At 43.2% G+C, this 144,179-nt stretch overlaps 5 protein-coding genes across 12 annotated transcripts in view; 1 reads left to right on the forward strand and 4 right to left on the reverse strand.

Moving 5' to 3' along the window:
• The window catches only part of slc35a4 (solute carrier family 35 member A4), a 1,553-nt gene extending 485 nt beyond the window's left edge, over positions 1–1,068 (reverse strand). The window contains exon 1 of the mRNA XM_055926614.1: positions 1–1,068. This exon is cut by the window's left edge and continues 485 nt beyond it. Within this exon, the coding sequence (XP_055782589.1) occupies positions 86–1,063 (978 nt within the window). The 5' untranslated portion in view covers positions 1,064–1,068 and the 3' untranslated portion in view covers positions 1–85.
• A 587-nt stretch (positions 1,069–1,655) lies between these two features.
• Positions 1,656–5,183, reverse strand: LOC129857920 (SLC35A4 upstream open reading frame protein-like). Its single transcript, XM_055926615.1, has 3 exons — positions 5,089–5,183; positions 2,074–2,172; positions 1,656–1,862 (listed from the first exon to the last, which is right to left on the reverse strand). The coding sequence occupies exons 1-3, from the start codon at positions 5,101–5,103 to the stop codon at positions 1,665–1,667; spliced, it is 312 nt and encodes a 103-aa protein (XP_055782590.1). The 5' UTR covers positions 5,104–5,183; the 3' UTR covers positions 1,656–1,664.
• An 8,645-nt stretch (positions 5,184–13,828) lies between these two features.
• LOC129857923 (macrophage colony-stimulating factor 1 receptor 1-like) lies at positions 13,829–34,888 on the reverse strand. 7 transcript variants are annotated; one of them, XM_055926617.1, is made up of 22 exons: positions 34,749–34,888; positions 34,401–34,505; positions 29,976–30,266; positions 29,585–29,872; positions 29,267–29,403; positions 28,985–29,150; positions 28,552–28,747; positions 24,924–25,039; positions 24,626–24,737; positions 24,272–24,471; positions 23,910–24,001; positions 23,562–23,688; positions 22,347–22,451; positions 22,063–22,173; positions 21,730–21,892; positions 21,476–21,555; positions 21,245–21,354; positions 20,906–21,028; positions 20,532–20,643; positions 20,316–20,415; positions 19,041–19,155; positions 13,829–18,841 (listed from the first exon to the last, which is right to left on the reverse strand). In XM_055926617.1, exons 2-22 carry the CDS (start codon positions 34,450–34,452, stop codon positions 18,674–18,676), a joined length of 2,964 nt encoding a protein of 987 aa, XP_055782592.1. In that variant the 5' UTR covers positions 34,453–34,505; positions 34,749–34,888; the 3' UTR covers positions 13,829–18,673. The 7 variants fall into 7 exon arrangements, with proteins under 7 accessions (XP_055782592.1, XP_055782594.1, XP_055782593.1 ...); XM_055926619.1 differs by having other exon boundaries at positions 29,976–30,263; positions 34,749–34,887; XM_055926618.1 differs by having other exon boundaries at positions 21,245–21,357; positions 29,976–30,263; positions 34,749–34,886.
• A 742-nt stretch (positions 34,889–35,630) lies between these two features.
• On the reverse strand, positions 35,631–86,037 carry LOC129857924 (platelet-derived growth factor receptor beta-like). Of its 2 annotated transcripts, none has more exons than XM_055926625.1 (23): positions 85,547–86,037; positions 62,268–62,343; positions 61,612–61,893; positions 60,848–61,105; positions 60,359–60,489; positions 58,938–59,103; positions 57,717–57,897; positions 57,202–57,317; positions 56,784–56,907; positions 56,303–56,511; positions 55,887–55,981; positions 55,622–55,751; positions 55,365–55,469; positions 55,168–55,278; positions 50,107–50,266; positions 48,452–48,618; positions 43,466–43,584; positions 40,214–40,336; positions 39,895–40,006; positions 39,254–39,353; positions 39,027–39,132; positions 38,408–38,697; positions 35,631–37,523 (listed from the first exon to the last, which is right to left on the reverse strand). In XM_055926625.1, exons 2-23 carry the CDS (start codon positions 62,314–62,316, stop codon positions 37,370–37,372), a joined length of 3,288 nt encoding a protein of 1,095 aa, XP_055782600.1. In that variant the 5' UTR covers positions 62,317–62,343; positions 85,547–86,037; the 3' UTR covers positions 35,631–37,369. The 2 variants fall into 2 exon arrangements, with proteins under 2 accessions (XP_055782600.1, XP_055782599.1); XM_055926624.1 differs by having other exon boundaries at positions 55,622–55,754; positions 85,547–86,036.
• A 5,215-nt stretch (positions 86,038–91,252) lies between these two features.
• On the forward strand, positions 91,253–93,790 carry LOC129856718 (homeobox protein CDX-1-like). Its single transcript, XM_055924447.1, has 3 exons — positions 91,253–91,780; positions 93,005–93,153; positions 93,412–93,790. Exons 1-3 carry the CDS (start codon positions 91,369–91,371, stop codon positions 93,613–93,615), a joined length of 765 nt encoding a protein of 254 aa, XP_055780422.1. The 5' UTR covers positions 91,253–91,368; the 3' UTR covers positions 93,616–93,790.
• Positions 93,791–144,179: the final 50,389 nt, after the last annotated feature.

The following is a 144,179-nucleotide window of genomic DNA, read 5'->3' on the forward strand; positions in this document are numbered from 1 at the left end:
ATTCCAACCTCAATGTCAAAATATCATCTGGTAAAAAGTGCTGCCAGAGATTGTGGTGGAATGGGAGTCAGTTAGCAGAGTTCTGCTAACTGTAGTACAGATAGGCTGCCAGGCCAATCATAGAGGTGGGTAACAGGAAGAAGGGGGTGAGCTGCAGGCCCAGTAGGGCCCAGGAGAGCAGAGCATTGACCAGCATAGAGCAAGAGATGACAAACAGCCTGGTGATGCCGCTGCCATGCTTCAGCACTACTGACATCAGCAGCCCATTTGCTGCCTGCCCAGCCACAATGGCCCACACCACCTCTGAGTAACCCTCCAGGAAACTCTGTTCTCCCCCCATGCTTAAGAGGTGCGAGACCAAGTTGATGGCCAATCCAAACACGTACAGGTATAGGTTCTGCAGGCTTAGGGGTAGTCGCTGGCTCTTCAGCACCTGCTCTGTGTAGACGGCCGCCAGCCCTGAGATGAAGCAGTAAACCAGCACTAGAACAAGGCCCCAGGCTGTGATGTGAAGCCTGGAACTTGCCTGGTCATCAGTTTGCCCTGGATACTCCAGATCCAGACTGTAGTAGCTGTGACACACCCCGGCCCCCATGAGGATCCCCAGGGCCAGCCACTGGGCGGACCGCAGCCTCTTCCCCAGGCAGAAGGAGTAAAGCAGGGCCGTGGAGGCAATCTTCAGGTTGCTGAGGACCTGGAAGGAGCTGGGGTCCATGTAGATCTGCATGAGGACCACCAGGTTGTTGTTGAAGGCATAGAGTGTGGCTGGGACTGCGTAGGGGGCCACGAGGGCCAGGGACAGGGGGGCATGTGGGGCAGACAGGTCCCCAGTCAGGAGCAGAGTGGCTAGGGACACCAAAAGCTTGGTTAGCTCTATCAGAAGCACACAGGAGGAGGAGCTAAAGGGAACCCGCCCATCCACCTTGGTGAGGGCTATTAGGGGGGCATGGGAGCCATAGATCAGGACCATCAGTCCTAGGAGGACACCCCACTGGACCCTCTTCCTCCACCACCTCCTGTGACGGGATGGGGACCCGGACCGCACAGCATGGATCACAATCATTCTTAATACTGCATGTTATTAACACCCTGCGAATAAAAGTACAAATACAAGCACCCTCTAAATGGGCAACAAAAATATTTTTTTTTAAATCCCCTAAATTAGGCTAAATCTATTCAACCATAACAGAATATTCTCAAGATATGTTCATATTCTAAGCTGATAAGTTATTTGTGATGACAAAACATGAAACCACCACTGTCTTGCTGTTAACGTCCTTGATTCAAAATCAATTAGATGGCTGCTGTACTAGGCAACTTTACTAAGGCAAGCAGTCAAATATCCCTGCAATGTAACCTTACACTCAAAGTACAGAACCTCATCACCTTTTACACACTTTATAATCTGAACCACAGTGATCAGCAGAGAGAATAGCAGATGTTCCCGGGGCACTGAATGTAGATTTACCCTTTACCCTTTAAACAAAACCCAAAACAAACCGAGGCTTTCACACTGTACCCCTCAACGGACACTTCAAAATCCAGTTAAATCCACATTTCCTTTGTGCTGTATACACAATAGAGGTTTGAGCCTCTACAGAAGTGGTGGTTGTGTCCTTAACCTTAGGCAGGTAGAAGATGAAGCCTAGGCCTGGTTCTTCCCATTACTTTGGTCCTTTTCTAAACAAACTCATATAGTCCTTCAGAGTGCTTTCAATGTTGGGCACCTGATAGTTCTGTGCAGCATAGATGCCTGTGAATGTTCCTAGTAGCACTCCTAAGATAGCTGAGGAGCGGAGCTTGGCCACCACGTACCCAGCCAGGAACCCCTTCAAAAAGGGAGATGCCAGCACAGAGCCCCCCTGGGAGAGAACAGGAAACACCAGTCAGGACAAAGTATGCACAACAAATAGAACATATGGCATGCTTTTATGACTCGTTTAAAAAGCAATCATTAGTCTATTCTTCTATTACTGTTTCAGGACTGATTTGAGGTTCATGGTTTGTCTGCTGTCCTGTTTCCTAAGGTGACATTTCACCTACTTTCTAACATTGGATAACAACATACGGTACCTGTGGAATTCCTGCTGCAAATTCGGTCTCCACACGTTTCTGGATATCTTCCAGTTGATTCTTAAGCTGGTTGAGATCCTTCATCTGCTTGAAAGGATCCTAGAACAAATGCAAGTAAGTTACACTGACTGGCAATCAATGAACTTAGGTAACACTACCTAAAGCGCCTGTCAATTTTTGTCACTGCCCGTCAGTTAATGCATTCTATTCAGTCCATGCATTCTATTCAGTCTACGCATGCGTATGACAGTGACCAGGGTTGTGTTCATTATTCTGATTATGTTACAAAACGTTTTTAACAGAAACTGTTTACTACAAATGGAAAACGTTTTACAACAAAAACGAGAGCTTCTATTGGACAAATTCAGGTAGGTTCCTCCCCGTTTAGTTCCATTTGCTCTGTTTGGTTCTTAAACTTCTTCTTCGATGGGGTTTAACGACAGGATTTCACCGATAGGATTTCTTTAGCATGGCCTTGTCTGTGAAATCACGAAGACCCCAAAAACATTCCGCTGCATTCACAATGATTCCAATTTTCTTAAGACTTCTTCTCTGCTTGTGCTGTAGTTTATGACCATTGCAATAAATAATACAAAGGCCACCTTAACATGTAGCATTTCACTATCCCTCGATTGATGAGAAACCTTAACTGGTTGTTGTGTCTCTACTACCATAGTTTCTTCACCACCACTCGTTCCTTCCAATCTTTTCACCGCCTCCAGATAGGAGACACGCTGGACACTCCTTACTGTTGCCACCTCATTCTCCTTCCCCATGACAGGGTCACTCCAGGAATTCGTGCAGACATCTGGCATACGATACTCTTCCCATCTGCACACACTTGACACATTACCAATTATTTTATATTTATGACACTGAAGGGGCTTGTGCACAAAAGCTCTTACTCGGTATCTCATGAAGCCTAACTTTACATGAGAATGGAGAGACTCTTCATCAAAGAACAGTAGCATGAATGTAGTGCATTTATTTTCTCCATCCACCATACAGGTCAGTTGATGTGCACCAACCACTCCATTGAGGTCTTCAGTAATATCCTCTGCCTTGATTCCTTGAGCCACCCCAGAAATAACCCCCCTTGGTAGTAGTGGTGCACGACTCCAGGATTTTGGAATTGACTCCGACTCCTGTGGTTGGAGTCGTAGGAGTTGACTCTTGCTCGACTCCGAAAACACGCTGAAACGGACGCCCACACGCCACCTCATCAGTGCAGAGTCCTACTACTGGAGGTTTTTAACTGTAGGCGTCACGTCTAGACAATAATAGGCTATACTGATAACTCGTGCTTGGCTCGCAAATGTATATATAGGTCTCCCCATAATATTTAAAATTGAGGAAGTGTGATCATAATCATTATTTCAGCGATCCAGCCATGGTAGACGTCCTTCCTAATAACAATGCCCCCCATTATGATGATAGGAGCTGCTGAACCCTATTTGCAGATGACTGCGTTTATGGATGAGAATGTTTAAGCCATTTTCAAAAAGTTTAGCTGGCATGTTGCTTTGTGATCTATTGCCTAAAACAGGACTCTCCAACCATGTTCGTGGAGCGCACCCATCCTGTAGGTTTTCACTCCAACCCTGATCTAGCATATCTGATTCAATAATTAGCTGGTTGATAAACTGAATCAGGTTAGCTACAACTGGGGTTGGGGCAAAAAACCTACAGGAAAGTAGCTCTCCAGGAACAAGGTTGGAGAGCCCTGACCTAGGACATCAACAGCCAGCCAGGGTTTCATTAAATACGCTATAGGCAATACTTGGTATTGCACATTTAGGCCTAATTAAACTCATACATTTGGCTTTGTTCAACTTCAATTCACTGGTACTGTGAAGAATAACTTTGCCATTCTGTAGGTGAATTTACGAGGCATTGCTAGATACAGATGACCGGTTCTGTCTGTCTCTCTGCCTGCCCCAATCCTCTTTCTCTTCACTATTTAAAACGCTAGTGTGTGTTTGGTCTTCGGTCTGTTGAGTGTAGAATAGCTCAGCCTACTCATTGATAGCTCCTAATTTAGTGAATTTACGCAAGATATTGCAAGCCACGGAATTGCGAAATACAGCATTGCGATAGCCTATATAGCCTACATTTTTTGATTACCGATGCACAGTTCTGACTGTCTTCCTGGTGGCCGACATGCCTAAGCCTGTCTGTGCTCCTCCCATCTCTTTTAATGTATTTAACGAGGTAAATTGATTTAACACATTATCATTTATAGCAACGACCTTGGGAATAGTTACAGGGAAGAGGGGGGACGAATGAGCCAATTGGACGCTGGGATGATTAGGGGGCCATAATGGTATGAGGGCCGGATTGGGAATGTAGCCAGCGAACGATGCGAGAGTGTGTTCTAGAAGTAGACTACGCAAAATAGTTTCATCCCCTGCAAAAATACTGACGTTCTGGAAGATTGACAACCAGAAATGGGAGTTGACGCGCCAAGAGTCTACTCCCCACCACGAACTTGATAGGCGCCCTGCTACGAAAATACATACAGGAAACGTTCCACCGGTATCTTTGAGTCTTAAAACACGCTTCTTATACTCCGCAGACACACACAAAACCACTTCTTGTGGCTCACAACGATTTTCACTTCTTGTGACTGTCACCCAGATTTTCCTCGAGACGTTAAACGGATTTCCAAAGTAAGTTAGCATTGATCCAAAACCCTCACTCCGACCTAAAAACGAGTCAAGTAGTTTACAACACCGTTTTACTTCTCTTGGTTCCATTTTCTTTGCCACTGCAACCCATTAAACTCACTAGCTGCAGTCTCAAACAAAACCAGTTTTTTCCGCCATCTTCTCCTTGCTTCTTAGACCGTTTCCGTAATGAATAACGTTACACGTCCCCAGACAACTTACCAACACACCGTGCCTATATGGTTTTAAGTTAAAGCTAGTGGGTTTATGATTGGATCATGCTACTCTTAAATAGCTCGTTTTCTGACAAGACACTTAAAAAAGATTGAAGGCAAAAAACAGTACTCACCTTGTCACCCGCCATTTTTGTTTAAGTGAATGCTCTGTGATCTACTCATATGCTTAGGATGCACCGCCACTCCAGAACGATTACTTTTGTCTGGAACACTATTTGCTTGTGGGGAAAGTTGCACTGATTGCAAGTTAGCTAGTTGTTTTACCTCTCAACCATCGAGGCTGGATATGGTTAGGGGACACCGATTCGAGATCTGTGCCTATGGAAATTTGAAAATGTAGTTACTACAGAGGACTGACAGCATGCTTGGATTAAATTCACATATTGTTCCCGTGCTATCATTTATTTTAGGGCATGTGTCATAAATGATTGTACCCCCATGCACTGTCAGGGATAGGTTGCTGTGTTATCTAGACTAGTGGAAACCGTAGTTTCTTCTATGATGTAATGGCGGTCCGCAAACCAACGTTAACGGTACATTCCGCCACCGACCGTGCTGAAGTGTGTGGTCAATCACGGTTACAATATTTCTAAATTCTCCTATCTAACTCAGTACTTCTGGGAAAATAAAAAAGAGCCATACTAACTTCTAATAGACCCTACCCCATCCCCCAAATCCCTTCCAAACCCCCGAAACTCATCCAACCTCAATAACCCCACACTTCAATATTTCCCTCTCTTCAACATACTTACAACAATATAACAACACATGCTCCACCGTTTCATCGACCATACACTCCAGACACAAACCATTAACATGCTTGCCTCCGCCACCGACCGTGCTGAAGTGTGTGGTCAATCACGGTTACAATATTTCTAAATTCTCCTATCTAACTCAGTACTTCTGGGAAAATAAAAAAGAGCCATACTAACTTCTAATAGACCCTACCCCATCCCCCAAATCCCTTCCAAACCCCCGAAACTCATCCAACCTCAATAACCCCACACTTCAATATTTCCCTCTCTTCAACATACTTACAACAATATAACAACACATGCTCCACCGTTTCATCGACCATACACTCCAGACACAAACCATTAACATGCTTGCCAACCAGATGTTGTGACGAGTTCAGTGTACAATGTCCTAAGTGCAATCGAGCAAACACCACCTCTTCCTTCCTAATCTGACCTTCGACTCTTGGTCCACCAACCTTTCTTTGGAAGGCATATAGATGTCGGCCCTTGGGCTCAGTCCCATCTCTTCTGCCACACATCTATCAAAATGTCTCTGATCTTACATTTGGCCTCACCTCTACCCAGTGGAACATTAATATCAATTATATCTAATTTCAAAAATATTTTGGCTAACTAGTCTACAATATCATTCCATTCCACACCCCGATGTGCTTGGACCCAGCAGAATCTCATTAATACACCCATTCTCTCAATTCTCCATAACAACATTAATACCTTCAATAGTAGGCCACTCCTATTAGATTTACCAGATGATAAACTATTCAATACAGAAAGAGAATCTGAGCATACTACAATTCTAACACGTTGTACATACTCCACCTAGTGGAGGGCAACTATTATCGCCAACAGTTCAACTTGTGGCGGCAGATAGCCTACTGGTTAGAGCGTTGGGCCAGTAACTGAAAGGTTGTTGGATTGAATCCTCGAGCTGACAAGGTTAAAAAAAATATGTTGTTCTGTCCCTGAACAAAGCAGTTAACCCACTGTTACCCTGTAGGCTGTCATTGTAAATAAATAAGAATTTGTTCTTAACTGACTTGCCAAGTTTAATGTTAAATAATAAAACTGAGTGTACTGAAAGTTTATATGTTAGTCTTCTACATATCTGCACATCAAATTCAGGAATGTAAACACCTGATCCTGTGTGCCCACTATCTGGGTCCACTATCTGTTAAAAGCGGTAAAAAAGTATAAAAACTTATTCCAAAGTAATTGTCAACCAGTTTCCCTGTATCACTGACTTCTAACCAATCTTTCCTTTTCCCTACCAACGTTAGTTCAACAACATGATCTGGGAGTAACCATTGAGGAACATCCCCTATCACCAATGAAGAGCCAACTTACAACTCCCTCAAACCACTTTCAGCAAGCAACCAGCAAGCTTTCCAACTGTCCAACCAAAACCACCACCTAGTATATTCCCAATAGTCATCTAAGATAGTAGTAGTGGGATGCTCAACCTTTCCACCTAGCCCAAAAAGCTAATGACAATTTTTTAATTAGTATATCCCAAGGCATCTCACCTGCCTCCAGTAGTAAGGCACATACAGATGTTGATTTAAATCCACTAATACATATCCTTAAAGCCATATACTGGATTCAGTCCAGCTTCTGAAGCCAAGTCTTTGCAGCTGTTCCATAAACTATACACCCGCAATCAATTGTCGTCCTGATCAGAGCTCTATAAATATCCATCAACGATTGTCTGTCAGCACCCCATTCATAACCAGAGACCGAGCGCATAAGATTCACCACTTTCTTACACTTCGTTTCAACATTTATAATATGATCTTTCCCTGTATATCGCTCATTGAACCATAGACCCAAATATTTGAGTCAACAGTATCCCTTTTCTTATACGCATTAACGTGAGCATTTCAAATCTCACACCTGCGCTGCTTATATACTTCATCCAAAGTAACCCCACTATGTACACAAGCAAATGTCTTCCCCAACAAGTCAGCTTTGTCTTTATCAGTTACGGCCATTTTTTGACCCACAACCAAAACTGAAATTCGAGTGGACTTGCTTCTTCCAGTCATCTTCTTCAACAGCCAATACATCCCCCAGCTCAGTACCCCTGCCTATTGTAGAGCAGAACTGTCTCCATGCATTTCTCTTGACAGACTTAATGACCCTACGTACTAAAGCTCTCTTCCTTTGGAAAATCAACTAGATTCTCAGGAGTCATATTCTTCAAAAATCACTCAAAATCATAGTGGTCACAGAGGAAGCACATACATCAACCGGCCTCTCATAAGACAACTGTCCAACAGACTTTAAGCAATGATCACCAAACTTTTCCCAGTCTGCTTTATGAAAGACTCATCTTCTGAATGGTGCCCTATCTGAAATAGGAACATCAAAATTCAAGGTACAACAAATCTGGAAATGATCACTTCCAACAGTAGAATCATTCATTATAATGATTCATCATTCATTATAAAAGACATTGTGAGGTCCAGGCAGGACGTAATCCCTATAAAAACATCAACTCTTGTACCACATCCATCGTTAAGACATACTAATGCTCTTATTTCCATCATATCTTCCACAATAGTACCATTAGCATCTGTATGTGTGCTTCCCCATAAACTATTACGTGCATTAAAGTCGCCGTACCATATCGCTCTAGATCCCAATTCTCTTGATATTTCATCAAACTACGCTACAGATAGTTGACGACAAGGGTAGTAAAAATTGTGTAACTTAATATTCCTACCTGCACTGTAGATTTCCACCATCGCACATACATATTCAGATGGGACCGTTATATTACGATATACAAGACCTTCCCTTAAGAACGTAGCACACCCACCACCCTGTGCAGTTGATCTATCACATCTGATTAATCAATAACCAGGAATATTAAAATCGGGATGTGGTCTAAGCCATGTTTCTTTAACACATATCACATAAGGTGATATACTTCGGAAAGTATTCAGACCCCTTGACTTTTTCCACATTTTGTTACATTACAGCCTTATTCTGAAATGTATTAAATGCAACATTTTCCTCAGCAATCTACACACAATACCCCATAATGTAAAAAATAAAACAGGTTGTTAGAAATTTTTGCAAATGTATTAAAATTAAAAAAAACAGAAATACCGTATTTACATACAGTACACCTACTCATTCAAGGGTTTTTCTTTACTTTTACTATTTTCAACAATGTAGAATAATAGTGAAGACATCAACATTATGAAATACCAATTATGGAAACATGTAGTAACCAAAAAAGTGTTAAACCTATCAAAATATATTTTTTCTTTTAGATTCTTCAAAGTAACCACCCTTTGCCTTGATGAAAGCTTTTAAAACTCCAGAACCAGGTTCACCTGGAATGCTTTTCCAACAGTTCTGAAGGAGTTCCCACATATTCTGAGCACTTGTTGGCTGCTTTTCCTTCACTCTGCAGTCCAACTCATCCCAAACCATCTCAATTGGTCCCTCTAAGCGCAAACCAGATGGGATGACGTATCGCTGCAGAATGCTGTGGTAGCCATGTTGGTTAAGTGTGCCTTGAATTCTAAATAAATCACTGACAGTGTCACCAGCATAGCACCCCCACACCATCACACCTCCTCCTCCATGCTTCACGGTGGGAACCATACATGCGGAGGTCATCCGTTCACCTACTCTGCATCTCACAAAGACACAGTGGTTGGAACCAAAAATAGAACATTTGGACTAATCAGACCAAAGGACAGATTTCCACCCGTCTAATGTCCAATGCTCATGTTTCTTGGCCCAAGCAAATCTCTTCTTCTTTTTGGTTTCTTTTCAGAAATTTGACCATGGAGGCCTGATTCACACAGTCTCCTCTGAACAGTTGATGTTAAGATGAACTCTTGAACTCTGCGAAGCATTTATTTGGGCTGCAATTTCTGAGGCTGGTAACTCTAAAGAACTTATCCTCTGCAACAGAGGTAACTCTGGATCTTCCTTTCCTGTGGCGGTGCTCATGAGAGCCGGTTTCATCATAGCCCTTGATGGCTTTTGCGACTGCACTTGAAGAAACATTCAAAGTTCTTTCATTTTCCAGATTGACTGCTCTTCATGTCTTAGTAATGATGGACTGTCGTTTCACTTTGCTTATTTGAGGTGTTCTTGCCATAATATGGACTTGGTCTTTTACCAAATAGGGCTATCTTCTGAATACCACCCCTACCTTTTCACAACACAACTAATTGGCTCAAACATATTAAGGAAATAAATTCCACAAATGAACTTTTAACAAGGCACACCTGTTAATTGAGAAGCATTCTATGACTACCTCATGAAGCTGGTTGAGAGAATGCCAAGAGTGTGCAAAGCTGTCATCAAGGCAAAGGGTGGCTAGTTTGAAGAATCTCAAATCTCAAATATATTTTGATTTGTTTAACCCTTTTTTGGTTACTACATGATTCCATATGTGTTATTTCATAGTTTTGGTGTCTTTACTATTATTCTACAAAGTAGAAAATAGTAAAAATAAAGAAATGCCCTTGAATGAGTAGGTGTGTCAAAACTTTGGACTGGTACTGTAAGTATTCAGACCCTTTGCTATGAGACTCGAAGTTTAGCTCAGGTGCATTCAGTTTCCATTGATCATCCTTGAGATGTTTCTACAACTTGATTGGTAAATTCAACTGATTGCACATGATTTGGAAAGGCACACATCTGTATATATATATATAAGGTCCCACATTTGACAGTGCATGTCAGAGCAAAAACCAAGCCACGAGGTTGAAGTAATTGTCCATGGAGCTCCGAGATATGGAACGCCGTTTGGGTCTTTGCGTGTCAAAAAAGATACTTTGACGTGGTTAAGGAAAGGTCTCTATCATGTGTCTCTGGTGTTTTGTCTCATATTTCTGTAGCATGGCAGGACTGCTGGCTGCTGACTGATGCACTGATCCAGACAGCCTATTTCCAGCTGAATGTGACCAATAGCATTTGATTTGAATGTGTGTCTCAACCCCCAGTGTCTGGCCCTACACAGCTTCACGACCTCCACCCAGGCCTGTTCAACATTGGCAACAGGTTGTTGGTGAATGCGGATCTATTCTTTAAAATCTGGAGCAAGCTCAGACTGGGCCAGCATCCTAACCAGGCAGTCAGGACAAATCCTGGACTACATCCACAACCAGCCTGGTAAGACTCGCTTGAAGCAAATTACAGTTCAGATGGTTTTGAGCCACAAAAGCTATTACTTTTGTTCATGTTCACCCATCTCTAATTTCATCTATTCTCTCTCTTTTCCTTCTCCTCTCTTCATCCAACCCTCTCTCTCGCTCTTATTTTTACTCCTCCTCCATTCCTCTTTCCTCCTCTCACCCCTCCGTCTGCTTTTCTCCCCCCTCTCTCCAACTCCTCCTCCCTCCGTCGATCAGTCAAATCTCTGAGACCCGAGGAGTTGGCCAATGTCCAGGAGCTGCTGGTTAGTGGCTACTGGGCCTTTGCGTGTCTGACAGTGAGGGACTACAATGACATGATCTGTGGTATGTGTGTGGCATCGCCCCCAAGATGGAGATGTACCAGCGGTAATACACGTGCTGGAGCTCAGGAATGTGGAGGTGAGAGCGGATGGAGACTGGGAGGGCAGGGAGAGACTAAAGAAAGAGACTTGCATATTTCTGCGTATTTTTGTGTATTTTAACATGCATTTATTAATGTGTACTGTAGTTGTAAATGTGTGTATTGTATCTCGATGTGTATTATGTACAAAGGGCTCAACTCGGTCTCAGTGTTGTTAAAAGAGCCACAGATCCTACAACCGTAAAAATAGAGACATTTAGTAGTCCTTTTTTGCATACATTTTTCATATGTGGCCTCTGTGGTTTATTTTGTTTGTTTTAGCCTGGTTTGTTTTCAGGACTTTCAAGCTGTGTCTGCATGCATTGTGTTGTATTTATGTGGATACCTGTGTGTCTCCCTCTTCCCTCCCTCCTGTAGTTTACGTGGCCAGACTTCGGGGCTCCAGATGAGGTGCATGTGGATGACTTCTGACTGACCATGGAGAGTGAGTCCATTGAGCAGGCAGCGTTCCCCTGCAGCGTCACCATCACACGGGTTGACACATCTATCATCGCCCCCCCTTCCTCCCCCCACTGAGGGGCTCCACCGTCATCAACACAGAGAAGGACAAGGCCCTTCTACTCACACAACACAGGTAAGTAGTCACTACAGCTCTCTGGCTGTTGATTTTTGATTCATTATCATTCAGTGTTTATCCATAAAGTAACTAAAATGTTCATTCACATCAAGTAGAAAAAACACTGTTTCACAATATCAAGACAAAAATAATGCCCACTACATACTGATTACATGTTATGTGGGTTCCGGCTGACCCGTCAGTTGTGGTGCGTCTGATCCACGAGGGCCAGCTCAGACGATACCGGTTGGACGAGCACAGTGCAAAGGAGCTCAAAGCCATACGGGACTGCTGTGGAGAGATGGCTGCAACCAGAGAGCAACAAGGTAGGGACCCTGTGTGGGTGTAAGTGATGTCTCTATGTATGTTTATTTCTGTTTTGATTGTGTTTGTTTGTGTGTGTTTAGGAGATTGATAATTGTCTCTTTTATCTCTGACAGGATGAGTTGCTGGTCTCTCTCATCTCCCTGTATATACGTGTTCAGAACGGCCTCTTCGTGACACCCTCCACACCTCACCGCAGGCGAGCTGTCCAAGATCTGCCTCCATCAGTTAGCCGCATACAACTCACCAGTCAATCCATCCAGTAGAATATCAATCAGTCAATCAGTCATCCACCATAATCCATTCAACTATTGCTCGGTTAATCAACCTGTCAATCAACCATTCAGTCTGTCAGTCTATGAAAATGGCTAGCTAGCCAACCATGCCTCAACAACATTTACTAAATCTATTGACATGACAAACAGACAAATTGTATTGGGAGGCCTTCAATGTAAGGTGCAAAAAAGAGATGCTTGAGTGTTTTCAAAGAAGCAGAGGTGTTGCTGCTAAACCAGACTCATAGTCTGTAACTTATTTTCTCGTCAGTCCAGCAGAGAATTGGCTGGCTTGAAATTCATCTAAATAAGGGTAATTCTGGGGTTTTTTTGCGAGAGAAGAGGAACCTATGAAGAGCCTAAACTGGAACGTTACTACAGTTACCGCTCTCTGCTATAATTTGACTGAAGGACTGTTCACATAGTTTTAGAATAGAGCATATTGTTCATGTTGACTAACTTCAATATGGGAGTGCTTAATGTTCTGTCTAGGCGTCTGTTATGATTTAATAACTGTGTGTATTTAATGACCTCTCGTGCTTTCTCATTATCAGTGAGACTGTTTTGATGTTTTATCCTCTGTTTTGAACAGACTTTTTTTCAAAGATTCAAGTTGACAACATGGCAGATGTGAAAGGACTACAGGAGACTATGCCTAAACTCCAGTTGGAGGAGTGGCTCCAAATGTCAGGACTGTTCTATCTCAGCTGCTCGAACGGAATTTCAAGAGAACAATCAGTGGATTTTATTAATTCCCCGCAAATGAGTAGGATTCTGTGTTTTCACATGCGAAAGGCATTACTTTTGATTAAAAAAACGCTTTATCTGCCTTCACAATGAAAAATAGTTTTATCACTCAAACATATTTTATGGAAAAGAGATTTCTGAACGATGCCCCATGCTGCATCGTTGACAATATGAGCGTGTGGCACGGACCTCCATTTCATTTGAGCACGGCACGCCTCCCTCACTGACCTCGCCCGGTCACTTGACGTGCCATTGCCCGGTTCAACCCGGGGCAGCTTAAATGATTACATTTCCTGAGTGATTTTGCTCAAGACTTTCTAAATAAAGTGAAAAGTATTTATTTATGTTGAATCAAGTTTCTGTGGTTTTGTTTTTTCGCTGATTCTTACTTCCTATTTAGGTTGTCTGGTATTGCTCAACCTCCCATGACAACATGGAATGAAACTTCAGAAGAATGCAGAGAAGAGAAGACATTATTGTATCCAAAATGGGGACTGAGTTTAAAAATCACAAATGTAGCATTTTGTTCCCTGTTGTGGTCCTAGTTGTTCTTTCTTAAGATGTACAATAGAGTATCTAGGCTGAAGTATTTTGTTTTTGAAGTCGAGGGTAAATGGAAAATTACATATTTCCGGGGAAAGCCAGAAAAATATATTTATTCAAGTTTCAGAGTTTTCGACACATTGTCTGTGAAAGTAGTTACTGTCCTCGCAGAAACTAAAAAGTTAACCCACAAAGGACGTGTCCTTTGCCTTCAAGCAATAAAGTAAAAATAACATTTACATTACACTGAATATACCAAACATTAGGAGCACCTTCCTAACACTGAGTTGCATCCCCACCTCTACAAGGTGTCAAGCATTCCACAGGGATGTTGACTCCAATGCTTCCTACAGTTGTGTCAAGTTGGCTGGATGTCCTTTGGGTGGTGGACCATTCTTGATACACACGGGAAACTGTTGAGCATGAAACTCGGCAGCATTGCAATTATTGACACAAACCGGTGAACCTGGCACCTACTAACATACCCCGTTCAAAGGCACTCACATTGTTGTCTTGCACATTCACCCTCTGAATGGCACACATACACAATCCATGTTTCAATTGTCTCAATGCTTAAAAATCCTTCTTTAACCTTCCTCCCCATTCATCTATACTGATTTGAATTGGATTGAACAAGTGACATCAATAAGGGATCATAGCTTTCACCTGTTCAGTTTGTCATTGGAAAGAGCAGGTGTTCTTACTGTTTTGTATACACAATGTATATCATACATACAGTTAAAGGGACATTTCAAAATGTTTCTACTTCATATGCATCATCTCCAGCACCACCACAACATCACCATATGTGAAAATTGTGTTTTTCTATATTTTGTAGTAAAAAAAATAGTGGAAGATAACGCTGGAGTTAGACAAAGCAAATTTCACAACATTTTCGCTACAGTTGCAGGTTGCAAGTGACATCTCAAGCAACTTTGCTGTTACATGAAGCTACTCAAACGTGATTCAAATTGCATGCAACAGCCAATCAAATTGAAGCTGCTTGTTTGAGAATTCTAAACTCTCCCCATGTCTTCTGCTGCATTACATTGTGGTTTCACAAATGAGTTGTTTATCCAACCATTTGGTTATTGTGACAGCAAGGATATAGAAGATATGCATTATGTACAATTTAGCTTGTTAGCTAGCCAAAATGACATTGCAAACACCAACACAGCTAGCTAGCTAGCACAGTTCACGGTGGACATTCTTTGTTCGAAATATAATTTATTGACTGCTAAACCATGTACAATCATTTGTATACATCTCCTGTTGTGCTAGTCTCCGTTCTGTCAACCTTGACCACTGATGCTGCACAGCACTGACAGCTGTGTTGACATGACAACTGGGTCAGAATTCCTAACCTTCGAATGGATAATGTGACAAAAGTGTTTGTTTTGATTGGCTGTTGCCTGCAACCAAGTTGCAGATGAGTTGCTTATTATTTGACGAAGCAATGAAGAAGCAACTAAAAGTGCGTGCAAGTTGCATCGTGTAACGGCAGCCTGTGTTTCCAATGACATCATCAAGCAATTAGAATACAATGCCTACTCAGAAATGCTTAAAATCACATTATGCACACCAATGATGCCATTGGAAATACTTATCTTTATCTTTTTTACAACAAAAAAAACATAGAAATTAGCCATTTTCACATGTTGATGTTGGGGTGGTGCTGGAGGTGATGAAAATGCAATTTTTGAATTTTTTTTTTTACATTTCCCTTTAATAAAAAGCTCATACTTTTCTCTCCTTTCAGCTCAGTATTCAGAATAGCTGCTGACAATCCGAGTAAATGTCTTACAACAATTCTGATTTACAGCTGACATATGGCTTTTCACTCTTTTCACTCTTACAGTAGGCAGTATTAGCTGAATTCTACATTCAATACAACGAATCAACATTTTTACAGCACAATTGACCCCCCGAAAATGATGAACTGACGAATGAATGAACATCAGAAATATTGAGTGTTACAGAAATAAAGAATCGATTGAATCAGTCAAAAACAAAGCCTCTGTGTTGTCCATACTGTGATCCACAGATTTCCTTATACAGTTGTATCTGCCTTTCATTCCCTACTGTAGCATACAGGCTATATGTCGATGTGACAATCGCATGTTGCCATCGACTGGCTGAGTCTGAAGTAATATTGCTTAAAACCTGTTGTGGACAGAGGGCGCTGTTTTCACTTTGGAGGAAAATCATGCCCAATTTAAACGGCCTCGTACTCAATTCTTGCTCGTACAATATGCATATTATTATTACTATTGGATAGAAAACACTCTCTAGTTTCTAAAACCGTTTGAAATATATCTGTGAGTAAAACAGAACTCCTTTTGCAGCAAACTTCCTGATAGGAAGTGGAAAATCTGAAATCGATGCACTGTTCTAGGGCCTGCCTATTAATGTCCTTGATATTTATTAGAATAGATGCACTTCATACGTCTTCCACTAGATGTCGACAGGCAGTGAGAGAAGAAATGGAGTGTGTAACTTGATCTGGTGTCGAATAATAGCTCTCGGCATGACGTGTCACCAGTTTCCTGTTTTCTGGAGAGCGCGTGAAGGGACCTGGATTTGCCTTCTGATAAGCTGTCGTTATGGACGTCTAATATCTCCGGTTTTGATTTGATTTGATACATGTGACAATATCATCGTAAAGTATGTTTTTTCAATATAGTTTTATTAGATTATTGAAATTTATTTGGGACGTTAGGCGTGTTGCGTTGTGTGCCTTTGTTCAGGAAGGAGAGCTTAGCGCCACTTTGCTAGATTTCGTGCTAATTGACTGGAGAAGAGGACATTCTAAATCCAAACAACGATTGTTCCCGACAAAGGACCCCTTGTACAACATTCTGATGAAAGATCATCAAAAGTAGGACCCATTTTATGATGCTATTTCATATATCTGTCGAAGATGTTGTACTAGTCGTTTGCGCCCAGATTTTGGGTACTCTCTCGCTATACCTAAGCTGGATGTCGTAATGAAGTTATTTTTAGAATTCTAACACGGCGATTGCATTAATAACTAGTGTATCTATCATTTCCTATACAACATGTATTTTCTAGTAACGTTTATGAATAGTTATTTGGTCAGAATAGTTGGAGTGTCATAAAAATATCCGCACATTCTGGGAAAAAGATGCTACGTTAGCACAATGTATAACCACTGATTTCAGCTCTAAATATGCAAATTTTCGAACAAAACATTAGTGTATGTATAACCTGATGTTATAGGACTGTCATCTGATGAAGGTTTATGAAGGTTAGTGAAAATTAATATCTTTTGCTGGTTTATTCCCTATCGCTAACGTGCCTATTGCTATCGCTAACGTGCCTTGATGAATGAATGTGGTAGTGTGGTAGGCTATTGTAGTAAGCTAATATAATGCTATATTGTGTTTTCGCTGTAAAACACTTAAAAAATCGGAAATATTGGCTGGATTCAAAAGATGTTTGTCTTTAATTTGCTGTACACCATCGATTTTTCAGAAATGTTTTATGATGAGTATTTAGGTATTTAACGTTGGTGTCTGTAATTACTCTGGCTGCTTCGGTTCTATTTCTGACGGTAGCTGTGATGGTAGCTGAAATGTAAAACTGATTTATACCTCAAATATGCACATTTTTCGAACAAAACATAGATTTATTGTATAACATGTTATAAGACTGTCATCTGATGAAGTTGTTTCTTGGTTAGTTTGGTTGGTTCTTGGTTAGTTAGGTTGGCTTTGTGCATGCTACCTGTGCTGTGAAAAATGTCTGTCCTTTTTTGTATTTGGTGGTGAGCTAACATAAATATATGTGGTGTTTTCGCTGTAAAACATTTTAAAAATCGGACATGTTGACTGGATTCACAAAATGTGTATCTTCAATTGCTGCAATGGAATTGTGAATGTGTGAAAGTTAAATATTACTATAAGAATTTCTTTTGAATTTCGCGCTCTGCCTTTTCAGTGGAATGTGGGAGGAGTTCCGCTAGCGGAACGCCGGAGCCAGACAGAGACAGGTTAACGCACAACTAAAATCTTGCGTCATTTAGTCAGCTGCGTAAATCTGTCCACGGGCGAGTAACACAGAAGATATTGTGACTGCCATACGAAACAACTACGGCTAAAGATAAATGTAATTGATGTAAATAGCGTCTCAAAATCCATTTCAATGCTTCATGCAGCTTGTTTAGGCTGAAGGACAATACATGGAATGTGGTCCCCAGTTAGATTGTATCTCATGTTATTACGTCCAGCATCAAACTAAGCCATCATAGAACATGCTCAAATATACTGTCGCAGAAATTATACAATTGCATTGTTTACTACTGTCTTGCTGCTGCATAGCATGTTGAAAAAAGGTAGTCCCTACAATGTGAAAGTGAACCCGCTGACTAATGTCAATTCAAACACCACCAGCATTCGCTCCCATTTCCCACAAATAATAGATAAACCCTCACCATAGTGGCTACAGAAGAACATAATGTACAAGCTGTGAGCAACACAATCTGTTCTGTCAGGGTAGATGCATCTTTGGTGCATAGATTGAAAAGATCATCTCCAAAACATACAACAAAGAAGAGTAATTCATGTAAAATAAGGCATTATATATATATTAGTTACACAACCAAGGCACTATCTGTGATTAGATTCATTCTGGCCTTTGTTTTTTCAAAACTTGTCATGGGATATAACAAGTCACATGACATGACTCTCTCAGCTTCCTGTCTGTATGCAGTGTAAAACAGGGCGTCAAAATTGCTTTTCATTGCTTGAACAAAATATCATTTCTCTGGCTCTGTGCTCCCAGAATGATTCTACAGTGAGCTGGAGAAGATAGAAAGTGAACGAATTTCAGATCAGAATGTGGATAGTTTGATGATGTCGGAGGTGTCAGACATAGAAATAGAATTATGCTTTCAGCAGAACTGATAGTTATTGGTCTTCACCAGTGGTTGCTCCTCCTCTTCGTGCTCACACGGCTGGTCACAGGAGCCGTCACAACACTTAGGCTCATCATTATCATCACACAGCTCCAACTCCTCAACCATCATGTCCTGCTGCTGCTGGGACAGGAGAGTAGAACACTGAAAATAACAGGTTTCAAAACAAATACTCATTCATGAGTTACAGTATTGCTGTCTTCAAACGATGCTTAAGTCTGGTCAATCCAGTCTGACAATGAAATATGTTTTACGTTGTCCATAGGGTAGATGCTGTTTTATTCTGAGAAGAGATAGACAGCTTATCTACCATGGTAAACATCCATCGCCCTGTCTGTGTTACCTGGTCTGGACGTTCTGGCTGCTCACCCAGTAATCTCTCAATCAGCTGGCTGATCTTGCTGAAGGTCGGTCGCTCTGTTGGCGCTAGATTCCAGCACATTTTCATGATTGTATACCTAGTGGGACATAAATACATTATTACTTTATTCTTCTTTATTCTTACTCTTATTATTATCCATCCTGATGCCTAGTCACTTTACCCTACATAAGTAAATATCTACCTCAAATACCCTTGCACATTGATCTGGTACTGCTACTCTCTGTATATACAGTAGCTTGATTCTTGTGTGTATTATTCCTCTTGTGTTATTTTTTACTCTGCATCGTTGGGAAGGGCTCGTAAGAAAGCATGTCACGGTAAAGTCTACAACTGTTGTATTCAGCGCATGTGACAAATATAATTTGATTTGTTTTGAAGTATCATATTGGTTCCGATACCGTATAAAAAATACAATATTTTGTATCATTCCTCATCGTTCTACAAGGCCCTCAAGCATCATGGAGAAGATTGTCTCAATGTAGAGCTCTGTGGTCTTTCGAACCCCGCCATGTCCATATCAAATTAACTGGACAGTATACTTTTAGTTGCAATACTTCTGCCTTGTGTTACTTAGAACCCTTTTTGGACAATCTTTGGGGATGATAAGCATGGTTGATTGTGACGCATAGAGATGCACCCCTCCTAAACGCCACTACAGTCCCTCTAGTCTTCTCCTTGCCTGGTCTGTGAAATGGCACTGTTCCGGGCTCCAGCCTGCTGATCATGTGGCTAACACGCAGAACCATGCCTGACCAAGGACTGACTCATCCTACACACAAAGGGGCCCAGATGAATAATTCCTGACTCAGTCTCAGTCCCCCTCTGTCGCTCTGTCTCCGGACCTACAATACAGTTATTCCGGGTAGTGTGGCAACCACAGCGAATCGATACACACAGATGTATGGAGATATTGAAAAATACACTCTTTATTTCTCGTTTCTGTGGGGTGTTTGATTGTAGAGGAGAGCTTTGTTACTTTTTCAATGTAGGGCTCAGAACTACAGCCAAGTAATCTGGTATCAGCCATGCTTAATGCTTTCATGGCACAATAAATGTGCTTTTATTACAAATGCTGAAAAGGGGGTATGACTGGAACATAGGGGGTCTTTGTTCAGTCTTGCAGAATAGTATAAAAGGATATTGTAATATACATGAATGTGTATCTCAATGAAGCCCAATTGGCCTGGGGACACGGTTATTTAATTAAACATTAAAAGCCCTGAATCTGTAACTTACATCTCTGGAGGTGCGAAGTCTGGTCGAGACATCTGATAACCACACTTTATCATGTTGTAGAATTTAGTATCCACCAGGACACTGGGGTAGGGGCTCCTTCCTAAAGAAATTGAACAAAGACACATGAATTAAACAACTAAACAAGAACGACTGAATGATTTCACCAGAGATATCAAAATCTATTATGTTGAGAAATCTATGTTTATGCCAGCTCACCGAGAGAGAAGATCTCCCATAGCAGGATCCCATAGGACCAGACGTCACTCTGGACAGTGTAGAGACAGTCAAAGATACTCTCTGGAGCCATCCACTTCACTGGCAGACGCGCCTATAGACACATGGTGCGAAGAAGCGTATATCGAACACACGTGAATGTTTGTTTCACGTGTGGCTCAGTTGGTAGAGCATGGCGCTTGCAACGCCAGGGTTGTGGGTTCATTCCCCATGGGGGGACCAGGATGAATATGTATGAACTTTCCAATATGTAAGTCGCTCTGGATAAGAGCGTCTGCTAAATGACTTAAATGTTAAATGATGTATGTTTTTTATTGACATGGAACATGTTACTGAGGATGCTGTTGTTTGCTCACATTGCCCTTCACCACATAGTTGGAGTCATTCATGATGTCACGTGCCAGTCCGAAGTCACAGATCTTAGCCACACGGCGGTCTGTCAGGAGAACGTTCCGGGCTGCAACGTCCCGGTGAATACACTGAAACAAAGAGATAGACAGAGAGAGAATCAGTTACAGTAGCGTACGACAACATCACAAAGCGCATCTCTAATTTCTATCAGGTGACTTTTTTTTTTTTTTTTTTTACTATAGTATGCTGAAGTTTCACCAAACATAATCTCAAACTGTGAAATATAGTTATGCAAGCCTTGTTTCGCAACCTTTGTTGTGAAACTCTGTGTTGATGTGACTCACGTTCCTGGTTGCAAGGAAGTCCAGGCCCTGAGCCACCTGGTAGGAGAATCTCAGCAGGTCCTCCATGTCCAACGGCCATGAGTCCGGCCCACCATCCTCACACACAGAGTCTGCTGGAATAGAATTTTATGTTCATAGAAATGTCCAACTGAGACAAACAACAATAAACTGGTGAACCAAAACAAGGAATGGTGCTAGATAAAAGAAAAGAGACTTAGACGGATCAATTACCCAGAGAAGAGTTGACAGGCTGGGGACCAGGCCTCATTTCCAGGTAGCTGTCAGAACACACACTGGATATCCCACTATCACTGGTAGAAGGAGTGGAGAAAGGGATGAGGGGAGGAGAGCAGGGTGAGGGTCGGGAGGAGGTAAATCACACAAAGTAGTTACTTCACAAGACTGCTACTGTGTATGCTGAATAAAGGTGAGTCGGAGTACACCTTCTTTTTCATGAGCTTGGTGCATGCCAACATTATTCCTACCTTCTGATGAACTGTTTCCCCTCACAGAGGTTCTTGTAGTCACTGGTCTCTTCTGGTACCTCTGGTATGTTCATGACAAAGTTCAGGAAGGTCTCCTGCTTGTGTCGCAGGAAGTTCAGAAGGTCGCCATGACTACAGTACTCAGTGATCACCAGTACAGGTCCTGAGATAAGAAACATTTATATTTTCAATAAATGGAGAAAACTTTCAAACTTCCACATAGTATGAAATTTGACTCAAATGCATTTACCAAAAAATACAGATACTGTAATTCTCTGAATGTCTCTGCACTTCTTCAGATAGGAAGCTGTGTTTTATAGTGTTCAGTCTCACCCGCCTGAGTGCAGGCTCCCAGGAGGTTGACAATGTTCTTGTGCTGTCCCAGGTGACTCAGAATCTTCAGTTCTGACATCAAAGCCTCTCTCTCATCCGAGTGGGCCCTGGCTGCAGAAAAAGACAGATAGATCGACAGACAGATGGATAGATAAATAAACAGAGAGAAAGAGAAACCCAATCATATGACACTTCCGTACCGCTGTGATCACAGACGGTTTCTCAGACTTTGATCAATTCTACTCCTGACCTTAAAAAGCTTGTTCTATTCAATGGATTCTGACCTTTGAGCATCTTTACAGCCACTCGCATCGCGTTGTCGTCCTCCCCTAGACCATAGGCTGTGGCCTCCACCACCTTCCCAAAGGCCCCGGCTCCTAGGATCTTTCCTGCAGGTCACACATCCAACACATTACTTTCTAGTCTGTCTGTATGTCAATACCCATTCTTTCCGTAAATAAATACACTTTACAGTTGTACATGTAATTGAGATTCTACTCATTCACCATACAGTATGGAATATCTAACCCAGGGATGGGCAACTGGCAAATTCACAAAAAATCAAAATAATAATTCAGGCGAGGTCTCAAATTACTGTTGACAGTTAGAATAATAGAATACACAAGGTGCGATGTCGAAATTTGGTTGTGCATCAGCAGTCAATTAGCCCATGTCAGCAATGTCTTTTTTAGCGTGGTAAGTTAGTCTAGCGGCCAGCTATCTAAACTTGTAGTAAGCATGGTCGAATTACCAACGGGATGGGGCCCATTGATCATCAGTTATCATATTAAAAACTGCAAACATGTGCTTCCACCTTATGTCAAAATGAGCTGAATTGCATGAAAGGATTTGTACAATTTCAAAAACGTCTCTCCGCTCCATGGCATAATGTTTAGAATTGCAGCCAACTTGCTTTAAAACGGCAAAGTTTTCACTACACCACATGGAAAAACGTGCAGAATTTCAGGAAATTAACTTTAACCCCCTTGTGGGAGTCGTAGTTTTGCTCTACTACCCCGACAAGCTTCTTGGGACTCTTCTGTAGTCGGTACAGCCGATCTGCCAACTTCTGTCTGTAGTGTCCGAACAGTTTGGGTTACACACTAACATGATCCCTCTGTGATCCCTATGATCCCTCTGGTAAGTCTCTCACAAACACGTACATGTCCATTGTTTTGCCTTAGGATGCCCACAAGCCTCACAAGACTCCTCTGAAGGTCCCCCGTTACCAATTTAAAAAAATAATGGAAGCACTGTATTCAGTATATGGAGATAGTTTGTGCCAAAAATAAGTGGTCAAATACATGTCAGAAAAATATTTCTTATATCTTTCAGATATAGAACAGACACTTCAGAACAAACTTCCTTTTTGGAGGACCATCTGTTGTTCCATGTAGTGAATCTGTTCTTCAATGTGTTTGTATGGCTGAACTACATTTTTCATCAAACTTCCAAGAACCAAACCACTGCAGTAGCCTATCTAAGAAAAGGCCACACACCTAGCTTGAGCTTGTCCCTGGGAAACTCCCACTTCTCATTGTACGGCATCTGAGTTGGGTCAATAAAGGTGTAGTTGTTTCCTTCACTGGCCTGGATGATCTTCCACCGGATCTCATATCTCGGTTTCTTCAGAGGGAAGGAAATGGTCATTAGTCAACCATTTGAATAACTAAGGGTTCTCCATGTTTTCTTTGACTAAAGGTTACAATGATTTCAAACGACATATATTTTTAATACTCTATTCATGAATATATCAGTTTCTTACCTAGTTTATTTTATTTTAGATGAGATCGCATACTGGTCTATTAGTATATGTTCTATATTGCAGAGGGTGTTTTGTGTCCTACCTGTTTGTACTTGTAGAGCAGGACCATGAGTAGCAGGAGGAGAAAGGCCAGAACACCAGCTGCTCCCAACAGAGTGGAGGTGAACATTATATCTATCCAATCAGAGAGAAGAGTCAGGGTGTCTGCTGATGACACACTTAGAACCTTCTGTGTGTGATGGCTTTGTTATGGGTTTATGTGGAACCGAGGAAGAGTAGCTGCAGCTAAAGTAACGGTTATTGTGAATCTGAATAAACAAAATAACAGACAGTTCATGTACCGTTCATGTACTTGACTACGATGACACAGGAAAAAGGAGTATGAACTAAGGATAAGACAGTAAGCCTGAGGATAACCATGGATGACCGTGCTCTGGCTCTTACTGGAAACTTCCATGGCGAAGGTGTCTTTACCGACTCCGACCAGGTTGAAGGCGACACACTCCACGGTCATCCTATGGCCGGACGGTTCCACTGTCAGGACGCTCTGGACTTCGACCGCTCCATACTCCTCCCTCTGGACCTCGACTGTTTGGGCCAAGAGAGGAGCAGGCATCTGGAGACCTGTTGCGTTCTCATTGCACCTGTTCCATAGGAAGACACAGATAGGATAGAGTTCCCCATTTAGTTATGATACCTAATACGTCATTATCATTAAAGAATATATACATACTACACTTATTAAGTATATCTTTTACAATGGCAATATCATACTACTGTGCCCTCTCTAACACCTACGTGGTTCGGATTCCAGAGCACTGGTACCAGAGGATTTTAGGAGCAGGGTAACCGAACGACGTGCACGTGAGGGTGGTGATGTTCTCCCATCTCACCACGGCAACCGGCCTCTCTGCCAATCAAGAGAGAGCAGAGGAAGTCAGTGGCATGGTCAAATAATAAATCTCACACACACTCAAAATAGAGACAAATATGTTCAATAGATGCTGTGCTGAAAAAAACTGTATTCCTCAGATAGTATGGTTGTTGTATGAACTGACACTGTGTATTAGTATGTCTGTACTCATACTTTACTTACGATACATTTGGATTTGGAATGTAATGGATGCGTTGGCCATGGAACTTTTGGCATAGAAGGTGTACTGGCCCTGCTCCTGTGCAATCATCCTCTTGAGCAGCAGGGTAGCGGAATACCTGAGTGAAAAACAGACCGGATCTACAGTCGTGGCCAAAAGTTTTGAGAATGACACAAATAGTAATTTTCACAAAGTCTGCTGCCTCAGTTCGTATGATGGCAATTTGCATATACTCCAGAATGTTATGAAGAGTGATCAGATGAATTGCAATTAATTAAAAAGTCCCTCTTTGCCATGCAAATGATCTGAATCACCAAAAACATAGCCACTGCATTTCAGCCCTGCCACAAAAGGACCAGCTGACATCATGTCAGTGATTCTCTCGTTAACACAGGTGTGAATGTTGACGAGAACAAGGCTGGAGATCACTCTGTCATGCTGATTGAGTTCGAATAACAGACTGGAAGCTTCAAAAGGAGGGTGGTGCTTGGAATCATTGTTCTTCCTCTGTCAACCATGGTTACCTGGAAGGAAACACATGCCATCATCATTGCTTTGCACAAAAAGGGCTTCACAAAAAGGGCTTCACTGCCAGTAAGATTGCACCAAAGTCAACCATTTATCAGATCATCAAGAACTTCAAGGAGAGCGGTTCAATTGTTGTGAAGAAGGCTTCAGGACGCCCAAGAAAGTCCAGCAAGCGCCAGGACCGTCTCCTAAAGTTGATTCAGCTGCGGGATCGGGTCATCACCAGTACAGAGCTTGCTCAGGAATGGCAGCAGGCAGGTGTGAGTGCATCTGCACGCACAATGAGGCAAAGACTTTTAGGGGATGGCCTGGTGTCAAGAAAGGCAGCAGAGAAGCCACTTCTCTCTAGGAAAAACATCAGGGACAGACTGATATTCTGCAAAAGGTACGGGGATTGGACTGCTGAGGACTGGGGTAAAGTCAGTTTCTCAAATGAATCCCCTTTCCATTTGTTTGGGGCATCCGGAAAAAAGCTTGTCCGGAGAAGACAAGGTGAGCGCTACCATCAGTCCTGTGTCATGCCAAAAGTAAAGCATCCTGAGACCATTCATGTGTGGGGTTGCTTCTCAGCCAAGGGAGTGGGCTAACTCACAATTTTGCCTAAGAACACAGCCATGAAAAAAGAATGGTACCAACACATCCTCCGAGAGCAAATTCTCCCAACCATCCAGGAACAGTTTGGTGACGAACAATGCCTTTTTCCAGTATTATGGAGCACCTTGCCATAAGGCAAAAGTGATAACTAAGTGGCACGGGGAACAAAACATCGATATTTTGGGTCCATGGCCAGGAAACTCCCCAGACCTTAATCCCATTGAGAACTTGTGGTCAATCCTCAAGAGGCTTGATATTATACTTCACTATTCCATAGTAACATCTGACAAAAATATCTAAAGACACTGAAGTAGCAAACTTTGTGAAAATTTATTCTCAAAACTTTTGGCCACGACTGTACACTCTTAGAAAAAAAGGTACTATTTAGAACCTAAAAGGGTTCTTCGGCTGTCCCCATAAGAGACCCCTATGAAGAACCCTTTTGGGTTCCAGGTAGAATTAGTTTGTTTCCATGTAGAATAATTTTGGGTTCCACAGAGTGATCTACATGGAACACAAAAGGGTTCTACCTGGAACCAAAAAGGGTTCTCCTATGGGGAGAGCTGAATAACCCTTTTGGAACCCTGTTTTCTAAGAGCGTATTGTAGAATCACTGGAAATGTTTATCTGCGACAAAAGTGGAATGAATGCAGATGTTGCTGTGTGGTTTGGTGACTAATACATGCTAGTTCTCCCTAGACAGTTACTGCTATGTGTCATAGCGGAGGTAAAACTTTAGCTTCTTCCTTCCCTTAACTCTAGTTTCATAGTACAGAACTCTTCGGACCGGTGGTGGTGACCTCTGAGTTTGTGCCAGATAAACAAATAAATGGAAACATCAGCTCATTTCAAATCTTCTGCAGTTTCCCCATTCTGAATTTCAGTACGTTCAGAAAGTTTTCCACAATTTGTTACGGTACAGCCTTATTCAACAATGTATTAAATAACAAATATACTCATCAATTTACACACAATACCCCATAATGACAAAGCAGAAACAGGAAAAAAAGTTTTTGCAAATGTATTAAAAATAAAAAACTGAAAAACTTTATTTACATAAGTATTCAGACCCTTTGCTATGGGACTCGAAATTGAGCTCAGGTGCATCCAGTTTCCATTGATCATTCTTCATATGTTTCTACAACTTGATTGGACTCCACCTATAATAAATGTAATTTATTTAGACAAAATATGGAAAGGCAAACACCTGTCTATATAAGGTGCCACAGTTGACAGTGCACGTCAGAGCAAAAACCAAGCCATGAGGTTGAAGGCATTGTCCGTAGAGCTCCGAGAAAGGATTGTGTCGAGGCACAGATCTGGGGAAGGGTACCAAAGCATTTCTGCAGTATTGAAGGTCCCGAAGAACACAGGGGATTCTATCATTCTTAAATGGAAGAAATTTGGAACCACCAAGACTTCCAAGAGCTGGCCGCCCAGCCAAACTGAGCAATCCGGGGGGAAGGGCCTTTGTCAGGGAGGTGACCAAGAACCCAATGGTCACTCTGACAGAGCTCCAGAGCTCATCTGTGGAGATGGGAGAACCTTCCAGAAGGACAACCATCTCTGCAGCACTCCACCAATCAGGCCTTTTTGGTAGAGTGGCAGACAGAAGCCACTCGTCAGTAAAAGGCATATGACAGCCAGCTTGGAGGACTCTCAGACCATGAGAAACAAGATTGTCTGGTCTGATGAAACCATGATTGAACTCTTTGGCCTGAATGCCATGCGTCACGTTTGGAGGAAACCTGGCACTATCCCTAACGTAAAGCATGGTGGTGGCAGCATCATGCTCTGGGGATGTTTTTCAGTGGCAGGGACTGGGAGACTAGTCTGGATCGAGAGAAAGATGAACGGAGCTAAGTACAGAGAGATTTTTATGAAGTTCTGCTCCAGAGCTCTCAGGACCTCAGACTGGGGCGAAGGTTCACCTTGCAACAGGACAATGACTCTAAGCACACAACCAAGACAACGCAGGAGTGGCTTCGGAACAAGTCTCTCGGACTTGAACCCGATCAAACATCTCTGGAGTGACCTGAAAAAAGCTGTGCGGCTACTCATCTAACGTGACAGAGTGTCAGAGGATCTGCAGAGAAGAATGGGAGAAACTCCCCAAATACAGGTCTGCCAAGCTTGTAACGTCATACCCAAGAAGACTCGAGGCTGTAATCGCTGCCAAAGGTGCTTCAACAAAGTACTGAGTAAAGGGTCTGAATATGTACTATGTACATTATTATTATTATATATTTTTTTGCAAACATTTCTAGAAACCTGTTTTTTGCTTTGTCATTATCGGGTATTGGGGAAAAAAATATTTAGTTAATTTAAGAATAAGGCTGTAACGTAACAAAATGTGGAAAAAGTAAAGGGTCTGAATACTTTCCGAATGCAATGCATAATTATGATCAAGTGAGCCTTTGATCCGGGAACATTTTAAAATACAGTTTTCTGTTTTCTTCTGTTTTCTTCTGTTTTTCTTCATCTTGTTGTTGTATGAGTACCACCCACCTGTTGTTATAGCGTGTAAAGGTTTGTTCCTGCATGGAGGATGCTGTAGGGGTGTCCCAGTGCTGGCCTATGATCTGAGGGTATGCCTCGATCAGGACACTGAGTTTCAGGTCTTCCCCCTCGTTCACGTCAATGGACAGGCCCTGGTGAGCCAGCTTGGAGGACAGCTGGGGAGAAAGACGGATGTAGGCCTTCTCTGGACAGAGACACAGAGAGACATGGGAGTGGTTATCTTCAAGGTCAGCCAGAAGTGTTTTCATAAGGCACCGAAACAGAGAGGGACTTCCTAAACTTGTCCACCCCAAAAAAAGCTTCTGTTGCAAAACGTTTTGATACAGTCTGCGTTGATTCTAACGATCCAGTTCTGTGACTGGAATATGTTCTAATATCCCCATGTGGGCCTGAATTGTATTAGAGTTATCGAATAACTTACCTACAACCATCAGGGAGGTGGTAGATTTGTTGACTCCAGCCTCGTTGGTGCCGATGCAGGTAATGTTGCCTGTGTCTGATTGGTCCACTACAGGGATGGTCAGGATGCTTTCAATGTCCAGACGGTTACTGTCAACTGATTGGACTTTCTGCTCTATTGTAAATCTCTGTAAGAAGAGACAGGAAAATAACATAATGTCATTGTCAGGACATATTGTCATGCATTTTATTTTGGCCAACAGTGGAACAAATAGGTTGTTTCAGATACTCTGAAAGGGCTTGCCTTTTTGGAGCTGTAATTCCACGTGACATTATAGTTGAAGTTGGGGTTGTGTGTGGTGCAGTGGATGCTCAGCTTCTCGCCCACGATATGAACATACTCATCCTTTTCCAGGAATACATAAGGTGGGAAACGCAGCCCTGGACACAGAGGGAACCAGGAACACAGCATGTATAAGAAAAGCACAAGCTCTTTTGCCAATTCGAATACTTGTTCCTGAATTTGAATATATAGCAATTTTACAGGACAATATGGTACATGGGCCTGATCAAGCATGTGACTTTAAGTAAAGTATCCCTCCACAACACTCAACCTACTTACTTTGGATGATGTTGAGGTTGAAAGTCTTGGAAGTCCTCTCCACCCCATGGAGTTTGGCGCTGCAGACATAGTCAGCATTGTAGCTGGGGTGGAGGTTGCGGATGAGAATGCCTCTGCGGGGGTCTGCTGTGTAGTTCATCCCTGGGGGCACGGAGGTACAGTTGTCCATGCGGAGCCCCAAGTCTGTGGCCTCTGGGTCGGTCAGCAGGCAGGGGAGCAGGTGGTCCTCCCCCTCCTTCCTCATCACACGCAGGGAGGTGCTGCTGGTCCAAAACAGGCTTTCTGGGTCTGGTGGAGAAGGGGGGATGTGTTAGAATGAGGGATACTGGCCAACACACCGTCTCTACAGGTATGGTAAACAAACAGTAACTCACTCCTCTTCTGAGCTTACCTTTAACATATACGTGCACCGTAGAGAACAAGTCCCGGCCCTTGACGTTCACACTGGTATATTCACACTTATATGTCCCAGTGTGTTCTGCAGAGGGACGGTCCACCCTGAAGGTTCTAACTCTCCCGTTGTCCTTGGAAATTAAGCTCTTGTGTTTGGACAACCGGGTCAGCCAGTTGACTGGCCCATCCCCCTCACACGTCAAGACCAATGGGATGCCAGGGTTCAGTACTACTTCAGGCCCAACCACGACCTCTGAGTTTAGCTTGATCACAGGACGCCGCCATTCTGCTGAGGTTAACATAGAGTTGAGATCATAAATCGACGCGTTCAAAACAACTGGGAACTCGGAAATCTCCAACTTCAGTGCGTTCAAGACTAATGGGAACTCAGAAAAAGCTTAAACTTGGAAAATTTGTTTTGAACAGACATCAAACTCGGCATTCCGAACCGGAAACTCTGGCATCTTTATAGACGTCTGACCAGAATATCACTGATGTCATGATTTGACAAAGTTTTTTTCAGATTACCCAGTTTTCTTGAAAGCACCATATTGGTTAGGATGGAGTTCTTCAAATAGGGGGTGCTTATATTTGTCCTGTTTCACACAGGTACACGTGTCAGGTGTAAAATGGAAACGTGTTTTTTGCATATCCTCCTCCCACTGAGAATGGGGTCACAGCCAGGGTTCAGCCATTATTGACAGTGACCCTGGACAAACACGTTTTTCACCTAGTCGACTCAGGGATTCGAACTACTGTAGCAACCTTTCAGCCCAATGCTCTTAATAACTTTGCTACCTGCCACCCTGTGCATGACCAGGAAACTCTGATTCCTAAACATGGTTATATAATTGGTTTTATTTCAGTCAACTCTGTCAAGACAAGATTTAAACCTCAAATCATTTTTTTGAATGTCTTCTTGGTCACTCTGTGTTTAGGATTAAGAGTCATCTTGGACACCGCAAATTCAGGAAACAAATGACAGAACTGTCCAGTCTGGCTCTAAAGGAGAGATCCTATTCTCTCTCTCACTTCCGCTTTTCTTCTCTATATCGATGTCATGCTACCGAGGACGGGAGTGAATGGAGACACATTTACTAGTCCCTCAGGGACCCACAGACATTTCATAATTTAGTTGTAGCCCTGAACTCATTCAGCTGATTTACCTAGTCACGGGTCGCGTTCCCCTGCTCAGATGTTGCATGCATCAACTAATGGTTGTGTGTTGCGTCATCGACAGTACGGTCGGGAACCAGATTGCTATACTATATTATATGGTTAGCTGATACATAAAATACATATCCAGGCATGTAAGATCTGGCACGCGGCAGAAACACCTGGGCAGAGGAACACGCCCGAAGGGCTTGATGATTAGTTGACAAGTTGAGTCAGGTGTGCTAGTTCTGGAATATATCAAATACATGTTAAATACAGTTAAATAAGGGTTAAATAAAAATACATGGAATGGCTGGGGGTCCCTGAAGAGCGGTTTGAGAACCACCCTCCTAGACTGTGGTAATGCCCTGGCCCTTTTACACCCACAAACACCAACACAAAAACAAACAAAGAAATCTTTGAATTCCTTATTTTCTTCCGAAACAGAAGGGTCAGAGTGAGACAGAGGGAGCTGTATGGGGTGGTAAAACCATGTATATGTCCTTTGGGTGTGAAAAAGCTAACTGCTGGTGATGTGCTGATACAGGGACAAACAATGCCTTCTTTGAGACACTCCAGCAAATCACAGGGACCAAGGGAGTTTGAAGAACTTTAACATACATCTGCAGTAGGATATGGCTTCAAATAACATGCTTTTCTTATCCTCCTTTAACTCTCTAACACCTTATTTGGTAAAAAGTTAATTTGGGCTCTATTGGGCTCTCTTGTTGTGGATTTATTTCAGCATTCACTATCCTGTATCTGGTAAAGCATGGATCAGAAAACAACATCTGAAAATCACAATAGGTTTTGTCTCAATTCATTCTTACATGTAAAGTATGTCTTGTTTTTATTTATTTATCTCAAAGCAGAACTGAGTTTTGTTGTTCAGCAGATTTTCTTACTTACCACAGTCCACAGCTCAACCTCAGAGGGTCAAAGTGCTCATGGTTTTGGGCTATTCAGTATTGATTGGGTCTAGACTTCCTGATAACATTACACACCACCTTCCTATGGACTCCAAGTATACTAGCTGCCTATCAAATGGCTGTCGAACAATGGAACAAGAACAGCAGCAGATGTACAGGACAGTACGGTCCTACCAATGTAGGCTCATAAAAATGTAAATAACGAAACATAAAAAACGGTATAATTTTCAGATAAAATTATACTAAATATATGAACGTCACCAAATCATTGATTAAAACACACTGTTTTGCAATGAAGGTCTACAGTGGCCTCAAGAGCACTCGGTAGGGTAGCACCATGGTGTAGCCGGAGGAAAGCTAGTTTCCGTCCTCCTCTGGGTACATTGAGTTCAATACAAAACCTAGGAGGCTTATGGTTCTCAACCCCTTCCATAGACCTACACAGCAATTATGACAAATTCCGGAGGACGTCCTCCAACCTATCAGAGCTCTTACAGCATGAACTGACATTTTGTCCACCCAATCCAATAATCAGATAATTAATCTAGTACTGAAAGCATAAGCTGCAGCTAGCTTGCACTGCAGTGCATAAAATGTGATTGGTAGCTGACTCAAAGAAAAAGAAAGACAATAGTTTAACAGCTTTAAACAAATACATTTCTTCAAAAATGAAGGAGAAGCAAGAGAGAGGGAGAGAGAGCTAGCTAAATTTCATTTTTCACTTTCACTTTCCTACTCTAACCAGTGGCGACCCATCATTCAGGGCTGGTGGGGCAGAGCCCCACCTGTTTAGCCCTGTATGCATGTTATTTTGGCATTAAAACATGTCACACATCAGTTTGCAAACATTGTTTTAAAAAAATCATTGAGTTGATAAAGCCGCATACATTTTTTGCTTTCTTGAATAAGGCAGCTTCCAAAATGCAGGTGTTTCAGCCCAGCTCAGTGCTTTCTGTGATGGTGGGGAAGCCAGCGGAAAATACGGAGCGTAGGGGTTGGTAATATTCTCTAGCTGCGCCGTAATTGGCTCAGTGTTCTGTCACTCATGGGGACACCACGTCGCCGCAAAATCTACGGGGAGATTTTGAAAATTCAAGCCCCTTGAGTGCTGCCATAGCTTTACATTAGAAGTGCCCATCTGAGAGGACTCAAGGTCATTGGCCACAGATAAATATATGTAAAATCATGTTATATCTACCATAGCTTTGATTGGACAGATCATGTTAACATAGCAAGCTGGACAAGCAGTCATCATCATGAATCAAGTCAAAAGTCTACTGGCAAATCCTTTTCAATCCTTGTCATATGAAGAGAAATTATAGATAAACCGTATCGGTGCTCATCGGCCATTGGACATAAACATTACACTAGTAGTGGAAAAAGTACCCAATTGTCATATTTGAGTAAAAGTAAAAATATCTTAATAGAAAATGACTCAAGTTAAAGTGAAAGTCACCCAGTAAAATACTGTTTGAGTAAAAGTCTGAAAGTATTTGGTTTTACATAAGGTATTGGGGCAGCAGGTAGCCTAGTGGTTAGAGCATTGGGCCAGTAACCGAAAGGTTGCTCGGATCGAATCTCTGAGCTGACAAGGTAAAACTCTATTGTTTTGCCCCTGAACAAGGCAGTTAACCCACTGTTCCCTGGTAGGCTGTCATTGTAAATAAGAATTTGTTCTTAACTGACTTGCCTCGATATTTTTTGACAACTTCTACTTTTACTCCACTACATTCCTAAATAATATACTTTTTACTTCATACATTTTCCTTGACACCCAAAAGTACTAGTTACATTTCGAATGCTTAGCAGGACAGAAATATTGCCATATTCACACACTTTTTAAGAGAACATCACTGGTCATCTCTGCCTCTGATCCAGCAGACTCACTAATAACAAATGCTTCGTTTGTAAATTATGTCTGAGTGTTGGAGTGTGCCTGTGGCTATCTGTAAAATAACAAAACAAGAAAATCGTGCTGTCTGGTTTGAAATGATTTATACTTTTACTTTTGATACTTAAGTATACTTGAGCAATTACGTTTACTTTTGATAATGAAGTATATTTAAAACGAAAATACTTTTAGACTTTTACTCAAGTAGTATTTTACTGGGCGACTTTCACTTTTACGTGAGTCATTTTCTATTAAGCTATATTTATTTTACTGAAGTAAGACAGTTGGGTACTTTTTCCACCGCTGCATATAAATTGCATTTTAGTCTGGTAATATATATATGTAAAAGTATGTAGGACAGAAGAGCTGCAGTGAATACAATGTCAACAACACAACACATGAATCCCAATACGATGCAGTATAGTTGAAAACAGGTGTTGAGTTGTACCTTGAGCTGCAACGGGCAGGATCCCCAGCAGAAAGGTCAGGTACAGCTCCATCCTGGATCTGCTCCAGATCTGTGTGTGTCTGTATCTGAGTGCTGTTACTGTGTCTTGGTCAAGGAGAAAAATGTGGAATCATTACGCTGGATCTCTGCTGTCACTCACTCACTGTCATACACTTCTTCTTTTCTAAAGAGGATATTTGGAAATCAAACTTTCAGCATTTGCAACCTTGAAATCAAGGCAATAGAAGCCAGACCTTACTGAAAGCCTTTTCAAATGTCATTCACATGCTATTAATAAAAGTGACTGTGTAACATCGCTAAGATTGGAAACAATAAACTCTACTGAACCTGTAGATGTCTTCAGCTCAGTGGTATGCCTCTGATCCCACAGAGCTCTGTGGATGCACCATTCAGGAGCGAGTAAAGTCCCTCCAACCCTGTCTCTCTTCTGTTTCTATCTCCCTTAGTCTGACCAGAAGCCAGTAAAAGAGAGAGAGGCATAAACAGACAGATAGAGGTGTCACGCTCCCCACTAATGACCATGTGTCTCTCTGTTTAGCTAGAAAACAGGCCAGCCCTCCCAGTCCTAATGCCATGGTGATGAGACTAATCTGCTGTGATGATGGGTCACACTGCTGCTCTGCTGCCTAGCCCCAGCCCAAGCCTGCTTAGCCTCATCCCCATTCCCAGCCTGCCTAGCCTCAGCCCCAGGCCTCAATGTTCCTCAGCTCCAAACAGAGTAGAGGGCTGGGGCTTCTGGGAGGACAGTAAAATACCTAATTGATGGCCCTCGGATTCAGAGCATGGAGTGGGGGCAAGGAGGGGATGGTGAGAGGGCGCAAGGGAGTATGTTGGGTGAGAGGGGTCGGTAGGGGAGTGTAGAGAGAGAACCCATGATGGACACGGTAGATGATCAGCTTTGTTTTGAGTTTGTTTGTGCTGATGGCTGAAAAGAGAGGCTTTGATTGAACTAAGTCTAGCTGGGCTTGGGAAAGTTAATTTTGATTTTTTTGGGATATCTCTCTTATGGTCAATTAATCTCGGGACATTTATTATCTCTTCGACATTGAATGGATAAAGCCAAGGCATTAAATTACAAGACAGTGTAGAAACAGATGTTGGTGTTGAAAATTAGAGAGCTTTAAAACATAATTTATTATTTTCCGTTATGGGAAAATAGTAGAACGCTGCAAGGCATTGAACTAATATAAAATGCAGAACACATTTCTTGTGTTATATTTTCATTATAAACTTTTATTTTCACCTAATCACTTTCAATTAACATACAAAATACTGCATATAAAAATACATTTGTAAACATACAGAAAAGCTTTGGTACCATTACGTGTGTGTGGTGAATATTCTACATGATGTAGTGTGTGTGTTCTGCATTCCTGGGTGTTCTGCATTCGGTGTTCCTACATCATGTGACAAATGTATACAAACAAGCATATTTATATTTCACTGGTAGTGTATCTAACCATAGGTCAACCTCTGTGAGTGAACTCTAAGCAAGTTGCAAGAAAATAAGTAACTTCTCTCAGGTATCATTTCTTTGTTTCAATAATATAGATTCAAATCTCGATACCCACATTTCTAAAAAGATCTCCTACCAAAGAAAAGCTTATTTTAACATTAGGCCTACTATTTGTATTTTTCATAGAACTTCATACAATACAAAAGCACTTCACAGATATTAGATCAGTCATGGTCACAGTACACAACAACGTACTAATCTTGTACCAGGTGTGCTAAGGCAGTGATATGCTCAGATCACTTCTCATTCAGTCAGTACCTCCGTGTAAAAACATACAATTTCTTCATACCTCTCAGACATCATTCAATCTCTTATGTACTGAACCTAAATCCCTTTCTTGGAAATGTTCATGTTTTCCTAAACATTGTAAAGTGCAAAATGTATACAGAATTGTTTAATAAACAAAAATGCTATATAAAATGTCAAAAGAAATCTCTATAAAACTCAAGACAACATAAAATGATATTTGACACATAACCTTTACTGAATGTACAATATTCTGCTTAATTAAGGCCAAATGTATGAATCTTTTCTCTAAGTTAATTATATTTCCCCGAAATCACTTGACATAGAAAGTACACATTTGTAAAAACAAAGAAAATATACCTCAGTGCAACTAGAATGTCATATCCCATTGATATTGAGAAGTATAGATGCCATAAAATGATGTGTTTCTGATTGTTTTTACTAACTAAAGTAGCCTACCCGTCTAAAAAGGTGAACTTTTTCACACAAGCAAAATGTAACAGTACATGCTCCACTTTTAGTCATAAAAAAACTGAAAGGGTTTTAGAAGCCTAATGTTTTCATCTTTATAATATAAAAATACAACACATGTAAAAGGAAAAATGACAAGACAAATCCCCATAGAAACACTGCAAAATTGTATTTTAAAATCATGAATTTCCTGATGTACATTTTTATTCTTATGTGATACTGGTATTTTGTCATCTTCATTATTAAGTGAAGACTTTGAAAAGGATCCCTCTCTTCAATATGGATTATTTTGCATTGATTAGATTAATTAAAATCATCATCAATCAACAATCATCATTGATTAAATATGTCACTCTTGTAATTATTGATTTTCAATTGATTTTCAGCACAGAATTATTTTGAAAGTACCAGTTGTGAAATATTTGCTTAAGCAGTGGGAATTGTTTATGTTGTTCGGGTTAGCTTCTCACTGAAATCGCAAAAAGTTGTCTTAATCCACTAAAGCAGGGATGGCCAACTGGCGGAAGGAAATTAACTAGTGCCGGCTCTGACTGCATTTGTAGGTAGGGATGTGTGTACGCAGACCCGCGAGCCACTGCAGACCCTCATGATAAGTAAAAGAAAATATGTGGCCCCAACCACCATCAAAGTTCCCCATCCCCGCACTAAAGCTATTCAGGAATGTTGCTATACATTCACCAAGTTTCTTAAAGGTCTACAGGAAGCTGTCTTCCACTTCCGGTGTTCCAGAAGATTCCAGTGGAATCAGAGCCTGGTTGGCATGGAGATCCTCCTCTTCTGGAATGGTGTCTGCCTCTGCTGTCTCCTGGGAGATGGAATCAGCCTCGTCATCCTCCAGAGCCAGAGAGCTACAGGGAATAACAGCACACATGTTCCTTTACAAACCAAGGTGGGATTTTACGATTTTACGTCCCATTTCAGGTGAAAACTATACAGCATTGCGCCACAAATCAAAACAATGTAAAAGCTAAACTATCATATTTCTGCCAGCTTGGCTTGTCTAAGGTTTCAGTTTAAATGTCTTACAAAATCCTCAAAATGTAACACTGAGTGTACCAAGCATTATGAGCACCTGCTCTTTCCATGACAGACGGACCAGGTGAATCCAGGTGAAAGCTATGATCCCTTATTGATGTCGCCTGTTAAATCTACTTCAATCAGTGTAGATGAAGGGGAGGAGACGGGTTAAAGAAGGATTTTGAAGCCTTGAGCCATTCAGAGGGTGAATGGGCAAGACAGTGTCTTTGAACGGAGTATGGTAGTAGGTGCCAGGCGCACCGGTTTGTGTCAAGAACTGCAACGCTGCTGGATTTTTCACCCTCAACAGTTTCCTGTGTGTATCAAGAATGGTCCACCACCCAAAGGACATCCAGCCAACTTGACACAACTGTAGGAAGCAATGGAGTCAACATGGGCCAGCATCCATGTGGGATGCTTTCGACACCTTGTAGAGTTCATGCCTCGATGAATTGAGGCTGTTCTAAGGAAAAATAGGGGGGTGCATCTCAATATTAGGATGGTGTTCTTAATGTTTAGTACACTCAGTGTATACATGGTAAGATAAGACCGATTTTATCAAAATCCCACATATGGCTCTGTGTGTTGGTGTTGTAACTATACAAGCTCCTCTAGAGTAAATATGCCTTATCTTTCCTGCATGCTCAGCATTTGGCATACATTTGCAGTCAGTCAGTCAGTGTTTGTAGTCAGGAAGTATGTTAGACAGCCATACCTCGCAGGGCTTTCCATTGGCAAGGTGTTGGCCTCGGAGAAGACTTCCTCCTGAGGCTTGGGGTCCGGAATGGGAATGATGTAGTCATTGTAGGAGGTCGTCACTTCCTCTCTATCTGCCTCCGATCTAAAGTCTCCAGTTAGAGGGCAGGGGTTGAGGTCCTGGAGGGTGTCAGGGGTGGTGGAGGGGGTGATGGCTGGGGTGGGGAAGGGGGAGGAGAGCCTGGGTTTGGTTCGGACCACGGCCGGGTGGTCACTCTTGAAGAACTCGTCGTTGACTTGGCAGTATCTCTGTACCAAAAATTATAGTCAATTAGATACATCTCAGTGATCAATGTCAGATCTGTCCATAGTCAATACACACTTAAAGGAAAACTTCACCCAAAAACTATATTTTGGTATTTGTTTCATTAGTCCATTCTTGACATAGTCCCAAAATGTTTTACTTATCAGCAATCAGGTTTTTAAGATATGTTAACTTACAAAATACAGAAATCATCCCTGTATGATGCATTTTGCATTTAGCCAAAAGTTTGATCGTTTTCAGAGATGGATGTGGAAATACTGTTGGTCCTCAGATGCATTGTGTAAAGGGAAAAAACCTTATATTAATAGGATACCTTTTTATAGCTGTCAGTGAGCATGTTCCCCATGGTGTGCACCAGAAAGGAGAACTCTGGCCTCTTCTCATGCTTCTCATCCCAGCACTTCTGCATGACTTCATAACTGGAGGACAGAATTACTTCCTTAGTTGAACATTTTAACTGAACATGTCACATAAAAAAAAAAAAAAATGACAGAAGACATGATTAGAGAGAGGTGTTTGAGAGTGATGGTAGAGACTTACACTTCGTCTGTGGCGTGGTTAGGTTTGGCCATGCGATAGCCTCTCTTTAAGGCACTGTAGAACAGCTCATTCATAGGAAGGTCAGGGTAAGGGGTTCCTCCTGTTAAAAGATCAACCATTCAAGTATTTAAAGGCTGATCTGTTTAAGTCATGCTGAATCAGATGTGTCCAAATGTTCTCAAATCTCGAATGAAACAAGAATCATGCTGGATTTTGGTTTCCCACGAAAAACATTGTTCACGCTGTTTCACGCTAAACGAACCACTTCTCAATAGGTACTCTTCTGATCACAGCAGTTCCAAAAGCATTTGTAAAAATCCCAAAATGAATTGATAATAAACACGGACTGTAGCTAATAACAACATAACCTCATCTGACCCTAAATAGACGCAGGATTAGACAAGCTGATCGTCTTGTCCTCTTAAGACAACTTTATTGCCTGTCTGTTTAAACACGGTATTGACAGCCTTTTGAAACCTCTATACTAACATACATTAAATAAACAATGTCATCAAACCGCTCATGCTACAACTGATCTTTCGGAACGAATTCCAGTTAATGGGTTGTTTCGATTTAATCAAACAGTAATTTCTTCCATCTGTCAGTTAATAATGAATGGATTCCATTTCCCGTCCACGTACCAAGGGTGAATATCTCCCAGAGCAAGATGCCGTAGGACCACACGTCACTCAGGGTGGTGTACAAGTTATGGAAGATACTCTCTGGGGCCATCCACTTCAGGGGCAGAAATGTCTGAGAGGGCCAGAATTAGAGAGAACGTTAGAATCAGCCAGGTACTTAGAGGTAGGTTACAGCAGCAGTTATGGCTTACAATTTAAGTCGGTTGAAAGTTGTAATTTATGTTGTTTAAATGGTGTTTTACTGTTATCTTTCAAACTTTGTCTTATTTTATGTGTATGTGTATGTGTATGAGTGACCCTTAGTGAGCCTTTCACTCACGCTGCCTTTGGAGATGTAGTTGGAATCGTGCATGATGTCTCTGGCTAGGCCAAAGTCACAGATCTTCACCAGTTTCCCCTCACAGATCAACACGTTCCTGGCGGCCAGGTCACGATGGACACACTGGGGAGGAGATGGTTTTAAATCTGCAGTTGCTACATTTATTTTTGGATTTATAAATGTATGATATATTATGTACCTGTTGATTCTTGAAGCGTAGGACATATATATGCCCCATGAGCTTTACTGTAATACCCAACAACAACATTGATGAAATGCTTACCACAATAACGGACAGTATCAAGTTCTGTACACACCGTGTGATCCCCATGAGAACCACCAGGTTATTTCCGAATGACAAACCATGGATTAATGGCGAGATCAAAAACGCATTACGGATGAAGATTGCGTTCTCCCATCGGGATATGCAGACAGCTCCCTCAAACATGCCATCCAACGAGCCACACTAAGGTACAAGGACAAGGTGGAGGTGGAAAACAGCAACATGATTGCTAAGCAGGTCTTTCAAAAAGTCAGGAAGTTGGCAGGCTACTCTGACAAACCATCTCCACCGGCCCATGATGGACCCACTCGCCTTGTCCAACAACCTCAACAACTTCTTCTCATATAGAAAAAAGAGGAGGAAGGGAAGGTACACAATAGTAGATTTTGGTAGACAGAAGGTGCTCTTTGGTAAAAGGGGTAAATTGGTCATCAAAAAGCAAGGAGGACCAAGGCACTCTTCATATAATTAATTAAAATGCCTTGATTTGTATGGCATGTTCAATAGAAACAAGGTTTCGGCTGCATGGCCTTTGTCAGGGAGTACAAAGAAACTTTTTCTCATGTTTTGATACCCACGTTTTGATACCCACTATGATCCAGAAGCTGTGAGAACCTGCTAGATGCCCTCCACTTTACTGATTCCCATGCCCCACTCTTCAGTGAGGTGGAGGTGGCGGTATACCAGCGGAAAGCTACAGTAAGTGCAAGGCCGGGCGGGATAAAGTGTTGAGTCCTAAAAGCCGGAGCTGCTGAGCTCAGCGCCATCCATGGCCTTTCACCTATCGCTATCCACTGGCACAAGCCCCACCCTATGGAAAACATCTACCATCGTGCCCATTCCTAAAAAGTCTACCTCGACTGAGTTCAACCGGCATGTTGCTCTCAAGTCATTGATCATGAAATTCTTGGAAAGACTGGTTCTTAACATCCTACTGCTACCCACCGTTCACTCCTCCCTTGATCCCTACCAGTTTGTTTCAAAGCAGGGAGAGAAACGGATGACACGGTGGTCTGCAGCCTGCACAGGCTCCTGGAACACCTGGAGGGTATGGGGAATTACGCACACATCCTGTTCGTGGGTTTCAGCTACGCCTTCAACACCATCCAACGACACACCATGATCCAGAAGCTCAGTAACCTAGACATATCTCCCACCATCATTCGCTGGATCCACAACTGTTTAAGTGGCAGATCTCAGGCCGTCAGAATAGATATCAACCAGTCCTCTGTAAGCATCACCAACACTGTTGTTTGTTTCTTCTGTGTTTTCATATTTGTTTTAGGTATTCCTGTGTGAGCTGTGCCAAGATTTTCCTATTGTAGGACAATAAATGGGATTCTGATTCTGATTCTGTCAGTGGTATAAATTACTTTAAAAGTACTACTTAAGTACTTTTTGGGAGTATCTGTACTTTACTATTTATATTTTTGACAACTTTTACTTTTACTTCATTACATTCCTAAAGAAAATAATGTACTTTTTACTCCATACATTTTCCCTGACACCCAAAAGTACTAGTTACATTTTGAATGCTTATCAGGACAGGAAAATGGTCCAATTCACACACTTATCAAGAGAAAGCATCCCTGCCATCTCTACTGGTTCTGATCTGAAGGACTCACTAAACACAAATGCTTAGTTTGTAAATTATGTCTGAGTGTTTCAAATATTTTAATGAGGCACAGTTCATATAAGTAAATCAATAAAATAAAATCAATAAATTAGGCCCTAATCTATGGATTTCTCATGACTGGGAAAACAGATATGCATATGTTGGTCACAGATACCTTAAAAAAGGTAGGGGCGTGGATTAGAAAACCAATCACTATATTGTGTGACCACCACACAACTCCTTCGCATATAGTTGAGCAGGCTGTTGATTGTGGCCTGTGGAATGTTGTCCCACTCCTCTTCAATGGCTGTGCTTAGTTGCTGGATATTGGCGGGAAATGTAACATGCTACACATCGATCCAGGGCATCCCAAACATGCTCAATGGGTGACATGTCTGATGAGTATGCAGGCCATGGAAGAACTGGGACCTTTTCCGTTTCCAGGAATTGTGTACAGATCCATGCGACATGGGGCCGTGCATAATCATGCTGAAACACAATGCCCTACACGTGATATGCGGTTCTGAGGCCGGTTCGATGTACTGCCAATTTCTCTAAAATGAAGTTGGAGGCGACTTATGGTAGAGAAATTAACATTCAATTCTCTGGCAACAGCTTTGCTGGACATTCCTGCAGTCAGCATGCCTATTGCACGCTCCCTCAAGACTTGAGACATCTGTGGCATTGTGTTTTGTGACAAAACTGCACATTTTAAAGTGGCCTTTTATTGTCCCAGTACAATTTGCACCTGTGGAATGATCACGCTATTTCATCAGCTTCTTGATATGCAACAACTGCCAGGTGGATGGATTATCTTGGAAAAGGTGAAATGCTCACTAACAGGGATGTAAACAAATTTGTGCATAAAATTTGAGAGAAATTCGTTTTTTGTGCGTATGGAACATTTCTAGGATCTCATATTTCAGCTCATGAATTCACAGGACCAACACTTTTCATGTTGTGTTTATATTTTTGTTTAGTGTACATATCAAACTATAATTGGATATGTCATTTTGGATCAGCTGTTGCATCCATAGCTCTGTCTATTTGAGAGTGGTTACATTTCTCCAGCCCCACCTATCAGCTTTTAACCAAAACATTGGCGGGGAAGATGCTTTGTCATTGTTTCGTCATTGCTTCAACTGCTGATTGCCCATGTAAACAACAGGGTTACAGGAAGCCAAGGTCAGACTGGACATTAACTATTGACGGTGAAGTACATTCTATATCCATATCTACAGCTCTGTAATTACTGTGCCTGGCTCAATCAAGGGTAAATGATAAATAAATATATATCAATAAAGTTTAGATTCCATGTAATAAATAAAGGCTGAGTAAATAAAACATTACATACGTTCTTGGAGGCGAGGAACTCCATGCCTTTGGCCACCTGGTAGCTGAAGCCGATGAGGTCAGTATAGCTGAGGGTGGTAGAGTCACTGATGAACAGGGCAGGGTCCATTGTGGTCTGGTCTGGAGGGAGGGAGAGCAGAGACATGGACGGCAGGGATCATTAATGAGGTAAAAAAGAGAGACAATGTAAAGGTGAATAGATGTTCAGGTGATACTCATGGAGAGTATACACTGAGTGTACAAAACATCAATAACAAGTAAAATAAAATAAAACTTTATTTGTCACATGCGCCGAATTCAACAAGTGTAGACCTTACCGTGACATGCTTAAGTACAAGCCCTTTACAACAGTGCAGTTTAAGAAGAGTTATGAAAATATTTACCAAATAAACTAAAATAATAAAAGGTAACACAATAACATAACAATAACGAGGCTATATACAGGGACTACCGCTACCGAGTCAGTGTGTGGGGGGACAGGTTAGATATAATTTGAACATGTATAATTTGTACATTTACTCCTGAGGTGCTGACTTGCTGCACCCTCGACAACTACTGTGATTATTATTATTTGACCATGCTGGTCATTTATGAACATTTGAACATCTTGGCCATTTTCTGTTATAATCTCCACCCGGCACAGCCAGAAGAGGACTGGCCACCCCTCATAGCCTGGTTCCTCTCTAGGTTTCTTCCTAGGTTTTGGCCATTCTAGGGAGTTTTTCCTAGCCACCGTGCTTCTACACCTGCATTGATTGCTGTTTTAGGTTTTAGGCTGGGTTTCTGTACAGCACTTTGAGATATCAGCTGATGTAAGAAGGGCTATATAAATACATTTGATTTGATTTGATGTAGGTAGGTGTGAAGTGACTATGCATAGATAATAAACAGCGAGTAGCAGCAGTGTACAAAACAAATGAAGGGGGGGTCAATGTAATAGTCTAGTGGCCATTTCATTAATTGTTCAGCAGTCTTATAGCTTGGGGGTAGAAGCTGTTAACCTGTTGGGGATGGGGGCGCTGTTTAGACTATTTATGCTAATTTGGCTAATTTTTGAAACGGCTTCCCACAAAATCCTTGATCGTACAATATGCATATTATTATTATTATTGGATAGAAAACAGTCTATAGTTTCTATAGGAGTTGAAATTTTGTCTCTAAGTGGAACAGAGCCCATTCTACAGCAATTTCCCTGACATGGAGTCAGATTTGAGAAATGTTGGCCACTCTTCTGAAGTCAGTTAAAAGGGCACTGTCATTGCTATGACTACACGGACACTTCTTACGTCTTCCCCTGGATGCCTTTACGTGATGACGATTCCAATGGGGTCGATTGCGCGTTCACAGGCACTACAAATGAAAAAAACCTTTAGCTAGCAAGTCTTTTCTTGCTGCGTAACGCGCGTGGAAGACACCGACCCTCTCCTGTTCCAAGCGTTAGTTTAGCCTGTTATATTTCTCCGGTCATCTTTTCACTCGTTATAGGAGTTAAAAACATCATAAGGTAGTTAATTTAAAGCGTTTTATAGCAATTTATATCCGTTTAGTGCGATTTTGGGACATTTATTTTTGCAACGATGTGAAAAGTTGGGCACGCTTTTCAGTTCATCCCGAACGCAGTTGACATTTCCACATGGCAAGAGGACAGCTTTCCACCAAAAGACGATTTCTCCCAAGAAAGGATCCTTTGCCCAAGATACTGATGGAAGAACAGCTCAAGGTAGGACATTTTTATTATGATAAATCGTGTTTCTGTCGAAACATTTTAGTGGCTTAGGACGCCATGTTTTTTGACGTAGCTTCGCTTGGCGCAAACTGTATTGAAAAGTAAGGATAAATTAAAAAATGTAATAACGCAATTGTATTAAGAATTAAATTGTCTATCAATCCCTGTCCACCCTATATTTTTTAGTCACGTTTATGAGTATTTATGTATAAGAGTAGATCACTGTCTAAGTGGCGCAAGGACTTTTTCTTTACCAGCTTGTCTACATTTCACATTGTCTAACCATGATTTTGGTGGCTAAATATAAACATTTTCGATCAAACTGTATATGCATGTTGTAATGTGATGTTACAGGAGTGTCATCGGAAGAATTCTGAGAAGGTTAGTGAAAAAATTAATATCTTTTGGCGATGTTGACTTTTATCGCTCACTTTGGCTAGAATCAATGCTGGGCTGCTAATTGCTATGTGCTAAGCTAATATAACGATTTATTGTGTTTTCGCTGTAAGACACTTAGAAAATCTGAAATATTGTCTGTATTCACAGGATCTGTGTCTTTCGATTCGTGTATGCTGTGTATTTTTACGAAATGTTTGATGATTAGTAGTTAGGTAAACACGTTGCTCATTGTAATTATTCTAGTCCATTTGTGACGGTGGGTGCAATTGTAAACTATGCCATCTACCTGAAATATGCACTTTTTTCTAACAAAACCTATCCCATACCATAAATATGTTATCAGACTGTCATCTAATGAGTTTTTTTGTTGGTTAGGGGCTATAAATATCTTAGTTTAGCCGAATTGGTGATGGCTACTGGTGTTGGTGGACAAATAAAAGATGGTGGATTATGCTAATGTGTTTTTAGGTAATAGATGTACATCTTTACATGTTGTGTCTTCCCTGTAAAACATTTTAAAAATCGGAAATGTTGACTGGATTCACAAGATCTGTGTCTTTCATTAGCTGTATTGGACTTTAATGTGTGAAAGTTAAATATTTAAAAAAAATATTTTTTTTGAATTTCGCGGCACTGGTTTTTCAGTGGGGGGGGGGGGGGGGGTGTGCCGCTAGCGCCACGCTGATCCTAGACAGGTTAAGGAGCCTTTTGGTCCTAGACTTGGTGCTTGCCGTGCGGTAGCAGAAAAAACAGTTCATGACTTGGGTGACTAGAGTCTCTGACAATTTTACGGGTTTTTCTCTGACACTGCCTATTATATAGGTCCTGGGTTGCAGGAAGCTTGGCCCCAGTGATGTACTGGGCCGTACGCACTACCCTCTGTAGCGCCTTATGGCCAGATGTCGAGCATTGCCATACCAAGCCGTGATGAAACCAGTCACGATGCTCTCGATGGTGCAGCTGTAGAATTTTTGAGGATCTGGGCACCCATGCCAAATCTTTTCAGTCTCCTGAGGGGGAAAAGGTTTTGTTGTGCCCTCTTCACAACAGTCTTGGTGTGTTGTCGTCCACAAACAGCTCTTTTGTCTTGCTCACATTGAGGGAGAGGTTGTTGTCCTGGCACCACACTACCAGTTCTCTGACCTCCTCCCTATGGGCTGTCTCATCGTTGACGGTGATCAGGCTTACCACTGTTGTGTCATCAGCAAACTTAATGATGGTTTTGGTCGTTTTTTGGCCACGCAGTCGTGGGTGAACAGGGAATACAGGAGGGGACTAAGTACACACCCTGAGGGGCCCCACTGTTGAGGATTAGCGGTGCAGACTTGTTGCTGCCTACCCTTACCAGCTGGGGGCGGCCTGTCAGGAAGTCCAGGATCCAGTTGCAGAGGGAGGTGTTTAGTCCCAGGGTCCTTATGATGAGCTTTGTAGGCACTATGGTGTTGAACGCTGAGCTGTAGTCATTAAACAGCATTCTCACATAGGTGTTCCTTTGGTCCAGCTGGGAAAGGGCAGTGTGGAGTGCGATTGAGATTGCGTCATCTGTGGATCTGTTGCGGTGGTATGCGAATTGGAGTGGGTCTAGGGTATCCGGGAGGATGCTGTTGATGTGAGCCATGACCAGCCTTTCAAAGCACGTCATGGCTACCGATGTGAGTGCTACGGGCGGTAATTATTTAGGCAGGTTACCTTCACTTCCTTGGGCACAAGGAAGTGCTTGAAACATGTAGGTATTACAGACTCAGTCAGTGAGAGGTTGAAAATGTCAGTGAAGACACTTGCCAGTTGGTCCGCGCATGCTTTGAGTACAGGTCCTGATAATCCATCTGGCACCGCGGCTTTGTGAATGTTGACATGTTTAAAGGTCTTGCTCACATCGGCTACCGAGAGCGTTATCACACAGTCATCCAGGACAGCTGGTGAACTCGTGCATGCTCCAATGTTGCTTGCCTCGAAGCGAACATTAAAGGCATTTAGCTCGTCTGGTAGGCTCGCATCACTGGGATGCTCGCGTCTGGGTTTCCCTTTGTAGTCTGTAATAGTTTCAAGCCCTGCCACATCAGATGAGCGTCAGAGCCGGTGTAGTAGGATTCAATCTTAATCCTGTATCGACACTTTGCTTGTTTGATAGTTCGTCTGAGGGCATAGCGGGATTTCTTATAGGCGTCCGGATTAGTGTCCACTCCTTGAAAGCGGCAGCTCTAGCCTTTAGCTCGATGTGGATGTTGCCTGTAATTCATGGCTTCTGGTTGGAATATGTACGTACGGTCACTGTGGGGACGACGTCGTCGATGCCCTTATTGATGACGCCGATGACTGAGGTGGTATACTCCTCAATGCCATTGGATGAATCCCTGTTCCGGGAGAGCAGTATATCATTCTCATCAGACTCTTTAAGGGAAAAAGCTTCTTCCAGTTCGTGGTGAGAAATCCATTTTAACACCTGCTCTTTCCTTGACGTCTGACCAGGTGAATCCAGGTGAAAGCTATGATCCCTTATTGATGTCATACACAATCCATGTTTCAGTTGTCTCAAGGCTTAAAAATCCTTCTTTAACCTGTCTTCTCCCCTTCATCTACACTGATTGAAGTGGATTTAACAAGTGACATCGATAAGGGATCATCATTTTTCACCTGGATTCATCTGGTCAGTCTATGTCATGGAAGGAGCAGGTGTCCTTAGTGTTTAGTGCATAGAGGCTCTGTAGGTCAAATAAACAATTTAACTGTCCTTAACCCATCCTCCTGCGCTTTCTCTTCTCATGTGCTTCCCATATGTTTGACATATAACAGACCTAAAATATACAAAGTATACAGTACGCTTGAGCTATGTTATGGCTCTGTATTTCTTGGACTCTATACCTTGTTCCTGGTAATGGTCGTGCTGATAGGGAGACTCATAGGGAGAAGGCTGGATGTCAGCGTATGTGATGGTGTCTTTCAGCTCCTGCATGGGGACGTACACTGTGGGCTCGTCCTTACTCATGTCCATGTAACCACCGTCACACTCACTGCCAAATGACACGTAGCTGCCAAGATATTTGGGACAGATTAGGGTAAAGTATAATAAAAAATGAAAAACACATGGCCATCTCTATGTCTGTATGGCCTCATTTTGTAATTGAATGTCTACAGATGTAGGATCTACATTTGAGGTAGTTTGCTACAGCAGGAATAACCCTGCAGCCATAGGAAATGCAAATGATTATGTGGATTATAATGAATGGACATTTTTGTGGTTGATACATTGTTTTGTAAGGGAAAATCAAGTCTGAAATATCAAAGTGGAAATGACAAACTTCAGAAGCCTTTTTAAAGCTCAAATACACAACACGTTTACATTTCCTGCCTTGCAGAAAAGTTATCCTGCAACAGGGTGATCAATTTAAGATCCTACATATGTACACTACCGTTCAAAAGTTTGGGGTCACATAGAAATTGTTTTTGAAGGAAAAGCACATTTTTTGTCCATTAAAATAACATCAAATTGATCAGAAATACAGTGTAGACATTGTTAATGTTGTAAATGATTATTGTAGCTGGAAACGGCTGATTTTTAATGGAATATCTACATAGGCGTACAGAGGCCCATTATTAGAAACCATCACTCCTATGTTCCAATGGCACGTTGTGTTAGCTAATCCAAGTTTGTCATTGTAAAAGGCTAATTGGTCATTAGAAAACCTTTTTGCAATTATGTTAGCACAGCTGAAAACTGTGCGCTGATTAAAGAAGCAATAAAACTTGCCTTCTTTAGAGTATCTGGAGCATCAGCATTTGTGGGTTCAATTACAGGCTCAAAATGGCCAGAAACAAAGAACTTTCTTCTGAAACTCGTCAGCCTATTCTTGTTCTGAGAAATTAAGGCTATTCCATGCGAGAAATTGCCAAGAAACTGAAGATCTCGTACAACGCTGTGTACTGTCTAGAAGGCCACCATCCCGGAGTCGCCTCTTCACTGATGATGTTGAGACTGGTGTTTTGTACTTGTCCTCTTGCTCAGTTGTGCACCGGAGGCTCCCACTCCTCTTTCTATTCTGGTTAGAGCCAGTACAGAGCATTGTACGAGATCTTCAGTTTCTTGGTAATTTCTCTCATGGAATAGCCTTCATTTCTCAGAACAAGTACAGAAAGAAAGTTCTTTGTTTATGGCCATTTTGAGAATATATTCGAACCCACAAAAGCTGATGCTCCAGGTACTCAACTAGTCTAAAGAAGGCCTATGTAGATATTCCATTATAAATCAGCCGCTTCCAGCTACAATAATAATTTACAACATTAACAATGTCTACACTGTATTTCTGATCAATTTGATGTTATTTTAATCGGCAAAAAATGTGCTTGTCCTTCAAAACCAAGGATATTTCTAAGTGACTCAAACTTTTGAATGGTCGTGTATGTCTTTTTCTACCATTCATATGTGGTTGTACTTGATCCACGCACTGGCTAATATAACCTCTTCTTTATCTTCCAAATGAAGACCTGAGTGAACCCCCAGATGAGGAGGTAGCTCTCACCCTTTCCTCTGGCTGAGAGGGGTGCTCCCTCCAGAGATGCGGCAGCCAGAGTCCTCCTGGTTCTTCTCAAGGTAGTACTGCAGGAACGTGTGCTTGTTCTTGTGTAAGTAGTCCACCAGGTCTCCATAGCGACAGTACTCTGTCACCAGGTAGAGAGGGCCTGGGTGCCACAAAAGACACATTTTTATCTTCATCGGGGAAGAATTTGTGTGAGCTATTGTATTACTCATACAATTACATAGTTAGTAAAAAGAAAAGTTTGTAACTATGATGTTATAGTCTCCGTGGGCAGATGGATTGCCTCCCACATTACCAATGTTCCAGCATACAGTGCCTTGCAAAAGTATTCACCCCCCTTTGTGTTTTTCCTATTTTGTTGCTGTAACGGGTGACGCTCTCCTCATCCTCGGAAGAGGTGAGGAGAGAAGGATCTTCAGACCAAAACGCAGGCTCAGGGAAATAAGCCATCTTTATTATAAATTACGATGGCACACGAAACGAAACAAAACACTTTCCAAACTACAAAATAAGAAAACGACGTTGACGCAACCTGAACATAAACTTACATAACTAAACATAAACTTACGTACAGGAAAACAGACGACATCGAAACGAAACGAAACAAACAAACAAACGCTACAGTCCCATGTGGTACGAACAGACATACGGACACAGGAGACAATCACCCACAAACAAACAGTGAGAATGCCCTACCTAAATATGACTCTTAATTAGAGGCAAACGCAAACCACCTGCCTCTAATCAAGAGCCATACCAGGCAAACCGAAACCAACATAGAAACAGATAACATAGAATGCCCACCCAACCTCACGTCCTGACCAACTAACACACAAAAACTAACATAAATAGGTCAGGAACGTGACAGTACCCCCCCCACAAGGTGCGAACTCCGGACGCACCAGCACAAAGTCTAGGGGAGGGTCTGGGTGGGCATCTAACCACGGTGGTGGCTCAGGCTCCGGGCGCGGTTCCCACCCCACCATAATCCATCCTAGCCCCCTCCCTTCAAGAATGTCCACCCTCTTACTTCCCCCACAAAATCCTCCTAATAACATATCTAATAATGACAATACCGGGACAGAGAGATAAACCAAGACAGAGGGATAGATAAGACTATAGAGGTAGATAAAGATAGAGAGGGAGATCAGGATAGAGGGGCAACTCCGGACTGAAAGGCAGCTCCGGACAGAGATACAGCTCTGGACTGATGGGCAGTTCTGGGTATCTAGCCTTTTCAGGCTGAAGGGCAGCTCATGGCTGACTGACGACTCTCGATGCTCATGGCTGGCTGACGGCTCTCGACGCTCATGGCAGGCTGACGGCTCTCGACGCTCATGGCAGGCTGACGGCTCTCGACGCTCATGGCAGGCTGACGGCTCTCGACGCTCATGGCGCTCTGACGGCTCTCGACGCTCATGGCGCTCTGACGGCTCTGGCTGCTCATGGCGCTCTGACGGCTCTGGCTGCTCATGGCGCTCTGACGGCTCTGGCTGCTCATGGCGCTCTGACGGCTCTGGCTGCTCATGGCGCTCTGACGGCTCTGGCTGCTCATGGCTCGCTGGCGGCTCTGGCAGATCCTGTCTGGTTGGCGGCTCTGGCAGATCCTGTCTGGTTGGCGGCTCTGGCAGATCCTGTCTGGTTGGCGGCTCTGGCAGATCCTGTCTGGCTGACGGCTCTGGCGGATCCTGTCTGGCTGACGGCTCTAGCGGCTCCTGTCTGGCTGACGGCTCTAGCGGCTCCTGTCTGGCTGACGGCTCTGTAGGCTCAGATGGCGCTGGGGAGACGGATGGCTCTGGCCGGATATGGCGCACTGTAGACCTGGTGCGTGGTGCCGGAACTGGAGGCACCGTGCTAATGACAAGCACCTTCCTACTAGTGCGGGGAGCAGGGACAGGGCACACTGTATTCTCAAAGCCTACTCTATCCCTGATGCGTGGTACCGGCACTGGTGACGCCGGGCTGAGGACAAGCACATCAGGATTAGTAGGGGGAGAATATACAGTGTGTACAGGGCTCTGGAGACGCACTGGTAGCTTAGTGCGTGGGGCCGGAACTGGAGGCACCGGGCTAGATACACGCACTACAGGGAGAGTGCGTGGAGGAGGAACAGGGCTCAGGATACGCACTGGTAGCCTAGTGCGTAGTGTATACACTGTAGGTACTAGGCTGGGGCGGGGAGGTGGTGCCGGAAATACCGGACCGTGGAGGCGTACTGGCACTCTTGAGCATTGAGCTTGCCCAACCTTACCTGGTTGAATACTCCCGGTTGCCCGACCAGTGCGGGGAGGTGGAATAACCCGCACCGGGCTATGTAGGCGAACCGGGGAAACCATGCGTAAGGCAGGTGCCATGTATGCCGGCCCGAGGAGACGCACTGGAGACCAGACGCGTTGAGCCGGCCTCATGACACCTGGCTCAATACTCAATCTAGCCCTACCAGTGCGGGGAGGTGGAATAACCCGCACTGGGCTATGCACTCGTACAGGAGACACCGTGCGCTCTACTGCGTAACACGGCGCCTGCCCGTACTCCCGCTCTCCACGGTAAGCCTGGGAAGTGGGCGCAGGTCTCCTACCTGCCCTTGGCCCACTATCTCCTAGCCCCCCCCCAAGAAATTTTTGGGAATTACTCACGGGCTTTTTTGGCTTCCGTGCCAGACGCGTTCCCTCATAGCTCCGGTTCCTCTCCCCGGTAGCCTCTGCTCTCCTCCGTGCCTCCAGCTCAGCTTTGGGACGGCGATTTTCTCCTGCCTTAGCCCAGGGACCTTCTCCATTCATTATTTGCTCCCATGTCCAGAAATCCTTTCTCTCCTGTCCCTTACTCCGTTTAGTTTCCCTTTGCCGCTTGGTCTTAGCTTGGTGGGTGATTCTGTAACGGGTGACGCTCTCCTCATCCTCGGAAGAGGTGAGGAGAGAAGGATCTTCAGACCAAAACGCAGGCTCAGGGAAATAAGCCATCTTTATTATAAATTACGATGGCACACGAAACGAAACAAAACACTTTCCAAACTACAAAATAAGAAAACGACGTTGACGCAACCTGAACATAAACTTACATAACTAAACATAAACTTACGTACAGGAAAACAGACGACATCGAAACGAAACGAAACAAACAAACGCTACAGTCCCATGTGGTACGAACAGACATACGGACACAGGAGACAATCACCCACAAACAAACAGTGAGAATGCCCTACCTAAATATGACTCTTAATTAGAGGCAAACGCAAACCACCTGCCTCTAATCAAGAGCCATACCAGGCAAACCGAAACCAACATAGAAACAGATAACATAGAATGCCCACCCAACCTCACGTCCTGACCAACTAACACACAAAAACTAACATAAATAGGTCAGGAACGTGACAGTTGCATTACAACCTGTAATTTATATTGATTTTTATTTGGATTTCATGTAATGGACATACACAAAATAGTCCAACTTGGTGAAGTGAAATTATTATTTTAAAAATTCTCCAAAAAATTAAACAAGAAAACCCCGGAAAAGTGGTGCGTGCATATCTATTCACCCCATTTGCTATGAAGCCCCTAAATAAGATCTGGTACAACCAATTACCTTCAGAAGTCACATAATTAGTTAAATAAAGTCCACCTGTGTGCAATCTAAGTATCACACGATCTCAGTATATATCCACCTGTTCTGAAAAGCACCAGAGTTTGCAACACCACTCAGCAAGGGGCACCACCAAGCAAGCGGCACCATGAAGACCAAGGAGCTCTCCAAACATGTCAGGGACAAAGTTGTGGAGAAGTACAGATCAGGGTTGGATTATATAAAAAATATCAGAAACGTTGAACATCCCACGGAGCACCATTAAATCCATTATTGAAAAATGGAAGGAATATGGCACAACAACAAACCTGCCAAGAGATGGCCGCCCACCAAAACTCACGGACCAGGCAAGGAGGGCATTTATTAAAGAGGCAACAAAGAGACCAAAGATAACCCCGGAGCTGCAAAGCTCCACAGTGGAGATTGGAGTATCTGTCCATAGGACCACTTCAAGCTGTACACTCCACAGAGCTGGGCTTTATGGAAGAGTGACCAGATAAAAATAAGCAAAGATGTTTGGTGTTCAGCAAAAGGCATGTGGGAGACACCCCAAACATATGGAAGAAGGTACTCTGGTCAGATGAGACTAAAATTGAGCTTTTTGGCCATCAAGGAAAATGCTATATCTGGCGCAAACCCAACACCTCTCATCACCCCGAGAACACCATCCCCACAGTGAAGCATGGTGGTGGCAGCATCATGCTGTGGGGATGTTTTTCATTGGCAGGGACTGGGAAACTGGTCAGAATTGAAGGAATGATGGATGGCACTAAATACAGGGAAATTATTGAGAGAAACCTGTTTCAGTCTTCCAGAGATTTGAGACTGGGATGGATGTTCCCCTTCCAGCAGGACAATGACCCTAATCATAATGCTAAAGCAACACTCGAGTGGTTTAAGGGGAAACATTTAAATGTCTTGGAATGGCCTAGTCAAAGCCCAGACCTCACTCCAATTGAGAATCTGTGGTATGACTTAAAGATTTTTGTACACCAGCGGAACCCATCCAACTTGAAGGAGATGGAGCAGTTTTGCCTTGAAGAATGGGCAGAAATTCCAGTGGCTAGGTGTGCCAAGCTTATAGAGACATACCCCAAGAGACTTGCAGCTGTAATTGCTGCAAAAGGTGGCTCTACAAAGTATTAACTTTGGGAGGGTGAATAGTTATGTACGCTCAAGTTTTCTGCTTTTTCATCTTATTTCTTGTTTGTTTCACCATAAAAAATATTTTGCATCTTCAAAGTGGTAGGCATGTTGTGTAAATCCAATGATAACCCCCCCCCCCCCCCCCAAATCCATTTTAATTCCAGGTTGTAAGGCAACAAAATAGGAAAAATGCCAAGGGGGAGAATATATTTCGCTAACCACTGTACATGCTGTTGCCCTAGGTCTGGGATTTCAGAGACTAATGACATTAGGTTGTGAGCTTGTGATTGTTGCTGTGATGACAGGGGCAGGGCTCACCCTGTTTGGTGCAGGCCCCCAGCAGGTTGACAATGTTGAGGTGAGGCCCCAGGTGGCTCATGATCTTCAGCTCTGACATTAGAGCCTGGGTCTCACTCCTCCTGGCCGTGGCTGGAGGTCAGAGAACTGAAGCATGAAACAAACTGGCATACAGACTTAAAACTACCTATATGCTGAAGATGATTGTTCTCACTTACATTTGAGCATTTTCACTGCCACTTTCGTGCTGGACTGGGAATGACCGAGACCATACGCGGTCGCTTCGACCACCCTGCCGAATGCTCCGGACCCAAGAGTACGACCTGGAACACAACACAAACATTGCCCAAATCAGAACAGTCAATATGAACAGTAACTTGTATCTGTCTCTATTAAATACACTATCAAATAAAGATTGGGGGTACCCCCATAGACATCATTGGCACCCCCTTCCCCCATGGTTCCTGGTCCTTACCTAGCACCAGGCTGTCTCGGGGCATCTCCCAGGCAAGGTCATAGGGCAGATGGATGGGGTCAACGTAGATGTACTCATGTCCGTCCAGACTCACTGACTCGATCACCTTCCACCTGATCTCATAGCGAGGCTTCTGAGGCAACACACAAGAGGAATAGTTACTCAATCACTCAGGCACATTGAGATGCCATGAGTGAGTTAGTAATTGTACTGCATTTTGCATAGTTGTTTTAACATTGTTCACTGTGTCTTTGTGTAGTCTCACCTTCCTCCACACAGCGATGAGGATGATGATGGAGATGATGACGATGACTACCAGGGCTAGAACCGCAGCCAACACTGCCACCTGGGAGAAGAAAGCTAGAACACAACACAGAACATTAACATCCAACTATTACATAGTCGACATATCCACAGAGAACATTTGTTCCTTGTATTAACATTCACACCATTATTTATACATAAACTATTATTTATCAGGTGTGCTAGCGCTGGACTGGAACCAACAGCCTGCACAGTACACCCTGCAACTCTCCAGGACTGTCTAGTTACAGTATGTACTTTGATAAATGCAACCCCTTAAGTAGATACACATCGCAATACAAATATCCCCATAGATAAAATGTTGCTCTTAGATAATGGTAATAGCATCATTGTTCGGTTCTATCTTTAGATACATACTGCTGGACACCAGTTTGACGTCCCTCCTGCGGAGTCCTCTCTCGTTGCTGGCCTCGCAGCGGACGCTCACCTGCTGGGGCTTGTGGAAGATGACCTGGCTGCGGACCTGGCCCACCTTACGGCTCTCGTTGAAGCTGACGTTGGTCTGGACGCTCAGGGTCTCAGGGTCTGACACTAGCGGCTGCCACACTGTGCTCCGGTTACTGCACCTGGGAGAGATGTTGTAATGATAACTACAGGTGTTTCAATAGTACAGTAGTAAAGGTGAACTACTACTGCTACCTTTACTCAGGTGTGTCTGAGGTAAATGCTGTGAGCTAATGCACTCTGGTATAGAAGCTGTCTGATAACCCATAGTTGGCCTGATATCAGTTTAATCTGCGATTACTAAAACGAAACAAGCTAAGTCTGCCCTCTAGTGTCCAGAGTGTTACAGAATGCCAGACACTGACAGTGTGATGATGATGATGACATGACCCACTTGAGCATGCTGTCACAGCTGAACCACTGGATGGTGGGGGAAGGTACCCCCTCAGCCACACAGGTCACGGCATGCCTCTTCCCAGGGAGGTGGTGGTCCGACAGGTCTGTGATCTGAGGGGGGACTACACGGAGAGGGATACAGAATTAGGAATGACATATCACATGAATCTAGATAATACGTGTAGGTATATGTTGAGCCAGGGTGGAATTTCAATAGTCTTAAGTTACTTTTTATTATCATCGCCTCTCATTTATTTATACTGATCTCAAAGCATAGGGAGTGTGAAAGTAATGGAGCTACATCCATGGTGGATGCAGTTCTTTCAAATCAGTGCTGATGACAAAAGGTAAAGGAGGAGAAGGAACCACTTAACAGACTACTGATATACACCACATTGGTTGCAAAGGCGACTCACCTTTGACCTCTAGATCAAAGGTCAATTTCTTGGTGTCATCTCCGTTGGCGACGTGAACGGTGTAGAGGCCTTTCTGTTCTGTCCTGATCCTCACCAGGGTCAACGTGCTGAAGTACCTGAGATAGAGGGGTAATGGAAAACCACACAGTTATAAATGTTGGTTCACTGATCCTGGAAAAATGAGTTTATCTTAATAAATCCATCAACATTGCTAAAACCATAAAACCTCCTGAGACATCCAATCTCTATCAGTCAACAGCAGATAAAGCCTAGACAGCAGGTAACCCAACACCCAGCAGGAACCAGAGGCAGACTAAGACCATCTCTGAGGGGTAAATTACCCAATTAGTCGCTAACGTAATGCAATGCATACCACACAAGTGGGATTGTAAATCTGGTTGCCTGATCTGATTTATACTTTCATGTAACGACAAAGAGAACAAACTCTACTGATCTAATCTGAGAAATTCAATCCCCAGATTGATTAGAATTGATCGTCGTCCAGGTGGTCTCACCTGGTCTCATGCTCCTGCCTGGTGATTACGACGTTGTCCCCGTTGACCGTGGCATCATCTTTGGTCCAGCGGACACGTGGAGGGGGGTAAGCTTCAATCTCCACCCTCAGCTCTACGTTCTGGTGCAGCTGGGCCGAGACATTACGATCCTGGACGGACCTCAGCTCCACGAAGCCTTGCTCTGGCAGAAGAAGGTTGTCATTAGTTAGTAAACACATAATAAGTATAGTACCTCTGTAAACATTCTGCGAGAACATGTAGCCTGCGTTAAGGAATAAATAGCTTGACAAATGGGAGTTGAGAAGCTGAAACAGACAGGCACCCAGGGAAAGGGAAGAGGCCTTTAAATTTGTGATCCATATCTGCAGCCATTGTTTTCTGATGCCCAGTATGCTTGCATATATGCTATGATATCAAAAGTAATTTTTTCCCCCTTTATCGTAACTACTATTCCAGAGTATTAAGTGTAATTCACTGTGTTTACAGTATGGCTGCTAAGTATAGTGGGTCCATATTGTATAGACTGAGGTGATGACAAAGCTGTCTTTAAATGGTTGAACTGTTTAGAGACTGAAATGAGGATCTGTCATTTCCAGTGGGCTGTCCAGAGTATTGGCCCAGAGCCATGTAGAGAGAAAGACTTACAACATGAATGACTGGCTGTATGAAGAAGGCAGTTTATACATGTTTGACTACCGTGGCCTAAATATAACACAACTCAGTGGGAATAGGGTAAGCATTCACAGAGGAACGGCTGTCTCTTTGGCTACATCCAATCCTCAAAGAAGTTGGGTTTACCCTTCAAACAACTTTCTGCTGACTTTCCTTTTTGCAGCTTGTTAGAGACGCAGTTCAGTTGAATGAATTTCAATTATTTGAAGTGACTTCAAAGGCAAAGGTACAGTGCTGATTCTGATTCGACAGAATCTCTCAGATTGGACGCTTTGTATCAAAAATAATAATGAAATATTATTTGATTTTAATTGACTATCGCACACAAAACACAGATGTTGTGCTTGTATGTTCAGTGACGTTCACTAGCTAAATTATTTAAAAAATATATATATATTACATGTGGTTTATTTGAACAGAACTCTCTCTCGTTGCACATGGGGGTTCATATTATGAGCGATGCTCTTTCAGTCTAAAAAAAATTGCCTTAATAATAATCTATCCAGTCATTGTTTGTTTTCAGAGAGTCTCTTCCAGTCTCCTTCTCACCAAGGATGGTGATGTTGACGTTGGCTGTGGCTCTCTGGTCCTGGACACCCTCGTGGACATGACACGCGTACTGGCCCGTGTTGGCCAGCGTCACCTTGGAGACTATGAGGCGTGAGCGCATCTTCTGGGATGACAGGACGTCAGTCAGAGGCTCAATGGAGTCCACCTAACAGACACAGGGCAGGAAAGGGGTGCATACATTTAGTATTCCTTCTGAGAGAAGGCTATAGAAGTACAAACTAAGTCATGTCCGATTCTACAAGTTCAACAGGATGTGTTGATTTTATCCACATGTATATCTATCAGTGAAATCCTATCACAAGGGCCTTCAAACCTCTTAAGGATCTGACACTTAAATTTAGATTTTTTTTGCCTAAAATGACATACCCAAATCTAACTGCCTGTAGCTCAGGACCTGAAGCAAGGACATGCATATTCTTGAAACCATTTCAAAGGAAATACTTTGAAGTGTGCGGAAATGTGAAATTAATGTAGGAGAATATAACATTAGATCTGGTAAAAGATAATACAAACAAAAAAACATGTGTTTTCCCCAAAAAAATATTTGAAATGCAAGAGGAAGGCCATAATATAATATTGCAGATTGGGCACAATTTTATATTGTGTGTGCAAAGTTTTAGATTGATCCAGTGAAGCATTGCAATACTGGACAATATTTTGTATCAAGTCTGCCCAAATGTGCCGAATTGGTCAACTGATACATTTTCAAGTACATAACTATAGAAAACATACACAAATGATATGTTAATACAACATTTAAGTTTACACACCCCCAGGAATGTTATACATGATGGATCATTAGCGAATACACAACTTTTCACACATCTAGATGGCCAGGTGGGGTTGGTGTGGAGCCAGAGACAGCAGGGGTTCAAACTGTAGAACCCAGTTCCTACATTTTAACATAAAAATTGATTTGATCAAACAAAACTATGCTACATTTTATCTCTGGGACCCTCAGGATGACAAACCAGAGCAAGATTACTGAATGTAAGTACATTATTTACCTTCAGAGGTGAATGTATCAAACCAGTTGTGCACTTTCCTCAAACAATAGCATGGTCTTTTTTCACTGTAATAGCTACTGTAGTTAGATTAACAAGAATTTAAGCTTTCTGCCCATAAAAGACATATGTCCTGGAAAGTTTGCTGTTACTTACAAAATCATGCTAATCACATTAGTGCACGTTAGCTCAACCGTCCCGGTATAGGGACACCGATCCCGTAGAGGTAAAACACTTCCACCACCAAAAGGATAGTGTATTATGAATGCTGGTATGAAAACCATGTGTCTGTCATGAATGATATTGCCTGGGGACTTAACACATCTAGGTGTGGCTACACAGACATCTTGATGTAATTTACTCTATGCCTGTTCTCCTCTCTTCTCTCCCACTCACGTCTCTATTGGGATAGTCCCAGGAGAAGGAGACCAGGTCCACTCCCTGCACCGTGCAGTTCACTGTCAGAGGCTCGCCCTGCTTCAGCACCGTCTTAGACGCATTGATGTAGGCGTCGATCGTCTCCGGAACTAACACGGGAAATGTGTGGAAAGCAAAGAAAAGATAGAAAAAGGGAGGGTGTGAGGGAGAGAGGGATAGAGATAATGAGTTCCTTGTTATTTTTTAGACATTACCGCAAGGTGAAAGAGAACATCTTGCTTACTTAGCAATATCACTGATATACAACAGCTTGAGACCATAGATTGATACCCTTGCAATACTGTCTTTGTTACATCCAGACATGCATATCAACAATGACGTTCATGGCCTGTACAGTACAATGAATGTCATGAAACGCTAGGTCTCTAGCCTTCTCTAGTCTCCTTCATTGTTACATCCCCAGCCCCATCTCTGACCCCCAGCCCCAGCCTCAGCCCAGGTACCCACCAGCAATGCTTAAGACGTAGAAAGCCTGGGACTCTTTCTCCTCCCCGTTCAGCTCTCCTCGGCACACATAGGTCCTGTCCTCCAGGGGTGCCCTGTAGCCCTCACTTGGGATGTAGACCCCCTTCAGGTGCATGTCACTGTCTCTTTCGTAGAGGGTGACGTTGATCTGGGGGTTGGTGACCACACACGGGATGATCCCCTCCTCGCTGATCTTGGTCACCATGCCGTGGAAACTCTCAATGAACCACACATCAGGGTCTGTGTGAGGAAGGCGAGGGGAGGGAAGACTTGAGGGATAAGAGGAATAATTTCACACCATATGAGGAATACAAATATTTACTTTATATCATGATTGAACCAAGATATTGAGGCCTATAAGCTGAGTTCGCTGTTACAATATCCAATATTTGCCTGGGCAGTGGGAACATAACAGTTGTCTAACCTAACCTATCTTTGTAAAAGTACAATAGCTGTGGCAGAGTGTAAAGGGGGCGACAGGTAGCCTAGCAGTAAGAGACGAGACAGTAACTGGAGGGTTGCTGGTGTCAAATCCTAGATGCCGCTGTACCCTTGAGCAAGGCACTTAACCCCCACTACAACGGTGCCGAGTGTGGCTGCCCTGCGCACCTCTCCAAAAAAAGCCGTATGTGTGTCTTTTGTAGGGGTTGTGTTAAAAGCGGAAGTACAATTTTGGTTGGACCATGTGTCTAATTGACCAATAAAGTGATCTTAATCTAATTTTAAAGTTATAACAGTGTTCTCACCTGGCACAAAGACTGCCACCTCTATAGTCTTGTTAGTCCAAGCCTCGGCACAGACATATACTCCCGTTTGGCTCCACATCACATTTTCCAGAATGAGAACACTGGTCGTGTTCTGGTTCTCCACTCCAAAATAGGGAACGTTGTCATCCCGCTTGAACTTCCATTCGACCGTCCCCCAGCCGGAACAGGTAATGGTCATGGAGTCACCCGCTGCCATGACAACTTCACTGTTGCTAGGGGAGATCTCCAGGCAACAGAACTCAGGACAGAAGTGTAAAAGAGCTGCAGTCAACACAAACAAGAAAAGGTCCGGTTTGGGATCAAAGAGCTAGATCTCCAGGTCAAGGGTCAAAGGTTAAGATAGCAATAACAACTCAGACATCCATCCAATTACACAGCGATGACGGATGTGACCAGTCTGGTGGGCTATGGAGGAGGGATGATGATGCACCATTAATGGCAGATCCTTTTAAGCTGATCAATGCTCTTTGCCATCCATATTAAAGAACAATCTCTATGGCAAATTAGCTGGATACAAAGTTCAGGAGTTTTTCCCGACCATGTAACCTAACTAGGAAAGACTCAGGCTCTAGTCATAGTCAACCTCACATTTTAATTTCATGATATTTCAGTAGATGTGTGGTTGTTTCTCTCACCTGTAAGAATGGTTGTCAGATGGAGAGTGCATACTCTGACACTCCTCATGGTGATACGCTTCAGGAGAGAATTATTCTGCAAACAGATTTAAAAACAAAAACACTGTGAATATTGTAGTCTCCATCCCCTGTTTTCTTCACGACATTCCTCCCCGCATATTGAGTTTGACCCTTGTGTTAAAGACAAAGTCCCTACCCATAGTTTCTATTTTACACTTGTCCTTCATACAGTAAATGGCTTATGACAGACAAAATGATTGAGAGAGAGAGAGAGACATAGACGACTCCAAGGTTAGTGCAAGGGTGTTGTCCCCCCCCTACGCTGGTTACCAGTGAGCTCAGGCATTAGGACGGCTCGGGGATTGGGACATGGGACTCAGAGTTGGTCCGAACATTCTGAACTCATAACATCTCATTGATATCTCTTCACATGCACTACTGATATGCTCATATCATGTTGGATGCCTTTTACCCTTGTAAGACCAACAAGGTTCGGTCGAAACCAAGTTGGGAGCTTACTATATAAATCACATGCCATGACAGCACAATCTGTTCCTAATCCAAAGATACTGTATGCCACAGAAAGAACACAGACTTAACAGAGTAGATGCAGGCTCTTAAAATACAATGGAAGGTTACTCCCCTCTCAGTAATGAGATGTGAGTTCTGTACACAACATTCCGGTTCTATGTTCTGAATGGGTTCACATGAGAGGTATGTGACGGCTCGCTGCACAGGGACGGAACGATGTCGGAGAGTTTTTGTTCTTGTTTTGTCCAACTAACAAACGGGTCAGTGTGTGCCTCTGCAACACTCTGCTGCTGGGTCTAAAACCATTCCACTGTCGTGTCAAACCCTTAATTGGATTCCAAGTAAACAAAAGGCAACCACAGAACGGCAACACACCATATTTTGGAGTTTGTTTACTGATTAGCTGCTATGGTGATACAATGTGCAGTTTCGTGTTTTAAAACACAACACTGAGGCAAAATCTCAAATTATGTCCTATTCCCCAACAATGCTGCTGGGTCTAAAACTACTCCACTGTCGTGTTGAACCCTTAATTGGATTCCAAGTAAACAAAAGTAATTAGGCAATAGCGGCAACCACAGAACGGCAATAGCAAACCATATTTGGGGTTTTGTTTACTGATACGCTGCTATGGTGATACAATGTGTGTCGCGGTCGTTTGTAGAATTAACGGACCAAGGCGCAGCGTGCGTAGAGTTCCACATGTTTAATTGAAGAAACTCACCAAAACAATACAGAACTAAAACGAAACGTGAAGTCAAATGCAGTGCGCACTGGCAACAACACACAAACAAAACAAGATCTCACAAGAACCCAGTGGAAAAAGGCTGCCTAAATATGATCCCCAATCAGAGACAACGATAAACAGCTGCCTCTGATTGGGAACCATACCAGGCCAACATAGACAAATAATAACCTAGATAACCCACCCTAGTCACACCCCAACCTAACCAACATAGAGAATAAAAGGATCTCTGTGGTCAGGGCGTGATATTACCCCCCCCCCACCCCCCCCCCCCCCCCCAAAGTTGCGTACTCCGGCTGCAAAACCTGACTCATTAGGGGAGGGTCCGGGTGGGCATCTAACGTCGGGGGCGGCTCCGGTGCGGGGCGAAGTACCCCCTCCGCTCGCAGATACCTCAGCTTCGGTGGCGGCTCTGGTGCTGGGATCGTCGCCGGAGGAACCGGACTGTGGGTCGTCTCTGGAGGCCCCGGACCATGGATCGTCGCGGGAAGCTCCGGACCGTGGGTCGTCTCTGGAGGCCCCGGACTGTGAATAGTCGCCGGAGGCTCCGCACCATGGATTGTCGCCGGAGGAACCGGACCGTAGATCGTCGCAGGAGGCTCTGGACTGAGAACTCCTGCTGAAGGCTCTGGACCGCCGACCATCGCTGGAGGTTCTGGACCACCGCTGGAGGCTCTGGACCGCCGACCGTCGCTGGAGGCTTCATCGCTGGAGGCACCGGACCGGGAACCGTTGCTGGAGGCTCCGGACCGGGGAACGTCTCAGGAGGCTCCAGACCGGGTACCGTCTCAGGAGGTTCCGGACTGTAGACTGTCTCAGGAGGTTCCAGTCTGTGGACTGTCTCAGGAGGTTCCGGACTGTGGACCGTCTCAGAAGGTTCCGGACTGTGGACCGCCTCAGGAGGTTCCCGGACTGTGGACCATCTCAGGAGGTTCCGGACTGTGGCCGGTCTCAGGAAGTTCCGGACTGTGGCCCGTCGTTGGAGGTTCCGGACTGTGAAACGTCGCTGGAAACTCTGGACTGGGAACTGTCGCCGGTAGCTCTGGACTGGGAACTGTTGCCGGAAGCTCTGGACTGGGAACTGTCGCCGGAAGCTCTGGACTGGGAACTGTCGCCAGAAGCTCTGGACTGGGAACTGTCGCCGGAAGCTCTGGACTGGGAACTGTCGCCGGAAGCTCTGGACTGGGAACTGTCGCCGGAAGCTCTGGACTGTGGAGGCGCACTGGAGGCTTGATGCGTGGTACCAGTACTGGTGGCACCGGGCTGATGACACGCACCTCAGGGCGAGTGCGGGGAAGAGGCACAGGACGTACTGGACTGTGGATGCGCACTGGAGGCCTGATGCGTGGGACCGGTATAGGTGGCACCGGGCTGATGACACGCACCTCAGGGCAAGTGCGGAGAGGAGGCACAGGACGTACTGGACTGTGGAAGCGTACTGGAGACCTGATGCGTGGGACCGGTATAGGTGGCAATGGGCTGATGACATGCACCTCAGGGCGAGTGCGGGGAAGAGGAACAGGACGGACCTTACTGGGGACACGCAGTTGAGGGAGAGTGCAAGGAGCAGGAACAGGACGCACTGGGTTGTGAAGGTATACTGGAGACCTGGTGTGTATAGCTGGCATCAATTGTTCCGGAACTTTAACACACGTTTCAGGACGAGTACGGGGAGCTGACTCAGGTGGCACCTGAGGTAGTCATAAAAAATGTATGTTAAACACTGTTATTGCACACAGAGTAAGTTCATGCAACTTATTACGGTCCCGTGAGGCTCAGTTGGTAGAGCATGGCGCTTGCAACGCCAGGGTTGTGGGTTCATTCCCCACGGGGGGACCAGGATGAATATGTATGAACTTTCCAATTTGTAAGTCGCTCTGGATAAGAGCGTCTGCTAAATGACTTAAATGTAAATTATGTGACTTGTCAAACACATTTCTCCTCCTGCACATATTTAGGCCTGCCATAAGAAAAGGACGGAATACTTATTGACACAAAACATTTCATCTTTTTATTTGTATTTTGTAAAATGTCAAAAAACACAATTCCACTTTGACATTATGGGGTATTGTGTGTAGGCCAGTGACCAACAAAAATCTAAATGTAATCAATTTTAAATTCAGGCTTTAACACAACAAAATGTAGAAAAAATAAAGGGGTGTGAATACTTTCTGAAGCCACTGAGGTTCACTACCAGACCCACCTTTTTTGAGACGCAGACTGGTTTGATGCTTTAAGAGCAATGTCATCACATCAGCTTCAACGTCATGTCAGAGTTCAATGGAGGTTAAAGGTGACATGGCTCACCCATCATTGACTACAGACAGCCAATGAGAGAGCTGGAAAGTATTAGTGAGTAAACGCTGCATCATAAGAGGGAAAGAGGACAGAGAGAAATATCTACAACACAGATAATGTGATGGAAGGAGAGAGGGAAAGAGGGGTGGAGGTTCTTGTGGGTGGAAGTGTGGGGGGGGGGGGGCGTTAAGGGGGGCACAGGGAAGGGGTGCAGCAGCAGGCGTCTGGAAACAGTTAAGGATAGATCACAGGCCTGTACGCAGGAGGAGGGTGGGAAATGGAGAGAGGGCGGAAGAAAGAAGCCCTGGGAAGAGAAGGAGGAGAAGCAAGAGGAGGAGGAATCCTTAGTGGAAACATTGAAATTGATCTTTAAAATAATTGTGGGCACTAAAATTGTGTTTTGAACTGGATTACTTAAAGAGTACTATTAAAAGCATGTGTAGTAAAAATGATCCAACTTCTCATCTGATCACGATACAACTGTGGAACTGTTCCATCACCATGAAGATGTTCCTCCTCACAAGACAATATTTCATTCATATACAGTTTGAAATACTGTAAATTGATTAAATGTTCTGTTTTTAGAAGTAATCAACAGAATCATAAAACGTGCTGGGTAAAGTATTACTGTTACTTTGATTACTGTATTTGATTACTTATTCTAGCCTATGAAAGGTTCTATATAAAAAAAAATATGAATTTGGCAATATTAGAAATCCCCTGACTATCCAGCTAACAGTTACTCAAACTTAGATACAGTATATCTTTAGATCTTTAAGCCTGTGTAAAGAAACTGCCCTTGGCACTTCCGTTCCCCAAACTGAAACTCTTAAACTGTTCCAACAACATGACTCGTACATTTCCTCCCCCGCCTCCATCCTCCTGGTTCTAATAAATCTGAGGATCCAGAGAGAGAGGGATTGGACGTCATCCTGCACTAGGCTAGCTAGGGCCTTGTGTAATGTTTGATTGATTTCATTATACATTGGGATTCTCTCACACACTCACAGTTACAGAGGAAACAAACGCAGGCACGCACACACACACACACACACGCACACACACACACACACATGCACACACACACACACACATACGGAGGCACACTTATTGTCACTCACACACACATTCACCATGACATGCACAAGCATGCATGCACACACTCCATTCAACCCTCAACACACACACACACACTCCCTCCCCTTCCCTCCCCTCTGTGTCACTGGTGTACGGTACAGTTCACATTCCCACAGTGTTCCTATGAAACTTTCCCAGGCCCACTGATACAGTGGGGCTGGTGGCGGAAGCGCCAGGGCCTGGAGGTCACACCGTCCCAGAAGGCCATACGTCAGAACACTCAGAGAGCGATCCGCAACCAGGGAAACAGTACATCAATATTTATGAGCACGAGTCACCTCAGTGTCACATATGACAACTACAGCGCCTTGCAAAAGTATGCATCCCCGTTGCCGTATTTCCTATTTTGTTGCATTAGAACCTGTAATTTAAATGGATTTTTATTTGGATTTCATGTAACGGACATACACAAAATAGTCCAAATTGGTAAAGTGAAATGTTTTGTTTTTTAAAGGGGTGCGTGCATATGTATTCACCCCCTTTGCTATGAAGCCCCTAAATAAGATCTGGTGCATCCAACTACCTTCAAAAGTCACATAATTAGTTCAATAAAGTCCACATGTGAGCAATCTAAGTGTCACATGATCTGTCACATGATCTCCGTATATATATATACACCTGTTCTGAAAGGCCCCAGAGTCTGCAACATCACTCAGCAAGGGGCATCACCAAGCAAGCGGCACCATGAAGACCAAGGAGTTCTCCAAACAGGTCAGGGCCAAAGATGTGGAGAAGTACAGATCAGGGTTTGGTTATATAAAAATATCATAAACTTTGAACATCCCACGGAGCACCATTAAATCCATTATTAAAAAATGGAAAGAATATGGCACCACAACAAACCTGCCAAGAGAGGGCCACCCACCAAAACTCACGGACCAGTCATAGAGGACATTAAACAGAGAGGCAACAAAGAGACCAAAGATAACCCTGAAGGAGCTGCAAAGCTCCACAGTGGAGATTGGAGGATCTGTCCATAGGGCCACTTTAAGCAGTACACTCCACAGAGCTGGGCTTTATGGAAGAGTGGCCAGAAAAAAGGCATTGCTTAAAGAAAAGAATAAGCAAACATGCTTGGTGTTCGCCAAAAGGCATGTGGGAGACTCCCCAAACAAATGTAACATATCTAAAATGTGGCTTTTTGGCCATCAAGGAAAATGCTATGTCAGGCGCAAACCCAACACCTCCCATCACCCCGAGAACACCATCCCAGCATTATGCTGTGGGGATGTTTTTTATTGGCAGGGCCTGGGAAACTGGTCAGAATTGAAGGAATGATGTGATGGTGCTAAATACAGGGACATTTTTGAGGGAAACCAGTTTGTCTTCCAGAGATTTGAGACTGGGACAGAGGTTCACCTTCCAGCAGGACAATGGCCCTAAGCATACTGCTAAAACAACACTCGAGTGGTTTAAGGGGAAACATTTAAATGAATGGTCTAGTCAAAGCCTAGACCTCAATCCAATTAAGAATCTGTGGTATGACTTAAAGTTTGCTGTACACCAGCGGAACCCATCCAACTTGAAGGAGCTGGAGCAGTTTTGCCTTGAAGAATGGGCAAAAATTCCACTGGCTAGATATGCCAAACTTTTATAGAGACATACCCCAAGAGACTTGCAGCTTTAATTGCTGCAAAGGTGGCTCTACAATGTATTGACTTTGGGGAGGGTGAATAGTTATGCATGCTCAAGTTTTCTGTATTTTGCATCTTCAAAGTGCATGTTTTGTAAATGAAATGATACAAACCCCCCAAAAATCTATTTTAATTCCAGGTTGTAAGGCAAAAAATATAGGAAAAATGCCAAGGGGGTGAATAGTTTCGCAAGCCACTGTATACGTTCATGAGTGGCGATGAGGAGAGGTCTGGAGAGTGGACATCAGAGTTGACCCTAAGGATAGGAAAACTCTCTCACTGCTCATGCCTATGCGCATTAAAATGCTTCTGGGAAAGGCAAAGTGCATCAGATACTCTGTGGTATTGTAAAGTGAGGCTGTGGGGGGGGGGGGGGGGGTGTAAGAAGATACAAATGTGTGTGTACAGAGTAGATCTATTTCCAGGTAAGGACTCTGTGTGAGGAATGGAACTTTTATTAACCGTGAAGAGAGTGAACCATGGGCGGACTTGCCAAGAGGGCCTGGCTGTGCTTCAGTAACCCTGAACGGCCCAGATAATACAAGCTGCTGTTGGTTCCAGTTGATCCCAGAGGAGATGGATAAAAATACATTGACTTCGACCATAGTGACAAGATGCACGTGAAGCAACACTGGGTGCATTTGTAAATACATTTTGGCTATCTACTCTGATTTCAGAGCACTCTCGTCTGAGTGTGCCAGAGCGCAGAATAACTGATGCATTTATGAATATGTATATGACCAGTGTCAGTAAAAGTCAGCAAAAAACGTAATTATATTGTTGTCAGCAGCAGAGTTACAGTCACTAACGCTCTAGATAACATGAAAACAGCCTATCCAGCTCTGCTAGGGTGAGCAAAATGGTCAGCGTGAGGTGTTCTCTCATTTGTGTCTGGAAGTAGCTAGCAAACTAGCCAACTTTAGCCAGTTAGCTTGGGTGCCAGAACGCTCAGATCAACCCTACTCCTCAGCTAGAGCGTCCAGTGTGCCCTCTGAATTTACAAACAGACAATAATCTGAATTTACAAATGCCCAGAGCACACTCGGAGCGCACTCTGGCACTTCAGAGTGAATTTACAAACACACCCACAGTATTATTATTATTTACTTTTGTGTACTTTTTACCCCATTTTCTCCACGATTTTGGTAGTTAGAGTCTTGTCCCATCACTGCAACTCCTGTACGGACTTGGTCGAGGTGAAGGTCGAGAGCTATGCGTCCTTCAAAACATGGCCCTGCCAAGATGCACTGCTTTTTGACACGCCGCTCACTTAACCCGGAAGCCAGCCGCACCAATGTGTCAGAGGAAACACCATCCAACTGGCGACCAAAGTTATCGTGCATGTGCCTGGAGTCACTAGAGAACGATGGGACATGGACATGCCGACTGGCTAAACCCTCCCCTAACCCGGACGATGCTGGGCCAATTGTGTGCCGCCTCATTGGTTACCTAGTCACGGCCAGCTGCGACACAGCCTGGGATCGAACCCAGGTTTATCGTGACCCCTCTAGCACTGCGATACAGTGCCTTAGACCGCTGCACCACTCGGGAGGCCCTTAAACTTTTCATATGTGAGTTCAAAATATCTCTAACGGTCACCCGTTATGCACGTGATGTGAGAATACAATCTCTGTACCAAAATGTGATTATTACACAACAGGACAGTTAACACGTGCTGCCTGTTAATTATCTATAGGCTATGTTTCAACTTGTCATTTTCAAATTATTTTCTAACAAGTTGTATTTTCTAACAACAGTTTGAATTGAGGGTTGTTCCACCTCCTCATTAATTCACATAGAAGGCGCCAATTTCATAGTTACGGACAATTTATGTTTGAGGCTTTACTGAGCCAGAAAAGCTTCCCTCTTTGAGGAGAGCCCTTCCCCATTTCTTCCACACATCAAGTATGCAGACATTTGCACAGTGTTGCTCGCATAGCCTTGTTTTCCTTACAAATAAGAACTTTGGACATGTGTGCTTTCCTATCAAAGTAACTGCCTTATTTTCTGCATATCATGTTGTCATTTCTACTGTAGCATGAACTATGTATGTATGTATGGAGCATAATGTATTTACAGTTTTATTCACGTTTTCAAGTTCTGGTGACAAGTAATGCATTCCGATTATTGCATAGATTGTAATGGACACCTATGATGTGTGTAACATACTTTTTTTTAAAGTTGTACTGATTATAATGAGCTAATGCTAAGCTATTTGCCATCTATGTGTGGCGCCATGTTTGTTGACATTATACAATGGATTAAGGGTGTCACGTAAACGTCTTTCAAACCAAAGATGTTATTATGAGGTGAAGAAATGGTTCACTCATCTTTCGGGTAAACTTACGGAAGCGAATGAAGGGAAGTGAATGATCGTAGATTACACCCCCCCCCCCCCCCCCTTCAACATGCATACTGCAAACAGACCAAACTTATCTTGTCTCCTCTTATTATCTTTAGTTGACGCAAAAAAACAAAAATGGTGGCGTGCACAAACTACCCATCTGTCACGTTCCTGACCTATTGTTCCTTTATCTTTTATTTATTTAGTTGGTCAGAGCGTGAGTTGGGGTGGGTTGTCTTTGTGTGTTTTTGTATTGTCTAGGGTGTTGTATGGTTTAGGGGGTTAAGTAGAGTAGATGGGTTAGTGTTCAGTGTAGGTGTCTAGGAAAGTCTATGGTTGCCTGAATTGGTTCTCAATCAGAGACAGCTGGTTATTGTTGTCTCTGATTGGGAGCCATATTTAAGGCAGCCATAGGCTTTAGCTGTTTGTGGGTAATTGTCTATGTCTAGTCTATGTTGCATGTTTGCACTTAGTCATTTATAGCTTCACGTTCGTCAGTTTTGTTAGTTTGTGTATAGTTGTTAGTTTCTTGTTTTTTTTCCTCTTCTAAAATAAAAGAAGATGTATTTTGCACACGCTGCGCCTTGGTCCAATCTCTCACAGCAAGACGATCGTGACACCATCGTCGGATTCCCTCGATTTCCAGAAAGTGTTTTACTCAATTATTTAGATCAATGTTGAGCTCACCCATGATGTGATGAATTATAAATAGTAATTGCTATTAGCTAATTCATATTGCGATTTCTGTCAACTGAGACTTATGACCGCTAGTGTTATGACCGCTAGGTTTATAATGTCAATATTGCCTCAGTTAGCTCTAGGACTAATGTAGCTTACATTTTCCGGTTTGGTTGATTGTGTTATGCTGTTGTTACTTCTGTGAATGTCTGAACATTGCATCCAAAAATAAACTTCTCACATTCAGGACATAACATGGTAAGGACTGCGTTTGTGCAAAATGTTGCTGTAAAAAAACAGTATGGCTAGCTCAAATGCTGACTGTTGCCTCAATCGAAACTGTACGTTCTAAATAAGCGTTCTAATCAAACTGGTTTGAGCATATACTGCAGGGATCACTGCAGAATGATCACACCCGTTTGTTGGTACGTGTGAAAAGGTTAAACACACCCACATTTGAGTAACCTTTTGGACAATGGTCAAAGTGATGTCACAATCACCACACTAACCACTATTTGTTGCTAGGGGGAGTATGGAGTATGTTTGTGATATCACAATCATCCTTTGTTGCCATGGTAAGCATTGTTCTGTTCTCCTTTGTGACGCTACAATTGACACTGGTGGTGCCTGTGCGGGTGCTGTCCAGCCATGTTGACAGCCTAGTCTGTGCTGCAATGAATTCGTTCGCGGACAGTCAATGCAAACCCCATGGAATGTGTGTTTGTGACAGACCAACAAGGTTTTGACGCACATTCTTCAGAACCTCAAAGATCAACTGGTGGCAGCAGCCTAGACCAGCTAGACCAGGAGGGCAAATGACAAATGAGTAGGTTGTTTTGCTGTTGGTAGCTAGCTAGCAAAATAGCAAAGCTCTCTTTTCACATGAGGCAGTGTTGTTCAGTACAGTATAATTTCCTGGTCGATTTGGCCATAACGGGGCTTGCTACAAGCCAATGCTAGCCAATTTGAGCTAGCTAGCTCTGTTTGCTATACCCAAAATGTACTGTAGCCTAATGCTATAGCTAACTAGCTATCTAGCTGGCTAACGTTGACCTAGCTAGCCTCAGTGCATCTCATTAGGACTAGGAGCAATACTGGAGAAATGTTGGATGAAGTTAGATCAAGTTAGATGGCGCCACATTTCTCCAGCTAAACTGAAGAAATGATTTGATGATGACGAAGAGTATAGGAATGACTTTGGCTTCATGACTCATATTACTAGTAGTCTTTGAGTAACTACACCGGTGTTGTAGCTAGCTAGCTAACGTGTGTCTGTGAGATGTGTAATATTCTGCATCCTGCTGCTACAGTAGAAATACAGACAGTACACAACAATTTCCCAATTGCCCATGTCATTCTCTTACAGACAATGCTGCTTGGTGGCCTGCAGATATTTTTTTTTTGTTTTTTAGAGAAGCTAGGCACAGGACACTGAATCCCCTTGCCTGCGTGTGTTGTTGGGGCCATTCCAGCAATTCAAGAGGAGATGTGAAAGGTCCATAACAACAGTCTTCACTTGTATCAAAGTGTCTCCGAATACCACACAGCAACCCCAAACACACCATATGCAAGTATGGTTTATGCAAGTCCCTCTGTAGAACTCTAGTATTTATAGGCGTTAGTTGTATATTTTTCTTCTACTGTATATGGGGCGGCAGGTAGCCTAGTAGTTAGAGTGTTTGGCCAGTAACCGAAAGGTTGCTGGATTGAATCCCTGAGCTGACAAGGTAAAAATCTGTTGCTCTGCCCCTGAACAAGGCAGTTTAACCCACTGTTCCCCAGTAGGCCGTCATTGTATTTGTTCTTAACTGACTTGCCTGGTTAAGTAAATAAAGTATTTATGTCATACATTTATTTGGTGCATTGACAGACTAATCTACTGTTTTATTGGAACATGTTTACTTGCCAACAAATGAAAGTTGAAATGATACACCAACTCCCTACATCATTTGGTTTAGTAGTAAGATTGTAAAGATCCATTATATACATATGTACAAGATCTAGCAATAACTATACCACAATGCAGTTGTGAGCATTCTCGGCCTTCTATATTATACTACATCATGAGGCTTGCTGAATATGGATGTTGTGTTGGCTGAATGTTCCAGGCAGGGTCCTGAATGTTCTTCAGCTGGTGAACCTCATCTTGTGTTGGGTAATGGCAGCTGGTCAGGCAGAACATCATAAGCTCCATGAAGTTGGACTCAGACTTTACACTTTGGCTCTTGCCAGCCTCGTGCAGTCTTTACCTCTTCCGTGGCAGATGATGTTGAGCTTGAGCTTGTTCCCAGCTGATAGCTTTCATTCTGTTCATCCTTTCATCAGCTTTCATACTGTGCAGCCGTATTCATCAACCTGGCCAAGGCTGTCGACTCTGTCAATCACCGTATTCTTATTGGCAGACTCAACAGCCTTGGTTTCTCTAATGACTGCCTCGCCTGCTTCACTAACTACTTCTCAGATAGAGTTCAGTGTGTCAAATCGGAGGGCCTGTTGTCCGGACCTCTGGCAGTCTCTGTGGGGGTACCACAGGGTTCAATTCTCGGGCCGACTCTTTTCTCTATATATATCAATGATTTTACTCTTGAGGGTGATTCCCTGATCCACCTCTACGCAGACGACACCATTCTGTATACCTCTGGCCCTTCTTTGGACACTGTGTTAACAAACCTCCAGACGAGCTTCAATGCCATACAACTCTCCTTCCGTGGCCTCCAACGGCTCTTAAATGCAAGTAAAACTAAATGCATGCTCTTCTAACAATCACTGCCCGCACCTGCCCGCCCGACTAGTATCACTACTCTGGACAGTTCTGACTTAGAATATGTAGACAACTACAAATACCTAGGTGTCTGGCTAGACTGTAAACTCTCGGTCCAGACTCATATTAAGCATCTCCAATCCAAAATTAAATCTAGAATCGGCTTCCTATTTCGCAACAAAGCCTCCTTCACTCACGCTGCCAAACATACACTCGGAAAACTGATTATCCTACCGATCCTCGACTTCGGCGATGTCATTTACAAAATAGCCTCCAACACTCTACTCAGCAAACTGGATGCAGTCTATCACAGTGCCATCCGTTTTGTCACCAAAGCCCCATTTATCACCCACCACTGCAACCTGTATGCTCTCGTCGGCTGGCCCTCGCTACATATTCATCGCCAGACCCACTGGCTCCAGGTCATCTATAAGTCTTTGATAGGTAAAGCTCCCCCTTATCTCAGCTCGCTGGTCACCATAACAACTCCCACCCATAGCACGTGCTCCAGCAGGTATATCTCACTGGTCATCCCCAAAGCCAACACCCACTTTAGCCACCTTTCCTTCCAGTTCTCTGCTGCCAATGACTGGAATGAATTGCAAAAATCGCTGAAGTCGGAGTCTTATATCTCCCTCACTAACTTTAAGCATCAGCTATCTGAGCAGCTTACCGATCGCTGCAGCAGTACATAGCCCATCTGTAAATAGCACACCCAACTACCGACCTCATCCCCATATTGCTTTTATTTACTTTTTGCTCTTTTGCACACCAGTATTTCTACTTGCACATCATCATCTGCACATCTATCATTTCAGTGTTAATTTGCTAAATTGTAATTACTTTGCTACTATGGCCTATTTATTGCCTTACTTCTGACTCACTGGGAATGTGATGAAAGAAAAAAAGCTGGAATAAATCATTCTCTCCACTATTATTCTGACATTTCACATTCTTAAAATAAAGTAGTGATAATAACTGACCTAAGACAGGGAATTTTAACTCGGATTAAATGTCAGGAATTGTGAAAAACTGAGTTTAAATACATTTGGCTAAGGTGTATGTAAACTTACGACTTCAACTGTATATAGCTTTTTCTACTGTGTTATTGACTGTACTTTTGTTTATCCTATGTGTAACTCTGTGTTGTTTTTTGTCGCACTGCTTTGCTTTATCTTGGCCAGGTCGCAGTTGTAAATGAGAACTTGTTCTCAACTGGCCTACCTGGTTAAATAAAGGTGAAATAAAAATATAAATAAAAAATCCAATGGGTCTACAGGATCTGTACTACTAAAGCTGGTGTCAAGGTTGTCATCATCATCAGCAGCAGGATTAGTCAGTAGGACATACACAAGTCAGTGATTAGCCAACATTTTACTACTTTGTCCCCATCAATACACAATTAAACAAGGTACTATATCCACCCATCCCCCTGGTGTCAATAGATCACGCTGACTAACCATCCAACAAAATATCCACCCCCAACAGACACCAGTCAGTCACTCACACCATCCCCTCCTTACTAATAACTTAGCTTTTTTCCTATTTAGAAATTAAGCTTTGCATTAACTATCAACTAAGCCTCCATAATACAGATAACTACAGTAGAAGTTGTACCCTACTTACAAACACAACAACTATGACAACAAGACACAGACCATGTTTATGCCTAGCTCCAGTATATTTATTTGATCATCATGGAGTCATGGAAAGATTTAGCAAAGGTGACTTTGCTAAGATTTAGCAAACACTAGTTCCTGGTGCTGAGTTTGATGTTGATGTTGCTGCAGATGTTGATGGGATCAGACTCTGTAAATCGAACATACAGGCCAGTCACGTTAGCCTATGCGGTAGTTAGCTAGCTAACGGTTAGATATGGTCCGGTATGCTGTAGCTAACGTAATCTGACATAGCTAGCTTGCAAAGTTACAAATCACATCACCAGATAGCTGCTGGCTAATTACAATGATTTGCTCTGGAACATCTAGCCAGAATATTATGAAAGCTAGCTAGCTCGACTTTGTTAAGATAAACAAATGTAGTTTGCTAGCTAGTTAGATACCTGTTGACTCCCATTCTCAAATGGATCCACCTTGACAGGGGCGGCAATTCGTCCTGAAATTGTGAATTCTGTATATTGTGGTTTGCTTACAACCAGTAAATGTAGATGGCCCGTTTTCTACCGGTAAAATGCAGAAATGCTTGCATTTGCATGTAGTGAGGAAATTATTAATTTGACACATATTATATATTAATAATATATTAATGGACATATACAGTTAAAGAGCAGTGGTGAAATGTCTTTTCAAATCACATTAACGGCAGTTAAGGCTGTGGCAAAAACAGAGAGTTTTCTTTTAAAAATTAAAGTGCGTACTTGCTGCTGTAGATCCTGAAATGAAGGATTATTTTTCTGAAAGGATGGAATATTTTTCAAATCCAAAATTATACTTTTGTCACGTTGTTTTCTAGCTCTCAGTCTCATTGACCACCAAATGCTAGCTAGCTAGCCACTTAATATAACGTGTTTTCTCAAAATGTATGTCAGCTAGCTAAGTTAGCAATGGTATGAATACTACTCCAATCTGACGATTTGAGAGCACTATTTAGCTACAAAAGTGGTTATAACTTTGACTACATGATGACAGTGAATTCAGAACCATTCAGTGGCTAACTACACTACAAACATAATTTGACCAGGTTTTCGTGAAGCAATTGTAATGACACTCCACCACAAGAGTTTCCCGATTAGCAATGAGTAGTATGTGTTTATTTTCATTTTGTTTTAGAAACAGTGAGGGGATTTTGCCAGTGGTTGAATGGGGATTTGGGCTTTCCGGAAAAATGTTGTTGAGGTTGCAACAGTAACCAAGGGGGGTTGGGCTTAGGGAAGGGTCAGTTGAAGGGGCGTTATCATATTTGAGTGGTCCATTTCCCTCATTGGCCATGGACGACGTAAAGGTAGGTGTTTACATTAGAGATGTCATGGTAATCACCATGCTGTTAAAAGTGTGTTCTCAGAGTGTGAGTTTTCCCATGGATAATGGGAATCTCATGTCTTGACCCTTCCCAGCATTCACTACCCCCCCCCCCCCCCCTCACCCCCCTGACGTGCAGGCAGCCCGGCCCACTCACAGGCGCAGGATACAGCTAGTGTGTAAACGAACTTTCCTCAGCAGCCTTCATGCTCAATCTCTGGGTATTATTCATACTGGTCCGTGTTTGAGTTGGACATCTGGCAATGATGTTACAGTCAGCACATGATGAGGTGGGAACCACTTTCTCAATCACATTTGCAACCAAGCATTTGCCTTACTGAGTGTGTCCCGAGGGGAAGCGGGGAGACAGTGTTTGAAATAATAAAAAATACATTTAATAACAAAAGACAGACACTTGGTCCAAAAAGCTTATTTGAGCGCAGCTGGAAAGTCTTCACTTCCTGTATGGGGAAACATACGGCCATGTGTGGGTGTGAGGGAGTGATTCAACCGTGATGCTGCAGACCACCAAGACCACTGGCCAGACACATTGTAAAGCACAACACAACGTAACCAGATACAGAGTACAGTGCAACACAACACATCCAGACACGCAACACAATGACACAAAAAATGGCACATCACAATCAGAGACAGAAGAGCACAACACAGTGCAACACAGACAAAACACAGGATCAAACAGACAAATTAACATAGACCAGACAACTGTACACAGGAAAACACAAGACAAAGCATAAATCATGACAAAATAAGGGACAGAGCAAGATCAAACACAGTGTGGAATAGAAGAATGAGAGATACCACAACAACGGATAGAGCACAACCTCAGATGATACAAACAAAATAGAGAAGGGACACGCTGATGGGCAGAACACAGTTTATGACACAACACCACAACAAAGTGAGCAGTACAACAAAGAGATTATGAGAAGAGACACAAAGCTTACTCAACACAGAGGGTATTGCCTATTCTTAATACGTGTGCAGGACATGGTCCTGAACAAAACAAACCTCTCCAACTTTGTGGTCTACTCTTCCATTACGAAACCATTTGCAAATAAAAAAATACTTCACCATCGCGGAAATGCCAGAAATGTTTTCCCACTGCTGAAACTTGTCTGACACTGTGTCACAGTCTCTTCGGAAAATGAACTGGAACTGTGTTTATAGAACCAACCAAGTCTACATCCTTGTCGAACAACACCACGCTACCTTGGCTAATAGATCTTAGCTTTCCTGCAATTAAACTACTGACCCTTCAGTAAGGATCACACAGAGGCCATCCTCCATAGACTAACTGTTAACTTCCTTGTTTGTACAGTAAGTATACTGCAGCTTCCGCCAATAGGTCTGGACCTTAATGGCCCAGGTGGTAACGGGGAAGTGTATGCCAGGGATGCTGATTCTCACACCACTCCAGCAGTTCCCCCTAAATCGCTATACTATCGTCACAGAACAAGATGTTAATTGAATGAGACAGAGGAAACTACAGTGAAATTGATATAACAGCAAATGTCCATTGCTGTATTTTCTCCGCTTCTTGAAATGCACCGCAGTGGTGTTGGATTATCATGGGTAAACAGTGACTGGTGTCTGAAGGGCCCTACCTCAACAGAGCTGTGTCAGACTTCTTAGTTGGGAAGCTGTGGGTTCTGGCTAGCTCCTATTTAAATGAAACTGTGAATGATAGTGAGAAGGCTAAGGGGGGGAGCGGAACTGAGGGTCTGGACCTGGTAAAAACCAGTGGTAAAAAGTGTGGTAGTTGTTGGATGTGGCTGACGTTTGATATCAGTTTAATGATCTCGTTTGCAACTCATTTGGAAAACTAAACGAGGGAAAGGGCTTAAAAAGCATTAAAGAGGGGGAAAAACACTTAACAAAGTAGCTCTTATTCAATGTCTCATTGAGCGTTTGTCACAATAAAAACTATTGTCCTGTAATCAAATGTTTGTCCTTTACTATCAAGGCCCCAAAAAATCTAGACCAGTGTCTATAACGTAGAGTAAAAAGCACATCCAGTATTATCACCAGGCAATGATAATATGTTATAAAAAGACGAAGGGCAGAGTTCCAGTAAAATGACAACTGAAAGCCCTTGTTGATCTCTTCCCACTCCTAGGGAAGATACCGGATGTAGAGGGTTAGACACTGACAACTAGCCCCAGTCCCCTACCCTCTCCCCCTACACCCCCCCAACCCACTCCACTAAACCCTCCCCATCTGGCAAGTAAAACACCCATGTCCCCCAACCCTCATCCCCACCTCTCAGCTCAAACACTCGAGGGAATAGCAGAGCCCCCCCCCCCCCCCCCCACCCCCCCCCCCCCCACCCCCACCACCACAGACCCTCGCCTTCCCCGTGAGAAATAGAGGACGCCTACACTTCTCGAAAAAAGGAAAAGAAAAAGAAAACAGCTGAATACAATTACAGCTCTGACTGGCTTTAAATCCCTCTCCTTTTCCATGGCGGCTTCCAACAACACAGCCGAGAGGGAGAGAAAAAAGGAAGGAAAAGGAGATTTGAAATAAGTTTGTAAAGTTTGTTAGTTTGAGCATTAAAGCAACTTTACAGTGGGGTCAGGACTATGGGGGTCAACTGATCCTGCTTTGAGGAATTTCAGTTTATTCTTTTCATGTTTATTGATAAGTGTTTCAATGAGAGATACTTATATATAGTGGTGATTTTCTATTTCCATCCCTGAGACTCATGGGTAGTTTCAGTTATGATTTTAAGGAGGGAAAATGTAATTACACATAAGCTAGTCTTGTTCACTGCAGTATCATCAGCTTATCTTTTATCTTTCAAATTCACACACAGTCAGAGTAGCAAGCCAGATAAATTCACTCTAGCCAAGGACTATTTTTTCTCTGTTTTCCTTCGTGTGAAAGGTCTTATCACTTCTGAGAGCTGCAGCATATTTTCCTTTGCCCTCCTGCCCAGTTTGTATCACCAGAACAAATCCCTGACATGTTTTAGTTGGACCGAGGACAGCGCCAGATGAAACAGCATTGTTTTCAATGGACCCACTACAGCCTGAATAGTCAAACTGACTCTATTCACCATTCACTTTCATTGTGATACTGTTAGGACGAATTCTCGCTGTCAATACATATGACCTCCTGGGATGTGTTTCACTTTCTTATGAAGCCTTATTACTCTGTTACGAAGCTTTTACGGAACCCTTCTATTTCTATTGTCCTCCAAAGAGAGTGGCTGGCTGAATAGCGGTCACACCCTCTCTCAGATATGATGCAGCTGCTTCTTGTAGTGTTGTTGAGTGGGAGGTGGGAGGGAGAGGAGTGGTGCAGGCCAGACCAGGACAGGATGTATTAGCTCAGCACTCCTCACAACTCAGTAAGTGTTCTATGTTCTAATGACTCTGTCAGTGGAATGGTTTGTACCAAGGTGGAGGAGGAGGGAGAGGTGGAGGAGGATGAGAAAGAGGGAGGCTTTGAGTAGCAGGCTGTTTCAGCCACGACTGGCCTTACTACAGTGGCTAAATCTTGGTCCAGAATTATAAGGATGATACATAATGAATCAATGGATTATTGACCACTGGTAAATTATTCATATAATGTTGTGTTCTGAGAATAGCACGAAGATGTGGCTTTTCAGTGTTGATCTCTATATAGACTAGAGCTGTAGTACAAGTTAGAATGGCAACACTTCAAGAAGGAGAGCTACGTGCCAGCTCTAAACCCTTTATTATTTGTATTTTTTTAATTTAAACTTTATTTAAAACTAGGCAATTCAGTTAAGAACAAATTCTTATTTTACAATGACCGCCTACCCCGGAAAATTCTGTAATCATTGTATGATCTCTAAAGCAGGTATACTAAATGATCTATTCATGAAGGCCGCTTAAATACAATTATTTGAGAGAATTCGGATTTATTAGTACCAAATCTAAACAGGATTAGTGCCTGTGCTTGATTCAAAACATTTATGACTTTGGATTGAAGAGATCAATCAAAGGCCTTATTCAATGTGCTGCAAAGCTCGTAGCTTATAAGTTACCACACTGGTACTTCAGACCATATGGGTTAGTGCCTGTGAGCCGCCTGTTTAATCAGATGCACTGCATGTCTTCTGCATGGCCATAATGTGAATCACATTTCTCACTTTGGCTGGCAGGGACCTCTGAGAGCCAGGACACAGCTGATGACAGCTAAAGGATTAGTTTTACTGCCAGACAGAGAAGACAAGAGGGGAAGGGAGGGGACAGGAGAGGAGAGGAGAGGAGAGGAGAGGAGAGGAGAGGAGAGGAGAGGAGAGGAGAGGAGAGGAGAGGAGGGGAGGGGAGGGGAGGGGAGAGGAGAGGAGAGGAGAGGTGAGGGGAGAAGAGAAGAGAGGAGAGGAGAGGATAGGAGAGGAGAGGAGAGGAGAGGAGAGGAGAGGAGAGGAGAGGAGAGGAGAGGAGAGGAGAGGAGAGGAGAGGGGAGGGGAGGGGAGAAGAGAAGACTGTAGCACTACAACAGCACAGGGAGAACTCTCTTTCTATCCAACATACCGGCCCCCTGACACACCGTAGGAAAATCCCCACAATGTTCCAAACTTGCCTTAAATCAAACTTCCGAACGTCTTAGAATGTGAGATAGAATGGCAATTATAAAACAATACATAAAACACTCGTAATAAAACAATGGTATGAACATCATTTTTAAAGATCAGTAAACAGGCTATTCATGTCTTATAGACATCCAAACAGCTCGTGACAACATGGTTACACATGATAAAAAACTGTACTTCAGAGGAGAAGAGACAGATATGAGGAGTCAACAGTAAACCACATGTCATGCTAACATCGGGTTTATCAAACAGATCCATCTGCATTACAGTGCTAGAGTACTGTCTGTTGGTGGCTCTACAACCTAAACCGCCCCATGCCAGAGCATTGGTATACCAAAGGCTTCTAGCGTCTTACCATAGTCATAGAACAGCAGTCTCAGGTGCACAACATCTGTTGGATAAAAGATCAACATACCACACATGTCTTTGTTATGAGATTAAATGACTACTATAACCATACGGTATGTAAGATGTATGCCAGCTCAATAACTGAAACATCCACAGTGATTAAGTCTGTCTGTGGGGATGTCAGAGAGTAGAGTAAGTTTGTATAAATGTCTGCCTCTCTCTCTTTTCTGCTCAGCTGACACAGATACAACTCATTGGTTTACAAACGACACATGCTCACCAATGACAAAGCAACAATTCTATGGGCAAGTTTCCCGGGCACAGATGAAGCCTAGAACTAAGAAGCCTTTTCAATGGAGAATCTCCATTCACATCCTGTTTCAGTCTAGGACTAGGCTTAATCTGAGTCCGGGAAACCGGGCCCAAATGTATTACACTTACAGATGTACAGTAGGATCTTAATTTGATCACTCTTTTGTTCCTGGGAATTTTCCTGCACCACAGGATATGTAGATGAGCTTTTTGATTTACATACGTTCACTGAAAACCCACTCTAACACACGGTTATATTAACAGTATTGCACTTTTCATGTGGCCTACTTTTGGCCAGCTAATAGCCTAACCACCCATCAAGCAACATTATGGACTTAACATTTAAATCCGTTTGCTGCAGGATTATTTTGCTGTGACAATAGTCAAATTAAGATCCTACATCTGTTGGTGTTTATGTATGTGGTTAAAACAAAACACAGAGTTGTGTCCTCAACTGAAGACTCCTATGACGTGAATGATGCTATGCTATGATAATGGCTCCATGGCTGTCAGTGGCTCCCCTGTGTAGCTATGCGTAGAAGATTGATTCTGTAAAGGTCATTCACCAGAGCTGCAGGGCATCAATGGTTCACTGGTGAGGACCAGTGGTTCACCAAGGGTGAGTTGAGAAAGCTGTACAAATAGCCCCTTTAGCACAAAGTAAGTGTGTGTGTGTGTGTGTGTGTGTGTGTGTGTGTGTGTGTGTGTGTGTGTGTGTGTGTGTGTGTGTGTGTGTGTGTGTGTGTGTGTGTGTGTGTGTGTGTGTGTGTGTGCGTGCGTGCGTGCGTGCGTGCGTGCGTGCGTGCGTGCGTGCGTGCATGCGTGTGTGTGTGTAAGAGTTGCACCACCTCTTTTGCCCTCAGAACATCCCTGTCGGTGCATGGACTCTACAAGGTGTCAAAGTGTTCCACAGGAATGCTGGCCCAAGTGGACTCCAATGCTTCCCACAGTTGTGTCAAGTTGGCTGGATGTCCTTTGGGTGGTGGACCATTCTCGATACACACAGAAAATTGTTGAGCATGAACAATCCAGCAGGGTTGCAGTTCTTGACACAAACCAGTGCGCCTGGCACCTACTAACATACCCAGTTCAAAGGCACTTACATTTTTTTGTCTTGCCCATTCACCCTCTGAGTGGCACACATACACAATTCATGTCTCAATCGTCTGAAGGTTTAAAAATCCTTCGTTAACCTATCTCCTCCCCTTCATCCACACTGATTAGTGGATTTAACAAGTGACACCAATGAGGGGTCATAGCTTTCACTTGGATTCACCTGGTCAGTCTATGTCATGGAAAGAGGAGGTGTTCTTAATATTTTCTATAATCAGTGTATTCACTTGTCAACACACATGAAGGTCTACAGTAGCCTCAACAGCACTCTCTGGGGTAGCACCATGGTGTAGCCAGAGGACTGTTATTTTCCGTCCTCTTCTGGGTAAATTGACTTCAATGCTAAATCTAGGAGGCTCATGGTTCTCACCCCCTTCCATAGACTTACACAGTAATATGACAACATCCGGAGAATATCCTACAACCTATCAGAGCTCTTGCAGCATGAACTGACATGTTGTTCACATAATCAAAGAATCAGAGAATTAATCTAGTAATGAAAGCATAAACTACAGCTAGCTAGCACTGCAGTGCCGTGCATAAAATGTGAGTAGTTGACTCAAAGAGAGACAAAGACAATAGTTGAACAGTTTTGAACAAATTCATTTCTTCAAAAATTAAGGAGAAGCAGCCACGATAGAGAGAAATAGCTATGTTTTCATTTGTTTCACTTACTTAGCTAACTAATGCAGCTAGCTAATTTAGCTTACCAAACACCCGGCTCAAACAGAGAGGAATGCTATTTATGTTAGCTAGCTGGCTAATGCTATCCAACACTGGAACTCTTCCAAGTCAGAGTAAGCTTTTGGTTTTATTAATTTATTGCCACCTCGTCCCACCTGTGTAACTCCTAAACTGCTTTCTGTATGTGCACTGTACTGTGTGATTGTAGTTGGTTTACTAACGCGTTAGTTCTAGAAGCTATGTTGACTATGACGTTAGCTAATATGGTGACAACGATTTATGGTATGAAAGTTTGGGTTGGAATTCTTTTTTTTGCCTGGTCAGGCAGCTTTTGTGTTGTGCATTGAAGTCCACAAGCAAAGGGAAAAGGTGAGAGGAGGAAAGTGTGTAGATAAAAGAAGGACTTACACAATGAGCAAAGTGATGATGCTTTTTGTATGTGGCTGCTATGAAAGTGAACTGTGTTTGCGGATGATCAGAGGTGTATCTTTTTAGACAGATTCTGTGGAAAAACATATCTTAAATGGAAGCAAACGAAATGGGGATAAATCTACCTGAATTTGTCTAGAAACTCTTGTTTGCAACTGTTAGGACTAATGATTGCGCCATAGATCAGCTAGATGCATGCAAGAGTGTGCAAGACGGTATTGAATGTGTCACTTTCTATCACCTTGATTAATCCAATTGGTCTCTCGAACTGTCATCCAATATGAAGTAGTAGAAATAAGGCCATGCTCATAAAATAAAAACATCCTCCCCAATCTTAAACAGCACAAACCACCAACACACACACAAAACACACAATAGTGTAAGTCTGGCAAGCCATTCCATGACATTAAATACACACAAAGTGAACTAAATGAATCAATTCCCAATTAATCATTACAACAGAAAATATGTTTTAAGAAAATGGCATTATCCAGTTGTGGACAGCTACATGTGATAGACAGCCATGTAATTTAATTATTCGGAGTGGGATTTCAGTCCCAACTAATTGAATTTAAACATCCTTCATGTCTAGTAGTAAATCATAGGCTCTATTAAAGCTGCCAAAAATGTATTAGTCAGAAAAACTGTGAATGTGAAATAAAACGAAAGAGCCAAGCTGAAACAAAACCCTCTTACCTTCAGTGAACCAGTTCTCGGCTGTGTCTTGGCTCCTAAAACATGATCACGTCTCAGTCTCTGTGAGTGTGTCTAGTTCTCTCTCTCTCTCTCTCTCTCTCTCTCTCTCTCTCTCTCTCTCTCTCTCTCTCTCTCTCTCTCTCTCTCTCTCTCTCTCTCTCTCTCTCTTTCTGTCGAAGAAGTGCTCTATCCAGGGGTTGGTTGCCTTCAGAGTAACAGTCTCTAGTAACAGTCTCCAGCAAATTGTGTTTTCAAGGGTTGGACTAGATCCCTCTGAAGTGCAGGACTGTAGGGTTTAGGGTTAATCTTCAATGTCCTGGGAGTCCGCCGGAGGAGGTACAGCTCTGAGCTTTCTGTTTATGTAGTCAAATCACAGCACAGGGGGTCTCCTTTCTTCTGGCCTGCTCTCCTCTGCTCTCTTCTCACACACACTGATAAAGCCAGCCCACTGCTCTGCCGAATAGCGAACAGAAACAAATACGGTCTCTCTCACCCAGAAGAGACTGCCAGTGCTCCTGATCCACCACTGCTGAGGCTTTGACACATGGAGCGAGGGAGAGAGAGAGAGAGAGAGAGAGAGAGAGAGAGAGAGAGAGAGAGAGAGAGAGAGAGAGATGCAATTGTTAATTTCACTTTGGTTTATTATTTACTTCACTTTCTTTGGCAATGTTAACATATGTTTCCCATGCTAATTCATCCCTTAAATTGAAAATGAAATTGAATTGAGAGAGAGATCGAGAGCGAGGAGGGGTAGACAGAGGGGGAAGATGGCGAGTCAAACAAATGGATCAGGTTGTGTTTGTTGTTCTAAGGTTCACCACCGATGTGATATGTTTGAGGTGTAACTGAACTGAAGCGCTTCCGACAGTCGCTACTAGCAACAGGACTGGACTGCATCTGCATCTAAGACTCAAAACGAGCACAACAAAGTGAGAGAACGGGACAATTCCAGAAGAAAACATGTTTTGGCAAGCCTGTGCTAGGCTATAGAAAATAAACCAAAAACAAGTCTCTCTTTCACTTAACATAACTCAGCTTCACTTTCAGTATTAATCACCTCATCTACACAAAGTGTGAAAGAGTGAGAGAAAACAGCAGGTTTGTACTGTGCAAAGGAGCTCTGCTTTCAATTTGAAAGAATATCTCTCTCTCTGTGTTTTCAATGTCTGTGCCCAAGTCTGTTTTCAATCTTGGCCAGATTCCTAATTTCTCCTTTCCCAGGATATGAGTGGATGGCCTGAAAATTCACAATGCCAGCCAGCAGCTGACTCAGGCCTTTCTTTCTATTAGAGAGGGCCTCCTGAGAGGGAACGGGCGGGACAGAGAGTTAGAGATGAGAGGGCAAATTGGACCATACTCTCCTTTAATTGTTTGAGTCAATGTGAAGGCCCAGCAGCAGCAGTTAGAGGGATGTAGAGTGCCCAGTAGTTAGATAGGAGGGCAGTTACAACACAACACATGGAGTTCAGAAGGGAAAACACCATAGTCTTCAGAACAGGAGCTGCCAGTCGGAGCACTGTGGGCCCCACCTCACAGTTTTATACTAATGCAATAGTAATCTACTGTAGTACTTTAGAATATATATTATCATGTTCTCTACAAGCCCAAAGTGAGCTCTTAGTGCAGTATAGATCGCTGCACTGCTGCCACTACCACAACATCAATTACTTAAACTTCTATCACTGGAACATTAGCCCTCTGCTACAGCTGTTGCTTCTCCATCTACTGTACCAGATGTGGGAAACATCCTCATTTTGAAATACCAGTAATAGTAACACCATGGCTGCTATACAGTACTCATCGCTTCCCCCACATACTCTTATCTATGAGGAATGACGGGAGCTAAGACAAACAGTCTAAACATCCTCCAATTAAAAACAGGCCAGCTATTCTTTTGGGACAGACCATCACGGTAGAAATATGTCAGTCTAAGCCCTGTGACTGGCTAGGCCAAGAATGCCAATGGACTGACTGTCTGGGACACGCATGTGTTGCTGGGAGGCCTGGTGAATTATTCACAGCCATATTTACATGGCCTCACTTAAGGGGGGGGGGGGGGGGGGGGGGTAGCAGTCCTGCTGCTGGGTTGTTGCCCTCCTACGGCCTCCTCCACGTCTCCTGATGTACTGGCCTGTCTCCTGGTAGCGCCTCCATGCTCTGGACACTATGCTGACAGACACAGCAAACCTTCTTGCCACAGCTCGCATTGATGTGCCATCCTGGATGAGCTGGACTACCTGAGAAACTTGTGTGGGTTGTAGACTCCGTCTCATGCTACCACTAGAGTGAAAGCACCGCCAGCATTCAAAAGTGACCAAAACACCAGCCAGGAAGCATAGGAACTGAGAAGTGGTCTGTGGTCACCACCTGCAGAACCACTCCTTTATTGGGGGTGTCTTGCTAATTGCCTATAATTTCCACCTTTTGTCTATTCCATTTGCACAACAGCATGTGAAATTTATTGTCAATCAGTGTTGCTTCCTAAGTGGACAGTTTGATTTCACAGAAGTGTGATTGACTTGGAGTTACATTGTGTTGTTTAAGTGTTCCCTTTATTTTTTTGAGCAGTGTATAATCAGGTATGAAGGTAAGACCCAGATGCAGATCACGTCAAATAAACAATAGTTTAATATTCCAACAGGGGCAGGCAATAGATAGGTCAAGCCAGGCAGGGGTCAGTAAACCGGAGGTGAGGCAACGGTACTGGGCGGCAGGCAGGCTCAGGGTCCGGGTAAGGCAGAGGTCGGTAATCCAGAGGGGGGCAAAGGTACAGGTCGGCAGGCAGGCTCAGGGGCAGGCAGAGTGGTGAGGCAGGTGGGCTTGGAGTCAGGACAGGCAAGGGTCAAAAACAGCAGGGTGAGAAAAGAGTGACTGGAAAAAGCAGGAGCTGAAACACAAAACACTGGTTGACTTGAACAAACAAGACAAACTGGCAACAGACAAACAGAAAACACAGGTATAAATACACAGGTGATAATGGGGAAGATGGGCGACACCTGGAGGAGGGTGAAGACAATCACAAAGACAGGTGAAACAGATCAGGGTGTGACAATATAGAAAGCTTAGTAGGGTAATAAATCACTAATTCGAGCTAGGAAAAGGTGCCATGCAGTTCTGCCTACTGTATATTTGTTTATGTGTGGAGAGTCTCAAATTGGGCAATCCTCATCAGTAGTTACAGTAAGAGAGAATTATGTTGTATTAGAATGAATACTGGCCACAATTAAACACTTAAAGATAATTGTTATGACGCTATCAATGACGTGCTTGTTTGAGGTTTGTAAACGATCTGTGGGATAAACTTCAAGCAACCACATTTAGTATTGCATAATAAAGTATTACATAACACAGTACGAATAGTTAACACAGCATTTAGCGAGGCCCAGTAGGCCAGAGGCATCATGCCCATAGGGGGCAACACAGGGACATGTGCCCCTGCAGATTTGTACTTTCTCCACTTCTGTAATACTACTAGCCACTTAGCAATTTTATGAAGTTGGCCTTGGCTAGCCCAGATAGGTTCCCAATCTCCCAACCTCATAACTAGCTACCAAGATGCCATTTCAGGCTATCAATCAAGTTTGAGTAGCTAGCTTGTCTAACTATCTTAGCTGGCATGCCTGCTGGCAAGGTTTGTAGACTTTTGAAAAGCAAGCAATAACTAAGTGTACAGAATAAGACTCACATTCCTACCAATCTTTGACCCAGATATTAGCAGAGATGCAGAGAAACATATTTAGTTTCATCAAAAAGGACCCCCACTCAGGAGGATACAGACAGCTCAAGAGGAATGCTTAGATATGCAGAAAAATAGACAGATTTTGGACATCGAATTAAGCGTAATGATTATGGCTCTAGATAGGTTTCAGATGTTTGAAAAATGCAAAATCTTCCAATTTACCGGTGTCCACCCAGTAGCGATTCTCACGTACTTTGTGCCCCCTCAGATTTTTGGGGGTCGTGACGCCCCTGTTGTAGGCCACAGGTTGCCTCAGGCTGTGACTTAAGTCCACAGTATCTTTCCCTCCAGGAGGAGGCTGGTGAACATCAAAGCATTGGGTCTGCCTGGGGACCCATAACAACTCATAACCGCCCAGAGGCAGGGCTCCTGACACGTGTAAGCGTCTCACAAGTGGCCCAAAGAGGCTAGAAATCTTTAATTACTTCCCCAGTTACACTTCATGTGTCTAAAAGACATACAGTAGTGAAATGCTATACTGTTTATGTAGGACTACTACACTTAACCACAGAGACAATTCAATCTACCTCTGAATTAGAAAAAGTCTGAATCTTATTTCTGGCACAGAGTGAGGGTCAAGTTCCTCTAACTCAGTTGTCTATATGCAGTATGTTCTATTTAAAGCGTTTTGTGGTTTGAAACTTTTCGGCAGATGTTGGAGACTTTTTTCAAGGAGCTATAATAGAGTTTTAGACTTACATAAAGCTCAGACAGTTGGCTTTGCTCAAAGCTTATGTCTGGAATCTGTGTTGTGTAATGGACAGACTTGCCTGTTGAGCTGAAGTGTGCATGCTTCGTGCGTGCGTGTGGGTGCCTATCATTCCTGTCTGTCTGTCTGTCTGTCTGTCTGTCTGTCTGTCTGTCTGTCTGTCTGTCTGTCTGTCTGTCTGTCTGTCTGTCTTCCCATCTGTTTGTATGTCTGTCTGTTTGTCTGTCTGTCTGTCTTGTTTGCAGCAACAACGAACAAGATATGTGTGGCCCTACACAGTCCAACAAGATACCAGTGCTGAAAACACACTCTCCACAAAAAGCTCTAATTTATAAGCTATTCTTTACATTACAAGTGGTAGAGAAAGGGGGATTTACAGTACAGTATGAGCTATATTCTGTCTGGGTGCCAGATCACCGTACATTTTCCGACACATTCTGATGGACATCAGGTTTATAGGGCGCCGGCAGGTGAACTTGGCTGGATGCTTTAAGAGTATTATAACAGTTTCTCATCCTTTAGCGTTCACTTAGCCGGTGCTAATGGTGGATTGTCGCTAGTGGACGTCTAGACTAGATATTGACTTCAATCTTTAATAAATGCCATCCCTTCCGAAATTCAAATGGATGGTGTCTTTGCACCAGCTGAGTAGGCTGTCACTGTAGATGATCAGCAATGTGACATTTTTATTCATAAAGTAAGTAGAAGGGTCTGTACAGCATTAATTGCCTCAGGTGAAAGTAAAAGTCGTTTTGAGGTGGCAGCCTACTTCAAACCCAAGAAACGTCATTACTTTTTACAAACAGTAGAGGACAGCAGATCACACACATGAAATGTACTTTACCCCAGCACGTTGTTGTCCCTCATTTCAGGTTGTAGGCCTGCATGTCATGTCTGGTAATCTGATGCCCCACTAGGATCACTGTAAAGTCATGCAGTGTATCAGACTTTAAGGAGGGAATATATCCCCCAACCCCAACCCCACCTCGTACAGACATAAACACAGTGAATGGCTTTGATTGAAGGAATCATCTTGTACCCGAAATAACCATAATGTCCTCCCCTCAATGGCCTCAGCTGATCCGAACTTTTTCATTAACACACTTTCTGAAAAATACCGATATAATCTTGATGTGAGGGGCTGAGCTAACTAGGTAGTCCCTCCAGGTTGTAAAGTTGACGTCATGGAGATACCTTCGAACTGTCAACTTGTCCAGGAAACAACACTATATAAAAGGTGTGGTGAGGTGTAGATACAGAGCAGGTGCGTAGGTTACAGGAGGTCGAGTCACGTGGATAGATTTCTAGGAATTTCTAGAGAATTGGTGAAATAATTTTGTGGATTACCATGCGCAGAGGAGCTAATTCATTGAGATGTACGTGAGTTACCTGATGGATAAAAACACCGGAATGTTCTCAAATTCCGTGGGACACCCGACTCAACCTCTGAACAGTCAGAACTTCATGCAGTATACGGATTTCACCGGTTATCATCACGTCACAGGCGTCAGTGACCCGCATGCCCAGACGACAGGTGTGTGGAACCCTGCTTACTTAGCAGGTCCGCGGGAGCAGTGGTCACCGTATGGCCAGAGCGCGGACTTCCACGGTTTGAGCCCAGGTACAGAACAGATCAATTTCAGTTCCCCGGATCTGACATCCATCCTGCCTACGGGGCCGGGAACTCTTCCTTCACTCAACTCACCTGCCGGGCAGTACTCTCCAGACTCAGAGAGAAGAAACTCATACGACTGGATCAGACACAATGTACATTCATCCAGTACAGGTAAACTCCCCGAATCCCAATCCCCTCGAGCCTGTCTCATATCTATGAATTGGCATAGTTTATTTCCTCAATAAAATGTATTTATTTTGTACAGTAGGCTACTTATCGTTGAACGCCCGAAACAGTTTGTTGATTTATGAACTTTGCGGAGAGTACTACACCTATTAGAAAAATAGCACAAGTTATGGATTTGTTGATCCAATGTCAGTGCTCAATGGCAGACGTCAGGTTTAACATTTTGAGTGGGTGTAGGCTTACAAGATACAAAACAAGCATTGTTGACACACTGAAAACAGAATACATATTCATATACACACGTTCCAGAACCATTGCACAACGTCACACGCATTCATCAAACAGAACCTTTTCACCTATCCTTTCCGCTGGTTAAAATATCTTAGTGAAAAGCTAACATCCGAGGCGAGGGATTCTGTAGCCTGTGGTTCCCCACCCTCTCTGTCCACTGTGGGGGTGACAGGTTAAGCAGATAAGAATGACAGCCAGGGGTTTGGTTTGGACTGGGCTGGGCTGGGTGTCTCAGGACAGGATCAACCCTCCTCTACTGGAAACTCTCCTGGCCTTATCTCACTTTGTGTTCCCCTCCTCGCCCTACTGCGATCAATGTTCGGTCACACCGTGCCGTCAAGACCTCTCCTGTGGATCAATACCATCTCCCTGACTCACCCGTCCCTGGCGCTGTGTGTGTGTGTGTGAGAGTGTGTGTTGTGTGTGTGTGTAGTAATTGTGTGTGTACGCACGCACGCAAGTGGGACTGAGAGGCTATCTATGTAAACTCCTATGTAAACAGCTCTCACAGTGATAAGAACCACCACAGTAATGTCTTACATAGTCTCTTACACAGTGCTTCTGATTAACATGACTAATAGGGTAGATGAGGCTTCACAGGCGCCAGAAAGCTTTCAACCACCCCCACGTGTGAGACTCAACTCTAGCACGGCTCCAGACATTTCTCCATCAGCAAATGTAGCAGTCTGCGGTGACACTACTGTTCATACATTGTGCAGCCTGAGTCATGGCGATATCTTCACACTGCTTACACTTGAATCTACGTTTGCCAATCCCTCTTTTTGTATCTATCATATCACCTGACATACCAATTTCACCAATTTAGAACATCGACATCAAAATCCTTGACAAATACTCAGTGCTGGACCATTCCTTTAATAGTTGATAGACACATTTATTATTATACTTTGGTTCCAGGAGGGAAGACGCGGACCAAGGACAAGTACAGGGTGGTGTACACAGACGAGCAGCGCCTAGAGCTAGAGAAGGAGTTCCAGTACAGCCGCTACATCACCATCAGGAGGAAGACGGAGCTGGCCCTGGGCCTCAGCCTCTCAGAGAGACAGGTGGGTCCGAGAGACAAAACAGACAGGCGTCAGAAAGACAGCCGTGTCATAGAGACGGGTATTGTGTTACAGAGACAGTTGGAGAGCTGTAGAAAGAGTTCCAGTGCAGAGCTGGCCCGGGGCCTCTCAGAGAGACAGGTAGATGGCAGAGAGCAGACATGTCGATGAGAGGGACGGGTGGGTCAGAGAGACAGGTGAGTGCTACAGGTGGGTCTCAGAGAGCAATGTAGGTCTCATCATTCTCTGATATCACCACAGGTAAAGATCTGGTTCCAGAACAGGAGAGCCAAGGAGAGGAAAATGACCAAGAAGAAGATCCAGCAGTCCCAGCAGGCCTCTAAGACTACAACTACCCTGACCTTTACTCCATCCTGCCTGGCTGACCCCAGCAACGGCTCCATGGCAACCAGCTCCAGCTTGTTGTCAGAGAAAATATCAATGACTATCAAAGAGGAGTACTGACAGTTAACAATATTAAACTGCTGTTCCCATGACAATCACTACAGAAGATGTAATTGACCTCAGTGATATGATGAAAACCCTATTACATGCGTCTTGCACACCTGTAGTAGAATGCTACGGTCTGTGTTGTGATAAGAAGAAAGAGAGAGAAGAACAGGTTACACTACGCAAATATGTATAATATTTGCAACTGCTTTTGTGTTTCTATTTTCTTGACGCAAATGAATTTGTAACTAAAAAAAATAACGTAAATGTTTTGATTTCATGTTTTTTTTTTTTATATATATTTTTATCTTCAATATTTTGCTTGAAAGGTTTGATTCGTTTTGAGGCACTGTGAAGGGAAATTCAACTGAAGAGATGTTGAGATACGAAGTAAGCAGGGGTATTTCTCTTCACATCCTGATAGTTGATCCACAGCTGGCCTCAGTTTCTCAATCATATGATTCATCCAGACAAATAAATGTCTTGGAACGTCTTACTGGTACAAACATTTCTGTGTTGCGAACGACTTTACAAGTGTATCGTTGACACCTAGGCTACATATAGATGTTGTTTGTCCCGTTTTTTGCCAAAATGGACACCTGAAAACAAGTTTGAAAGCCTGATGTATACCCTGTACAGTATGTGCCAAGTCATCCATGATCACCAAGGAGAGAAACCACCCGTTTCAGCCGTTTACAGTCTCTCCACAAGTGATGAGTTTGCTATTTTAATGCCATAGGCAAATGAAAAGTTTCATGATTGCGCTATCAAACTGATAAAAGCCTTATCTAAGTCACATGATGATGGGTATTGAACTCATTGCATTGCTGTAAAACTTATGGACACTTACATCCCCAGTTTACAGTACCCATATGACAGGATTTTGCCTTAACTCTTAGGAATTTCAAATGAATCTGTGCAGTCTGCTGATTTGGAAATTGTATACCCTTTTCTCCCTGCTTATTGTCTAATAGGGGACATGACAAGAAGATGTCAGAAGAACATGTTAGTTACATGAATTACAGCAGCATACCTGAGCATCTGTGTCACCTGTCTTATAGATCAGTAACCATAGAGAGGTAATGATCCTGGGGTTGTGGAGAATTCAACTATGATTGGCCATAAAGACTGTGTTTATTACTCCTCAGATGGGATGAATGATAGCCCAATGCTCTTAACCTTGACCTCTGACCTCTATACTGTACTATTTTTTTTATTTTTTTTATTTCACCTTTATTTAACCAGGTAGGCAAATTGAGAACACGTTCTCATTTACAATTGCGACCTGGCCAAGATAAAGCAAAGCAGTTCGACACATACAACAACACATAGTTACACATGGAGTAAAACAAACATACAGTCAATAATACAGTGAAAAATAAGTCTATATACAATATGAGCAAGTGAGGTGAGATAAGGGAGGTGAAGGCAAACAAAATATATATATAAATAAATAAAAATATAAAAAGGCCATGCTGGCGAAGTAAATACAATATAGCAAGTATAAAAAAAGAAAAAAAGTAGAGATAGTAGAGATAGAAATAATGGGGTGCAAAGGAGCAAAATAAATAAATAAATAAATACAGTAGGTAAAGAGGTAGTTGTTTGGGCTAAATTATAGATGGGCTATGTACAGGTGCAGTAATCTATGAGCTGCTCTGACAGCTGGTGCTTAAAGCTAGTGAGGGAGATAAGTGTTTCCAGTTTCAGAGATTTTTGTAGTTCGTTCCAGTCATTGGCAGCAGAGAACTGGAAGGAGAGGCGGCCAAAGGAAGAATTGGTTTTGGGGGTGACCAGAGAGATATACCTGCTGGAGCGCGTGCTACAGGTAGGTGCTGCTATGGTGACCAGCGAGCTGAGATAAGGGGGGACTTTACCTAGCAGGGTCTTGTAGATGACCTGGAGCCAGTGGGTTTGACGACGAGTATGAAGCGAGGGCCAGCCAACGAGAGTGTACAGGTCGCAGTGGTGGGTAGTATATGGGGCTTTGGTGACAAAAAGGATGGCACTGTGATAGACTGCATCCAATTTATTGAGTAGGGTTTTGGAGGCTATTTTGTAAATGACATCACCGAAGTCGAGGATTGGTAGGATGGTCAGTTTTACAAGGGTATGTTTGGCAGCGTGAGTGAAGGATGCTTTGTTGCGGAATAGGAAGCCAATTCTAGATTTAACTTTGGATTGGAGATGTTTGATGTGAGTCTGGAAGGAGAGTTTACAGTCTAACCAGACACCTAGGTATTTGTAGTTGTCCACATATTCTAAGTCAGAGCCGTCCAGAGTAGTGATGTTGGACAGGCGGGCAGGTGCAGGCAGCGATCGGTTGAAGAGCATGCATTTAGTTTTACTTGTATTTAAGAGCAAATGGAGGCCACGGAAGGAGAGTTGTATGGCATTGAAGCTCGCCTGGAGGGTTGTTAACACAGTGTCAAAAGAAGGGCCAGAAGTATACAGAATAGTGTCGTCTGCGTAGAGATGGATCAGAGAATCACCAGCAGCAAGAGCGACATCATTGATGTATACAGAGAAGAGAGTCGGTCCAAGAATTGAACCCTGTGGCACCCCCATAGAGACTGCCAGAGGCCCGGACAACAGACCCTCCGATTTGACACACTGAACTCGATCAGAGAAGTAGTTGGTGAACCAGGCGAGGCAATCATTAGAGAAACCAAGGCTGTCGAGTCTGCCGATGAGGATGTGGTGATTGACAGAGTCAAAAGCCTTGGCCAGGTCAATGAATACGGCTGCACAGTATTGTTTCCTATCGATGGCCTTGAGCGTGGCTGAGGTGCACCCATGACCAGCTCTGAAACCAGATTGCATAGTGGAGAAGGTATGGTGGGATTCGAAATGGTCGGTAATCTGTTTGTTGACTTGGCTTTCGAAGACCTTAGAAAGGCAGGGTAGGATAGATATAGGTCTGTAGCTGTTAGGGTCAAGAGTGTCCCCCCCTTTGAAGAGGGGGATAACCGCAGCTGCTTTCCAATCTTTGGGAATCTCAGACGACACGAAAGAGAGGTTAAAAGGCTAGTAATAGGGGTGGCAACAATTTCAGCAGATAGTTTTAGAAAGAAAGGGTCCAGATTATCTAGCCCGGCTGATTTGGAAGGGTCCAGATTTTGCAGCTCTTTCAGAACATCAGCTGACTGTATTTGGGAGAAAGAGAAATGGGGAAGGCTTGGGCGAGTAGCAGAGGGGAGGGCAGTGCTGTTGACCGGGGTAGGGGTAGCCAGGTGGAAAGCATGGCCAGCCGTAGAAAAATGCTTATTGAAATTCTCAATTATAGTGGATTTGTCGGTGGTGACAGTGTTTCCTATCTTCAGTGCAGTTGGAAGCTGGGAGGAGGTGTTCTTATTCTCCATGGACTTTACAGTGTCCCAGAACTTTTTTGAATTTGTGTTGCAGGAAGCAAATTTCTGCTTGAAAAAGCTAGCCTTGGCTTTTCTAACTGCCTGTGTATATTGGTTTCTAGCTTCCCTGAAAAGTTGCATATCACGGGGGCTGTTCGATGCTAATGCAGAACGCCATAGGATGTTTTTCTGTTGGTTAAGGGCAGTCAGGTCAGGAGAGAACCAAGGGCTATATCTGTTCCTGGTTCTAAATTTCTTGAATGGGGCATGCTTATTCAAGATGGTGAGGAAGGCATTTTAAAAAAAATATCCAGGCATCCTCTACTGACGGGATGAGATCAATATCCTTCCAGGATACCTCGGCCAGGTCAGAAAGGCCTGCTCGCTGAAGTGTTTCAGGGAGCGTTTGACAGTGATGAGTGGAGGTCGTTTGACCGCTGACCCATTACGGATGCAGGCAATGAGGCAGTGATCGCTGAGATCTTGGTTGAAAACAGCAGAGGTGTATTTGGAGGGCAAGTTGGTTAGGATGATATCTATGAGGGTGCCCGTGTTTACGGAATTGGGGTGGTACCTGGTAGGTTCATTGATAATTTGTGTGAGATTGAGGGCATCAAGCTTAGATTGTAGGATGGCTGGGGTGTTAAGCATGTTCCAATTTAGGTCGCCTAGCAGCACGAGCTCTGAAGATAGATGGGGGGCAATCAGTTCACATATGGTGTCCAGAGCACAGCTGGGGGCAGAGGGTGGTCTATAGCAGGCGGCAACGGTGAGAGACTTGTTTTTAGAGAGGTGGATTTTTAAAAGTAGAAGTTCAAATTGTTTGGGAACAGACCTGGATAGTAAAACAGAACTCTGCAGGCAATCTTTGCAGTAGATTGCGACACCGCCCCCTTTGGCCGTTCTATCTTGTCTGAAAATCTTGTAGTTGGGGATGAAAATGTCAGAATTTTTGGTGGTCTTTCTAAGCCAGGATTCAGACACGGCTAAAACATCCGGGTTGGCAGAGTGAGCTAAAGCAGTGAACAAAACAAACTTAGGGAGGAGGGTTCTAATGTTAACATGCATGAAACCAAGGCTATTACGGTTACAGAAGTCATCAAAAGAGAGCGCCTGGGGAATAGGAGTGGAGCTAGGTACTGCAGGGCCTGGATTCACCTCTACATCACCAGAGGAACAGAGGAGGAGTAGGATAAGGGTACGGCTAAAAGCTATGAGAATTGGTCGTCTAGAACGTCTAGGACAGAGAGTAAAAGGACGTTTCTGGGGGCGATAAAATAGCTTCAAGGAATAATGTACAGACAAAGGTATGGTAGGATGTGAATACAGTGGAGGTAAACCTAGGTATTGAGTGATGGTGAGAGAGATATTGTCTCTAGAAACATCATTGAAACCAGGTGATGTCATCGCATATGTGGGTGGTGGAACTGAATGGTTGGATATGGTATAGTGAGCAGGGCTAGAGGCCCTACAGTGAAATAAGCCAATAAACACTAACCAGAACAGCAATGGACAAGGCATTTTTACTTTAAGGAGAGGCATGCTTAATCGAGTGATCAATAAGGGTCCAGTGAGTAGAGGTTGGTTGGGGTCACAGCGATCCAGACAGGTGGCCGGATAGATGGCTATCGGTAGCAAGATAGCATAGGATGGAGGTCTATTTTTAGACACCTCGTGCGTTTCCGTCGGTAGATTAGTGGGGTTCCGTGTCTTGTAGAGGGGATCAATCCAATAGGCAAAATAGATATAGTGACCCAAGAAAAAAAAATAAAAAATGTCCGATATACGTATTAAGATAACAGCCGATAAGACAGCTAACGATTAGCGGGCCCCAGATGAGCGTTCAGGTAACGTCGCGACGGAGGTGCCAGTTGGATAACTCCCTCGGGCAGATAACGTCGGCAGTCAATCGTGAAGGCCCGGTGGGGCTCCGTATCTGCAGCAAAAAAAAAAAAAACGGGTCCGGATAGGTGACTGTAGCCCAGGAATGGCTGATGGAACTCCTCAGCTGGCTAGCTCCGGAATAGTTTAAGTTTGCTCCGGGATCGACGTAAGCCAATAGTCACACGGTTTGCAGCTAGCTAGCTGCGAAATCAAGGTGCAAATGTCCAGAGCCTGCGGCTGAAATCCGGGGAAACTGAGAGAAAAAAAGGCCCGGTATGCTCCGGGTCCGAGTCGCGTTGCACAAAAGTGCCGGTAGATTATCGAGCTAAAGGAATAGCTGATGACCACAAAACGTGGGCAGCTGAAACACCAAAGCTAGCCAGCAACTAACTTCTGGGCAGCTTCAGATTAGCTTTCGGCTAGCTTTCGGCTAACTTCTGGTTAGCTTTCTGGCTAACTTCTGATTAGCTCCTGGTTAGCTTCCACTGTGGATTTTCAGATTTGAGGTAAATAATACTTTTTTTGTTGTAATTGGTGAGGCGGGTTGCAGGAAAGCTTTTGTAGTTGAGTTCTTGGATAATAAAAAAATATAAAAGATATGGGAAGAAGGTGTAAATATATATATACAGGACAAGACAGTACGGGGGGAAAAAATGACGTCTGAACTGCTAAGCCATCTTGGAATCACTTATGATTAGAGAAGACAGGAACAACTTTTGCTTGTTTTTAAAACACAGGATTTTATTATCAAATTGCAGTTTCCAATCACACGGTGGCATCAACAATGAGCACGACAAGTGATTCCTCTGCATATTACATTGTTATCCACACTTTGTTAGGAACATTATCTTTATTTATCAACAGCCTCTTCACAATTTGTTCTTTTAGCTTAACTTATTGAGTGAGAATGAGATACCATATGGCAAAATCATATATGCTTTATTTTTAGTTAACGAGGGGATTCTCAACTGGAAATAATGCGACTCAAACAGGAAATGCATCACCAACTTTAACCCTCCAAAACCAGACGTGGAAAGGTTCAAGGGAAGAAAAAAAAGATTTTGACGGTGTGAAAAGATATGACCATGTATCTGAACAACTATTTTACAACATTAGCTTATTATTGCACTAGCTCAAAAATAAATAGCAATTTCAAAAAAATTATACATGATCTTATTTGCTGTACAGGTACTGTGCTGTATAAAGATCATCATGTAACCACTATCTTAGATATTACCATACATGTATGCATGTGTGTGGATGCCAGGATGATTTTCCTCATAGACAAATAAGAGTATATTTGATTTTTAGCAATATCTCAAGATGTGTCAACTAGGGAGATGGACTGCAAGCTTTAAAGTATTGACTTAAGGTATTGGAATTTGTTCATTCAATTTTTGTTATGCAATTATCAAAATCAAAATTCTTTAAAACATTACTTGAAATAACTATTTTAATACTTCTATCATGCAGCAAACACATGTAAGAATTTGTGACATGTCACACAACTGAAACAAGACCACACTTTTCCAAAGAAACAAACGTGGTAAAGAACGTGGTAAAGAAAAACAGAAGTGATGTATCCACTTCTTGGAAACAGACAGTGTCCACTTCTTGGAAACAGACAGTGTCCACTTCTTGGAAACAGACAGTATGTGCTCTAAAGTGTGAACATACATTTACAGTAACAGCTGTGTTTTGTAACTAAGACGACATGATTCAACATGGCTATCGTCTGTATCAACTTTGGGCCTCTCAGGGAGTGCATCCCAATAATCTCTTTCTTCCTGAAATGTGTGCCTGTTCACTATTTCCCACACATTTAAAAGCATTGGATTGGTGTTGGCATGGGCAACAGGGAGATTCCATCTTCCATTCATTTCCTTCCAAATCCGAGAAGGGAAGTGAACAAGAAAAGGAGAGATCATTAGGACGCAACCAGTGATTCATCTCAGACTCTCATCGATTCAACTCTCAGTCTATTCATTCATGTTCTATCTAGACAGTACCTTACTCCCTGGCCTTTCTGTACCCTGGCGTACACACAGTCCTCCTCCTCAGGTGTGTCTACCTTCTCCCGGGGACCCTGTAATATTTTAAACTGTCCATACACCACCTCCATTGGCTGCTGGGGAACCCCCGCCACTTTCATCTGTCTGTACTCCACCTCCATCGACGCCTCCATCTCCTTCTGTCTCTTCTGCTTCTTCAGTATCCTGACATCAGCGTATTCCACATCCTGGCTGTCATCATTAGCTAGCGAGAGAGAGAGAGAGTGAGAGCGAGCGAGCGAGAGGGACAGGTGGGGAGACATTACATCTAGTATTTCACTGGCAAGACTGGTAAAAGCTGTAAATTGTAGTACTTAAGAAAAAATGAAAAGGTACTGATAAATTTCCTCTAACCTGGCGTCTTTGAAGGTTTATTTTTCTTCTGGACACAGTAAACTGCCAACACCATAACTAGGACAATAACCACTGCTGCCAGAGACCCTGCTGCCATCCAGATGATCACTGGGTGAAAGAGAGGGGGGAAAAAACAACATATGGAAGTGTGGAAGGTTGTTCCATTGTAAAACCAGCCACCAATGTTACTACAGATATAGGATTTTAATTTCAGCCCGTTTGTTACAGCAGGAAAATCCTCCTGCACTAACAGGAAATGCTAATTGTCTTTGTGGAATGATACTTCTTGACCTTCAAAAGGCCTTTGATACAGTCAACCATTGTCTCCTAATCTCCAAACTGGAGGCACTGGAGTTAAACAGTATCCCTCTAGGCTGGTTAAAGTCCTAGTTGTAGTGTTCTGCAGGGGAGCCTGCTTGGACAACTACTGTTTTTACTGTATATAAACGACACGAAATAAGCTTGTTCTCAGTCTTTTCCTGTACGCGGATGACTCTACACTTCTGGTGTCTCATTCAAGTAAAACTATGTTGGAGAGCATACTTAGCACAGAGCTTACTAACATTAGCAAATGTCTTGGAGAAGCTCTCTCTGCATTGTTTGAAGTCTTCTGTTCCATTATGAATGTCCCCTACGATATAACTGCAATGATGAGATAGACGTTCTTCTTTGTTTTGACACTGTATTATCTCGCTGCCATACTGTGTTCAACCGTGTTTGATCTTGCATGGCCATCTTGTCTCAAGAGGACCCCCATGGAAATAAATCCCAGACTTTATTGTGTGTTATCCTCCATGATTTTACTCATGTGCAAGTATGGCTTTTTCAAGTTTTATGTGTGCTTGCTATTTAAAATGGTTCAAATTTTTTTTTTAAATAGACTAAACTGTATAATAATGATAATGACACCAATAAAACATCAGGGTGAGCATTATCACTTACTGAAATTCCACAGGGTCTGATGGGCTTTTGTCACTGATATTTTGGGTGGCATTTGTGTGATTGCTGGGTCTGGAGGTCACAAAGGTGTGAAGTACCTTACCAGTGGTTGTTTTCCTGGTGGAGGCTTCAGTCACAGTCGTGGGTGCCACTGGTGTAGGCTTAGCACACAGGGTATTACCAGCTGCAATCACCCACTCTGCTGTCTTTGTCTTGTTGGGTTTGGTGCAGTTCATATATATGAGTGCTGTAGGCAATACATACAGGAATCAAATATGCATCTGAATTATACACTGGCAAATGGACTGTGCAGTTTCTCAACAGGTCAATTTCCATTGATAAGGATTGATCATTATCATAATTTGTATCATTAATCATTCATATTATTTCATAATACGTCTGTTTAACAATGTAAATTAAACAGCAGATAACCTGGACAGTGCGAGATTATCTCGCTGGTGGTAACACTGTTGATGTTGTTTTTGACGGTGCAGGTGAGATCTCCAGACAGGCCTTTCTTCAGCGTGATGGTGTCTGTCTTGTCACCAGGAGAGGCCTCAGTGTCTCTCAGTGGGTGTCCATCCAGAGTCCAGCTGTACTGGGGACCGTCCCCCTCAGAGGTGCAGGACACCCTCACCTCTCCATTAGACAGACAGTCAGAGGACAGCTTTGCATGGGACACAGGGGCTATGGGGGAAGATGAACAATGGTATTTCTGTTGAGGTTATAATGTTGTTACTGCTTGCTGTCTAGTTTATCACAATTACAGCTCTATGGACACATTTACATACTTTAAATAGTTACACATTATTAAATGCATTTTTAGTTACTTTGATTTATAAGTCATTGATTGCATCATACTTGTTGATGAAATGTCCTAAATTAATATCTAGGAAGCGAATGGTGAAATGAATGTATCAAATAATCAAATAATATAGTCATGAGTTAGAGAGTTAGGCATTTACCTTCAATTAACAGTTGTAGTCTTCTGTTGCCCAATGATGTTCCGTTTTTATCAAAGGTTACAATGACGTATTCAGCTAAATCAGTCGTTTCTGTGTTATTTATCCTAAATGTCCCATTGCTGATGAAGAAGTGTGACCTAGTTGTAATGGAGTCATGGATTACCACCTTGTTTTCTTTCATTCGGAATATTCGTGTAGAATTACCATTGGAGTCTTTTTTAAACGTAATTTCAGATGCCCTGGCATTAGTCACCAGATGGAGATAGACAGTTCCTCCCAGAGCCGCATAACATGACCTGTTCTGTCCAGCATCACAGGAGGTCACCATACCTGGAAATCAAGAAGAAAGTCAGTGACTATTACCGTCCCCGTTTTGAGTTCAATTTTACAGATGATGATACAAGCACGCAACAGTATATGGAAGTATATATATGAGACTGTTCAGTGCAAAAAATGTAATACATATGCAGTACCAGTCAAAAGTTGACACCTACTCATTCTACATTTTTTACATTGTAGAATAATAGTGAAGAAATCAAAATTATGAAATCACACATGGAATCATGTAGTAACCAAAAAAGTGTTATATCAAAACATTTTAGATTCTTCAAATTAGCCACCCTTTGCCTTGATGACTGCTTTGCACACTCTTGGCATTATCTCAACCAGCTTCATGAGGTAGTCACCTGTAATGCATTTCAATTAACAGGTGTGCCTTGTTAAAAGTTAATTTGTGGAATTTCGTTCCATCTTAATGCATTTTAATGCCCTTAATGCCGCTAACACAACGTGCCACTGGAACACAGGAGTGATGGTTGCTGGTAATGGGCCTCTGTACGCCTATGTAGATATTCCATAAATAAATTAGCAGTTTCCAGCGACAATAGTCATTTACAACATTGACAAAGTCTACACTGTATTTCTGATCAATTTGATGTTATTTTAATGGACAATTTCTTTTGCTTTTCTTTCAAAACAAGGACATTTCTAAGTGATCCCAAACGTTTGAATGGTACTGTATATACACGTGTCCTGATATTTCTTATATCTCTCAGATATAGGAAATACACTTCAGAACAAATATCCTTTAGATTCTTTCATGGGACGATCTGTTATTCAATGCATTTGTATGGGCTAATAGCAATAAGGCTAAACTTAATAATTTCAAGGGGTCTTATTCAAAATCAAATAGCAAAATGATCCTTGGTATGACCTTCTTAAAACAATTCTATATAGCCCCCCCCCCCCCTAGAATCTTATGGGTTAATTGGCAACATACTGTAACAACACATCAGTTTATGAGAGGTATTAATTTGACAAAAGTGTTTCTGAGTAACTTACAGTATACTGTATCACAAAGAGCTGTGAACAAACGATGCTCTTACTGCTTTATATACTGTACAAAACTCTGTTTATTATGCATAAAAAGAGGGACACCGACACATAAAAGAAACTTCTTACCATGAGACACTCCTACTAAGATCCCCAGCAGTCCAAACACAGCCTCCATGTCTCTTCACAACACAGGGCTCTACTTAACAAATTAACCTCCTGTACTTTAACAAAGTCATCTATTTTTCATCCAGTGGGGAATTTTCATAACCTGTCAGTGTTTTACGGCATAAACAAAACCTATGCAAAGGTGGTAGGAAAGATACTCCAGCTGCCCCTGCCGTTCAGTAAAATTCACTCAGTTTGTGACAAAAGAAACACTAGTCATAGATTCTTATTTAGACGAAAGAGGAAGAGCCTTGTTGCCCTGCCTCACAATTACAGTACCAATCAAAAGTTTGAACACACCTACTCATTCAAGGGTTTTTCTTTATTTTACTATTTTCTACATTGTGGGAATAATAGTGAAGACATCAAAACTATGAATTAACACAAATGGAATCATGTAGTAACCAAAAAAGTGTTAAACAAATCAAAATATATTTTATATTTGAGATTCTTCAAAGTAGCCACCCTTTGCCTTGATGACAGCTTTAAACACTCTTGGCACTCTCAACCAGATTCACCTCGAATGCGTTTCCAACAGTCTTGAAGGAGTTCCCACATATGCTGAGCACTTGTTGGCTGCTTTTCCTTCACTCTGCGGTCCAACTCATCCCTAACCATCTCAATTGGGTTGAGGTCAGGTGACTGTGGAGGCCAGGTTATCTGATGCAGCACTCTCTCTCCTTCTTGGTCAAATAGCCTTTACACAGCCTGGAGGTGTGTTGGGTCATTTTCCTGTTGAAAAACAAATGAGAGTCCCACAAAGCGCAAACCAGATGGGATGGCGTATCACTGCAGAATGCTGTGGTAGCCATGCTGGTTAAGTGTGCCTTGAATTCTAAATAAATCACTGACAGTGTCACCAGCAAAGCACCCCCACACCATCACACATCCTCCTCCATGCTTCACGGTGGGATCTACATATCCTTACACCTACTCTGCGTCTCACAAAGACACAGCAGTTGGAACCAAAAATCTCCAATTTGGACTCATCAGACCAAAGGACAGATTTCCACCGGTCTAACGTCCATTGCTCATGTTTCTTGGACTAAGCAATTCTCTTCTTATTAATGTCCTTTAGTAGTGGTTTCTTTGCAGCAATTCGACCATGAAGGCCTGATTCTCGCAGTCTCCTCTGAAAAGTTGATGTTGAGATGTGTATGTTAACTGATTTCTGGTGAAGCATTTATTTGGGTTGCAATTTCTGAGGCTGGTAACTCTAATAAATGTATCTTCTACAGCAGAGGTAATTCTGGGTCTTCTTTTCCTGTGGTGGTCCTCATGAGAGCCAGTTTTGTCATAGCGTTTGATGGTTTTTGCGTTCAAAGTTCTTGAAATTTTCCAGATTGACTGACCTTCATGTCTTAAAACCTGTTCGGGACAGGGGGCAGCATATTCACTTTGGACAAATTGCGTGCCCAAACTGAATTTCCTCCTACTCTGTCCCAGAAGGTAATACATGCCTATTATTACTATTGTATAGAAAACACTCTGAAGTTTCTAAAACGGTTTGAATTATGTCTGTAAGTATAACAGAACTCATATGGCAGACAAAAACCTGAGAAGAAATCCAAACAGGAAGTGAGAACTCGATTTTCAAAACAGTGCCAAATGATATCCCTTTTAGTTATGGATGAGCAAACACTTCCTAGGGCTTCCACTAGATGTCACCGTCTTTAGGTTCTGGTTATATGATTCTACTATAAAGGAGGGGCTCATAGGAGCTATTTTACTGAGTGGTCTGCAGAGAGCCTCGGTCTCATTATGCGCGCTCACGAGAGAGAGTGCTCTCGTTCTAATGCTCTTTCTTCAGACAATGAAATTCTCCGGTTGGATCCTTATTGATGATTAATGTTAACAGCCATCACTAACATTTAGTGGCTGCTGCCAACATACTGACTCAAATCTCTAGCCACTTTAATAATTAAAAATGGGATGTAATAAATGTGTCACTAGTCACTTTAAACAATGCCACTTTATATAATGTTTACATACCCTACATTACTCATCTCATATGTATATACTGTACTCTATACCGTCTACTGCGTCTTGCCTATGCTGTTCGGCCATCGCTCATCCATATATTTATATGTACATATTATTATTCATTACTTTACACTTGTGTGTAAAAGGTAGTTGTTGTGAAATTGTTAGATATTACTGCATGATCAGAACTAGAAGCACAAGCATTTCGCTACACTCGCATTAACATCTGCTAACCATGTGTATGTGACCAATAACATTTGATTTGATTTGATTTGACAGTGGGTGATGGTAAAAAAATATGTAACAGACACATTAGTGCCAAATGGGAAAGTCCTTATCAACTTTTGCTCATAATGAGGTCAGCAGTAAAAGTCCAGGGAAAATCACAGTGGAAAAATGTCACTCACTGGAAGGTTGTCCAGTTTGATGACAAAGCGGAGCCTGGAGAATGTGTGTGTCTTAGACCATTGTGACACTCGGGAGCCCCGAGTGTTCGGGATATCTAGGTGAAATGTCCAACTTTTTCCCGGAAGTCGGGACATGCTTACTTCGGGAAATCTGAAATATCAAGTTCTGAATTTTATCTATGTGGGACACTGATACCAGTGTGAAAGAGCTGGTCACTTTTAAAGGACTTTGTGAATTATTACCTTGCCAATAGGATGATTGAATTGTATTGTCTTGTAGACAATTATTAATTTTTTGTGAGTTTCCTCCTAATACAGGATGTGGTAGGAATCGTAAGGGAAATCATCATTACACCTGTTAATACTTATTTTCTATAACTTTGTTTGAAATCTATTTAATTAATGTAACAGCAAGTAGAATATGCCCTTTGTGTTATAGAAATGCAAGGTGTTTAATGTGATTATTTTATGCTTACTGCTAATGTTTTTTATACTGTCAATTTTTTCATGTTTTCTACTGTTTTCTAAAAACACATTTTAATAAAATGTATTTTTTAAATGGTCTAGGGGGGGTGTAAGAAGATTTTGAAGATAAATACACAACGCAGAGGACTAAAGGTCAAGAGGAATAAAGGTTAAGAGGACTAAAAGTCAATAGAGTACTAACAATCAATGGAAATAGTGTTTTTTCTGTAATAGGGAATTATTGATCAATGGGTCAGAGACATCGGAGGAATTTGTCTATACATTGAGCCTGAAATAGGATACTTGTTATTTGACCATTGGCCCAGTTTTATTGCAAGGAATTCTAATTGGTCAACCACAGGCTAGGGTTGGGTTATAAAACTACATCCTGTCCCTTTGTTCTGTGGAAAGTATCACTGAGAAAAGAATCACTGAGGAGAGAATCACTGAGGACAGGGGAGAATGAACATCTACCTCTCAGCATAACTTCTATGATTTGTCCTCTTTGAATAAACCTATTTCCGTGTTATTGAAGAGTAACATCAACTGCTAACACTATTGACTGACACTGAGATACCGGAAAAGTGTTTCCTATTTTCTTTTGATGTCCAGTCCCTGTACACAGTCATTCCTCATAAGTTAGGAATTGAACATTTCCTTGTCTTGAGAACAGATCCCAACCGACCCTCTTCTTTCCTAGCTGAACTCATGAGGTTTCCCTCTCTCTGGATCTGAACTTATCACCGGGAGTAGTGGGCATAAGCTATCCTGCTTGTCGTGGGCCCATGAAAGGTTCAACGGATTGTGTGAGGGGTAGGAATGGGTGGATTTCTCCATTTATCAGAACTCAGGATAAGACCCAGATGCAGACAGCTAGAGTCACAGATGTTTATTGACCCAAACAGGGGGCAGGCACAAGACAGGTCAAAGGCAGGCAGAGGTCCGTAATCCAGGGCAGAGTCAATAAGGTACAGAACAGCAGGCAGGCTCGGGGTTCTAAATGGGTCAGAATCAGGCAGGTGCAGAATGGCAGGCAGGCTCGGGGTCAGGGCAGGCAGAATGGTCAGAACCAGGAAAACTAGAAAACAGAACTTGAGAAAGCAGGGAGATGGGAAAACACGCTGGTAAGACAAAGCAAACTGGCAACAGACAAACAGAGAAGACAGGTATAAATACACTGGGGATAATGAGGAAAATGGGCGACACCTGGAGGGGGGTGGAGACAAGCAGGTGACAGGTGAAACAGGTGACAGGTGAAACAGGTCCGGGTGTGACAGTACCCCCCCCCCCCTTGGGGCAGTACCCCCCCCCCCCCCCACCCTCCTACCTGGGCACGTACCTGTTTGTTCAGGTTGCTGGCATTAGAACTCAGCAATCAGGCCTGGGTCCAGGATGTCCCTAGCCAGTACACAGCACCTGGATCCAGGATGTCCCTAGCCAGGACCCAGCACCTTTGATGGACAACCGGCGCCTCACCGTGTATGCCGGTTGTCCATCAAAGAGACGGGGGAGAGGGGTGGTCCTGGAAACAGGAGACAAAGGGCTGTGTGATATAGGTTTAATCCTATCCCCAATTATGTGCAATAGAAGACGAACAGCAGAGGTGCAGATCTTGCAGATGGGGAAAGGGCCGATAAAGCGGGGGGAGAGTTTGTGGGACTCCACCCGGAGGGGCAGTTCACGAGTGAACAGCCATACCCTCTGCCCGAGACGATTCTGGGAGCCGGGGTCCGGTGGCAGTCCTGTGCTAGTTCCAGTTAGTGGGGTTGGCGGAGACAAGGCAGCAAAGAGTCTTGATTGGCTTGCTCCGACTGGCCGCTGGACTGCGGGTGGAACCCTGAGGACAGGCTGGCCGACAACCCAATGAGGGTGCAGAAGGCCTTCCAGAACCGTGACAAGAACTGCGGGCCCCGGTCAGAGACCGTGTCCACCGGGAGTCCATGGATCCGGAAGACGTGCTGCACCATGAGCTGGGCCATCTCTTTGGCAGAGGGTAGCTTGGGGAGAGGAATGAAGTGGGCGGCTTTGCCATCAGACGGGGGAGGACCCGTGACGAAGTCCAGGGAGATGTGAGACAAGAGACAGTGAGGGACAGGCAGTGGTTGAAGAGGACCAGCCGGAGCTTGCCGAGGAGTCTTGTTCTTTGCACAGACCGTGCAGGCGGCGATGAACGCGGAGACGTCCAGGACTATAGTAGGCTACCAAAAGCGTTGTCTAGGCTACCAAAGGCCAGGGTCTGATGGGAGCCCGGGTGGCAGGCAAGCCTGGAGGGCCCACTCCAGGACCGAGGAGCAGACAACATCAGGCACAAACATCTGGATATCTGGGTCCCCCGCAGGGTTTGGCTGGAAACGCTGTGCCTCACGGACCTGCTGCCCTATTCCCCAGCTGAGTGCTGTCGCCAGACTCGAGGTGGGAAAGATGGTCTCGGGGTCCAAGGGTGTAGCCACGGGGCTATAGGGTAGTGACAGCGCATCCGGCTTGATGTTGTTGCATCCTGGTCGGTAGGAGAGGGAGAAGTTAAACTGGGTGAAAAGCAGGGCCACCTAGCTTGCCTGGAATTGTGACGCTTGGCGGTGCAGAGATATTCTAGGTTCTTGTGGTCTGTCCACACAATGGATGTTCCGCACCCGTCAACCAGTGTCTCCTAACTTCCAAAACACCGTCTTCACTGCGAGAAGTTCACGATTCCCCACATCGTAGTTCCTCTCCGTGGCGTTGAGGCGATGGGAGAGGAAGGAGCAGGGATGTAACTTGAGGTCCAGGGCAGAACGCTGGGACAGGACAGCCCCCACTCCGACATCCGAAGCGTCGGTCTCCACCACGAACTGACAGGACGGGTCAGGATGAACCAATATGGGAGCAGGGTTGAAGCGGTGTTTGCGGTCCCGTAATGCCCGGTCAGCAGCTGGGGACCATGTGAACGGAACCTTGGGAGAGGTGAGTGCAGACAGGGGGGAAGCCAGGTGAACCTAGGCTGGGCGTAGGCTGGGGCCAATCCACCACCGCTCTCACCTTCTCGGGAATCCATCTGTACATTCCCTGCCGCGATGATGTAACCAAGGAAGGGGATTGTGAAGTGATGGAATTCGCATTTTTCCAGTTTCACAAAAATCTGGTTATCCATGAGGCGCTGGAGGACCTGTCGGACGTGGAGCATGTGTTCTTGTGCTGAGTGGGGGTTAAACGAGGATGTCAACGAAGTAGACAAAAACGAACTGGTTCAACGTGTCGCGGAGAACGTCATTAACCTGTTTGGCGTGCAAGCCCGACGTCGGTACATTTATGACAACAGCCACTTCAAGTGCAGGGCGCGAAATTCAAAATATATATTTTTTTAATATTTAACTTTCACACATTAACAAGTCCAATACAGCATATGAAAGGTACACATCTCGTGAATCCAGCCAACATGTACGATTTTTTAAATGTTTTACAGGGAAGACAAAATATGTAAATCTATTAGCTAACCACGTTAGCAAAAGACTCCACTTTTATTACTCCATCAGTTTTTGACTCCATCAGTAGCTATCACAAATTCGGCCAAATAAAGATATAAATAGCCACTAACCAAGAAACAACCTCATCAGATGACAGTCTGATAACATATTTATTGTATAGCATATGTTTTTTTCGAAAAATGTGCATATTTCAGGTATAAATCATAGTTTACATTGCAGCTACAGTCAGAAATTGCACCGAAAGCAGACAGAAAAATTAGACACCAACGCCAAATAACTAAATACTCATCATAAAACATTTCTGAAAAATACATAGTGTACAGCAATTGAAAGACAGGCATCTTGTGATTCCAGACAATATTTCCGATTTATCAAGTGTTTTACAGCGAAAACACAATATAGCGCTATATTAGCGTAGCCACAATAGCCAGAAACACTTGGGCGCCAACGACCAGTTCACATGCACGACAGATATTAGAAATAGCATCATAAAATGTTTCTTACTTTTGATGATCTTCCGTCAGAATATTGGACAAGGTGTCCTTTGTCCAGAACAGTCGTTGTTTGGATCTGGAACGGCAAATTTCCCTCTTGATTTAGCATGGGCACTTGCCAAGTGGCACGGATCTCTCCAACGTCAACAAAGTCAGAGAACGGAACATGGCAAAACTCCCGAAAAAATTTCAATAATCTGATTAAACTATATTGAAAAAACATACTTTACGATGATATGGTCACATGTATCAAATAAAATCTAAACCGGAGATGTTAGTCGTCCATAACGACAGCTAAACAGAAGGCAAATCCATGTCCTCTTTCGCACGCTCCAGAAACAGGAAATGGACGGTCACGTCATACAAAGAGCTTTAATTCCACCTCAGACCAAGATAGACACGAAATTTCTTCTCTCACCGCCTCTTGACAACCAGGGGAAGGTGTATGAAGTGTACGTAGACTTTTACGTTCATTGCCCATGTATAGGCATGAAGTTGAACAGAGCATCTATTTCTGGCATTTCACTTCCTGGTCAGGAAATGTGCTGCAGAAGGAGTTCTGTTTCACTCAGAGAAATAATTCAAACGGTTTTAGAAACTAGAGAGTGTTTTCTATCCAATAGTAATAATAATATGCATATTGTACGAGCAAGAATTGAGTACGAGGCCGTTTGAAATGGGCACGATTTAACTGGCTACTCAATACTGCCCCTTGCAGCCATAAGAAGTTAACCAGGGCCTGGAACACAGCAGGGGCAGCAGCGTATGTACATACTGTATTCTATACTACTGTATTTTATGTCAATGCCACAATGAAATTGTTCAATTTAATATTTAGATATTTCTTAATTCCATTCTTTCACTTTTAAATAGTCTGTATTGTTGTGAATAGTTAGATACTACCTCACTGTTGGAACTAGGAACACAAGCATTTCACTACACCCACAATAACATCTGCTGAAGATGTGTATGTGACCAATAAAATGTGATTTCATTTGACACACTCTCAATATTACGTACATTGTAATATTGTTGTATAGTGGGATCATTCTGTGTTGTGGATATATGGTGGTGTGACAGTGTTATATGATGTACTGATGTACCTTTTTAAGTACAAACTAGTTTGACATCCATAGGCATACAGGTGTTTGCAGTAAATGCTTTAGGTAGCTAGATTCTTTACATCCACTGTTTCCCAAGATGACAGCCTGGTTTGCTGGTTTTCTCAGGAGTCCCTAAAACATTAAACAACACGAGTTACAATGTCATACTCATGTCAAAATGCCCATACATCGAGCTGGCTAATGTTAGCTAGTCAGCTGGCTTGCTAAAAAGCAATTTTCATAAATTAACTTTAGGACAAAAAAATATACATAATCGTTTGTCTCCACCTACATTAAATCTTCTTAGGGATAGGGGGCAGTATTTTCACATCCAGATGAAAAGCATGCCCAAAGTAAACTGCCTGTTACTCAAGCCCAGAAGCTAGGATATGTATATAATTAGTAGATTTAGATAGAAAACACTCTGAAGTTTCTAAACCTGTTAGATGAATGTATGTGAGTATAGCAGAACTGATTTGGCAGGCGAAACCCCAAGCACAATCCATCAAAGATTTGAGGTCATTGTGTTTTCCAATGCGTTTCTATGGGAAACCTGATTTATTAGGGCCCAGATTGCAGTTACTATGGCTTCCACTAGATATCAACAGTCTTTAGAAATTGGTCGATGTTTTTCTTTTGAGAAATTAAGAAGTAGTCCTCTTCTTTTCATTTGTCACTCAGAAGGTCTCTAGTATTTTGTTGCGCGTGAACAGGAGAGTGCTCCGTGTCATTTTTCTTCGGTATTGGAAACTGTTTATCCCGTCTTAAATTTTATCGATTATTTACATTTTAGGATACCTGAGGTTGGATTAAGAACATTGTTTGAAATGTTTGAACCAAGTTTACAGGTAACTTATTAGATACTTTGTAGTCATGTTGGGTGAGTTGGAACCGGTGTATTTCTGAATCAAACACGCCAAATAAATTGACATTTTGGGGAGATTAAGAAGGAATTTATCGAATAAAACGACCATTCATTGTGTAACTGAGACATTTGAGATTGCAAAAAGATTAAGATTTTCAAAGGTAAGGCATTTATTATATGGCTAATTCTGACTTTCGTGTCGCACCTGCCTGGTTGAAAGTGGTTTACATGTTTTTGTATGCGGGGCGCTGTCCTCAGATAATCGCATGGTGTGCTTTCGCCATAATGCCTTTTTGAAATCTGACACAGCGGCTGGATTAACAAGAAGTGAAGCTTTATTTTGATGTATTACACTTTATTTTCGTGAATGTTTCATATTTATATTTCTGTAGTGCGAATTTGGCGCTCTGCAATTTCACTGGATGTTGTCAAATCTATCCCGCTAATGGGATTCGAGCGGGATTCGAGCTTAAGGGATCCCGAAGAGGATTTATTAACTAACATATTCCTCTCAACTGTACATTTTTTGCATGATTCATAATTACATTATAATTACTTACATTTGCTTTCATCCTAGTATTTTTGTCAGCCATCTTTGCTAAAGAAAGTCTTGAGTTGGGTCGCAGATTGTGGGAACCACTCGATACGATTGGTCATCACCCAGCGTTCGCCGCTGTTGATTTGCATAATGTTGGGAAATGCTGAACTTTCTTCACCCACGCTACGCTCGCGCCGCCCACAGGTCCCTCGCCCACTCTGCTTCTCACCGCTTTCCTTCCATTTAAAATGAATGGAAAGCAGTGTTTCACTGCGCAGTAACCCCCTAGTGTTCACGGGCCGTAAAAAGGCTAATTAGAAAGCCCATTTATTGCAGAGCATTTGTCAATGTGCTGCAACTCATTGTAAAAATACAAATATGTTGTTCTTAATTCATTGCATGGTTTCCTTTTATCCAAATGTTGAATAGACCTGTAAATAAATTAATTCACATGGTGACGGGAATAATAGCCTTCTATTTTGGAGACATAAAAACAAGTAAATAAATAGATGTCACAGATTGACTCTCGGAACAATTCTATGGGGGTGGGTTGGGTTGCAGTGAAAAACCTGTCCTGATGTCAGATATCGGGTGGGGCTTGTAACTAATGTGGTAGGCGTGGGGCGGGTACTGCTCCAAAAACCTGCACATGACAGTACATTGAGGCCATCTCCATTTTGAAGTAGTCAACTTTCATCTTTTCCTATCAGTTGGTAAACAAACTGAAAGGGTGCATTCTGCCACCTAGAGTGTGTTGTTTGAACAAGTATAAAGCCACGGTTTACGATTTATTGCTACCTGCAGTTATAGAATGTTTGCTTACGAGTATAATTCATTGGCTGATCTCTCCTGATGACCTGGATGGAATTATGTGATCCTTAACCCTTAGGAAGTCTCACTACTTCAAAATGGTGACAGTCCTCAATGGCACTACCCATGCTAAAACGGGATTTTGGGCACTAGAGTCTTCTATACATCTCTATGTCCAAAACACACTTTTATTTTTATCTTCTAGTTGGTGGAGCAACAAAACAAAGATCATGGATATACTGACAAGATACATGTCTCTCTGCCCTAACAATGGGAGTCGTCCACAAAGCGACACGGCGGGCTGTCTAGCTCTCGCCTTCCCTTTCTTTGGATTAGTGGATACCTCTCATTATTATAATCAATTTTTGAATATTCGATGAGAGTAGCTGACGTCAACCGGCCGTATTCAATGGAGAGGGACGCTATGCTACTAGCCTCATTCCACAAATGCGCATAGCCATCTCGAGACAAAACAAATATAAAGTGTTTTTTCTCAAAGTTGCAGGAATGTCACGTGTCCTACCTATATCAGTATGCTCGTATCAACTTCAACATTACAAAACTTATGTTAGATCAAATATCTCTTCCTCTTTCTCTCTGGTTCTACATTAAACCCAAACGGGTTCTATCTGGAACACAAAAAGGGTTATTCAAAGGGTTTCTTCTATGGGGACAGCCAAAGAACCCTTTAGGTTCTAAATAGCACCAAACAAATGTGTAGCATCACATTCATTTTTTTATTTTAGATATTATCTGATGTCATCACACACAAGGCATTTAGCCAGCCTGGCTGTTTATTTAATGAAGAAGTGCAACTTTAAAGAGGCTCTTCCTCCTGAGTCACAACTTATTAATAGGGTAAGTTCAAAATGACACATTTCCTTTCTACTGGGTGACAGGGACAGCTGGAGTGTCTTTCAAACCATCTTTTCCATAGGTTTTATTTATGCCGTAAAACATCGACAGGTTATGGAAATTCAGCACCGGATGAAAGATAGAGGACTTTGTTAAAGTACAATAAGTTCATTTGCTAAGCTGAGTCCTTGTGAAGAGACATGGAGACTGTGTTTGGACTGTTGGTGATCTTAGCAGGAGTGTCTCATGGTAAGAAAATCATTTATATGTGTTGGTGTAATATGAAGAGGCTTGTTTAACATGTAGCAAGAGCATCACTGTGGGCTACTCAGAATCCATTTGGTTAGCAAAACAATAAAGAACACAGAGTTGTCTCCATGAAAATGATGACTGACTGAGGTGCTATTACTGTATATTGCCTATGATGCCATTCATTTGTTTGTACTGTTGCTTGGTGTATCCTCATCTATAAAATGAAACTTGACTCAAAAGAGGACAGTGATAGAACACATCCCTTTCTTGTTTCTCAGGCACGGAGAGCCCCTGTGATGCTAGAGAGGATGGAGCTCAGTGTTATGGAGCTCTGGGAGGAACTGTGTATCTCCAGCTGATCACCAATGCCAGTGGACATCAGTTTAGAGTTTGGAAGCACCCAACTGGTGCTAAAACAGAGATACTCACAATGAGAGGAAACATATCGATAACGAAAGGGCCTATTAAAGGCAGGTCAGAGTTCTTTATAAACAAGGGGATATTCCGGATAGATAACACAGTAAGGAATGATTCTGATAAATACTTGGCTGAAACATATAATTCAAATGGAATATTATTGGGCACAAGAAGACTACAACTGTTCATTGAAGGTAAAAAAGTAAATTCTCTAAGAAAAAAAGTCATAATTATTTGCTTCCTCAATATGAATTTAGACCATTTACTGAACAAAAATGATGCAACGATTTATAAATCAAATTAAGAAGGCATTTGTATGACTAACAAAACATATATACAGTGCCTTCAGAAAGTATCCATACCCCTTGACTTAACCCAGATTTTGTGTCAAGCCTGAAATTGATTAAATTGTTGTTGTATTTCTGACTCACCTACACACATAATACCCCATAATGACAAAGTGAAAACACCTTTTTTTAAATGTTGGCACCTTTATTTACTTAAATATTCCCACCCCTGACTCAATCCTTTGTAGAAGCACATTTGTCAAAGATTACAGCTGTGAGTCTTTCTGGGTATGTTTCTTCAATTCTTCAATCTCTGTCAAATTGGTGATTATTGCTAGACAACCAACCTATTTCTTGCAATAGATTTTCAAGCAGATTTAAGTCAAAACTGGAACTCGGCCACTCAGGAACATTTACTGTATTTTTGGTAAGCAACTCCACACTCTTAAAAAGAAAAGGTTCCTGGAGTATCCTTTAGGGGTTCTTCAAATTGAAACTGTGGTGGAACCCCTATAACTGCTAGGTTTCCTGTTATATTCAGAGGTGAAGTCTGTGAATCCTAAAAATAGTAAATATACAGATGATTAACAAAACATGCACATGACATAATTCATACCTTGGTTTTTGTGGTAAACGTGAATGAAAAAAACTGTTTTGATAATGGCTTTTCATACACATACACATCCATAATGTAGAGGCCTATGGGATATTAACTGAAGAGGTAATAATATAACATGCCAATACCAATTGACATACCTTTGTATGCCTCCTCGTCTGTAGACACAAAAGTGAGCAGTTCAGTCACCTGCACCCAACAATACAGCCAGACTTCAACATTATTCTTCAAGCCTACATATTCTTACCTCTTTGTTGATTGATATCCATTGAATTGTGTCCTTTTTCTGTTTTAGAAAGAGTTGCACAAATATGAAAAGATAGATGGTATCAACATAAAACAATATGAATTGAGATCACACAAATGCTTGCACCTGCTTTCCTTTCAAATTCAAATTGAAATGTTTCAGTTGGGCAGTTAGGTTCCTGCAACAACAACAACAACAACAAACTAAGGAGGTTAATTGATGAACCCCACCTCCTACAGGGTTCTTGGAAGAACCGTTTGGGGGCAATTTCAGTGCCAAGAACCTTAAGGTTCTTCGATGAACTTTGAGGATCTTAGAAGAACCCTTGTTCTACCCCTAATTTTTAGAGTGCATTAATCTCCCAATGTCTGTTGGAAAGAAAACTGAAACAGGTTTTCCTCTAGGATTTTGCGGGTGCTTAGCTCCTTTTCGTTTCTTTATATGTTAAAAAAACTCCCCAGTGCTTAAAAATTACAAGCATACCCATGACATAATGCAACCACCTCTATGCGTGCATGGTCACCACTATGCTTGCATGGTCACCACTATGCTATGCAGGTCAAAAAGTTAATTGCTTTGCAAATTTTTTTTACAGTATTACTTTACTGCTTTATTGTAAAGAGGAATTTTTTTATTCTGTACAGGCTTCCTTCTTTTCACTTTGTCAATTAGGTTAGTATTGTGGAGCAACTACAATGTTGTTGATCCATCTTCAGTGTTCTCCTATCACAGCCATTAAACTCTGTAAATGTTTTGCCTCATGGTGAAATCCCGGCGCAGTTTCCTTCCTTTCCGGCAACTAAGTTAGAAAGGACACCTGTATCTTTGTAGTGACAGGGTGTATTGATGCACCATCCAAAGTGTAATTCATAACTAAACCATGCTCAAAGGGATATTCATTGTCTGCTTTAAAAAAAAAAAGACCCCTCTACCAACAGGCACCCTTCTTTGCGAGGCATTGAAAAACATCCCATGTCTTTGTGGTTGAGTGTGTGTTTGAAAATCACTGATTGACTGTATGTGTGGGGTACAGAGATGAGGCAATCATTCGAAAATCATCTTAAACACTATTATTTCACATAGAGTTAGTCCATGCAACTTATTATCTGAGTTGTTAAGCACATGTTTACTACTTAACTTATTTAGGCTTGCAATAACTAAAGGGGAATGAAAACTTATTGACTCAAGACAGCTTTTCATTTTCTATTAATTTGTAAAAAAAAATGTAAAAAGCCACTGTAAATATGTTTCCATATCTGTCATTTTGATAAGCTGGACAGCAACCAGCAACCATATTATAAACAACATAAATGCATTGTTCATCTTCCCCCATAGCCCCTGTGACACAGGCTAAGCTGTCCTCTAAGTGTCTGTCCCATGGAGAGATGAGGGTGTCCTGCTCCTCTGAGGGGGACAGTCCCCAGTACAGCTGGACTCTGGATGGACAACCACTGAACAACAACGACGTCCATGGACCCATCCTGCTTGGTGCAGTAGCTGTGTGTGGGTAAAATCCCTAAGGAAGCCAAGCCCCCCCCCCCCCCCTCACCCCAAAAAAGCCATATCACAACCTACACTGTATGTATTTTGATAATTGCGTTGTTTTCTGTTCATTCGTATGCTTTGTGACCATGATATACCGGCCTAAAGCCCAAGACATTAAGACAACAGTGGCAGAATAAATTCAACCACACCTTTGTTTTATCAGAAAACCGGATAGCAAACTCTGTCCTGTGGTGTCCACAACGCATATTGCATATAACAGACAGTTGAGCTACAGCATTCTTAAGCAAGTTAATGTTTGATTTAGAACCACAGAGAGTTACCGCAAGTCACAAGGAAAGCAGTTGCTGCCTCCACTATTCCAGTACCATTTCAACTTTACCAATTCCACATCATCAAATCACCTCTGCTTAGTCTAATACAGTGACGACTGAAAGATACCCCCCCCCCCCAAAAAAATTGTCCAATCAGCATAAACTAAATGTGATGTGGCTGTCCATGGTTCTGATTTCTGTTTGAGCTTGTGTATGTGCGTGCGCGCGTTCGTGCAAGTAAAAAAACATGTTGACTCACAATACTTGTAGAGAAACGGCAATGCCATCCTCTTCTCTTTCATGTTGACGAAACGGTCTATCACTTTGTCATAGAGTACAGACTTATTTTTGTTGTCCTAGGCTACCTGGCTAAAATGCTTGCTCGCTAGCCTAACTTCCGTTCATGGGCAACGTTAGCTAGTTAACATTAGCCTTCTACATCTAGCTACTTTACATATTGAACTTCCATCCTCTCAGACTAGGGTCACAACAGTGTATGAATTAATGGTTGGATCAGAATTGCCATTAAAATCATTGGATGGAGAATTAAGTAAAACCGCAAGTCCAAAACCCTATCTCCATCCATGGATAATTTAGGAAAGAGACAAATTTAGCTAGCTAGCTAGCCACCGGAGGACAACAACACAACGAGATGCAACAATTCAGGTTGTTTCTGTTAATGACATATGCTTTCAAAGCGATTTGATAGGTGAGACACCAAATCCAAGCTGGCTTCCCTTGACACTTTTTATTATTTTGCCATGACCCTTCGCAGTTGAGCTCGCTCAGTTTAGCTCAAGAATGATTAGCAAATTTGTTATCATTTATTTGTCAAGGGAGTCCAAATGCTCACTTGGTTCCCTTTCATTCAATGCTAGGGGTGGCAACAATGTCATACTCGTCTGGACCAGACCAGACAGTATCAGATAGATGGCCAGATGCTTTCTCCTGTGAGATAAATTCAGCCTCTTGCGAATTTAAGGAAAATTGTGAAACACAGTGACCAAAGATATTTAAATATTTTTTTTTTGTGGGGGGGGGGGTACATTATTTGGGGAAGCCTGGCTTCCCTTGGCCTCCATGAATACACGTCATTGGCTTGGTGTCAACGGTACATGCGTTTGGTGGCGGTGTAATAGTATGGGGAACGTTTTCCTGCACATGTTAGGTCCCTTAATAACAATTGAGCAACGTTTTCATGCCCTGAAGAATTCAGGCTGTTCTGGTGGCAAAGAGGGGTCCAACCCAGTACTAGATCGATGTACCAAATAAACTGGAAACTGAGTGTATATAAACTCTGCAAAAAAATAAACGTCCCTTTTTCAGGACCCTGTCTTTCAAAGATAATTCGTAAAAATCCAAATAACTTCACAGATCTTCATTGTAAAGGGTTTAAACACTGTTTCCCATGCTTGTTCAATTAACCATAAACAATTAATGAACATGCACCTGTGGAATGGTCTTGAAGGCACTAACAGCAATTAAGGTCACAGTTCTGAAAACTTAGGACACTAAAGAGGCCTTTCTACTGACTATGAAAAACACCAAAAGAAAGATGCCCCAGGGTCCCTGCTCATCTGTGTGAATGTGCCTTAGGCATGCTGCAAGGAGGCATGACGACTGCAGATGTGGCCAGGGCAATAAATTCAATGTCCGTACTGTGAGGTGCCTAAAACAGAGCTACAGGGCGACAGTACGGACAGCTGATCGTCCTCAGGATCGGTACATCCGAACATCACACCTGCGGGACAGGTACAGGATGGCAACAACAACTGCCCGAGTTACACTAGAAACGCAGAATCCATCCATCAGTGCTCAAACTGTCTGCAATAGGCTGAGAGAGGCTGGAATGAGGTCTTGTAGGCCTGTTGTAAGGCAGGTCCTCACCAGACATCACTAGCAACAACGTCACCCATGGGCACAAACCCACCGTCGCTGGACCAGACAGGACTGGCAAAAAGTGCTCTTCACTGACGAGTCGCAGTTTTGTCTCACCAGGGATGATGGTCGGATTCGCGTTTATCGTCTAAGGAATGAGCGTTACACTGAGGCATGTACTCTGGAACGGCATCGATTTGGAGTTGGAGGGTCCGTCATAGTCTGGGACGGTGTGTCACAGCATCATCGGACTGAGCTTGTTGTCATTGCAGGCAATCTCAACACTGTGCGTTACAGGGAAGACATCCTCCTCCCTCATGTTGTACCCTTCCTGCAGGCTAATCCTGACATGACCTCCAGCATGACAATGCCATCAGCCATACTGCTCGTTCTGTGCGTGATTTCCTGCAAGACAGGAATGCCAGTGCTCTGCCATGGCCAGCGAAGAGCCCGGATCTCAATCCCATTGAGCACGTCTGGGACCTGTTGGATCGGAGGGTGAGGGCTAGGGCCATTCCCCCCAGAAATGTCCAGGAACTTGCAGGTGCCTTGATGGAAGAGTGGGGTAACATCTCACAGCAAGAACTGGAAAATCTGGTGCAGTCCATGAGGAGGAGAGGCACTACAGTACTTAATGCAGCTGGTGGCCACACCAGATACTGACTGTTACTATTGATTTTGACCCCCCCCCCCCCCCCCCCCTTTGTTCAGGGACACATTCTTTCATGTTTGTTAGTCACATGTCTGTGGAACTTGTTCAGTTTATGTCTCAGTTGTTGAATCTTATGATCGTACAAATATTTACACATGTTAAGTTTGCTGAAAATAAACACAGTTGACAGTGAGAGGACATTTCTTGTTTTGCTGAGTTAACTGCACCTTACCCAGTGGGACAAAGATATCAGAGCGGGTGGTTAAGAGGTTAATAATACCCTGTGTGTTAAACCTACAACAGTGGCCCCCACTAGTAAGGCCTAGGGGCTTGAAAACCTAGTGACCACCAGACCCAGAAATCCCACCCATGGTACAGCAATTACACCAATTACACACAATCATATCACATTGACAAAATCCCATCAGACCCTGTGGACTTTAAGTAAGTGATAATGCTCATCCTGACGTATTATTGGTGTCATTATCATTATTACCATTAAGACGTTACGGCCTTTATGTATAGTGCATTCGGAAAGTATTCAGGCCTCTTGACTTTTTCCACATTTTGTTACGTTACAGCCTTATTCCAAAAGTGATTCAAATGATTTTTCTACCCTCATCAATCTACACACAATACCCCATAATGAAAAAGAAAAACAGGTTTTTAGAAATGTTAGCAAATGTAAAAATAAAAATAAATCTTTATTCAGTACTATGTTGAAGCACCTTGGCAGGGATTATGGCCTAGAGTCTTCTTGGTATGAATCTTCAAGCTTGGATCAACTGTTTTTGGGGAGTTTCTCCCATTCCTCTCTGTAAATCCTCTCCAGCTCTGTCAGGTTGGATGGGGAGCGTTGCTGCACAGCTATTTTCAGGTCTCTCCAGAGATGTTTAATCAGGCTCTGGCTGGGCCACTCAAGGGCATTCAGAGACTCCATTCTTTCACTCCTGCGTTGTCTTGGCTCTGTGCTTAGGGTCATTGTCCTGTTGGAAGATGAACCTTCGCCCCAGTCGGAGGTCCTGAGCACTCTTGAGTAGGTTTTCATCAAGGATCTCTTTGTACTTTGCTCAATCCTGACTAGTCTCCCAGTCCAAAAAGGAAAAACATCCCCATATCATGATGCTGCCACCACCATGCTTCACCGTAGGAATGGTGCCAGGTTTCTTCCAGATGTGAAGCTTGGCATTCATACCAAAGAGTTCCATCTTGGATTCATCAGACCAGAGAATCTGGTTTCTCATGGTCTGAGAGTCCTTTAGGTGCCTATTGGCAAACTCCAAGTGGGCTGTCCTGCCTTTTTACTAAGGAGTGGCTTCCGTCTGTCCATTCTATCATAAACGCCTGATTGGTGGAGTGCTGCAGAGATGGTTGTCATTTTGGGAGGTTCTCCAATCTCCACAGAGGAACTCTGAAGCTCTGTCACCTCCCTGACCAAGACCCATCTCCTCCGATTGCTCAGTTTGGCCGGGCAGCCAGCCATAGGAAGAGTCTTGGTGGTTCCAAACTTCTTCCATTTAAGAATGATGGAGGCCACTGTGTTCTTTGGGAGCTTTGGTTCTCTTCCCCAGATCTGTGCCTCGACAAAATCCTGTCTCGGAGCTCTAAGGACAATTCCTTCGACCTCATGACTTGGTTTTTGATCAGACATGCACTGTCAACTGTGGGATGTTATATAGGCAGGTGTGGGCGATTCCAAATAATGTCCAATCAATTGGATTTACCACAGGTGGACTCCAATCAAGTTATAGAAACATCTTAAGGATGATCAATGTAAACAGGATGCACCTGAGCTCAATTTTGAGTCTCATAGCAAAGTGTCTGAAAACGTATGTAAATAAGGAATGTGTTTTTTATTTTTAATACATTTTCAAAGACGTCTAAGAACCTGTTTTCGCTTTCACATTATGGGGTATTGTGTGTAGATTGAAAACATTTCATTTAATCAGTTTTAGAATAGGGCTGTAATGTAACATGTGAAAAAAGTCAAAGGGCCTGATTTATTTTCTTAGGCACTGTATATATGGCTGTTTTTACAATGAAACAACCTTAGTGCTGATGTTGTTCTGTCTCTGTTTCCTCTCTTTTACCCAGAGATCATAGGGACGGTAGCAGGGTCTCTGGCAGGCGTAGTCCTTGTCCTAGGGATGGTGTTGGCCGTTTACTGTGTCCAGAAGAAAAAGAAACCTCCAAAGTCTTCAGGTGAGAGGATATTTAGCTGCAGCTCTTCATTTGATCTCAATTAACTTGTGAAGTAATTTAATTTGCCACGTCAGTCTTGCCATTGAAGTGCTTCAATGGCAAGACTAATAATCTCTCTCTCTCTCTCTCCACAGCTAAGGAAGACAGCCAGGAGGTGGAATATGTTGATGTCAGGATACAAAAGAAGCAGAAGAGACAGAAGGAGATGGAGGCGCTGGTGGAGTTGGAGTACGGACAGGTGAAAGTGGCGGGGGGTCCCCAGCAGACGATGGAGGTGGAGTATGGACAGTTTAAAATATTACAGGGTCCCCGGTGGAAGGTAGACACACCTGAGGAGGAGGACTGTGTGTACGCCAGGGTACAGAAAGGCCAGGGAGAAAGGTACTGTCTGGATTCAATATGATAGAATAGAAGAGGCTGAGAGTTTAATCACTGGTTGCGTCCCAATAACCTCTCTTTTCTCCTAAAGTGTTGACTTGTTCACTTACCTTCACGTATTTCAAAGGAAATGAATGGTATATGGCAACTCCTCGTTGCCCATGCCTATACCAATCCAATTATTTTAAATTTGTGGGGAGTAGTGAAGGAGTGCACACATCTGGAAGAAGGAGAAATTATTGGGACGCAATCCTGAGGCACAGAGTTGATACAGACGACAGCTATGTCTAATCATGCTGTCTTACAGTTACAGTGACAGCTTTGTTTTGCATGTTCACACCTTAGAACACATATTGTCTGTTTACAAGAAGTGGATACTGTCTGTTTACAAGATGTGGATACTGTCTGTTTACAAGATGTGGATACTGTCTGTTCCCAAGAAGTGGATACATCACTTCTGTTTTTCTTAACCACGTGTCTTTCTTTGGAAAACGGTTTTGACACAAACTCAGCAACAACAAAAAAAGTCCCTTTTTCAGTCTTTCAAAGATAATTCGTAAAAATCCAAATAACTTCATAGATCTTCATTGTAAACGGTTTAAACACTGTTTCCCATTCTTGTTCAATGAACCATAAACAATTAATGAACATGCACCTGTGGAACGGTCATGAAGACACTAACAGCTTACAGACGGTAGGCAATTAAGGTCACAGTTCAGAAAACTTAGGACACTAAAGAGGCCTTTCTACTGACTATGAAAAACACCAACAGAAAGATGCCCAGGGTCCCTGCTCATCTGTGTGAATGTGTCTTAGGCATGCTGCAAGGAGGCATGAGGACTGCAGATGTGGCCAGGGCAATAAATTGCAATGTCCGTATTGTGAGGCGCCTAAGACAGAGCTACAGGGAGACAGTACGGACAGCTGATCGTCCTCACAGTGGCAGACAACGTGTAACAACACCTGCACAGGACCGGTACATTCGAACATCACACCTGCGGGACAGGTACAGGATGGCAACAATAACTGCCCGAGTTACACCAGGAATGCACAATCCATCCATCAGTGGTCAGAATGTCTGCAGTAGGCTGAGAGAGGCTGGAATGAGGGCTTGTAGGCCTGTTGTAAGGCAGGTCCTCACCAGACATCAGCGGCAACAACGTCGCCTATGGGCACAAACCCACCGTCGCTGGACCAGACAGGACTGGCAAAAGTGCTCTTCACTGACGAGTCGAGGTTGTCTCACCAGGGGTGATGCTCGGATTCGCGTTTATCGTCTAAGGAATGAGCGTTACACTGAGGCCTGTACTCTGGAGCGGGATAGATTTGGAGTTGGAGGATCCGTCATGGTCTGGGGCGGTGTGTCACAGAATTATCAGACTGAGCTTGTTGTCATTGCAGGCAATCTCAACGCTATGCGTTACAGGGAAGACATCCTCCTCACTCATGTGGTACCCTGCCTGCAGGTTCATCCTTAAATGACCCTCCAACATGACAATGCCACCAGCCATACTGCTCGTTCTGTGCGTGAATTCCTGCAAGACAGGAATGCCAGTGTTCTGCCATGGCCAGCGAAGAGCCCGGATCTCAATCGCATTGAGAACCTCTGGGACCTGTTGGATTGGAGGGTGAGGGCTAGGCCCATTCCCACCAGAAATGTCCAGGAACTTGCAGGTGCCTCGATGGAAGAGTGGGGTAACATCTCACAGCAAGAACTGGCAAATATGGTGCAGTCTACGAGGAGGAGATACTGCAGTGCGCAGTACCTAACGCAGCTGGTGACCACACCAGATACTGACTGACAGACCCCCCCCCCCCTTTGTTCGGGGACACATTATTCAATTTCTGTTAGTCACGTCATTGGAACTTGTTCAGTTTAAGTCTCAGTTGTTGAATCTTATTGTTCATTCAAATATTTACACATGTTATGCTTGCTGAAATTAAACGCAGTTGACAGTGAGAGGACGTTTATTTTTTTGCTGAGTTTAGTTGTGTGGTGTTCACGTGTTCCTTGTGTCAGTTGTGTGATATGTCACAAAGTCTTACATGTTTTTGCTGCATGATAGAAGTAATGATATGGTTATTTCAAATGATGTTTAAAGATTTTGTGATTTTTGATAATTGCATAACATAAATGTTTTAGATATTATAGTCTACTTACTTACTAATTTCCAATACCTTAAGTCAATACTTTGAAGCTTGCAGTCCGTCTCCCTCATGGACACATCCTGAGATATTGACAAATGTAATGTACTCTTATTAGCTATTTGTCTACGAGTAAAATAATCCTGGCATGTCTCATATCTAAGATACATGATCATTTTTATATTGTTTTTTAGCAATTGTCGTTTTTTTGGAGCTTGTGCAATAATACGCTAATGTTGTAAAATAGTTTCTGAAATACATGTCCATATCTTTTCACAATCAAAATATATTTTTCTTCCACATCTCTGGTTTTGTGGGCTTAAAGTTGTTTATGCATTTCCTTTTTGAGTCACATGATTTCCAGTTTAGAATCCCCTCAACCAGAGGTGATGGACAGACTAATTGGCTAAAACCAACATAATGTAGCTTTTCTTCGAGATGTTACCATATTTGGTTAGCTCTTCTGAATAACTAAAAGTAAAAGATATATGACTTGCCCATGATATCAGTGTCACTCAAAAGAAGTTCATCTAAAAGATCTTGAGAAATAAAGATATTGATCAACACAAACATAACATGCAGTGGAATCACTTGTCATTCTTCATCGTTGATACTGCTGTGTGATGGAAAACTGCAATTTGATAATAAAATCCTGCGTTTTAAAAACAAGCAAAAGTTGTTCCTGTCTTCTCTAATAGTACAGTATAGAGGTCAGAGGTCAAGGTTAAGAGCATTGTGCTATCATTCATCCCATCTAAGGAGTAATAAACACAGTCTTTATGGCCTATCATAGTTGAATTCTCCACAACCCCAGGATCATTACCGCTCTATGGTTACTGATCTATAAGACAGGTGACACAGATGCCCAGGAATGCTTCTCGAATCATACACCTAACGTGTTCTTCTGACATCTTCTTGTCATGTCCCCTATTGGACGATAAACAGGAAGAATCAGCATCCCTGTGGAACGCTTTCGACACCTTGTAGAGTCCACGCCCCAACGAATTGAGGCTGTTCTGAGGGCAAGAGGTGCAACTCAATATTAGGAAGGTGTTTAAACTGGGTTGTACACTCAGTGTATACCGAGTCTTCAGAAAGTATTCATACCCCTTGACTTATTCCACATTTTGTTGTGTTAAAGCCTGAATTCAAAATGATTTAAATAGATTTACACACAATAGCCAATAATGACAAAGTGATCAAATATATTTTTTAATTTTAGCAAATGTATTAAAAATGAGATACAGAAATATCTCATTTACAAAAGTATTCACACCCACTGAGTCAATATTTTGTAGAAGCACCTTTGTCAGTGATCACAGCACCGAGTCTTTCTGGGTGAGTTTATAAGAGCTTAAAACACCTGGATTGTGCAACATTTGTCCATTATTCTTTTCAAAATCGTTTAAGCTCGGTCAAATTGGTTGTTGATCATTGCTAGACAACCATTTGTAGGTCTTGCCATATATTCAAGTATATTTAAGTCAAAACTGTAACTCATCACTGTCTTTTTGTTAAGCAACGCCAGTGTAGATTTGGCCTTGTGTTTTAGGTTATTGTCTTACTGAAAAGTGAATCATCTCCCAGTGTCTGGTGGAAAGCAGACTGAAGCAGGTTTTCATCTGAACCATTTGCCTGTGCTTAGCTCCATTCTGTTTATTTTTTATGTTGAAAAACTCCGTCCCTTAATGATGACAAGCATACCCATAACATGATGCAGCCACCCCTATACTAGAAAATATAGAGAGTGATACTCAGTAATATGTTGTATTGGATTTGCCCCAAAAACATAACAATTGCTATTCTGTGTAAAAAGTGAATTAATTTGCCACATTTGCCTTGTTGGAAACTGGATGCATGTTTTGGAATACGTTTATTCTGTAAAGGCTTCCTTATTTTCACTCTGTCAGTTAAATTAACCTTTTCACATGCGCCAACAAAAGGGTGTGATCATTCTACAGTGGTCCCTGCAGCATATGCTCCAACTCGTTTGATTAGAATGCTTATTTAGAACGTTCAGTTTTGATTGACGCAACAGTCAGTATTTGAGCTGGCCACACTGTTTTCTCCCAGAAACATTTTGCACAAACACAGTCCTTACAAAGTTATGTCCTGAATGTGACCAGTTTATGTGGCCAATGTGACCATCTTTGGTGCAACAGCTGTTTATGTGAAACCCAGAATCCATTGTATGTCAACAAACATGGCTCCACACATAGCTGGAATTATATTAGCTCATCATAAAAATAATAATGTGTCCATTACAATCTATGCAAGAAACGGAATGCATGATTTGTCACCAGTACTTGAATATATGTGAATAATTACAACACAAAACATTTTCTGATAGTGATTTTTTGATACAAGTTGCGCTTGCCGGCAGACAATTACGTAACCTCTGACTCCCACTCTGAGCCATTCAGTGTTCTTGTGTATGTACAGTTGAAGTCGGAAGTTTACACACACCTTAGCCAAATACATTTAAACTCAGCTTTTCATCATTGCTGACATTTAATCCTAGTAAAAATTCCTTGTTTACTGTCAGTTAGGATCACCACTTTATTGTGAGAATGTGAAATGTCAGAATAACAGTAAAGAGACAGAATTATTTCAGCTTTTATTCTTTCATCACATTCCCAGTGCGTCAGAAGTTTACATGCACTCAATTAGTATTTGGTAGCATTGACTTAAAATTGTTTAACTTGGGTCAAACATTTAGGGTTTCACAAGCTTCCCATAATAAGTTGGGTGAATTTTGGTCCATTCTTCCTGACAGAGATGGTGTAAATGAGTCAGGTTTGTAGGCCTCCTTGCTCGCAAACACTTTTTCAGTTCCTCCCAGAAATTTCCTATAGGATTGAGGTCAGGGCATTGTGATGGCCACTCCAATACCTTGACTTTGTTGTCCTTAAGCTATTTTGCCTCAACTTTGGAAGTATGCTTGGGCTCATTGTCCCCTTGGAAGACCAATTTGCGACCAAGCTTTAACTTCCTGACTGATGTCTTGAGATGTTGCTTCAATATATCCACATCATTTTCTTTCCTCATGATGCCATCTATTTTGTATTTTGTTTTTCCTCCAAACATAATAAAGGTCATTATGACCAAATAGTTATATTTTTGTTTCATCAGACCAGAGGACATTTCTCCAAAAAGGACGATCTTTGTCCCCATGTGCAGTTGCAAACCGTAGTCTGGGTTTTAATGGCGGTTTTTAGAGCAGTGGCTTCTTCCTTGCTGAGCGGCCTTTCAGGTTATGTCAATATAGGACTCGTTTTACTGTGGATATAGATACTTTTGTAGCTGTTTCCTCCAGCATCTTCACAAGGTCCCTTGCTGTTGTTCTTGGATTGATTTGCACTTTTCGCACTAAAGCACATTCATCTCGAGGAGACAGAACACATCTCCTTCCTGAGCGGTATGATGGCTGCATGGTCCCATGGTGTTTATACTTGCGTACTATTGTTTGTACAGATGAACGTGGTACTTTCAGGCGTTTGGAAATTGCGCCCAAGGATGAACCAGACTTGTGGAGGTCTACAACTTTTTCTCTGAGGTTTTGGCTGATTTCTTTTGATTTTCCCATGATGTCAAGCAAAGAGGCACTGAGTTTGAAGGTAGGCCTTGAAATACATCCACAGGTACACCTCCAATAGGCTAATTGACATCATTCGAGTCAATCAGAAGCTTCTAAAGCCATAACATCATTGTCTGGAATTTTCCAAGCTGTTTAAAGGCACAGTCAACTTGTTTTATGTAAACTTCTGACCCACTGGAATTGTGATACAGTGAATTATAAGTGAAATAATCTGTCTAAATTGTTGCAAAAAATACTTGTGTCATGCACAAAGTAGATGTCATAAAAATATGTGGAGTGATTGAAAAACAAGTTTTAATACCTGCAACCTAAGTGCATGTAAACTTCCGACTTCAACAGTATGTAGCTAGTGGGCTAAGCTGTAGCACAAATACGGAAATTCTGGAGATTTGTATAAATTCTGACAACGAGTCTGGATGAGAGTCAGGAATCCGATTCTGACAGTGACAGTGAGGAGCAGCCCCCCAACCTTGTAGACCTTGAGAACCCTGAATCTGAGGACCCCTTGTCCGCTGACGAAGTCCCAGTTCCCTTTGAAGATGCTGGTGGTGATGGAGGCAGACCGAAAGTGGATGAAGTACAGGAGGTTTGTGGTAGCTGCAGTAAGCACATTACAGTGACTTCAAATTCTGAAAACGCTCAAGGGTCTCTTGACTCTGCACATGATAAGCACTGGCCTGATTAAGTTTAATACGCAATAGTCGCAAGACTTGTGCGAAGTGAAGTTGGAACCCTGATCACTTTGAATCACCTTAGTTATTCCAAATATTGATATGAACTGTGACAAAGCCTACACAACAAACTTAGTGGTAATGTTGCGAAGTGGATAGGCTACAGGATATCTCATAGCCTGACACATCAGTTAACATGTAGGCGCTACCAGCTTTAGAACAGGGTAAGGGTCCAAAACAATCAATAATCAAATGCTCAGATGGCTGTTCTGTAACAGCAATAGGTTGTACCGGGACTGGCCTTAACATCTGATTAGGCTTCCCAGTCAGATGACAAACATGGCATGTTTTGATGTAAGCACAAATGACTTTCTATAAAATGAGGCCAAGAAAAATTACCCAAAATTCGATCATAGGTTTTTACTAATCCCTAAGTGACCAGAAAAGTCATGATGTTTTCAAAACTAGATCTCAAAGCTTAGAAGAAACAACAATCTAAACAATAGCATTACCCACAAAACTTTTGCTGTGAGGTGTCCATTTCCTCACCAACAACTGATCTTGAATGTAGTAACGCTGGGCAGCACTCCTTCCCTCCTTAACTGGAAGTACTTGATCAAATAAACCTTTTAAGGTAGGATCAGTGGACTGCGCCTGTTACAGCTGTCGCTTTCCTCATCCTCGGATGAGGTGAGGAGAGAAGGATCTTCTAACCAAAATGCGGGTTCAAGGAAATATGCCATCTTTATTTTTAATACGAAAACTGATGACACGAAAACAAACACTTTAACAAACTTACAAAATAACAAAACGACGTAAAACGGAACCTGAACATAAACTCACATCACAAACGTAAACTCACGGACAGGAACGTTACATCGAAACACACGAACAGCCAAACAGTCCCGTAAGTGAAAACACATCGAACACAACGACGAAAGACATCACAGGAGACAATCACCCACCAACAAACAGTGAGAATGCCCTACCTAAATATGACTCTTGATTAGAGGAAAACGCAAACCACCTGCCTCTAATCAAGAGCCATACCAGGCAAACCAAAACCAACATAGAAACAGATAACATAGACTGCCCACCCAAAACACATGCCCTGACCATAAACACATAAAAACAACATAAAACAGGTCAGGACTGTTACAGTACCCCCCCCTCAAGATGCGCACGCCGGGCGCACCAGCACAAAGTCCAGGGGAGGGTCCGGGTGGGCAGTTGACCACGGTGGTGGTTCCGGCTCAGGACGCTGTCCCCATACCACCATAGTCACTCCCCTCTTCTGTCTACCCCTTCTACTGACCACCCTAACACTACCCTCCCCTAAATAAACGTCCAGCACCGGAACAAGGGGCAGCACCGGGACAATGGGCAGCACCGGGACAAGGGGTAGCACCGGGACAAGGGGCAGCACCGGAACAAGGGGCAGCACCAGGATAAGGACCAGCACCGGAATAAGGGGCAGCACCGGGACAAGGGGCAGCACCGGGACAAGGGGCAGCACCGGGACAAGGGGCAGCACCGGGACAAGGGGCAGCACCGGGACAAGGGGCAACACCGGGACAAGGGGCAACACCGGGACAAGGGGCAGCACCGGGACAAGGGGCAACACCGGGACAAGGGGCAGATCCCGGCTGAAGGACTCTGGCAGGTCCTGTTTGGACGGCTCTGGCAGGTCCTGGCTGGACGGCTCTGGCAGGTCCATGCAGGCTGACGGCTCTCGACACTCATGGCAGACTGACGGCTCTCTACGCTCATGGCAGGCTGACGGCTCTCGACGCTCATGGCAGGCTGACGGCTCTCGACGCTCATGGCAGGCTGACGGCTCTCGACGCTCATGGCAGGCTGACGGCTCTCGACGCTCATGGCAGGCTGACGGCTCTGGCTGCTCATGGCTCTCTGACGGCTCTGGCTGCTCATGGCTCTCTGACGGCTCTGGCTGCTCATGGCTCGCTGGCGGCTCTAGCAGATCCTGTCTGGTTGGCGGCTCTGGCAGATCCTGTCTGGTCGGCGGCTCTGGCAGATCCTGTCTGGTTGGCGGCTCTGGCAGATCCTGTCTGGTTGGCGGCTCTGGCAGATCCTGTCTGGTTGGCGGCTCTGGCAGATCCTGTCTGGCTGACGGCTCTAGCGGCTCCTGTCTGGCTGACGGCTCTAGCGGCTCCTGTCTGGCGGATGGCTCTGTAGGCTCATGGCAGACGGGCGGCTTTGCAGGCTCATGGCAGACGGGCGGCTTTGCAGGCTCATGGCAGACGGATGGCTCAGACGGCGCTGGGGAGACGGATGGCTCAGATGGCGCTGGAGAGACGGATGGCTCAGATGGCGCTGGGGAGACGGATGGCTCAGATGGCGCTGGGGAGACGGATGGCTCAGATGGCGCTGGGGAGACGGATAGCTCTGTAGGGAGGAGAAGGAGAGACAGCCTGGTGCGTGGTCTAGGCACCGGCTGCGCTGGAGAGGAGGAAACAGCAGGAGAGAGAACCCGGAGAGACAGCCTGGTACGGGGGGCTGCCACCGGAGGACTGGTACATGGAGGTGGCACCAGGTCTACCGGACCGTGAAGGAGGACACGTGCTCTTGAGCACCGAGCCTCCCCAACCCTACCAGGTTGAATGGACCCCGTAGCCCTGCCAGTGCGGCGAGGTGGAGTAGCCCGCACTGGGCTATGCAGGCGAACCGGGGACACCACCTGTAAGGCTGGTGCCATGTACACCGGCCCGAGGAGACGTACTGGAGACCAGATACGTTGGGCCGGCTTCATGGCACTCGGCTCGATGCCCAACCTAGCCCTCCCAGTGCGGCAAGGTGGAATAGCCCGCACTGGGCTAAGCACACGTACTGGGGACACCGTGCGCTCTACCGCATAACACGGTCTCTTACCAGTACGACGCCTTCTACCTCCACGGTAAGCACGGGGAGTTTGATCGGGTATCTTACCCGGCTTTGCCACACTCCTCGTGTGCCCCCCCCCAAGAAATTTTTTGGTCTTACTCACGGGCTCCCAACCGCGTCGTCGCGCTGCCTCCTCATACCAGCGCCGCTCAGCCTTCGCTGCTTCCAATTCCTCCTTTGGACGGCGATATTCCCCTGGTTGAGCCCAAGGTCCTCTACCGTCCAAGATCTCCTCCCAAGTCCAGAAGTTCCTGTTGCTCCGTCGAGCATTCCCATACCGCTTGGTCACATTTTGTTGGTGGGTGATTCTGTTACAGCTGTCGCTTTCCTCATCCTCGGATGAGGTGAGGAGAGAAGGATCTTCTGACCAAAATGCGGGTTCAAGGAAATATGCCATCTTTATTTTTAATACGAAAACTGATGACACGAAAACAAACACTTTAACAAACTTACAAAATAACAAAACGACGTAAAACGGAACCTGAACATAAACTCACATCACAAACGTAAACTCACGGACAGGAACGTTACATCGAAACACACGAACAGCCAAACAGTCCCGTAAGTGAAAACACATCGAACACAACGACGAAAGACATCACAGGAGACAATCACCCACCAACAAACAGTGAGAATGCCCTACCTAAATATGACTCTTGATTAGAGGAAAACGCAAACCACCTGCCTCTAATCAAGAGCCATACCAGGCAAACCAAAACCAACATAGAAACAGATAACATAGACTGCCCACCCAAAACACATGCCCTGACCATAAACACATAAAAACAACATAAAACAGGTCAGGACTGTTACAGCGCCATCACAAGATCACTACAGGACATAGGCAAAGGTAAATCATTTAATGGATTATCAAACTGTTCGGCTATGGGTTGTGTAAGTTCCGTTTTGACCGTAGTGTCAGCACGGCTCAGCACGAGTCACAGCGCATGAATACCTCTGGGAATCTCTGTATGTTTTCATCGATAATCCCTACATGGGATGGCATATGAGAAACTACCAGAGGAAATAAATCACGCCACAAACGACTACCAGCTAAGTTGCTATCCAAAAATCGCAAACACTGTCAACGGGCAGAAAGGGACGCACCCCAAGGGAAACCTCACCTTGCACGAGGTCAGATGTAACACCTACATCCCAGCTCCCCGCATCTGCCGGGCTAGGGTGAGCATCCAGACAGAACGGGTTGTGCCAGCTCTAAGCTCGAGACCTCCAGGGCACCTCCACGGCCCAGTGTATCCAGTGCCTCTGCCAAGGACAAAGCCTCCTTAATGTCTCTCCAGCCTGGTGAGTCCTGCGCCCAGAACTAAGCCTCCTGTATGTCTCATCAGCCTGGTGAGTCCTGTACCTGTCCCCAGAACCAGGCCTCCTGTATGTCTCCCCAGCCTGGTGAGTCCTGTGCTTGCTGCCAGAACCAGGCCTCCTGTATGTCTCCCCAGCCTGGTGAGTCCTGTGCCTGCTGCCAGAACCAGGCCTCCTGTATGTCTCCCCAGCCTGGTGAGTCCTGTGCCTGCTGCCAGAACCAGGCCTCCTGTATGTCTCCCCAGCCTGGTGAGCCCTGTGGCAGCTCCACGTACCAGACTGCCCATACGTCTCCTCACTCCAGTGATGATCCATGGCAAGAAGCCTCCAGTGATGATCCATGGCACGAAGCCTCCAGTGATGATCCATGGCAAGAAGCCTCCAGTGATGATCCATGGCACGAAGCCTCCAGTAAGGAGTCATGGCACGAAGCCTCCAGCGACGGTCTCCAGTCCGGAGCCTCCAGCGACGGTCTCCAGTCCGGAGCCTCCAGCGACGGTCTCCAGTCCGGGGCCCACCACGAGGGTGCCCAGTCCGGGGCCCGCTACGAGGGTCCCCGGTCCGGGGTTGGCGACGAGGGTCCCCACACCAGAGGTGCCACCAAAGTGGGTTGAGCCTGTGGTGGAGCGGGGTCTGCTTCCCGCACCTGAGCCGCCACCGCGGATAGATGCCCACCCAGACCCTCCCCTATAGGTTCAGGTTTTGCGGCCGGAGTCCACACCTTTGGGGGGGTACTGTCACGCCCTGACCTTAGAGATCCTTTTTTATGTCTCTATTTGGTTTGGTCAGGGTGTGATTTAGGGTGGGTATTCTATGTTCTATTATTTGTATTTCTATGTTTTGGCCGGGTAGGGTTCTCGATCAGGGACAGCTGTCTATCGTTGTCTCTGATTAAGAACCATGTTTAGGTAGCCCTTTTTCCCACCTGTCTTTGTGGGAAGTTGACTTTGTTTATGGCACATAGCCTTTAGCTTCACGATTTGTTTTGTAGTGTTTGTTTTGTTCGGCGTCTTTTCAAATAACGTTCAAAAACGTTGAATAAACTGGTCAAACTCGGTTGAAAAATCCTACTTTATGATGTTTTTCTCATATGTATCCAATAAAATCAGAGCCGGAGCAATTCGTCGTGTATACCGAACGCTTTTCAGAAGAGAATGTGAGGTACCCCGGCGCGCAGTTGAAAACTGACAAAAGAGCGGACCTGTCACTCCAAAAGCTCTCATTCAGCCTCACATCAAGCTAGACACGCCATTCAACCTTCTACTGCCTGTTGACATCTAGTGGAAGGCGTATGAAGTGCATACAGATCCATAAATATAAGCCAGTTGAATAGGCAGGCCCTGACACAGAGCCCCATTTTCAGAATTTTCACTTCCTGTCTGGAAGTTTGCTGCCAAATGAGTTCTGTTTTACTCACAGATATAATTCAAACAGTTTTAGAAACTTCAGAGTGTTTTCTATCCAATAGTAATAATAATATGCATATTGTATGATCTAGAACAGAGTACGAGGCCATGTAATTTGGGCACGATTTTTTCCCAAAGTGAAAACAGCGCCCCCTATTCACAAGAAGTTTTAAGGAGTAACAAAAACATGTAATAACTAACAAAGTATAAAACTACAAAGGACAACGAACCTGTGAAGTGTGAAAGTAGGCATGTGAGGGGTGTAATGGAGATGCATGGATGAAGGTAAAATGTGTGTAAGTACTGAAGGGTGCACCTACTCAAAAAAACATAATCAACCAGATCATAAAACAAAACGGTGCTTGGGGAGAACGAGAGCAAGGACTGAGCACCAGGAACTTTTATCTCCTAGTTGATCCCAAACCCAGGTGCAACTTGTCACCTTAACGACCCAATCAGCTCCACCTGTCCCCAATCTGCAAATAAAAGCACAAACACAGAGAAGTAGGCAGAGAGAGCATATCAAATAACATAGTGCCAAATCAAAACGTTACTACCCTGTATGAATCTGCTAGCTAACATTAGGCTGTAAATAGCAAAGCAAAAGATTCCAGGATACAAATAATAACGTCATACACATAACGTTAGCTAGGGAGTCAGCCAACTAATGTTAGCTAACTAGTTAGGTAGCAGCACACTTTAGCTTGAAATGAAACCACTTTCTGTCAAAATTAGAAATGTTTAATATATGAAAATGTAGCTAGCTAATGCTAGACTATCTTACCTGTATTCATTCTCATGCATGATGGACGTGTCTCCCTGTCATGGATGCCATGCCACGTTGCCCTTAGTTTGAAGATGTAATCCGGAGACAGGTGTTTTCTCCATCTCTTTAGCTATCATACTCTAATTCCACTGATTTCAAAACTCGATCCTCCAGAATGTGGAGAGCAACACTTATACAGCTCCACTACACGATACATTTTTTAAAAAGCCGTGTTCGACAGTTTTACCAACACAGACTGACCAGCTTAAATAGACAGAAGCCTTCTATATGGCAGACCAATCCTCTCCTCTCTCGGCATGTCCAGCCCATTCATTATCTCCGCAAATAATGGCTAGTGGGAAGGTGGCTTAACCAACAACACTTATAATTTAACAATTTTATTTGTATTTACAGATGGCATACAAGTTTGTTTTGAAAGTTGACATGTTCCAGAAGGCATTTCTGCCAAAAACGCATTTGGATTAAAAAAAAATTAAAACAGTACTGTGAAGTTGTGACTTATGACATACGCCTAGTTTCCTGAAACGGGTCACAAATTAACTTTTAACAATGCACACCTGTTAATTGAAATTAATTCCAGGTGACTACCTCATGAAGCTGGTTGAGAGAATGCCAAGAGTGTGCAAAGCTGTTGTCAAGGCAATGGGTGGCTACTTTGAAGAATCTCAAATATAAAACATATTTTGATTTGGTTAACACTTTTTTGGTTACTACATGATTCCATATTTGTTATTTTATAATGTTGATGTCTTCACTATTATTCTACAATGTAGAATATAGTCAAAATAAAGAAAACCCCTTGAATGAGTAGGTGTGTCCAAAATTTCTGGTACTGTATGTTACATGGCTCGGACTGAGAAGTGTCAGCAGATAATAAACCTGAATTAACAGGGTAAAATGATGAGACGGAAAAACGTTAGCAGTGTACAGTAGTAGGCATTCTCCAAAATTTAAGAAGAAACCTCTAAGACTTCAGGATCCCAATAAGCTCATCACTAAGCTAAGGACGCTGGGACTAAATCCCTCCCTATGCAACTGGATCCTGGACTTCCTGACGGTCCGCCAAGCTGGTAACAACACAACACACAACACAGGTAACAACACATGCGCCAAGCTGATCCTCAACACGGGGGCCCCTCAGGGGTGTCTGCTCAGCCCCCTCCTGCCCCCCCCCCCCCCCCCCCCTCCCTCATGACTGCACAGCCAGGCACGACTCCAACGTCATCATTACGTTTGCTGATGAAACAACAGTGGTAGGCCTGATCACCGACAACAACGAGACAGCCTGTAGGGAAGAGGTCAGAGACCTGACCGTGTGGTGCAAGGACAACAACCTCTCACTCAACTTGATCAAGACAAAGGAAACAATTGTGGACTACAGGAAAAGGAGGACCGAGCACGCCCCCCATTCTCATCAACGGGGCTGTAGTGGAGCATGTTGAGAGCTTCAAGTTCCTTGGCGTCCACATCACCAACAAACTAATGTGGTCCAAGCACACCAAGAAACTCGTGAAGAGTGCACGACAAAACCTGTTCCCCCTCAGGACACTGAAAATATTTGTCATGGGTTTCCCAGATCCTCAAAAGGTTCTACAGCTGCACCATCGAGAGCATCCTGACTGATTGCATCACTGCCCGGTATGGTAACTGCTCGGCCTCTGACCGCAAGGCACTACAGAGGGTAGTGCGTATGGCCCAGTACATCACTGGGGCCAAGCTTCCTGCCATCCAGGACAACAACCACCCAAGCCACTGCCTGTTCATCCCGCTATCATCCAGAAGGCGAGGTCAGTACAGGTGAATCAAAGCTGGGACTGAGAGACTGAAGGCCATCAGACTGTTAAACAGCCATCACTAACATTGAGTGGCTGCTGCCAACATACTGACTCAAATCTCTAGCCACTTTAATCATAAAAAATTGGATGTAATAAATGTATCACTAGTCATTTTAAACAATGCCACTTTATATAATGTTTACATACCTTACATTACTCATCTCATATGTATATACTGTACTCTATACCATCTACTGCATCTTGCCTATGCCGTTCGGCCATCGCTCATCCATATATTTATATGTAGATATTCTTATTCTTTCCTTTACACTTGTGTGTAGAAGGTAGTTGTTGTGAAATTGTTAGATTACTTGTTAGATATTACTGCACGGTCGGGAACTAGAGGCACAAGCATTTCGCTACACTCGCATTAACATCTGTTAACCATGTGTATGTGACCAATAAAATTTGATTTGATTTGATTTATTGAGCGAGTCAGTGGTAACCCACAAATGCTGATGCTCCAGACTGTCACGTTCTGACCCTAGTTCTTTTGTATTTTCTTTGTTTTAGTGTTGGTCAGGACGTGAGTTGGGTGGGTTCTATGTTTTCTGTTTCTATGTGGGGTTTTCGTTTGGCCTGATATGGTTCTCAATCAGAGGCAGGTGTTTGTCATTGTCTCTGATTGGGAGCCATATTTAGGTAGCCTGTTTTCTGTTGGAGTTCTGAGTGTTTGTTTTTGTGTGAGTGTTTGTTGCCACACGGTACTGTTTCGGTTTCATTCATGTTCACATTTATTGTTTTGTATTTCATAGTGTTGAGTTTATGTTTTAAAATAAACGTTATGGACACTTACCACGCTGCGCATTGGTCCTCCGATCCTTCAAACTTCTCCTCCTCGGATGAGGAGTCTATATGTTAGGCTTAGTGAAGGGTGGATCGGAATTTAGTGCATAGAAAGTTACTGAGTGAGACAAGGGGAAGTGCAGAAATTTCATAAGGAAGGAGGCAAAGGGCAAAAGTCTAGTTCAGTTCTTGATAAGGCATGCCAGCTGTGGAACTAGGAAGGAGCGAGGAATTTGGCTCGAGGTCAAGTCAACAGATGTGAGAAGTGAGAAGAAACCTCTGGGAGGGGGGCCAAAGGGGCCCACCCCAACGACTCTCCTACTACAGTCCTATCTCACACACATACATTTCCACGCTCACAAAGGTTCAGGCACCAGGCAGGGCCATGACTACACCAGTGAGAGGAAACAATTAAGTTCCTGCCTAGCAGGAAAAAAGTCATTCTGATTGGCTACCCTGGGTGCACCCCTGCCCAGTCATGTGAAATAAATAGATTAAGGCCAAGTGAATTTATTTAAATGTTATATATGTTGAACAAAAATATAAACACAATATGCAACAATTTCAAAGATTTTACTGAGTTATAGTTCATAGAAGGAAATCAGTCAATTTAATTAAATGAATTATATATGAACAGTACCAGTCAAATTTTGTACACGCCTACTCATCCAAGGATTTTAAGTGTGCCTTGGCATTCACTCAACCAGCTTCACCTGGAATGCTTTTCCAACAGTCTTGAAGGAGTTCCCACATATGCTGAGCGCTTGTTGGCTGCTTTTCCTTCACTCTGCAGTCCAACTCATCCCAAACCATCTCAATTGGGTTGAGGTCTGGTGATTGTGGGGACCAGGTCATCTGATGTTGCAACATCACTCTCCTTCTTGGTCAAATAGCCCTTACAAAGGCTGGAGGTGTGTTTTGCGTCATTGTCCTGTTGAAAAACAAATGATAGTCCCGCTAAGTGCAAACCAGATGGGATGGCGTATCGCTGCAGAAAGCTGTGGTAGCATTGCTGGTTAGGTGTGCCTTGAATTCTAAATAGTATTCTAATATTCTAAATCCAGATGATTGTCAGCAGTGTGTGAAGTGGATCACAGTGGGATCACCTCATGACCTAACTGCTAATGATAATGTGCTGCTCACGGTTGAAAATGTTTGATATCGTTTTTTTAGCCTTTAATATAGCTTCCTCATTACTTTTTTGTTTGATGCACGACAAACTAAGTGACTGTGCAGGGTTTCTGACTTTTCTATCGGCCCAGTGAAAGAAATGTTATCACACATACTGTAGCACTTCACTTCATGAAGAGCTAATGTGAGTTGCAGTCAGACAAACTGTCACGTTCTGACCTTAGTTCCTTTTTTATGTCTTTGTGTTAGGTTGGTCAGGGCGTGAGTTGGGGTGGGTAGTCTATGTTCTTTTTTCTATGTTGTTATATGTCTGTGTTTGGCCTGGTATGGTTCTCAATCAGAGGAAGCTGTCGATCGTTGTCTCTGATTGAGAATCATACTTAGGTAGCTTGTTTGCCCCATTTTGGTTGTGGGTGTTTATTTTCTGTGTAGTGTCTGTTCACCTTGCAGAACTGTTTCGTTTTATCCTTGTTGTTATTTTGTGTAGTGTTCAGTTTTCAATTAAATTATGACGAACACTTACCACGCTGCATTTTGGTCCTCTTCTCCTTCACCAGACGAGAATCGTTACACAAACATCAGAATGTCATGGACCATATCGCACTTCAGCAGTTCTGTGGTCTCCTCCTTCCTAGAATGGTGGGCTAAAATGACGGGGACGTGTTGACAACTCAAGTTAATACCCGCGTATACCTTGTCAATGCTATATCTTTAGAAATGTTCATAACCCTTGTGTGGTGTTTGAGTCTGTGGGACCCATTTTCATTGTTTACTAAAAGAAATCCCGAGACTCATTGGCCTTGGCTCATTTTCTGTGAAGAACATGTAAGGAAGAACATGTAAAAGAACACGCTGTGCACCCGCCTACACATTTATATGACATATATGTGGTGTTCGGGTCCACTTTACCTGAGGGTAATATATATGTCGGAAATTATGTAGGTGTGCCTTCACTCGGTCTTCCTCCTCCCAGGGCCTGCTGTTTCAACATAGCACCAAGAACCTGCATGTCTCCTGCTTTTCTCGCACTCTTTATACTTTGTTATGTGTGCAACTACACAAGGTCTTGTGGGAATCTGCACATAGTAATTACAATACATTATTTCGATACATTAATTCGATACATTGTAAAAACAAAATGCTGTATTTTCCCACACTCTACCCCAGCCAGTTGCAAATTGGGGGAGGGACACAACAAATAAATATGTGGCTCCTTACCAGAGATCAGTATGGCTAAAATAATCTCTGCTCAGAGGGCTAGTGTGGAAGGAGTGTCTTCCACTTTGGAAGATGAAGAATTTTCAGAATATGAGGATCATGACTGTCAATTTGAAATCTGACAGTGAGTTGGAAGGAGAGGATGAGATTGACTGGCCAGCCCCAGGACCAGCCCGTGAGCAACCAGCTCATCGGCAGCCTTCAGGAGGAGAAATATGGATGTAAAAAAAAAAAAATGATATTGAGTGGTCTTCTTGCCAAAGGAATGAGCCAGTGGGGCAAAGATATCAGACTGGAGGATCACCAGTGGAAGACTACATCAGCAAGACAAGTGTAACGGATGTGAAATGGCTAGCTAGTTAGCGGGTACGCGCTAGTAGCATTTCAATCAGTTACGTCACTTGCTCTGAGACATTAAGTAGGGTTGCCCCTTGCTCTGCAAGGGCCGTGGCCTTTGTGGCTTTGTGGGCGACCGGTGTTGATGTGTGCAGAGGGTCTCTGGTTCGCGCCCGAGGTCGGGGCGAGGGGACGGTTTAAAGTTATACTGTTACATTGATGCTGTTGACTCGGATCACTGGTTGCTGCGGAAAAGGAAGAGGTTGAAAGGGGGGTGAGTGTAACGGATGTGAAATGGCTAGCTAGTTAGAGGGTACGCGCTAGTAGAATTTCAATCAGTTACGTCACTTGCTCTGAGACATTAAGTAGGGTTGCCCCTTGCTCTGCAAGGGCCGCGGCCTTTGTGGAGCGATGGGTAACGATGCTTCGTGGGCAACCGTTGTTGATGTGTGCAGAGGGTCCCTGGTTCGCGCGCGTGTCGGGGCGAGGGGACGGTTTAAAGTTATACTGTTACACAGGCATGCAAACATCTCAGATGAAATCTCTCTCTCTTGCTCAGTCCAGGGAGCCAGAGGACACAATGGAGGCTTAATGTGGGTCAATTGGCTTTTCGATGTTCTGCTTAATTGTATTTCAAACAACTGTGTACTACTACATACTCTGTCATTTTATCTTGTCTTAATTCATCAATTACTTGTTACATTTTTTTTGTTGGAGTTTTTTATTTGTTCTTTTGTGTGTGCATGTTCTCTATCCAGAATAGAGTACTGCTTTTTCACCTAAATAAACACATGTTCAGATCACAAATGCAACGGAAAGTAGGCTACTATCGTTTGTCTGGTGGTAAACATGATATTTAGCTGACTCAGTACAACGCTCATTATTGTATTTTTGTTATTTAGAGGAAAATAGCCCTCTAGTGGCTTACATATAGTGGTCCAGTCTGTTAGTACTGTGTAGCCACTCATCTCTGTGTTTGTTCATTTTCATGACAAGTAACTCATGTTTGACTCGGTGTGGCTCAGTCGGTAGAGCGTGGTTCTTACAATGCCAGGGTTGTAGGTTCAATTCCCAAGGGGGACCAGTACTAAAATGTATGTACTAAGTTGCTAAATTACTCAGATGTAAATAACAATAGAATAACATATACTGTATTATGGGACCAGCCTAGCATGTAGAGGCATCATCCCTGCTTCAGCAATAGCATCCAGAGGAACATATCTGACCTGCCACAACATTTTCTGTGGCCTTTCTCATTAATTGATGACTTTTTATTTCTACAAAAATGATATAGCCACCAATTTTTCCCATTTGTGTTTTTCCCACCTTCACGTGTGTGTGTAAAATATGAATGATCTCAGATTTTTTTTTTTTTCATAGATTTCATAAAATGTCATTTTTTTGCAAAGCGATATATATTTTTTCCATTGTTCAGCTGGAATGGAATCTTTGTATGCTGTATATTTGACTGTGATTTGTGGTTGTCCCACTTAAGATACAATTTTAAATTGCACTTGATTACTGTCCCTCTGGATAACATCATCTGCTAAATGACTCAAATGTAAATGTTTTACATACAAATCTCATCGTACTGTACTGAATATAGATGTCACAAATGTATCATTTGTACAGTTCCTTATTAGAAATGTAGTTATTTGTTGCATTTGACTGTGTA

This window comes from Salvelinus fontinalis, chromosome 6 (assembly GCF_029448725.1).
Source record: "Salvelinus fontinalis isolate EN_2023a chromosome 6, ASM2944872v1, whole genome shotgun sequence".
In the NCBI taxonomy this organism is placed as follows: Eukaryota; Metazoa; Chordata; class Actinopteri; order Salmoniformes; family Salmonidae; genus Salvelinus; species Salvelinus fontinalis.

Coding starts and splice junctions, on each gene's coding strand:
- LOC129857920 (XM_055926615.1), bottom strand. Junction 1,863..2,073: donor TTGCAGCAGGAATTCCACAG/GTACCGTATGTT, acceptor GTTCTCTCCCAG/GGGGGCTCTGTGCTGGCATC.
- LOC129857923 (XM_055926616.1), bottom strand. CDS start 34,452: ATGGAGCTGTACCTGACCTTTCTGCTGGGGATCCTGCCCGTTGCAGCT. Junction 24,738..24,923: donor ATTCCAAATCCAAATGTATC/GTAAGTAAAGTA, acceptor CTTGATTGGCAG/AGAGGCCGGTTGCCGTGGTG. Junction 21,556..21,729: donor GGGAAACAGTTCATCAGAAG/GTAGGAATAATG, acceptor TCCTTCTACCAG/TGATAGTGGGATATCCAGTG.
- LOC129857924 (XM_055926624.1), bottom strand. CDS start 62,316: ATGAGGAGTGTCAGAGTATGCACTCTCCATCTGACAACCATTCTTACA. Junction 57,318..57,716: donor AGGCAGGAGCATGAGACCAG/GTGAGACCACCT, acceptor CCTCTATCTCAG/GTACTTCAGCACGTTGACCC. Junction 37,524..38,407: donor CCAATGGAAAGCCCTGCGAG/GTATGGCTGTCT, acceptor TATTCCCTGTAG/CTCTCTGGCTCTGGAGGATG.
- LOC129856718 (XM_055924447.1), top strand. CDS start 91,369: ATGTACGTGAGTTACCTGATGGATAAAAACACCGGAATGTTCTCAAAT. Junction 91,781..93,004: donor TGTACATTCATCCAGTACAG/GTAAACTCCCCG, acceptor CTTTGGTTCCAG/GAGGGAAGACGCGGACCAAG. Junction 93,154..93,411: donor TCAGCCTCTCAGAGAGACAG/GTGGGTCCGAGA, acceptor ATATCACCACAG/GTAAAGATCTGGTTCCAGAA.